The sequence below is a fragment of the Pelodiscus sinensis genome, chromosome 32 (assembly GCF_052426305.1).
Source record: "Pelodiscus sinensis isolate ZL-2025 chromosome 32, ASM5242630v1, whole genome shotgun sequence".
Classification (NCBI taxonomy): Eukaryota; Metazoa; Chordata; order Testudines; family Trionychidae; genus Pelodiscus; species Pelodiscus sinensis.
The window spans coordinates 8,750,251-8,888,992 of NC_143083.1; the positions used below are offsets into that span (position 1 = coordinate 8,750,251).

At 59.1% G+C, this 138,742-nt stretch overlaps 2 protein-coding genes across 4 annotated transcripts; both read left to right on the forward strand.

Annotated features, from left to right (window-relative positions):
* The first annotated feature begins 23,670 nt into the window (after window positions 1-23,670).
* SEMA6B (semaphorin 6B) lies at window positions 23,671-113,525 on the forward strand. 3 transcript variants are annotated; one of them, XM_075903047.2, is made up of 17 exons: window positions 23,671-24,249; window positions 78,679-78,809; window positions 79,543-79,672; window positions 85,317-85,377; window positions 85,806-85,868; window positions 89,288-89,389; window positions 90,983-91,073; window positions 92,009-92,128; window positions 92,407-92,495; window positions 93,374-93,591; window positions 94,554-94,685; window positions 95,287-95,436; window positions 102,192-102,386; window positions 104,714-104,854; window positions 107,722-107,799; window positions 108,855-108,913; window positions 109,515-113,525. In XM_075903047.2, exons 2-17 carry the CDS (start codon window positions 78,710-78,712, stop codon window positions 110,513-110,515), a joined length of 2,730 nt encoding a protein of 909 aa, XP_075759162.2. In that variant the 5' UTR covers window positions 23,671-24,249; window positions 78,679-78,709; the 3' UTR covers window positions 110,516-113,525. The 3 variants fall into 3 exon arrangements, with proteins under 3 accessions (XP_075759162.2, XP_075759164.2, XP_075759163.2); XM_075903049.2 differs by lacking the exon at window positions 23,671-24,249 and adding an exon at window positions 29,478-30,041; XM_075903048.2 differs by lacking the exon at window positions 23,671-24,249 and adding an exon at window positions 44,565-45,154.
* Window positions 113,526-130,186: 16,661 nt separating this feature from the next.
* On the forward strand, window positions 130,187-133,953 carry LRG1 (leucine rich alpha-2-glycoprotein 1). The gene is made up of 2 exons (XM_075903046.2): window positions 130,187-130,337; window positions 131,178-133,953. Exon 2 carries the CDS (start codon window positions 131,179-131,181, stop codon window positions 132,235-132,237), a length of 1,059 nt encoding a protein of 352 aa, XP_075759161.2. The 5' UTR covers window positions 130,187-130,337; window position 131,178; the 3' UTR covers window positions 132,238-133,953.
* The last annotated feature ends 4,789 nt before the right edge of the window (window positions 133,954-138,742 follow it).

The following is a 138,742-nucleotide window of genomic DNA, read 5'->3' on the forward strand; positions in this document are numbered from 1 at the left end:
GGCTGAAAGCAGAGCCGTCTCCGCTGGCCACTGCCTGGCTGTCCCCATCATGCAGCCCGGGACGCCGGCCCCCTGCCCTGCCCTAGCAAGCAGGGTCGGTGGAGAGACCCTGACCTCGGCCGAAGATGCACGTGGCCGACCAACCAGCAGGAGCAGACACGGGCCCCGGCCCCGTTTGCTGGGCGCAGCGGAGTCCTGGCAGGGTCCCTGCGGGAGGCTGCGCGGATTGACATCGGCTGAAGGGCCCTGCCGTGTCAACCGGCTCGGAGAGAGATGGGGGCGAGGGATGTCGGAGAACGTTACCCGCCTGCCCGAGAGGCGGGGCCTCAAGGGCTGAACTGCAGCGCAGGGAGGCCGCCGTGTCTGTCTCTGTGTGAGACCTCAGTTGTCCTCAGCTCCCGCAGGGGGAGGGGAACCAGCCGAGAGCTGCTTCGGGGACACCGCCTACCAGGCAGCTACACCGGGCCCCTCACCATAGCGCCTGGGCTCCCGGCTGCTGGCCACGAGGACTCCCGTTTTACATCAACCCAAACCATTTCCATTCGGGACGCTGGTTTTCCCTGGGTCAGGGGGTTGGTGCCCCTCAGGTGGGAGATTGGCTGCCAGCAGCTCTCTGTGCGCTGAGCTCAGTGCATTGGCTTTAATTCAGGTCGGGGAGTCCTGGGTGTGTGCCTGGCTCAGGGGTGTGGCAGTACGGGGACATGGGCAAGCGCCCTCTCGGGACATGCGCTGCCCCCCCCGGGTGGGCAGTCTGTACCGGGCCCTGTGTGGGGGCAAGAGAAGCAGCTTGGGCCAGTCCCCATGCCTCGGAGCAGAGGAGGGGCAGGAGGGGGAAGCAGCCCGTATAATTAGAGAGGGAGAACTGCAGGAGGCGGCTTGGCTGCTTCTCCGGAGCCGGGGGAAGACGAAACACGAGCGCAGTCGCGATGCGTCCCTCCGCAAAGGCTTTGGATGAAGGATGTTTCCTCTGTCGGCGCCCCCAGGCCACCCCCGAGCAGCCGGCCGAGAGCTAAGGGTGTAACGTTCATTGTTGTTTGGGGGACTGCTGCATCTGGGACCCCCAGTCTGTGCTAGGTGCTGTACACACCTGGAGCACCAGGGTAGTCCCTGCCTCGAATCTCTGTCTGCTCTGGGCCTGCACTTAGCCCCCTTCCCGTTCTCTGGGGTGACCTTCCTGCCTCCAGGGGAGGCCACACAAGAAGACACTCCCCACCCCCCGTGGATCACGTGGCGTCTCCATGTGGCCTGGCAAGCAGAGTGCTGTGCCGACAGCATGGGGCCCTGGCCCGGTGCCCACCCAGAGCGCGGACGTGGGGTGTCGGTGTAGTGCCAGGGCAGACGGGAGCCCCCGTGAAATCCCAGAGGTGCTGTGACATGGCGGTGGCGTGAGGCAGCCTCCCCCCTCTCCCCGGACACAAGAGGGCAGTGCGATGGGGCAGATAAGCCCCGCACTCTCGCGGACGAGCTGCTGATGACGGGAGCACGGGTGCACCGATTGCAGCCGGAAGATGTACGCACCGCCGCTCCCGGTTGCCAGGCAACCCCGACGGGGGAAGCCCGGCGGATGGGGGAGGCACCACGCGGGGCATGGACCCATCTGCGGCCACATCGACGCTGCGGCGCAGCCTTTAAAAATGGCGGGTCGCAGACTCCAGCGGGGGAGGGGGAGTCTGGAGGAGGCAGTATGGACTCCAGTCCCAGCGACCTGGGAAGTTGGGCAGAAAATCCCCAGGAGGGCTCAAGAGAAAGCCCAAATCCCCAGCCGTGCCCTGCCACGATCCACGGGAAGGCCGGACGCCACTGTGGACTCGAGACACCGAGAGAACGGACGAACGCCAGAGCACGGTCCCCCAGCGGGGCGAGGGGGGGGGCGAATGTCCTGGCGGAGTAGTGGGAAGTGACCCGGGGAAGGGGATCTTAGGATCCCGTGGGCTGACGTGTTATGGGCCTTTTTGGGGGGCCCCAGGTCGGGACCCGGTGGAGAGGGCGGGCCCGGATCCCCCTACATCCAGCAACCGAAAGTGCGAGGGGTAGCGAGGACTATGTATATACAGAGTTCGTATACTCTGGTGGCAAGATCAAAGGGCCATGTACCCCAAGAGGGGAGGGGCGACAGAAAAGGGGGCCCCCTCTCCTCACCCTAAAGGGGGGAGTGGAGAGCGAGGCCCTACACATGGTGGAGAATGTGGGTATTGGTCCGGTCCTAGAGAGGGAGGTCCCTGACCTAGGTCAATAAACCCAGTTATTGATCTGAATGGGAGTAAAGTATGGAACCAACCAAAGTATGAGAATGGCTGGCGGAGCACCAACGACAGGCTCACCAGCAACAGTCATAAGAACATAAGAACATCCATACTGGGTCAGACCAAAGGTCCATCTAGCCCAGTATCCTGTCTGCCGACAGTGGCCAGCACCAGGTGCCCAAGAGAGGGTGAACCGAAGACAATGATCAAGTGATTTGTCTCCTGCCATCCCTCTCCAGCCTCTGACAAACAGAGGCCAAGGACACCATTTTATCCCCTGGCTAATAGCCTTTTATGGACCCAACCTCCATGAATTTATCCAGCTTCTCTTTAAACTCTGTTATAGTCCTAGCCTTCACAGCCTCCTCTGGCAAGGAGTTCCACAGGTTGACTACACGCTGTGTGAAGAAGAACTTTCTTTTATTAGTTTTAAACCTGCTACCCATTAATTTCATTTGGTGTCCTCTAGTTCTTCTATTTAGGGAACTAATAAATAACTTTTCTTTATCAGTCGCAATTACTCCAGCAGCTGGCCGCTCAATATCAAGAACAACAATGCCAGCCGATACGAGAATTAGCAGAGCAGCAGCCAGCGTCGACCCGGAGGCTAGGACCAGCTACTTCCGGGCCAGGTGAGCTGGAAATGGGGCTGAGGACCCCGTCGCCTATACGGCTGGCGAAAATGAGGGCTGAAGATGATCCTGAAGCCTTCCTGGTCACATTTGAGAGGGTAGCGGCGGTGGCAAAATGGCCTGAAGAACACTGGGCGACCCTTTTATCCCCATATTTATCAGGCCCCGCCCAGTTAGCATATTGAAGCCTCCAAACACAGGATGTGTTTCATTATCGCAAAGTAAAAGAGGCCATCCTGGACCAGATGGGCAATACCCCAGAGACCTATCGCCAGTGGTTCCGCCAGGAGCAATCCATACCGGGGAGAGACCATGTGTGGTGGCGCAGCGGGTGGGAGAGACCATGCGTGGTGGCGCAGCGGGTGGGAGAGACCATGCGTGGTGGCGCAGCGGGTGGGAGAGACCATGCGTGGTGGCGCAGCGGGTGGCCAGATGGCGATGGTTAGACCCAGAACAAAGGTCCGGCGTGCAAGGTGCCGAGACAGTGGTGACGGAGCAATTTATCCAGCTCTCGCCCATGGAGGGCCAGCGGTGGGTTCGCCGTCATCACCCGGATACACTAGCGGAAGCCGTCACCATGATGAATGACTACCTGGCGGCGGAGACACCGGCAGAATGGAGTAAGGAGCCAAACGGGGGTGCAGGGCCAAAAGGAGGCCTTGAAAAAACCCGAGCTCAACGAGAAAACCCGATTAAAGGAAATGGACCTCCTTCACAATGGGCGGAGACACGCCGGTTGGCCCCCACTTGGTCCAACACGACCCAGGGCTCTTCCCGCGAGCAGCCCCTCTCCCCCCTCCTCTCCAAGAGGAGGCAAAGGAAATAGGTCCAAGAGGAGGCCAGATCATCTGCTACCAGTGTGGCCAGGAGGGGCATATACGTTGGGAATACCCCGTGATGGACTGCACCTTTGAACAGGAAGCCAGACCAAAGAGACCACCACCCATGGGGGCTCACGTATTAGTCACGATACTCGTTGAGGGCAACCCGGTGAAAGTCCAGGTAGATTCAGGGTACGGGCAGACCATTATAAGGGCTCAGCTGGTTAAGGGCAATAAACCCGCGGGCGGCCTAGTCTGCTATCTGAGCCTATCCCACGACGTGGGTTCATATCGACGACGGTTGCTGTCAGGGACAGTGCAGGGTGGCCCTGGCCCCAACGCTGGCCTATCCGGTCCTATTAGGCTGAGATTGGCCAGGCTTCGCCCACGTCCTAAAACAGTGGGCACAGGTCGAAGGGTGGGGGTTTCGCCGAATAGCCTGGTGGAAGCCCTAGCAGACCAGGGAGAAGCCCTGGGCCGTGCATCAGAACCCGGAACGAAGGTCGTACCGGAATCGCACCTCGACAATGACCTGGGAAAGGGAGACTTTTTGCAGGAACAGAGGGATGATCCTTCACTGCTGTGAGCCTGGGAACGGGCCGGAGAAATGCCTGAGTCGGCCGAAGACGCAGAGCCGAGGCCCGTGCGACCCCGGTTTGAGGTGTGTGATGACCGCCTGTATCATATAGTGAAGGGGGGCGAAGGCCAAAGCGACCTCCACCAGTTATTGGTTCCGTCACGCTACAGACGGAAAGTGTTGGAACTGGCGCATGCCAACCCCTGGGCCGGGAGAAGACCCAACAGAGAATAGTTCAGCGGTTTTATTGGCCAGGAATCTACAGGGAAGTGAAGGACTTTTGTGAGTCCTGGCCAGAGTGTCAGAAAACCGCTACGGGGGGGAGTGCCGTGAGCCCCCGATTCCCTTGCCCGTGGTTGAGCTGCCTTTTGAGAGAGTCGCTTTGGACCTGGTAGGCCTCTTGAACGGTCCCGAACAGGTTGCCAATACATTCTGGTTCTCATCGATTACGTGACCCGGTACCCAGAGGAAATACCCCTTCGGCAAACAACCGTGCCTATATTGGCTGTGGAATTAATGAAGATTTTTGCGCAGGTCGAGTTGCCCAAGGAGATCTTAACAGATCAGGGGACTAATGTTGCATCGCAACTGATGAAAGAGCTGTGCCAACTGTTGCAGGTGAAGGCATTAAAACCCTTTGTGTACCACCCCCAAACAGACGGGGTAGTTGAGAGGTTTAATAGAACACTTAAGACTATGCTACGGCGGTTTGTAAGGGAGGGCCGCAGGGACTGGGGTAAGGTACTACCAGCATTGTTGTTTGCCGTGAAGGAAATCCCTCAAGCATCAACGGGGTTCTCCCCGTTCGAGCTCCTATATGGACATCGCCCTTGGAGTATTCTAGACGTTATCAAGGAAGAATGGGAAGTGCAGGAGTCCTGGGCTCAGGGTATGACGCAGATGTCCTACAGTTAAGACAGAAATTACAGGCCCTTTGGAGCTTCGCTACAGAAAATTTGCTGAAGACACAAGGGAAACAGGCCAGGTATTATAATCAGACGGCCCGACTACAAACCTTTGAGCCAGGAGATCGAGTCCTGTTGTTACTACCCTCCCAGGAGTCAAAATTGATGACAGGGGCCATTTGAAGTAAAACGTCGAATAGGGAAAGTGGACAATGAAGTCCAATTGTTGGGAAAACGCAAGGACACCCAGATTTACCATGGAAACCTGTTAAAAAGGTGGGTGCCATGGGAAAGTTTATTGATAGCGCCACTGGCTCCAGAACTAGAGTTGGGGACCCGGTGTGGAGATGAAGAGGGGGAAAGGGGACCCCACGGTTGGGGGAGGACTTAACGCCCCATCAACAGGACGAAGCCCATCAGTTGTTACAGAAATTCACACGAGTCATGACAGAACATCCAGGCCAGACAACCCTCATGAGTCATCACATTGATATGGAGCCCGGTAAGAAAGTATGCGAGCCAATTTGACCCCTAACATGGAAACTGTGGGACACCGTGCAGAAGGAGTTGCAGGCCATGTTAGACTGGGAGGTCATAGAGGAATTGCATAGCGAGTGGCGGAGCCCCATACTGCTCATGCCTAAGCCCAATGGAGCGATACAGTTTTGCATTGATTTTAGAAAAGTAAATTCTATTTCACGTTTCGACGCCTACCCTATGCCTCGAGTAGATGAGCTGTTAGAAAGGCTGGGGTATGCATAGTATATTTCAACGCTAGACCTCACAAAAGGGTATTGGCAGATCCCATTAACGACAAACTTCTAGGGAAAAGACAGCCTTTCTACCACATTTGGGCTTTATCAATTTATCACCATGCCGTTCGGACTACATGGGGCGGCAGCTGCATTTCAGAGGTTAATGGACAAAGTGTTACGGAAGCATAGGCAATACTCAGCTGCCTATATTGATGATATAATTGTATACAGCACCACGTGGCCCGATCACCTTCAGCAACTAGAGGTGATGTTAACAGCTTTGGGAGAGGCAGGACTTATGGCTAATCTTCCTAAGTGTAGCAACGGGAGGTCACCTACCTGGGGTACACAGTCGGCCGGGGTACACTGAAATCTTTGGTGGATAAGATAAGTGCCATCCAGGAATAGCCTAGACCAGTAACTAAGAAGCAGGTGCGCCAGTTCCTGGGACTGGCAGGTTACTACCAACGCTTCGTGCCCCTCTAACTGATCTGACAAGGGGCGCCCAACCCAAGCAGGTGCGGTGGACTGAGAGTAGCGAGACATCCTTCCAAGAGCTGAAAACCCGCTTGACGCAGGCCCCCGTCCTTTCTAACCCAAATTTGAAAAGCCATTCACATTACAAATGGACGCGTCCGAAATAGGTCTGGGCGCAGTACTATCACAGGAAGTTGCTGGAGATGAACACCCAGTTCTGTATGTCAGTCGTAAGTTGGCCCCGCGAGAACGCAACTACTCAACGATAGAGAAGGAAACCCTGGCAGTAAAGTGGGCTGTTGACTTATGACATTACTATCTTTTAGGCAACGATTCTTGTTAGTGACGGACCACGCCCCCCTCCGCTGGCTACAATCTGTGAAAGAAACCAATGCCCGGATTGTGCGATGGTATTTGTCATTACAGCCTTACTGTTTTGATAAAATCCATCGAGCCGGTAAAAATCACCAGAACGCCAACTTCTTATCAAGAAGCGTGGGGAGGGAGATGTATGCACCAGGGCATGGGACAGGGACAGAGAACTTGAAGGGGGAGGTGTGATAAGCTCCGCACTCTCGCAGACGAGCCGCTGATGACGGGAGCACGGGTGCACCGGTTGCAGCCGGAAGACGTACGTGCCGCCACTCCCAGTTGCCAGGCAACCCCCAACAGGGGAAGCCCGGCGGGCAGGGGAGAAACCATGCTGGGCATGGACCAATTTGTGGCCACGCCGACGCTGTGGTACGGCCTTTAAAAATGGCGGGTCGCAGACTCCGGGGGGCAGGGGGAGCCCAGAGGAGGCAGAATGGACTCTGGTCCCAGCGACCTGGGAAATCAGGCAGAAAATCCGCATGAGGGCTCAGGACAGAGCCTGAAACCCCAGCCATGCCCTGCCAGGGATCCAAGGGAAGGCCGGACGCCATTGTGGACTCGAGACACCGAGAGAACGGACGAACGCCGGAGCACGGTCCCCCAGCGGGGCAAGAGGGGGGGGCGAGTGTCCTGGCGGAGTAGTAGGAAGTGACCCGGGGAAGGGTCTCTTAGGACCCCGTGGGCTGACGTGTTACGGGCGGCGTCCCCGTCAGCCAAAGGGAGAACCCTGAACGTTTCCCCCTTTTTGGGGGGCCCTGGTCGGGACCAGGTGGAGAGGGCGGGCCCGGATCCCCCTACGTCCAGCAACCGAAAGTGCGAGGGGTAGTGAGGGCTATTGTATATACAGCATTCGTGTACTCTGGTGGCAGGATCAAAGGGCCCTGTACCCCAAGAGGAGAGGGGCGACAGAGAAGGGGGCCCCCTCTCCTCACCCTAAAGGGGAGAGCAGAGAGCGAGGCCCTACAGGCAGCATGGCATCCCTCTTCTGGAGGTGTGGAGCCACCCCCCACACACACCGTGCCCTGGGGCCCGTGGTGGCTGGTGTCCCCTCTGGGCGTGGAGGGTTGATTAGACTCACCCAACTGGCCCCACTGGGTGCAGGAGCGGGCTGACCGTGGGTGGAGCCTAATGGATAAGGCATCAGCTGAAGGCAGGGAGGTAGGGTGGGCCTCTATGGCTACAGCATCAGCCCCTGAAGCTTGGGGTTGTGGGTTCAAATCCCCATTGGCACCACATACAGGACTGGAGGGGGCTGCTAGGTCACCAAATCCAGGCACAACTTTCACCGGTTGGCCCCTCTGGGCAGGACCATGCTGGCAGCTAATGCACCACTTGTTAGGCAGGAACACCAGCATCCAACGTTGGGAGACGAGATGGCTTTATCCAGCAGGACACAGCGTTGATCTGTGCCTCAGTTTCCTCACCAGTAAAACAGAACTAGTAATCCTCCAATCCTCAACCCTCCTTGGCTATTTAGGTCCAGGGCAGGGAGTATCCTGCTCTGTGTATGTACAGCACCTGGTGCAAGGGGACTGGTCCCAACCGGCACCACTAGGCCTGACAACTAAGGGCAAGGAGGGGGTGGCACCCTGTGCCTGGTGCCGGCTGGGCGCATGGTCTGTTATTCCTCCTGCCGGGCTGGCGGATGGAAGTTGACGCTGCTGCCTTTTCCAGCCTGAGCGTTCACAGAGCTGCCGTGGGGCAAAAACTCCTCTGCCGGGACCTGCTCCCTATCTCACTGCCCAGATGCCGCCCTGAGTTACGAATGCACAGATCCTGCTGGGGATAAGACCCTAATTAGCCTCAGCCTCCCAGCTCCCGCAGGAGGGGGCCAGAGACTGGAACAACTTGTCTGAAATCGTCGTGACTGTTCCCCATCGCTCTCTGTCTCTCCTATTTCCACGCAGGGATTGGGGTGTTTTCCCAGGCCCGTCCCAGCCCTTTGCGGGAAGGCTGCAGTTCCCAGGGAAATGCATCTGCCCCAGCCGTCCGCATTTCCATTTCCCTGTGCCCCCTGCGCGAGTGAGTGGATGGAGGCACTGACAGGCTCCAGTCTCTGCCAGCAGGAGGCGCTGTAAGGGGCCGGGCAGGGGCATTGGTGGTGGAGGCAGCTCCCTGCTGCTGCAGTCCTGGCCTCTCCCAGCAGGAGGCGCTGTCAGGAGCAACTACTGCCAAAAATAGGTAAAAATGCCCCTCCGGTGACACGACCTGCCCCGTGTCCACAAGCTGAGCTCTCCGCGCTGAGGCTGACTGTCCCGCCAGACTGTGGGAATCCAGACCAGGCTGCCAGCCCCCCAGGCTTTGCCCTCTGTGGCTGAGGGGCCCCCAGCCTGGCGGCTTCTCTCCCGGCCCATGAGAGACACAAGAAGCTCCTGGAGCCTGGAGCCCCGGCCAGGGGTCAGTAGGATCCTACGGGGCCTCATCAGGCCTCTGGGGTGTGCTGGGGGAGGGGGCAGGGCAGCTCTAGCCTAAGAGGGGACCACAGGTCAGGATCGAGGGGCAGCGGCAGAGCCATGGGGGTCCCAGGAGGGGAAAGGCAGAGGGGGCCGTGGGGCCGGGGGTTCTTGGCCGCACTGTGTGGGCCAGGGCAGGGATGAGTTTGCTACCGAACCTCCTGGGGGCTGGGAGCCCAGAGCCCCAAACCTCTCGCTGCTCCTAGATCAACACCACCAGGGCCCCCGGCAAACCAGAGGTGCCTGGGTCCCTACCCAGGTGGCTCCTGGCCCTGTTCTGAAGGAGGGGGCCGCATTGGCGGGGGGCAAGGAGGGATCTCGTGCTCAGACTGATGGCAAGGTCATGACAATACCTGTTTGCAGGATGGTCCTTCCCTGTGGCTTTGCTCCATGCAGCGGGCGCCCTGAGGGCTCCCGGCTCTGGCTCCTCCAGCATAAGAATGAGAAGAGGCTGGAGATCTGAGTCGGGTCATACCTATAGGGTCCTTCCCCCAGCCCTCCACCCCGAGACAGGGCTGGGATGCCACGGAGGCACCAAGAGGCTCAAACCAAGACCAGGGCACCACCATGCCAGGTACTGCATGGACACAGAGCGAGTGGCAGCCCCTGCCCTCAAAGATCTCAAAAGTTTAAACAGGAATGACAGATACGGGGTGGGAGGGGAAACTGAGGCACAGTGCAAGGAGGTGACTTGCCCAGGGGCACCGAGGAAGTCAGTGGCAGAGCCAGAAGAGACCCCAAAGCTGAGGTCCTTGCCTCATGGATGTCAGTGGCAAAACTCAGTGATTTCAATGGGGCTAGAATTTCACCCTGGGTGCTCCACGTCCTTATCCAGGCCCCACCCCTTGGCTCATGCTGCCCCCTCCTCTAAGACAGACCCAAGCTAGGGCCACTACTACAGCCTTGCTCCCTGCTCCCAAAGCAGAGCTGGCCCCCTTCCAAGTCTGAGGGGAGGTTTGGAACCTGCTGGCCAGCCCGTGGTCCGGCCTCAGAGGGCCCAGGTCCTGGCTAGGTAGGAATAGCAGGTCTGGGCAGGGATGTCCATGTTCCCAGGGGACAGTGAGCAGTAGATAAAAGAACATGGGATTGACACGCTTCCCCATACATGTGGGGGGGGGTGCAGTGGGGTCTATGTTAGAATACATGCAACATAGGTAACGTTACTGACACGCTGTATGGGTGCACACCTTTGTGTGTCATGTCTGCAGGGATGTCCATTTGTGCACTCCAGGTATTGTGTGGATGAGTTTATACATGCATGTTACATGGGGATGTCCGTGTACAAAGCATGTAACATGAAGGTATGCATATGTGCACAGGAAGGGTGCTCCCCCGTTCGCATGGCGGGGGGGGAATGTGCAAAGCAGGTAACACATGAACATGCGTGTGTGTGAACTGACCCGTGACTTGTTGCATATCACATGTGTGTAGCGACACGGTACAGAGCCGGTTGCATGCACACGCAGGGCAAGGCCGGCCGGTATGAATGGGCCCTCTCCAATTGCAGCGTGCAGCTTGCCAGTCCCCTCCTACAACTGTATCTCACTGCTGCCATGTGGGCCCACGCCTGCCTGCCTCACCCAATGCGCCCCACGCAGCTGGTGCTGTCCCCGAGTCCCCGCTCATGGCACCGCCAGACCCCAGGGGCTCAGGAGTCAGGTCCCCCCCAGATTTGGGGGCGGGATACTCTAATTTGACCCAGAGAGCCCCCCTCCCAGCCCAGTGAGTACGTCAGGCCAGGCCACAAGGCCTGGCGCTCGCCCTGCTTCTGGTATCCCTGCACCACAGGCTTTGTGGGAGCAGCCTGGTGAGGCCTTGCTGGGCATGGGTGTGCTCTTGGGTGCCAAGGTCTAACAGCCCCTGCAAGGGTGATGGGGGGACCTCCCCCTCCGCCATGTGGCCTGTGCCAGCTGGAGGCTGCTGGTCCCACAGTGCCTGGGCTTCTCTGTGGAGCAGTGGGCATTAGAACCCCAGGTCTCCATGGCAACCCAGGCCACAGGCTGAGTGAGGGCTGGGCATCCTCCTGGCCTCCGGTACCCGCGGGGAGATCCCAACGGAGCCCTGCCCGGCCAGTGCTGGTTTCCGCTGGCAGCTCGGTCGCCCTGCAGATCGGTTGGCCTCTTGCTCTGCTCCAGAACCTCGTGGACAACTAGGAGAGGCAGGAACCCCCTAATATCCCCCAGCCGAGGGGGGGCAAAGCTCCGAGTTCCCCTTGGCGGGTCCCCAGCAGAGGAGGGGGGGCGCTGGGCTCTGTGGCTTTGCATCTCCCTGCAGGGTCCAAGGCTGAGCCAGGCAGAGAGTCGCTGCTGAAGTCCAAGTGGGCGCCTGAGGCCTGATTTTCAGTCCCCGGCAGCTGCCACCGCGAGCGCTGGAAGTGAAGGGGGTCAGCTTCGTTGGCAATGTGGGGGGAGGGGTCCTCACTGCTCTCTGTGCGCCTGTTGGGGGCAGAGCCCTTCTCTGAACAGAGTCCCAAATCGCCCAGAGACCAGCTGAGCAGGGCAGCGGCAGGGTTGGCATTGGCTTACGGCTGCCCATGCTACGGCTTGGATTTCCGGGGAGTGGAGTGTCTGCAGAGCAGGTAATAACAGCCGCAGTGGGTGGGGGGCAGGGATCCAACAGCGGCTGCTTTGGGGATTCGCTGCCGGAGCCCCAGGAAGGCCAGGGTGGAAGCGACGCGGGGCCAAAGCCCTGTTTGGGGACAGGCTCCAGGAAATTCCTGCGAGTGTCTGCACAGCCCAGGCCAGACCCGCTCTGCCAGGCCTCGCCCCCTCCATGTTTTATTCATGGGACGAATCCCCCTGTGCGTCACCGACTCTGATCCTTGTCCTCATTAGCCCTTGGAAACGCTTTTTTTTCCCTCCCCGTCAATGCTCTTCGGTGGCTCTTTATTGGATGCAGGTCACCGGATGGGAGACTGCAGAGACGGACCGACCTTTGAGACACACAGCACACCTTGACCCCGCGCTGGGGGACGCCCGCCCCGCCCCGCCAACCCACCCCGGGGCGGGGTGACAAGCTTGGCTGCTGTGTTATCTCCCGCTCGCCAGCACTTGTGCGTCTTTAACCCACATTTCCTACCTCGCTGTGACCCGTTGGTTTCCTTTTGCTCCCTAGGATCCCTCCCCACCTTCGCTCTGTACCTGGCTTTCCTCCGTGCCCTTGGCCCAGAAAGAAATTAATCGGGACTGTAGTAAAGTATCACCTGTCAAGGGAGAAACTAACCTTTCTTCTACCACTGAGACCAAAGGTTCCCACCCCACACATGCCCCGTCATCTGCTCCACCTCCCTGGATTGGCAGAGTCCAGGCCCCTAGGGCCGGTCAGTTTTGCTCGGTCACCATCTCCTTTCTCTCTCTCGCTCTCCTCTTTCTGTTCCCTGTCTGTCTCGCCTGGAATGGGAAAGCACCGAAATGAGGTAATTTACAAGGTAATTTATGAGTCAATGGGATCATCTGCTGCCTATAATCCTAGCTGGCAATTGCGTGGAGTTTATTTTCTCAGATGCAAGCTTTAAAAAAAGGGGGGGGGAGATGAAGAGCAAGCACAGCAGGCTGGTGATGTTAATATCACGGCACAAAGGAGAGGCCACGTTCTGCCAGGCGCTGCACATCCCCATGGTGAGAAACAGCCCAGGCCTTAGAGTGAACAGTGAAGGGGGGTGGGCAATTGGCCTAAAGTCACCTGCTAGGTCAGAACTAGGACTAGCCTCCCAAATCCCAACCCACAGCCCCATCCTCTACCCCACAAAGCCGTGGGCTCTGCCAAGGGAACGTACCCGGTTCTAGGTCTGACTCCTTGGAGCTAGTCACTGCCCTTCCCCTGACAGCTGTAAAAACAGCTGAGCTCCTTTATAGCAGCCTCCACCTAAAACAAAAGCCCGGGTGAGTCGGCCCACGAGCTAGAACTACAGGGATATCGAAGGCTTGGCTGGGTTCCGGTAAAGGGGGGTGTCTATGCAGGGGCTAAGCGCCTGGGATCAAACTCAGCCACAAGCTCTGGGCCCAGGGACAGACGCAGGAGAGAAGCAGACCCAACCAGAGAAGGAAGGGGCAGTCACGCCTCGTATGGAGCTGGCTGAAAGAGGCTTTGGGCCATGAGCCCAGAAACCGTCTTCTGCTGTTTGGTTCCTCCTGTGTTCAGAGAAACGGGACTTTGTATGTGCTTTGCAGATGAACTGGATTGCACTGAAGGTCCCTGACTCCGTCCACGGTTTTTCCTCCCGGCTGGCGCGACTCACAGCTAGGGTTGCCAGGTGTCTGGTATTGACCCGGACAGTTTGGTATTTTTGCCTCCTGTCCAGTAAAAAAATTCAGAAAACACCGGACACCTAAAATGTCTGGTATTTTCTGATTTTTTTCCTGGCCAGGAGGCGAAAATCCTGAGTCTGGCTCAATACGGAGGCAGCCTGACAACCTTAGTGCTTACCAGGGAGCTGTACGGCCCAGGGCAGGAGGCAAGGTGGTGGGCAGTCGCCAGCAGCCTGTTAGGGCCAAAAAGCCTCGCCACGCATTTCTTAAAGGGGCCACACTTTTTTTTGTGTGTGTTCGGCATTTTTTCTGAAACCGTCTGGTAACCCTACTCACAGAGTTGTTCATTATCAGCACCAGTTGCGGTGATTCTTGGTGGACCGGGGCTGCCTGCGTGTGAGTGTTAAGGACGTATGTGGATCGTTACCCCCTTTGGCCTGGACTTTGGTCTAGCTGCTCGGGGGTGGGGGAAGGGGTAACACCAATCCACATACGTCTTTAACACCAACACGCCGACAGCGCCAGGCTGCCCCATTGGCCCAGCCCATCAAGAACTATGGCTCTGGTTATGATAACGAAGGACTCTGTGAGCATTAGATGCCCCCGTCCCGCCCTCCTCCCCACCCGCTGGCGGAAACTGACACGCGCAAACAGGCGAAAGTGTCTCTTAACCCGGCAGGTAGGGCGATGGTTCTGTCTATGCCACTTTAACCAGGCTCCGCTAGGCGCCACGTCCTAATACACCACCTCCTGCCCCAGCCAATCGAGTCCCTAGCAAAGAGGAGAGGCCATCTCCTGTCCCTAGCCTCCGCCTTTCTACACAAGCAGCTGCCTCCTTACCGGGGGCCCGCGCACGCTCCCCTCAGCGAGAGGGGATCCCCCCGTGCCAGCCCCTCCTGTGCCCGTCACCTGCCCATCGGTCGCCAGCCCAGCCGAAGGGGGCTGTGAGACGGCAGCCTGGCTGCGGCGGGGGCGAGGGGGTTCCAGGATGCCTGGTGGAGGCAGCTGATTGCAGCTTTGAAATATAATTTCCATTTACGCCTCTGTTTATGTTTTCCTCATAAATTGCGCCCGGCTCATAACGGCAGAGAGGCGCGCGCCCCCTCCCGCACCGGCTCGCGCTGTAAACAGGGCCATCAATCCGCAGGACAGCGCTGGCGGCGCTCCTGCCCGGGCGGAGCCTTCTCCTGCGCGAAAGGAGCTGCCCACCTGCCCTTCCGGAGCCGGGCTTGCACGGGAGGCCGCCACCGTCCCCATCACTGGGGTTGCCAGGGAAGGGTGGCGCTCCGGAAAGACGGGGCATAACAGCACTGTCTAGTAGCGCCAAATGGGGGGCAGCTGCCCTCCCCGGCCAGGGCCAGCCTTACCATGAGGCGAACTAAGGCGGCCGCCTCAGGTGCCAGACTGTGGGGGGCGCCACTGGGACCCAGAGTGTAGAAAATCGTGTCTGCGGCTGGTGCAGATGTATTCTCTCTGCGCTAGATGCACAGGTGGGGGAGTGCAGTGCTGGAGGAAGGAGGGTACAAGAGACGTAACAGGCAGGCAGGAGAAAAGGGGGCATAAGGGGCGTCATTTGAGCTCCCTGCCTCAGGTGCCACAATGCTGTGGGCCGGCCCTGCCCCCAGCCCAGCCCATCATCAATCGCTGAGTCCCCGGCTATCAGAGTCTGGGGCTAACCCCTCTGCCCCCGCCAGTGCCCCTCAGTCCCAACCGGCAGCCCCACTATCCCAGTCCTGGGCTCCCCACATTGCTGATGCCCCTTGGTTCCAACCCACAGCTCCCCTGGCATATCGGCCTGGGTCTCCCCCAATCTTCTAGTGCCCCTCTGTCTCCCCCCACAGCTCTGTCTTGCTATTTCCATGTGGGGCACCCCCCGTCCCAGCTCTGCCCATCCATCCTGACCCACAGCTCCCTGCTGTGTCAGGTTTCCTGCCACCCCTGCTGGGCTGGTGCCCCTGAGTTCGAGCCTGCTGCTTGCTCCCTTGCCTTCCACCCATTAGGCCACACTCCCTCCAGCATCCCTTGCCTTCTCAAGCCAGCTAGTGGCCAACCAGCCTATATAAAGCACTGGTCCAGCAGCCACGGCCAAGCATCCCCGGATGGGACGTGTTAGATGCAATGGACGTTTCCCTTTCGGGGCTGCTCTCAATGGTGGCGTAAGGGCTGTGAGGTCCCAGCAGTGGAATTCAGGTCTCCAAGCAGAGCTCACACTGAAAGCAGAGGGGACCAGGCCAGACCTGCAGAGAAGCTGTCACTGCCCATGGCTCAGGTACGAACAGAGCTGGGGAGAGACTGGGAGTTCAGACCCATTTACCCTGCCACCCAGGGAGAATTTAGAGTGAGCCAATTAGTTCCTCTCCAACTATATATATTTCCAAAAGGTCAAATAAAATCCACAGGCCATGAATAAATCGCTCTGTGCAGGCTGTGTACAATAATAGCCCTCCCAATGCTGCAGTTTCCAGACTGCCAGCCAAACTCAGACTGGGGCGGATTTATATAACCATCACAATTACACGTTGCATTTATATAACGCCTCTCAGCCCAGGCTCTCCAGGCAGGAGGCAGCTCGTTGCCATCTATCTCACCCACCGCTGGAATGCAGCCACTTCTGGGGTAGAACACAGCCGCTGTTAACCAGCCCCGCCACAAGGCGGGTCATTTGACCAAGAAATGCAGCTGTCTCTAGGGAAGGGCACAACTGCCATTTTAAAGCCACTCAGGGCAGGTCTACACTGCAAGCTTGCAGCGCCTGCGTGCAGCTGTGGCGCTTTGGGGACAGAGCTTTAAGACAACAGGAGAGAGCTCTCCCTTCAACTTAGGCACCACCTCTCTTGAAGTAACTATCTCCCGCCAGCTTCCACAGGAATTGCTCAGAGCAAGGCATTCACACCATGGGGTGATGTAGTTGTACCGAAGTGTGTCATGTAGACTTGGCCTCAGCGCTGAAATGCGGCCACCTCTGGGGTGGAACATGGCAGCTGCTTAACAGCTACCCTGCAGTTCTGATAGGGGCCACTCACCCACTATTAATGCAGCCACCTCTGGGGTGGAACGTGGCAGCTGCTTAATAGCCACCCTGCAGTTCTGATAGGGGCCACTCACCCACTATTAATGCAGCCACCTCTGGGGTGGAACGTGGCAGCTGCTTAATAGCCACCCTGCAGTTCTGATAGGGGCCACTCACCCACTATTAATGCAGCCACCTCTGGGGTGGAACGTGGCAGCTGTTTCACAGCCTCCTCACAGCACTGTGTGACAGTTTTAAGATAGGGAGCAAAGAGCAGTGCATCCAGCTGCAATAATGGGCAATTTAGGCCCAGGGAATGTAATTAAAATGGGGCAAGGATGCTGATATTAACAACCTGACGCTTGCAAAACAGGGCAGAGGGCTCTGTACCGGCCGCCAGCACCTCACGGCAGTATCAGTTCAGCAATGACTCAAGGAGAAGAGATCAGTGTCACTAATGCTGGTGCCTGCTGCAGCATTAAACGCCTACTGTCCAACCCCCGACAGGGCCATCCCTTGTGCTGACAGATCCACGCAGGGTTTCCCAAGGGTTAATTTCTTCAGGGCTGAGAGAGGCTCTGAGGCTGCCCCTAGTGAGCTGTTGAGATCTGCACTGGGCAGCAGTGCCTGTCCGTGGCCCATAGGGGGAGCTGTGTGTGTTCCAACCATCCTGTCCTTAATCCGGATTAAGGGGGAGATGCCTCCAAGTGGAGTTGATCGCTTTCTTCCTCGCAGGAGGCCTCATTCTGCTCCCTCCCGTCTGAGAGAGATTCAGGCCGGGGCTCAGGCTCAGGGGAAAGCAGGAACCAGACCCAGGACCGCAAAGGGAACCAGCCAGATGTTGGAACCTCCTACCTGAAGCCCTCCATCAGCCCGGTCCTGCTCCCAGCAAGGCCTGGAGGGAGGTACCTTCCCAGCAGCCTGCAGGGTCTGCAGTGTGGGAGCAGGATGGGCGTCTGGCCTGCTGAGGCCTACCCAAGCCCCGGCAAAAATCTGGGGCCGTGTGATGTCAGCAGACACGGAGCCGTTCCAGCCGGCTTCACCCAGCAATCCAGGACGGAGAGGAAACGAAGGAGTCACCCCAGCAAGGGGCTGTCTCCAAGACCCCACGTGAAGCACAGCCTGCCTGGGAGCTGTGGGGCGGAAATACAGCCAGCGTGGCACTTCCTAACCAGAGCTGGCCTCCTGCCTCCATTTATCACGGCTTGAGAGGGGCCCAGCCAAGCTCTTTGCCCTAGAACAGTGGTTCCCAAACTTTTCGGCATCACGCCCTCTTTGATTTTTGAGAAACCCTCACGCCTCCTCCTCCCCCCATAGCAGCAAAACTTGTTGAGGAACTGACCAGGGACAAAAACAAAATACCAGCTTAGGAGGGGAATTAATGGGGGGGGGGGGGGGCTGGGTCGCCTCGCACCCTCCCTGGAATTTCTTCATGCCCCCCAGGGGGTACATCCCCCAGTTTGGGAACCCATGCCTAGAAGGTAGGTGAAACACAGACCCTAAAATAGCTTCAACCCACCGTTTCCACCTGAGCTCCCTGTTTAATGTGAACACTCCGAGTTTCTAGCTCCCCCTCCATCCAAGGAGCTTGAAGGGCTTTGCCAGTATCCATGAGCCCAGACTCAGCCCAGCCCTGCTCCGGCCCCTCTTGGCAAGCCACTGGAATGCAGCCACCTCTGGGCCAGAGCGCAACAGGTGTTCAGCAGTGATGCTTAGGGACCAGGAATGCTCCTAGCCATCTGCCACTGACACCAGTGGGTTGGTACCTCTGCATGGGACTTCAGCTCAGAGAGCAGGCCAAATGAGAAGCCCCCAGGACTTTCGGGGACTGGTGATATGGCCCTCTCGCCCCACACTGGGGCATTGGCTTATCACTGACTGAGCGTGAAATCTGCCCCTGGTTCCACCCTCCGACAGACATCGCCCAAACGCCTGCTGCTCTGTTTGGAGAGGTCTCCCAGCATCACTGGGGCCAGGAGGCGGGGGCAGGGAAAGCCCCTTGCCCCCAGCTGTTGCTGGGACTTGGAAGAAGCAACCCGGTCCTCATGTTGTAGCACCAAAGAGAGTGTGTGTGAGTGCCCCCTGCTGGGTGCAGCCTTCCCCTGCCATGCACCCTCCCTGCCGGGTTGGGCTCAAGGCATGGACAGACAAGCGAGCAGCGGGGAGCCATGCTGCTGTGGCTGCTCTTACAGCTACAGGAGGGGGGGGGCAGAGGAGACTCCGTGTTAGCCAGAAGGCAGAGTGGGAATAGGTTTTATTTTCAGGCACCAGAGGGGGGTTTAAGAGCAGCCGAGAGTGCAGCCGCATCTATTTATATTGCAGTTGTGGCGTTCTGTGATCACTTAACGCTTAAGGTGCTTGCTGGAGACCTGATTTATTTCACCTTCGGTTCCACCTGGCTGTGCAGAACGTGAGCGCCACAGTGCTCTGCCCAGACTCTGTCTGGAAAGCTCAATCCTTAAAGGCACCCCCAAACCACCACAGTACCACCAATGGGATCGGGGCCCCACTAGGCACATACCCATAGAGAGAGGCAGCCCCTGCACCGAAGAGCCTGCAGTCTAACTGGACAGGATGGACAAAGGGAAACTGAGGCATGGCACAGCAGTAACTTGCCCAAGGTCACCCAGCCGGTTGGTGGCAGAGCTGGGAATAGAATCTAGGTCTGCTGAGTCCCAGCCCAGTGCTCTCGCTGTAGGGCCGGAGGAGGGAAAGAAAATGAGAGGTGCTCTAAAACCAGCCCATGAGGAACCCTTTTCACAGCTCCCTGCAGGCTGGGGGCGGCTGCGCTAATGCAAGAGGCGCACCGTGGCTGGGGAAGAAAGGTCACTCTGGAAACAAAGAATATAAAAAGTTCATTTGCTGCCAGGTGGTTTTTAGGGGTTTGTCGCTGGCGGAGTCTGGCAGGACTAGACCCTCATGTTCCATGGCCCGAGCTCCGGTGATATATGGCCCCTGGCGCTGAGCCATGTTGGCATGGGAGCCCTTCCAAAAATACCTTCTCCAAGCCAGTGCTGGTTGGGTGCCCCCAAAGCAAAGCTAGGGGGCGCTGCACTGCCAGAAGTGCTGTTTTCAAAGCCAGCTGTAAAACCCAGGTGGATGGCCAGAGGCAGACAATCCACCCTCCTCCCCCACCTCCCATAAGGGATGGGGGGTTGCCCTGGAGTCTGAGCCAAAGCCAAGCCTTCTGCCTCCCTCTGCTCTGTGCTACTCTGGGGGATGCAATTTGTCACAGGTGAGAGGCTGGAGTTCACTAGTGGCTCAGCCCTGAGGGACAGGCCTCATGGAGAAATCCCACATCAAAAGATGGTGCAAAGCTTCCCCACTTATCTTCTGCAGGGGAAGGGAGTTCAAGCCCTTGACCACCAGCTGGAGGCAGATTAGAGCCCTGGGCAGATATTAACCAGTTAATCAACCCAATCCCCCAGGGGCTGGGAAGCATGACCAGCAACTCTTTGATAAGCTATGGCATGAGCCGTAGAGGCATCCTCAGATAGATGGGGCCAAATCCCATTGGCTGTACGAACCGGTCCCATTGAGTCGACATTGTTCTGCTCTGATTATCCTGGGCCTCCCACGGACTGTGGGGAAGCCCAGAGCCGCCTGGGCCTTGGCCTTGGTGCATGTGCTGATTGTACAGCTTCTGAGTTTGCAAATCAGCAACGTTTACATTTGGTCACATGCTTTCAGCTAGCGCGAGCCCCATGCCCAGGGCCGGCAAGCAGATGAATAAATGGATGGAGTAGATGGAGGACAAATATGTAGCATTATAGGCAGTGCAGGTAGTGATGCCTCTAGTTAAGGTTGCCCGTCATCTGCCATTCTAAGGACTTGTTTTCAGTTGCGTGTAGCTTTCCCAAATTTTATCGTGTTCAAGCTGAAATTTTCCACGGTGAATGATTGCTTGATGTTTGGCGAGCTTCAGCTAAAAGAGGTCAGTTGTTTCTAGGAAGGAGATGTGGGAAACCTACCTTGCTTTTCCCTTAGGCTGTGTCTAGACTGCAGGCTTCTTTCGGAAGAAGTTTTTTTGCAAGAGAGCTTCCGAAAAATCTTCTTCCGAAAGAGAGCGTCCAGACTGCAAAAGTGCATCGAAAAAGCCATCTGCTTTTTCGAAAGAGAGCGTCCAGACTGATTGGACATTCTCTTGCATGTAAACTGTGATGACTATGGACGGAGTGGCCACCAGGGCACCTGTGCTTTTTCCTCTTTCATCTTCTTTCGAAAGAACTCCCTCTTCCCCGTCCATGCATGCCTTTTTGTGAAAGAGCTCTTTCGGAAAAAGGCGTCTTCCACGTAGAAAGAGGTTTATCAATGTTGGAAAAACCCCTCTGTTCTTTTGATTTTCTTGCAGAGGTATGCAATTGCTGTGTGGATGTTCCTCAAGTTTTGGTGGAAAAAAACAGCCGTTTTTCTGATAAAACTCTGTAGTGTAGACATAATATTGAGAAAAAAACCTTACAGTGGTTTCATGAGATGCTCTCATGCCTCTATGCTTTGGAGCAAGGACTTGACATTTGGCGGGGAGGTCACCTTCTTCCATCCCTGTGAAAATCCGTCCAGATTTGGCCCAGTTATAAAGCTTTGAAAAATCTCTGTTTGCACGTACTCAGAGCATTAGCGTGAGCCAACTCAATTCTCCAAAGAGTCTGTCTGTGCTGAGCATGCTCCATCCACATGTCCAATCCTTACAGAAGCTGGGAGGCCGGGGACAGAAGACCCAAAGTGTGAATAGGCACAAGAAGGGGCTAAGGATAGTCATGATAGGGGATAGCAGAGGTAAATGTAAGCAAGAGCTGGCTGAGCTGTGGCAAAAGCCAGCAGGGAGCTATTGAAAGAGCTGGCAGGGACGCGGGTTGCAATAGGACAGTACCTGTAAGAAATGTGAAGTTACTTTCACCGCTGGAAGGGCATGGAGAGAGGGACGGAGGGAGGGAGGGAGGAAGTAACAGGGATGGAAGCAGAAAGGGGGGGAAGGCAGGTGTCAGAGGAGGAATAGCAGCAGAAGAGGGGGAAGGGTGGATAGGAGCAGAAGAGGGTTTGGGGGAAATGGAACAGAAGGGTCTGTAAGCACTAAAACACTCTCCTCTATAGAACATGGAATGAATCCAGGAATCTTGCCTCTCCACATTCCTCTGCTGTCAGCAAATAGCCGTGAAACCCACTGGCAAAGTGTGTTTCATTCCTCTCTCCTGCTGGTCCACATGGAGGATGACAGCCTACTACTGCTGCCAGTTACTTCCTTAGCTCAAGTCTGTGCAGTGAGTCTAAGGATTCCTGCCCTGCTGGTGACCCATGTAGATGTCAATGTGATGAAATCTGGTAATTTTAGTTTGTGTGTTCAAAAACTAGGGAATTACACAGACAACCCCCCTCCCCCCCTCCCCCGAGTTAAAAGAACATTATTAAGGTTGCAGAATCCAGCACTCAAAAGTTAGGAAATACGAGAATTTGGGTTGTCTGTGCAGTCTTATTTCAGCCCCCTTGTGCACATGCCGTTAGGATACATACATGATCACAAGCAATTTTTTCCACAGTCCCCTGCCTCCGTCAGTGGCTGGGCCTGCTTTGGGGCCAACTCAGGGCTGTGTACTGAAAGCTGTTGTCTCTCGGAGCTCTGAGTCATGTTTGCAGAAGTTGGCAGGTGTGCAAGGAAGGAGGCAGAGGACTGCAGGAAGGGAAAAGATGTTCTCATAGCTAAGGCAGTTGGACACCATCCTGGACAACTGGATTCCATCTCTGCCTCTGCCACAGTGTTCCTGGGTGGTGCTGGGCAAGTCACTTAACTTTTCGCAGTGTGTTCCTCTTTTTTTGGGTACCCAATATGAGACGCCCTGCGTCTGATTTGCAGAAGTGCTGAGCACTCACAGCTGAGGTCAACGGGCACCGTGCTCTGAATAATGAAAAGCTACATGTTTTGCAGAAGATCCTTCGCTTGTCAAACTGGGCTTCCAACATTCCTTGGCATTTGGGGCTTTAATGTTTCAGTCTCCCAGGTGTAAAATGGGGCTAGTAACATGACCTTACCGGCCCAAGGTGTCACCGCGATAAATTCATTAGTATCTGTAACGGACTAAAATCCACCAATGAGAGCAGCATGGTCAAGTCCACCGGGAAATTAATCAATCTATGCTCAGTGCAGGGCTTGGCTGCTGGACAGGGACTAATGCCTGGGGCCATGCACTGAAGCACAAGGATAAAAAGGAATATTGAAGAGCTACCCAATCAGTGAGACCTGTCCATCCTAATCACTGAACTAGACAGGGCTCCAGTGTGGGGGGGGGGGGGAAGGGTGTCATTAAAAACTGTATCACAATACACGTGCCCAAGAAAGCTGAAGAGAGGATGCAAAAGCAACCTTGATTCCAGCATTTCCTGACATTTGAGTGCTTGATTTTGCAACCTTACCATCCTTTTAATGGAGTTTGCTGTATGTAATACAGCAAATAATAAATAATAAAAATAGGCTGTAAGGGAGCGGATAGTCTGTGCTTGTGCAGCACCTTGCACAATGGTGCGTGACTGGTACCCTGATTGCAAGCTGTGCCAGGGTGTGTGAAAGTAATCTGGGCACATGGCATCCCCAAAGCCCTACCTAGAAATCATGGCCCAGCCCGTAATTAGGGGGATTGCAGGTTTCTTTGTCTTGTCTAAGGCTGTAAACTCTTTGGGGGCAAGAAAAGGCTTGTACTGTGTGTTTGTACAGCCCCTACCAGCCCCTTGGCCAGGACTTCTTGGAGCTACTCCAGTAGGAATCATAAATCAAATAATATCACCACTCAAATCTTCATCAATGACTAGCTTCAGTGAAGCCACAGTGCCTGTGTCCTGGATGCTGCAAAGACACAGGAGCAATGCCTAGGACTTTGAGTGTGTCCCCATTGAGCAGGGAGCCAGAGACAGCACCTGCCCCCAACAGCTGACAGTCCAGGGGGAAGCAAGCCTTCCTCTCATCCGGCAGGAGGGGAAACTGAGGCACGGAGCTGGGCAGTGCCTCAAGCCAAGGACGCTGGGAAGTGGAGACCTGGCCGCGGGACTGAAATCAACCCACCCCTTTGCTAGAAAAGAGCCGTCCCCGGCCTAAAACCCTCGCCCTCCGAGCCGCCTCTGCCCCCACGCGATCCGGCTCCTGCCAGCAGCTCCGAATCCAGCCCTGCTCTTGCTTGGAGCCCGCCGGGCTGGGTGCAGGCTGGAGATGCAGGCAGGCAATGTGTGCGCTCCTGATAACGCAGGAGACGGAGCCAGCTAGAGACAGCGCTGGGAGAGAGGGGGAAGAGACCCGCTCCCCCCCCCCCCCGACCCCCCCAAGCCGGGGCCGAGGCGCAGGCTGACAAAGGCAGCAGGGAGGGGTGGGGGCAGCAGGACTCGCTTCCCTCCCCCGCGGGAGCCCCTTTCTGCCCCTGCAGCAGCGGCTCCCGCCCCGCCTGGCCCGGCGCTGCGGGCGGGGGGCGCTGGGGCCGGCAGCTCGGAGGACAGCGGGCCGGGGGTCGCGCCCAGCGCAGGGGCGGAGCTGCGGGCTGCCCCGGAGGAAGGGGGGGTCTGGCCGGGCTCCCCCCGTGGGGGGTGTCTCTGAGCCCGGCTCCTGGGGCGCGAGCCGCGCCCCCCCCCCCGCTGGCCGCGCGCAGGATGCCAGGCGGGTGCGCGGCAGGGACAGGTGTGCGGGGCAGGGGGCGCCGCGCCGCCCCTTAAAGGACGGAGCCGCCCGGAGCCGCGCGCCGCAGACAGCCCCAGCCCAGCTCCCGGGAGCCGCCGGCAGGAAGGTAGGGGCGCGCGGCGGGGCGCGGCTGGGGGGCTGCTCCCGGCGGAGCCCTGCAAACTTTGCGGGCGGGGGGGGCTGCAGCGGGAGGCGGGGGGGGGGGTGGATTTGCACCGCGTCTTTGTGCGAGCAGCCCCTGCCTTCCCCATCCGAGCCCGGGGGGGCGAGCCCGCGCCGGCTGCAGCGAGCTTTTGTTACCGGCTCCGATGCAGACGGGAACCTTGAAGGGTCACTGGCTTCCCCCCCCCCCGCCCCCTAGAGGTGGCATTTACCGCGGGGGGGGGGGGGTCTGTTACAAAGGGAGGCAGGAGCTGCCCCCCCCCCCCCGCTGGAGCTGCGCAGGGGCTGGCTGGGGTGGGGGCCAGGCGGGGGAGGGCGCAAGCCCCTCGGTAACCGGCTGGGGGGGGGCGGGACCTGCCTTTCCCTTGGGTGCAGCCCGGGGGGCAGAGCCGGGCTGGGAACCGGGCGCGAGGAGCTGTGGGAGGGAGAGGGCTTCAGGGCCTAGAGACGGGGTGGGGCGGGGACCCGCTCGCCCAGCCCTGAGGTTTGCTGCCCCTGCTGAGGGTGCCCCTGCCCGCCGTCGGGGGGGGCGGTTCCCCTCCCCTGTGGGCGCCCCCTCTGCCGCCGGTTGCTGGGTGGCCCTGGACCCCTGCAGCTGCAGGGAAGATGGGCTGCCAGACGGCAGGGCTGTTGGCACCAATGGAGTAACCCGCCAGGGTTTTAAACCAGGGGGACGGGCCCGATGTTGGGGCAGAGGGTGGAGGTTCAGCAAGGGGAGCCTGGTGCTGCCGAGGGCCGGGCAAGGACACCGAGAGACTAAGGTGTTCCCGCAGGATTGGGCCCACTGAGGTCCTCCTGGCGGGTTTTCCCTTGGCCTGAGGTCTGTGCTAGTGTCCAGCCCCCTCCTGCTTACCGACCTGGCGGGGAGGGCGGCTTTGATTGGGGCCAGTTGCCGTGGCGGGTGGGGACAGGGCCCTGAGCCCTGCCTGGCGTGTGGCGGAGGACAGGGCTAGGCGCCCTCTCCCCCTGCCCGACAGCACACACCGCCTCTTCGCGCCGACGTGAGGGGGGATCGAGAGATGTGGCGCCGCTCGGGCACGGCCGCAGCAGGGCCTGTCAGTGCTTTCCCCACCCGTCGGAGGCTCCAGGGCTCCAGAGAGCAAGAGGGGCTGGCGTGGGGATGGGGAGGTGGAGCGGGCCATCCTGCGCCGGGGGCCGTGCCAGTGCCCTGAGCCCACTGACGCAGAGGTGTCGAGGGGAGCGGAGCAAAGGAGGTTGAGCGCTCGTTTCTGTGTGGGTTTATTAGCACTTCGGGTCTTCTCCAGCATCCTGTATGGCCCTGAGCGTGCCGGGAGGCAGTGTGGCCCCCTGGCTCTCTGTGGCGCCCTGGATGGGGAAGCAGGAGAGCCAGGTTCTGTCCCTAGCTCTGTCGTCGTTTTCGCTGCATGACGGTGACCAGCTCACGTCCCTTCTCTGCGCCTCAGTGGGGTAGAATGGGGCTGTGTGTGTAATGATAGCACTTTGAAGTGTCTGCTGTGATCAGGGCCTTCTTGGGCCGTGCAGAGAGAAACTGCACTCACAGGAACAGGGACTAACTGGACAAGGGCAGGCGGGGAAACTGAGGCACGGAGAGACCTGCCCAAGGTCACACAGCAAAGAGGTTTCAGGAACATCACCCCTTGGGCTCTCCCCTAGCTCACGCTGCTTCCTTTTACCCAGCCGCTAATAGCTCTTCGGGGGGCACTTTTCCACATTGCATTGGCTTACAGTGAATAACAGTGTTTGGGAAGGACAGCGTCCGGGTCAAAATTCCATAAGAACAAAACTTTTCTGATCTCAGAGAGGCTAGGAAAGGAGCAGACAAGGCCTGGCTTTTTGTGCAGGGCTTTCCCCCTTTCCAAGGTCTCCCCTCCAGAGCCAGCCTGTGGTCAATTTCACTTTCTGGGCCCAACTTTTCCTCCTGCCGGTGGGCCTGGAGTGCACTGGGTGCTCCTCAGAGGAGCTGGCTGGTAGTAGAGAGCATTCACCTGCCCCCTGAATCATCATACCCCATTGTCCATTTCACCTCTGGTGCCTGTCCCGTGGCGTTGGTCGCTGCCCAGCTGCAAGGGGAATGTGGGAATCCAAAACCTAGATGTCACTGGAATGATCCTATTAAATTGTTATATTAAATGATCATATTGGATATTGTTTGTGGTAAGAACACGTGCACCATGTCAATCTCTCTCCCACCTCTCAGCCCCATTCTCCCCATCTCCTGGTATTTTTAAACTGATATTTAGGACATGGACTACGTGACGCTTTAAGGGGCAGATTTTCAACCACCCGGCAGCCCCGAAGCTGATGGCGCTATCCCTTTAAAGTATAAACGTGGGCTTTCCCCTGTCCCTGGGCGGGGGACACTTGAGAATATTGGTGTCTTTGTTGTTTTTTTCCCCCCTCTTTGTGCTTTTAATTTGAAATCCAGCAGGGTTGTGTTTGAGAATGAGGGGCCCAGTCCTGCTAGCTGCAGAGCGTGCGTGGCTCCCCATTGAAATCAGCGAGGGTGCTCAGCTACCCGCAGGATCGGGCCCTTCCGTAGGCGTGCGAGGCGTGGGGCGGGCAGGCAGCCCCTTTCGGGAGCGAGGCAGAGCCGTGTGGCTGAGATGTGGATCCGCCTGTAGACACTTGTCCTCTTCTGTAGAGGGATGCTGGCCCACAGTCTGACCCCGAATCACCCCCCCCACACACACACACTCTGGTTGGTGGGCTGCTATTTCCTAGAAATAAGCCAAGCCCAGGGATCACTGGTCAGAGCCCTGGAGGCTTCCAAGTTGTTTTACCTGCGGATCTGGATTCTTTCGGAGCAAGCAGGTGAGATCCAGGAGGTGGTGCCTCACGGGCTAGAGGGCTGTGCCGGGTGGGGGGGGAGGAGTGGCTGTGCCGGGGGGTAGCAATGCTGCAGGGAAGGCTACCTCTAAGAGTGAAGTTGGGGTTGCCGAGTGGGAGAACATAATCAAGAAGGGGGGATGGGATATTATGGAAAGGAGGAAATAGAGGAGGCAATCGGGAAGTATTATGGGTGGGGGAGATATTCGTTGGGGCGCTATGGGAGTGGGGAGCACTGGGGGGGCTTGGACTCTCCTTCCCTGCCCCTGCAAATGCAGCATATTACGGGAGGCAGCTGGGAAACTTTGCCCTGGCTCGGCACGCTGAGGGGACCAACTCCCCGCTGAGCAGATGGCTACCAGGCTTGGGTGCCGTAGCCACCCGCACGGCAGAACCCGCCTTGGCTAGAGCCGATTGGCTTCGTGCCGTTCTCTTACCAGGCTCTCGCCTGCGTTCAGAGGGAGTTGCTTTTGGAGATCTGGCCGCTGCGGAGTTGCTAACCCGCCTCCCTTTGGACTGACCCTTCGCAGGAGCGTTTGCAGCCCGGCTGCCTGGGCTGTTCTATCCCTGAAGCTTTCCCTGCTGTTTGGAAAGGTCACCATGCGCGTGTGCTTTTCATGGCACTTCCAACACGTTTCTCACCCCCTCTGGCCAGAGGGAAGCCGGCTGCTTGGCAGGAACTCAGCCTGGTGTGCCCCATTCCAACCTAGGCCCAGCTCCGCTTGCTGATGGACCCGGCTTCTGAGCCAGACTAAGTGGGGACTTTGGCCTCGGAGCAGGCTGGCCGGGGTCGGTCTCGAACTCGGTTTCCTACCATTGGGTGGGGGAACTGAACTCCCCTGCGGGCCATTGGCAGCGCCCAGGGGTCACTAGTGAGCATCCTGTGCCTCCTGCTTCCCCCTTCCCCCCGGGGCTGCCGGTCCTTTGTGGGGAGGGGAGGGAGGGTTCAAGGAAAGACCATGTGACCTTGAACCTGGCAGCATGGGACCCTTTATTACCGTGAAACCCGCCGCCCTGAGCAAACACCCAGTGGACTCTGTCGCCCTCTAGAGGTGGCTCGGACAATCCAGGCCGGCCGGGCTTGCCTAGGGAGCGGAGGTATTTGAGGTCACTGAAGGCCGCTAGCATGGGGAACGTTTTTCTTCATGAAATATCAACGCGCTCTCCCCACCATCCCATTATTTGCCCCCTTTGTTCCTTCCGCGGCTCCGGCCTTTGTGTGCGTGTGAATGGTGCGCAGAATGGGCGCCGGGGGGGGGGGAGGGGCTCTTTAATATGCGGCGTTGCGAGAGTTGGCAGGTTTCTCGGCCAAACACGATCTGCTTGGAGAAGGAGCCTGGGGATCCGAGGCGGAGGCTTTCCTTCCACAGAGGGGGCTGGTTTCCCAGAGAAACCCAAGAAACTTCCCAGCGTTCCTGCTGTGGCATTTTGTGATACGCATCCACCCTCCCCGCACGTGCTCCTCTGGTCCGCCTCGGTCTCCCCCCCGTGTGCCCCTGTGATCGGTCTCCTGCATCCCCAGACCTGTCCCTTGGGCTCCTCTAGCATGTGTCTGTCTCCTCTATCAATTGCCAATCTGTGGCTTGCTCTGCCTGAATGAGCCGGAGGGGGGAGGTTTTCAGTTCCCAGCAGCGATGGGGTGCCTACAGTCCCATTGCCCCCGGGGCATCTGCTTGGGCGTAGCTGCGAAGTGGCCGCCGGTGCTGGGGGGCACACAGCTAGGAGACGTGCGAATGCTGCCTCCCACGCCCCGAAGCAAAGAGGGGAGAACCGAAGGGAACGTGGTTTGAAACGGCACCGCTGCATTGACTGCTCATCGCACCTCCCGGGCACCCGTGGGTGCGTTGCACAAGGAATGGCGCTGGGCTCAACCCCCCAGCTCTCTGGTCGGGAGCAGGGCCTGATCCTGGGAGCAGGGCCCGATCCTGGGAGCCGGGGCCTCACTCAAGGGACCAGGTCAATTTGGGGGAGGAAGGGCTGCTCCTAGGAGCCAGCCTCACAGGGAAGATTCTCCTGTGCTTCCTCACCCACACTGCCTGGAGTCCAGATCCCTGTCAGCCAGGGAGCCCCTTGTAAAGATGGTTTTGTTCTGCCCTGCTGTTCAGCTACTCAATGGGAAATTAACGAATCCAAACCCTGAGCAAGGAAACCAGCCAGGCTCAGACCTTACGCCTCCCGCAGGCAGGCAGAGCAGAATCAGGGCTGAACTCCCCCTTGCTCGTGCTGGGCTGATAGGCAGGAAAGGGGGGAAGGAGGTGTCTTGTGCTTTCTTCGTGGGGCAGGATCCATGCACTCCCCTAGTGATGGCAGACAGATGCTCTCCTGGCTGGGGGGGGTGTGGGGGGGGGGGAGAAAGGCCACGCCTGCTGCAATCCAGTGTAAGGGGAGGACTAGTTGTGAATGTTTAGCTGATGGGAATGACCCAATGGTTGTGCTGGGATGGCGGAGGGCGTCATGCATGATCTAAGGCCCCTCGTCAGGACAGCGTGGAATTCCCAGCAGATAGAAATCAACGGGAGAGTATAGATTTTTTTTCAGCCCACAAGGGACCATCATGTGGATCTAGTCCTAGCCTCCTGCATTCACACCCGGCCAGTTGCCTGTCGATTCCTCTCTGGGTCGCAGCCCGTGACCGTGGGCTGAGCAAGAGTTTGTCTTTGGGAAAGCCACGCAGGACTGGACGGGAAAGGCTGCGAGCGACGGAGAGTCTGCCACCTCCCTAAAGTGATGCGCAGGCTTACCGGCTGCCCTGAATCCGAGCCTGAAAGAAAACTACTGATCGATGAGGCCCCGTTGCTGGGAAAGGAGCCACGTCCATTTACGCCAGCCGCGGAGGTGCTGCCCAGAGGAGACTCGCAAGAGCTCCAGTGGCAGGAGCCAGCTTTGCCTTGGCTGCCGAAGAGCGAATGAAGAATTGCTGTCTTAGTGGTAAGTCCTCTGATGGTACTTGGCTTCGTGCTATCAGATAGCCTTGCGGTTGGTGTAATTAACGATCCTGGCGGCGTGTGTATAAAATTTGATTTTGCAATCGCTTGCTGCGGGTGCCTGTAGCTAGACAGGGGAGAAGGACTGAAATAGGTCAGCGAGTGTCTTGGCCAGGCCAGGGCCGGATTTTTCTCCCGCAGTAGATCTTCTAGTCATTTTTCAGAGTCTACTTTGAGGCAGATTTTGAAACCAACCTCTGCTGTTTGCACGTGCACTTTACGCATGCAGTTCTCTGCACGAGCAAACCGATGTGCTCGCTGATGGAGCAGCTGTGCATCTAGGGCCATGGTGTGGATGGTACCAAGGTTAGAAATCAGGGAGAAAATGTCTCTTAAGGCCAAGCTCCTAGGAGAGTTAGGAACCTAAATCGGTTACAGGCTTATGTCTCTAAAATAGCAGGGGCAGGGAGTGCAAACACTCACACAAATTTAAGCTCATGAAATTGTGGCTGAGAGAGGAAGGATGGGCTAATGGACAAGGCATTGTACTGTACTCAGGAGACTGGGGTCCGCTCCCCCTTCCGCCCCCAACAGCAGGCAAGTCACTGGAGGTGGAATTCTGTGCTCATTGAAGGCAATGGGGATTTTGCCCTAGGGATGTGAATGACTAGTCATTTGTACCCCCCTTGCTGTCTCGATCAGAAAGAAGCAGCAAGGCGGGGGGAGAAAGGAGGGGGTGCTTCAAAGTGGCAGCTCCATGTGGAGCTTGGGGCCAGACCCTGGGCTCCACGTGGCGCTGTCGCTTTGAAACACGACGTGCAGCACCGGGCCAGGTGGGGTGTCCCCAAGCTGCACACGGCATTTCAAAGCGGCAACACCACGTGGAACCCGGGATCAACTGCAGACTCTCCCTCTGACCCCGGGCTCCATGGGGCACTGCCGCTTTGACACGCCGTGGGGAGCTCGGGGCCAGTGGGGGGCTGCCCCTCTGGCCCTGTGCTCCCCACAGTGCTTTCGCCTTTTGAAGTGTCGCAACAGCCCTGGGGCTGTTTCTACCCTTCAGAGGTGGAGGCGCCCTTATCGACTAATCCAAGAGTCGATGCAATTTGCATCGACTATTCAATTAATCGAAATTTAACATCCCTATCTTGTCCCTGACTTCACTGGGACCCAGATTTGCCCCCTTCATCTCTCTGGCCCCTTCTATAAAATGAAAACCGTGTGCCTTCCTTTCTCTGACCCTTTGTATTATCTGATTGTAAGTCCTGGCTCTCGCTCTGGGCACGTGCAGCACCGAGCACACGGTGGCCCGGAGTTCTGCACATGCTGCTAATAACTGCAACTCTCCGATGCTTGGCAAGGAAAAAGTAACTCTCGTCCCTGTAGCCTCAGTGTAGTCAGACTGCGTCTCCTGCCTCTTCTATAGCATACGGCATGAAGTCATCAACATAAACACTAGTAAAGAAATGCAGGAATCCAAAAGCCGACAGAGGCACTGCCTGGCTGAGCGAGGATGTTTAACTCGTTCCTCTCCTGCCTGGAGAGCGCGGGTGGAGTTTTTGTCCTTTAATTTCCTCCGTTGATTTGGTTTGCTTTGAAGAAGCTAAGGACGGACAAGGAAAGGCAGAAGTGTACGGTGAGACGGAGCCAGACGGGGGCACGTTTTTCTCCACCATGTAGGAGCGTAGCCCGGAAGCAATGCCTCTGAGCTCCGTGGTGCTGCTCCGGGAATTAGGGGCATGAGTGAGGGGGCAGCATCCAGCCTGTGTGTTTAGTGGAGCGCCTTGCTACACACACACACACACACACACAGTTCTACACACACACACACACACACGGAGTTGGGTGCTTGTCAGAGGGCGGAGCTTCTCAGTTGTAAGCATTAGCAGACCGGATCAGGCTCCAGGTCCGTTCAGCCCGTTACCCCACCTTTGAGGGCGGCCAGTGGTTGTTGCTTCACAGCTTAAACTCCCTGGGAGATAATCCAGTGCCCCCTCCCCATGCACATTCAGTCTTATCTCCGTCCCCAGTAGCTAGAGATCAGAAAACCCTGATGCCCACAAACCCTTGTTGGCACGAATTAATGCTAAGAGGCGGGCGACCCAGAGCTCCGGGTGCTCTTGAATCTCATGATCTTCATTCCCCGGCAGGGGGATCAGCCCCGTCAGTAGCAGGGCCGGGAAAGGAATTGAATTACGGCACGTAGCGCTGAGAGCCAGCCCAGTATGCTAGGCGCTGCACATGCCAAGGGCCACTCCCTGTCCCTAAGTACACACCATGGGAGGGTGGGAAACAGACACACAAAGAGGGGGACTGACTTGCTGAAGGTCTCCCAGCAGCTCCGTGGCAAAGCCAGGGATAGAACCCAGGTTTCCAGCAGGCGCCCTTAGTGCTCTTTTCACTAGGCCATGCTGCTTCTGCTGAGAATGTCATTGGGCTTTTGCCTCGAGCCCTAACTTTGCAGACACTGTGTTTGTTGGCATCGGAGCAAACAGTTAATACAACTTTGCGTCTCTTACTAAAGGGAGCGGGAGAAAGAAGCTTGTTTGAAGCAGAGGGAATTCCCAGCGGGGCTGGATTGAGCTAACAGGATTTCACTCCCAATTTAATTACAATTTTGTAAAATTAAAAAGGCAAAACAAAACCCCCTTGTCTCTTCCTGCCTGTCTCTACCGGCCCCTGAGAACGTGGTGGAGCCTTTGTCTGCTGAAGGGAGGCTGATGCGACTCCCGTTTGCTGGAGAGCTGGTGCCAGCGGTGGGAGCTGATAAAGATTCCCAGGGGAGTACAATGCCCAGGCCGCCTGTCCCAGAAGCACAAGGGGGCTGGGCAGGCTCCGTGCACTGGGGTGGGGTTGCCCTGACATATTGGGCATCTCTTGAGCACGAGATGATGGTTGGAGCTGGGGCGGAGGTTGTGGTGCTCACCTGGCAGGATGCTTTCTTAGCCTCTGCGTGCAAAGTGGTTCCCGACTGCAGCCAGCCTCCGTGCCTGGCTAAGGCTCCACAGACCCAAGCCGGGTGTTTCCCTCCCCAGCGGCTGCACGAGCGTCTCCGAGATGCTGCTGCCAGACGAGCTTAGCCTAGGGTTGCCGGATACTTTCACAAAAAATCCCGAACATGGCAGGAAAAAATTGGTTGAGGAAAACCCCCCCAAAAAACAGGGGTCCAAAGTTATTGAGAAAAAAAACCCAAAAAAGGTTACTGTGCCTTTAAATCCCCACGCCCGCCTTCCGTCCGAGAAAAACATTTTACATGTCCAGTATTTTCTGGGGTTTTTTACCAGACAGGGGCCACAAATATCGGACTGTGCTGGTGAAAACCGGACACCTGGCAACCCTAGCTTAGGGTTTTCTTCGGAAAGGTGGCCTGAGCGCAGCTCCAGCTCTGCCTTGCCAGCCCGCTGCACACTCCGCAGCCCGAGCAGCAGGGCCTGGCTCCCAGAGGCTCGGCTTGTGCAGCCCAGAGGCTCATGTGGAGGATGGGCAAGGCCCGAGGAGATGGCTGATGGTGGGAACCGTGATGACGTCAGTGCCTATAGGCCGGGGGGGAGAGGGCGGGTGGAGATCGGCTGGGCCTGGGGTGATGCTGCCCGGGGTAGGCGGCATTCCAGCCAGTGGGACCCCTTCGGGTCGTGCTCGCTCTGCAGCCTGGAGCCCTGGGCACAGACCGAGGCAGCCGAGCCAGCATTGTGATGCGCTGTGGCTCCTCCAGTGTCGTGCACCATCGTGGATTCTTGCCAGCCGATAGTGGTGAACTCGGCCCGGCCGTTTCCTCGAGTTGAGTCTGGGCAGCTGTGCCAGGAGGGGGTCGCTCCTGGCTCTGCTGCCTGAGCTGCAGACCCCGAGGAGCGCGGAGCTTGTCGGGCTTGGATGTCAATCTGCCTCCCTCGGTTTCCCTGGTTCCTTTGTCCTTTCGCTGTCTTCATAACGCAGCTAGAAAATCATTCAGCTGGGAAGCCGTGTCCATAGAGCCCTGTGCAGATACAAAGTTTGTATCCATCTACGCAAAAACGAGCGGATGCGGATGTCTGTAGATTTGCAGGGCTCTCTGTATCCAGGCCCCCTTCCCGCACACCTGGGAACGGAGGATGGGATGTGCCCAGACTCCGTAGCCTGGCAGTGAACTAGTGGCTGTGGGCAGGCTCCTTACACAGAGACGGGAACGTGGCTTCTCCAAACGTCGCTTCCTCTCTGCCTCTGTTCAGCAGCGTTTGCACCTGGGGGTGGGGCGAATGGGGCTCCATCTCCAGGGGCTTTAGAGTGGGATTTCACAAGGGCATCAGGGAGTTAGTTGCCCAAGTCCCACTGATATTCCCAAGGGGAACTGGGCAGCGAATGGTTCCTTAAGTATGATGGGCAGTCGTCAAACTCCGAGTCAGACGGTGGCATTTGAATGAGCTCAGGACTGAGGGGGACACGCTCAGAGCGTGTTACAATGGCTGGTGGGTCTCCGTAGTCCCGCGGGATAGGTGGGGAAACTGAGGCACGGAGTGGCAAAGCCACGCATCCCAGGAGCTCAGGCTTTTGATGCCCAGTCCTTCCCTGACTGAAAGGTGATGCCAAAAATGGGAGCGAGGGGTGGGGAATTGTTTTGGCAACGTTCCATAAAAATCTCCAAGTTTGGTTCTCAGCTTGCCCCGATCTTTCCCATCCCCCACAGCCTCCAGTCTTCTCCCTCTGAGTGTCATGGCCTTGGCTTATTGCCCATAGGGAAATCCCCCGCTGGGATCCAAATCCAGGAAGAGCCGTTCCAATTTGGGCAGGGAGCACCTGCCCTCAGCGGCGCCCCCTGCTGGTTCCTCTTCAGCATCGCCTTGCTCCCGGAGATGATCTCCCGGGGCAGGGCCTTACTGAGTGGGATGCAGTCAGAGGCCGAAGAGGCAGGACATGCCCTTCAGGGCGGGGGATTGGCGTCGATAGCCCCAGCAGCCCCGCCGCGTAGGGGGAATCAGCAAATCCCACGCCAGTTCCAAGCAGTGGGAACATAACTCTTTTTTATCATCAGCCCCATTCATCATCTCTCTGCTGCAGGACGTCGAGATAAAGTGCCAGTAAATTAGAAAGTGTTAAGAAAGTGATTTGGGAGGCTGAGAGCCTGGGGTTATTAGAAATCCTGCTCGCAAAGCTGGCCAGCCTGCTCCTGGCCACCGAGCCACAAAAACACTCCCACCCTCAGGAGTAACCACTAGACCCCCCTGCCCCGCTCCCACAGTGCCACGGCACAGCCTGTGCCTTTGGGAGTTGCTCACAGACCTGGAACCCTTTGCTCCTACGGCTTCTGGGAGTGTAGCCATGACCGAGCCGAGCCGTCCCGCTCCGGCTGCCGTTCGGCAGAGGATGGGGTTGGGGGAGCAAGAGGGAATCGGCTCTTCTCTAGCTCGGGGACTAGGTGTTCCCTAATGACACCTACATTTCCCGTGATGCCTGCACACACTTGGGCACACTCACCCTCCTGGCCTCGAGCCTTTGTCCTGCCACAAGCCCGTTGGAAGCTGGTCGCGGCCGGTCGTTCTCGGGAGCTGTGAGCGTGGGCTTGTTGGCTGGGGCGGCCCAAGGGACTGGAGTTTAGAGGTCTTCGTGGGCGTGTCAGGGACACACCAAAGCCACTTGGGAGCATAGAGGACAAATGGGCCGCTCCCTGCTAGAGCCACCATTGAGGGTTGCGGATGGAGAAGCCGGCTGGCTGAGAGGCGGTTTGACTCGCTCCCTGGTAGATCAGGGTGGGAGTTTGGCGGCTGCCGGAGGAGCCATGGGGAGCTGGAGTCCGTGACGGGGCAGCCCTGCCAGCTCTCCCTGCAGGCGGGTTTCTCCCAGCGGGACGTTCTAAATTCAGAGGGACGGGGGTAACTGATTCCCTGACCCCGCAGTCAAACCGGCCCCTCCCGGTCCCCCGGCACTGCCTAGATGCTCCCTGCATTCCCATCCCAGGGGTGTATTCTCCTCTCCAGGCACTGGGAGCTGCCCCTTAATCCCTATGCAAGGTGCTATCCCAGAACGCTCTGCTCCGCAGCTCTCCCCACTCCTCAATTTAGCTTGCTCCACTGGGCTCATTTTTCTGCCTTTTGTCCACCCACCTGCCCCCAGAGGGAGACAAACCGCCCTCACGCCTTCAGCTCCCCGAGACCCGCGCACACCATGCATGCGCACACGTGCCCCTGTGGAGCACACACGGACTCTCCCGCACACACGCAAGCGTGCTCAAGCAGATGGGCCTGACACGACCCTGCACACACCCGGAGGCTACACACAGAAACGCCCTGGCACACGCCGGTCCCCAGACTCCTGCCAACACTACGTAGCTGCCTACACACAGAGACGCACCATGCTACACACAGAACCCGCCACCGACGCGTCACACCCCCTGCCCCGTGAATACAGCGGACACTGGCCCTGGCTATTCCTCTGAATTGTGGGACAAATTCCCTCCACCCTGCCGCTCCCCAGAGCCCCGCATTCACTTTCTAGCACTGGGCAGGAGCCATTGCGAAGCGAGCGCCTTGTATTAGCAGGCAGGTCATCGCGAGCGGCTCGGGAGAGGTCGCGCCTGCCATCCGAATTCAAAGAGTGTTGCTCAGCCGGTTGGGGATGGCCAGGCAGCGCCATGCGACCTGCACGTTGGGTCAGGTTGGGAAAGCGGCGGAGCGCCAGCCCCGGAATGAGTGTGTGATGAGTTTTGACTGGCAAATAAATTCGGGCCCGCGGTGATAGGTTTGCAGGCAGAGCCGGAGGCAAAAGCCAGTGAGCAAAGCCTCTCCCACACGCATCCGCATACAATTCACACAGCTACGCGCTGCAGTGTGCTCAGACGTGTCATCCCCCCAGGAAAGCCCCATCCTCAGAGACCCAAGGCTAAGCGCGCACATACACAAACATGTGCAAGTCGCAAATACAATGATGCACAGACGTGCATGCAAAACTGAGCTGTATATTTGTACGCACAGTCCCCCAGCAGACTACCCATCCATAAAACTCAGGGGTATAGGCATACTCACGTAGATAACAAACCATGTACGCACCCGCGCCCCCTGCAGATTGCGCACACACTCTGCAGACCCACAAAGACGGCTGGGTATGTGCATGCACACAGATAATGAAGCACACGCACGCGCAACGCACACAGATCTCCACTCTGTTCTTTCCCAATCCCTTTGAAATCCTCCTCAAAGGCACGCTTGCTTTGAACCATTCCTCCCCCCAGAAGCTTGAATCAATAATTTTTTTTTTTTGGCCATCGTTTCTTGCGCTTGTATCCACACACTTGGCCTGCCTTGCGCATCCACAAGGCAGGCCAACCCTTCACAACCCTGCCCTCCGCCAAGCCAGGCCACGGTGGGGCAATGAGGGGAGACCCCTGCATCCACGAGAAGAGCGTGTTGTGGGGCAAATGGTGAGAGCAGCAGGGCTTTGAAGCCTTTGGGGTTTTTTTTTCTAGTAGCTTAGCATCTGTGATCTGTCTCAGAAGTGTTCTCAGGGAATGGTCCATGCAGCGGAGAAGAGAGTGGGGGGTGGAGGGGAGGGGATATTGGAAGGAATCCGCATCCAAGAGGGAGGGGGGAAGAGAGAGCAAGTCTTACTTGTAGCCACATCACCCTTGGACCTCGTATTCAGCTCGTTATCCACCACGACCCGCCAGTCTTTTCCCGAGTCCCTGCTTCCCAGAGTCCCCTTGCCTTTTAAGTACAATCTGCCTTCCATGTTCCTGGAGATACAGACCGTTAGCTGCGTCAATACACTTAGGCTATGTCTAGACCGCAAGCCTCTTTCGAAAGAGAGCGTCTAGACTGCAACCTCTTCTTTTGAAAAAGTGAGCCGCTTTTTCGAAAGAGAGCACCCAGGCAGTCTGGATGCTCTGTTTCGAAAAAGCCCTGTTTGCATTCACGAACGCCTTTTTTCGAAAGAGCACTTTCAAAAAAAGGCGTTATTCCTTGTGAAATGAGGATTACCGCCATCGAAAGAAAAGCCGCATTCTTTCGATTTAATTTTGAAAGAACGCGGCTGTAGTCTAGACGCAGGTGAAGTTTTATCGAAAAAAGGCTACTTTTTTCGAAAAAACCCTGCAGTCTAGACACAGCCTTAGGGTATGTCTAAACTGCGCTTTATTTTCGAAAGAGGATATGCAAATTCTGTGGGAATTTGCATATCTTCTTCTGATCTCACTTTCAAAAGCGGGTCTTTCAAAAGTGAAAGTAGTCTGGACGCAGTTTTTTCGAGGGGGGAAAACAAACCTTTTTCGAGGAAAATGTGTAAACCTCATTTTTTAAGGAAGAGCGGCTTTTCGAAAGTTTTTTTCCCAAAAAAAGTATCCAGACTACTTTCACTTTCGAAAGACCTGCTTTCAAAAGTGAGATCAGAAGAAGATCTGCAAATTCCTCTTTCAAAAATAATGCGTTATCTAGACATAGCCTTACTGTTTGTGTGTGCTCAGTTTTCCAAGTGGTCTCTATCACCCTGTATCCATGACCTGTCTTCTTCAGAATTTACCACTCCCCCACTTTTTGCATCATCTGTAAACTTTATCAGGGATGATCTTCTGAATTTTTTTTCCCAGCTCTTTGATGCAAATGTTAAATAGCATAGGGCCAAGAACCAATCCCTGCAAGACCCCACTGGAAACACATGCGCCTGACAGTGATGTTTTGAGACCCATCAGCTGGCCAGTTTTTAATCCCTCGAATGTGAGCCCTGGTAATTTTCTGTCGGTCTAGTTTTTTTAATGAAAATGTCGTCCCGTACTAAGTCAAATGCCCGCGAACAGTCTGTGTTACCGCAGCATTGTTACCTTTATCAACCAAACTGTAATGACATCCAAAACAGATAGCAAGTTAGTTTGACAGAATCTATTTTCCATAAATGCATGTTGATTTGCGCTAGTCATGTAATCCTCCTTTAATTCGTTATTAATTGAGTTGCATTTCAGCCGCTCCTTTATCTCACCTCGAATCAATACCAGGCTGACAGGTCTATAATTACCTGTGTCGGCCCCTTTTATCCTTTTAAAAACCTAGCCCAACATTAGCTTTCTTCCAGTCTTTAGGAACTTTCCCAGTACTTCAAGACTTATAGAAAATCAACATTAATGGTCCAGTATCCTCCTTGGCCAACTCTTTTTTTTTAAACTCTTGTGTGCGGGTTATTTGGCTCTGCTGATTTAAAAATATCTGACTTTTATATCTCTGGAGGATGTTAAACAGAAGCTACTAGTAGAACGGAAAAAGTATTATTGTCCCCATCTGATGAGATTGTATTGTGTTTTTCCCTCAAACAGAAATATTTCTCCGACGCCTCTGCCTCTTTGGCCTTGTTATTGATAAGTTTGCCACTTCCATCTTGATTTAACCTCTCCGGTTTGGTGTTATCATGACGCATATGTATTGGACAGAGATCTCTCTTCTACGCCATGGCTTGCTACAGTAATTCCTCATTTAACACTATAGCTGTGTTTCAGAAAATGATCGTGTTAAGTGAAAACGTGTTATGCGGGGTCAATTTTCCCGTTGAAAATAATGGAAAAGGTGGGGGTTGCATTTCAAGCGGTGGTGTCTGTTGAGATGGGAACATAAGGTTGGGGGAGGAAGGGGACTGGGTTACAGCAGGGAGGGGAGGTGTTTGGCTCTGGGGAAGGGGAGGGGAGGGGAGGGGGATTGGGTTGGGAGTATGCCTCTGTGACGAGTGCCGGGACCTGCACTCCATCTAGAGGGGGGGGTCACTGGGGAACCCTTCGCTGCTTTGCAGAGAGGCAGGGGAAGCCCTGTGCAGCCGCCGGCGACGGGCCAGCTGGGGAAACCCAGCCACCGGCCTGCAAACGGGCGGAGAAGAGGGGGAAGGCATCCGGCGAGGGGGAGTCAGCGGGGAACGGCGCGGCGAGCGGCGAACCCTCTGCCTCTTTTTAGGGAGGCAAAGGAAGCCCCGCGCAGCCGCCAGCAATGGGCCGGCTGGAGAAATCGTGTTATTCCAGGGACGGTTGTGTAATTCAAAACACGTTCCCTAAAAAAAAAAAAGTGCGATCACGAAAACGTGTTAAGCGGGCACGTGTTAAATAAGGAATTACTGTCCTCGGATTCGAGATATTTGGATTGGTCAAGCAATGTGATGGGATTGGTCAGATGAGTCACATGGCACTAGTTTTGGTCTCTGATTGGAGAAGTAGGCAAGTGCTTCTGGGAGGAATGGAGAACACCAACACATGAGTTGGTGCCATGAATAGTCATGCAAAGTAGCGCAGACAGGGACGACTGCGAATTCGCTGGTAGTGAGACCCTTACCTGGCACTGGGGTCCCTCTCTCAGAAGGCAAAGCTCACGCACTCGCTTAGGGTGCGTTTACACTGCACCGTTATTTCGAGATAACAATGTGAGCGTCTACACAGCCATTCCATTATTTTGAAACAGTGTTTCTCAACCCTTAGGGGTACTTGAGAGAAGTCTAGGTGGGTACGTCAACACACCTGAAATTTGGAGACAACTGGATTTTTCTTTTAAGTTTTACAGTACTTTATTATTTTTGTACTTTCTACACCCAAAACTGTCATCGCCTGCCAAGCTATGATTAAGTTGTTTAAACAAATGTGTTGCAATGGCAGAAAAAAAAATTGTCTGTCTGTAACCTGTAGGCACTGGGGGTACCTATGATTATTTTTTTAAAGGGGTACTTTATTAAAAAAAAGGTTGACAAACACTGTTTTGAAATCATTGCAAAATAATGGGCAACTTATTGTGAAATCTGGAAACCTCATTCTGCGAGGAATAACACCTCTTCCGAAATAGCTATTTCAAAATAAGGCCTGTGTAGACGCTCCATTGCTGCTGTTTCGAAATAGCCCCTCACCGGGGCCGTTCTAAGTTATTCCTCCCCGGTGCCTCCTGGGACTCTAAATCGAGGTAGCACGTCTACATTAGGGAAGCCTGCCTCGCAGTTATGTTGAGGCTTCCCTGCAGTGTAGACGTGCTATTTCAGAACTATTCCGGAATCGTTTATTTCGAAATAGCCGTGCAGTGTAAACGTACCCTTAGTGAGGGTGACCATGTCTCCCTCTAGTGGCTGGCTTCAGCCACTAGAACAGCCTCCTAAGTACTCCCCATTTGTTAGGTTTCTCCTTTCAAGGGTAAAGGCTGGTGGTTGTGGTCTGGAACGTCCCAGACTTGGTCCCTGCCCCCAGTTGCACAGCGTTCCTAATGGGAGGCCGTTAACGAGAGCCACAGTTGGGCTGTGTCCAGGCAGGGGTGGGGAATGGCCGCAGTTGGTGACAGCTCTGGGCTCCTTCCAGGCGGGATTCACGGCTCCCGGCAGAGAACAATGAGCTATTTCTAGGCCAGCAAGGAAGCACCTGACCTTCCAAAGCCGTAGGCGGGAGGCAGCTTCGTGCAGTTGGACTCCTAGAACAATGCGCCGTTGTTCCCGTGCGGCGTTGGCAGCCAGCAACCTGGCTTGTCCGGGAACTGTCAGGGTCAACTGAGCATGTCCGCCTTCTCCCATCCGGCTGGAAATACCTCGCTCCTTGGGGCAGCAGGTTCAAGGCCCAGCAGGGTCAGCGTCATCCCCTGGGGTGGTGCGTTCGCTGCAGTTCCCTGTGTGGAGGGTTTTCCTAGAACACTTCAAAAGCCAAGCGGGAGATTTTACAGAGCACTGTCAGGTTCCTTGCTCCTGTTTCATTGGTTCCTTTGAACAGTTCCTTGTCCAGGCTTGTACTCTGTGCAGACCCGAGGAGCGCCTGGCGCAGGTTTGTTACAAAGTCCTCAGTTCTTTTGCCCCACCCTCTCTCTGTTCTATGCTGTCCTCCTCCCTAGAGGTGGCTGCAGTGGTGGGTGACGTGATTTGTGAACATCCACCACGGCTTTGAGCTCTCCGCCATCTGCCCCACCGCGGAGACAGGCAAGGCCCCAAGCGCTTGAGCTCAGGACCATGCTCCGTATAAGGTGCATGACACACAGTGGAGCAGTTCCGACTGCAGCCAGCAGAGGGCAGTGTGCGGGATCCGACTCGAGGGTGGCGCAGGAGCCAGCGCATTGCATTACTGTGGACAGAATTCCGTAAGCGCTTCAGGAGCCTTAAGATAATATTTATTAACACCAGCTGCTCTCCGGTCTGCCGGGCGTGGCACGGGACCTAGGCGCCCTAGGAGATCATATGCAGGTTCCCCTTCCCACCTTTGCTCTCGAGATTCCTCCGTCTCAGTGTCGTTCACAGTTATTACAAAGCCGGGTGCCGCGTGCCTGTCTGGCGGGTGTCCCCAGCTGCAGCTTTGATTTCCCTGCAGCCCCTGCCATGCGCTCCCCCAGTCAGTAATGGAACGGGATCTGACAGCTCACGGGGCAGATGCCAAGTGGGAAGCCTTTGAAGTGGCGGCTGCGGAGTCCAGCTCTCGATCTTTCCGCGTGGTGGCCCGCTGTGGGGACCTCGGCGCGTTGGCTCCTGGAGGAGGCCGGCCTGCCCCGGTGGCGCTGCAGCGTGGGAAGGGCGCGCGGTGCGGAGCACGCGGCATTAATAATACACCCCAGCTAATGGTAATGTCAGCCTCGTTAACAAGCATGTCCTGCGTTGGTGCAACACCTTTCGTCAGAGGAGAGTGTTGTGCAAGCCGTACTGGCACCGGTGACGCCGCAGAAATGCAGCCACCTCGTGGGGCGTGGAGGAACTGGTAGGCGGCGGGGCAGGGACATTGCTCTGGCCCAGCCTGCTGCTGTTGCTGTGGGGTCATGGATTGTCCCGGGAGTTCAGAGAGGAGCTGGGCTGATGAAGTCTTGGGTCGCCGGCTGACCTGGAATTAACCAGCTGCTTTTCCTGCGCCCACCTCCATGCGGCTTCCTGGTCTCCCTAGCCCCCTGGAGCTGCGGCGGCCTGGATCCAAGCTGCAGCAGCATCGGGAGCAGGGAGTTTGTGCACCCTTTCCATGGCCAAGTGCTCAGCTGATTGTGCCCTCGTGCCAGGTATGTTCCACTTGGGACGAAGCTGGGGGAGAGGATGGGGAGGAAGCACCGAGAGGCAAATTCCAGGCTCGTGGCTTGGCTGGTGAGTTTGTTGGTTCTCTGCATTGTCAGGCAGGACGGGTTTCCCGTCAGTGTAGAGCGCGTGGGTGAGGTTCACTTCTGTGTGACAAGAGCTGCCTTCGTCGTGCTAGAGACAGGTTTGATCACACGCTGCTGGCCACCCTCGGCAGGTGCCCTGAGTCACACAACCCACGCTGGGCAGCTAGTCACTGTGTTTGTGCTACTTTCCACCTCCTGACTCGGCACGAGCTAGCGCGGGTGTGTCCCCTTGGGCTGGGATTTCCGGTTCGCAGCATGGGCGCGCCTGTGTCTCTCTGGGCCTCGTTTCCTCACCTGTATAATGGGGAGAATCGCCCTGTCCAAAGGGGAAGACTGTAGCACACCCCAATGCGCAGCGGCGGAAGGACCGTGCCCTGTCGGAGTCAGCAAAAGCTGTTTGCCTCCCTCCTTCACCCTGCTGTTCAATATCCAGGCCACTGCTTGGTGAAGGGAACGGATCGGGTGGCCCCGGGCCCGGGGCATGCGACTGATGGCTCTCTAAAGCTCCAGCAAAGTCTGCAGCAGCCCCCTCGACCAGCACCTGGGTTCTTCAGCCACACACCCAGCCCGGGGGGGTCTCAGGCGCTCCAGGGGATACTTCATCTTACTTCACTACAAATACGTGTTTGGAAGCACTGACATCTCCAATGAAGCCCCTGGCGCCTCGGCTCGGAGCAATCCGAGAGAACGTTTGACCCATTCCAGAGGAGACGAAAGAGGAAATAAAACCGACTGCAAAATCAATGTTTCTTCGGACTTAAAAGAATGAGAAGGCGGCTGGAGCAGTGTGTTAATGCTGCTCCCCCCCTCCACCTTTCTCACCTTGCATCAGTCTCTGGGTGCTTGCTTGTTATTGTAGGGTTTCCGGCTAGCTCTGTGCTTGTGTACAATGGTTTATTGTAGGGTCCCACTGGGGCTTTAGGTGCGGTTTTGTTATCGTAGGGTCTGTCATGCCTGGGTGCTGGGGCGGTGGATGCTGGCTTGTGGCTGTAGGGTTCCCTAGGAGCTGGACTGGTTTGTTCTCCCAGTGCTGCGCGCTGGTGGGCGGTCCCTCGTGTCGCTCTGTTATTGTCGGGGGCGTCAGGAAAATAAAGGGGAGGCCAGCGCTCAGCACGGACCCGCCACTGACCCCTCCTCCGTGTCTGGCTTTCCCGGCCCCTCGCTTCCACTTGTGCAATGAACGTGCAGAATCCAGAAGGAGCCAGGCCAGGAGGAAACCCTGCAAACTCCAGGCACGAGTCCCGCCTTGAAGAGGCGTATTTTGCAGGGTGACTCCTGAGGACTCTGCCAGGAAAGTAATCTTAATCGGCTGCCCCTCCCCTGGATTTCCTGATCCGCGAGCTGGAGCCGGTGGATGGGGTTAGCCAGCCTGCTCTGACAGATCCAAGGGTTTGGTCTCACCCCCGGGAGCCGGCCGTGGACAGCCTGCCAGGAAACGCAGCCAGAGCCCTTGGGGAAGCACGACCTGCCCAGGACCCGCTGAGCAGAAGGGGGGGTGTGGGTGGGGCGCGGGAATTAAGCCACGGAAGGGCTGGTGCTGCAGGGATTTGAATTGCTTTCCACGCAGGATATTTATACACACGCGCTGGCCAGCGGCAGCCAGATGCGGAAACGCGTCCGCAGAGGAGCCAGACGAGAGACGTACCCAGGGATGCGGCTCCAGCCTTAGCGGAGGAGTTTGTCCTGCTGGACTAGGAGGGGGGGCTGGGAATCAGGATTCCTGAGTCTTCGTCGCAGCCTCATCAGACAGCGAAGCCTAGCGGTTAAAGCAAGGCTGTCCGGATTCCTGGGTTCCTGCCTTCTCTGCAGCAGCTGCCTTTGCTAGTCTTCTCCCCTCCTGGGGGCCCGTTAATTCATTGCTCATTGTCCGGCTCCTGTCCAGGGCCTGACACCGTCTCTTCGGCCGCCCTGCGGAGAGGGGAAGTTAGAGAGGCGCCGCATCTGTTGATCCTCAGAACCGAGGCCCCTTTCAGGGCTCCCCAGACGTTTGGCCCTGTCTCTTCCCGGGGTGACTCCTGCAGGGCCCAGTTCTAGGATCACAAACCCCACGATGCCTCCCGGACCGCGGGGCTGGGGAGACCCCCAACCGAGCAGGGTGAGTCCATTTTAGCTTCATCACCCCGAGAGCCGGGTCGGGCCGTTGCCTTCCAGTGTGAGGGGGCTGGGCTGCGGCGGGCCCTGTGTCTCCGCGCCCGCCGGGCGCTGTCCGGGGAGGAGAGGGAGCAGCCCTGGCTGCGCGGAGGGGGATGGGCACAGCACGGAGCAGAGTGGGTCGCAGTGGTGTAGCCGTTGGACATGGTCTTTGGGAGGGGTTGCGGGGGCCTGAACTGGCTGCCAGCAGCAAGGCCAGGCCGCTCCGTTGGCTGGAGGCGTGTTGGAGTAGGGCCTGCCGTTGTGTTCTGTATTTGTACAGCGCCTGGCGCAGCCAGGGCCTGCTCCGTGGTTGGGACTCCTAGGGGCTACGGCCGTGCAAATCATCACCACCACAAACACGGGGGTTGAAGTCCAGTAGGAGTTTGGTCCTTGACTTCAGCAGGGCCAGGATTTCACCCTGGGCGTAGGACCCTGGTGAAAAGAGGGACCCCTCGTGTAAGGGCTTCATGGGAGGGTGGTGGGTTCGGGGGGAGGGCGGGAACTTCTCTCCCGGTGCCAATCCACAGGGGAGCTGAGTCTGTCACAGGCCCAGCTCGGGCGTCTCGGCTCGTCCGCACAAGCTGTAGCAGCCAGTCCGTAAAGCGGACTCAGTCCCGTGTGGCTCCCCCCGGGGCAGCCCCATGTGGAGGGACCAGGCTGGTCACAAGGACCAGGGGAACAGAGTGAGAGCAGGGCGGCTAAGCAGGGAGGGGCAGAGCCGGGCCAGGCTTGGAAAAAGGTGATGAGGTTTGGTATCCGGGGACAAGGGCAGCCCTCAAAGCCGGGTGTGGTGGCCCTGGAGCTGGATGTGAGGGGGAAGGAGGCCTCGCAGAGGGCAGCTCAGACCGGAGCACAGTTTGGGCCCTGAGACCAAGGCAGCCGAGAGCTGAGGCCTGCTGAGCAGGCTTCTCCCACTCTCCAGCATCCCCTTCCCGCGTGTACCCCAGGGCCTGCTGCTCCAGACAGCTAGTCCCGCCCTGGCATGGTCGGTCGGCGAGGAAGCGCCAGGGGCAGAGGGCAGGGTGGGCCAGGTGCTAGGACTTCAGGCTGTGTTACGGACACCCCTGGTCGGCCTCCCAGCCCCCGGAGGTGTCAGAACCGTCCGCTCCCTTTCTGGGAAGGGGAAAGTGAGGCAGCAGGCGGTGGAGCAGCATCGCCAGGCCATGGACCGCTGGGCTCAGTGACACTGGGAGTCCTGGCTCGCCGGGCTCCTTGGCCTCCCGCCCGCTTTGTGCTGGGGGCGATAGCCCTCCAAAGCAGACGGTGACAAGGAATCCCGGCCGGTGCTTGTACAGAGGGGGAAATCTAAGGCAGGGTGGAGTGAAGCAGCCTGCAGGGGCAGAGCTAGGAAGAGAACCCAGGCACCCTTGCTCAGGTCCCTTGCTTTAACCACTAGGCCTGGCTTATTTTCCCTCCGAGATGTGGACCTCCAAGCTCATCCCTACAGGTGTGTCTGTCACTCACGTGGAAGGAAACCAGGCTGCATTTCTAAGCCATCAGCTCCCCCCCCCATGTTTCCCCCTCACCTCCCCAAGCCAGCCACACGGGCCCCCTTCCCCCACTCAGCCCTGTTAATTATACGCTCGGTTTAAATGACACTTTAATTTCCTTGAAATGAGTCGCTGAGCGCTGCAAGGATTTTTTGTTCCCCCTAATTGCAACTCACCGTGGTTGGATTTCCCCCTCTTTTCCCCCCCTTGCAAACCTGCCCAATTTCCAAACAGTGAAAGACGGTAATTAAAATTAATTAGCCACGGAGCCGGCTGCATCCAGCGAGCTGCTAGGCGGGGAGACGGAGCAGCCTCCTGAATTATTTACGGGCCCTGCCACCGAGCCTATTGAGGACCTGTTGCTGCCCAGGCTAGGGCCGCGGCCTCATGAATTAAACACCCGCAAGTGTGGCAGCGCCCGGGCTGGATGGCAATGGGGGGCAGGGTACCCAGGAGCGATGGGGGGGTAATGGGAGGGGAGGACAGTTTGTCCCAGGGTTGGGATGGAGAGGCAGAGTCCGGAGGAAGGGAGGGTTGTTGCCGTGGGGAAGGGAGGAGCGGTGTCCTAGGGGAGCAGTGTGCCGTGGGTGTCAGCTTTGCAATCCAGCCCCCTCCTGTCCCTGCACAACAGCGTGCGGGTGGGGGGGGGAGACCCCCCCCAGGCCATCATCATTGTGCTGGGCGGGGTCAGCCTGGCACTAGAGCCATGGAGCATCAGGTTGGGTGGGAAACACCTGGGATGGTGTGAGGTAGTGGGGGCTGTCTGCCCTGTAACCCGGGGTTCCCCTGCGCTGTGGGGTGATTCCCACGGACTCACCCACCTGTGGACTGGCCAGACACCTAGTCCCAGCCTGAGCAGATGACGAGGCTCTTCCCAGGGGGAGAGACACAGGAAGGGAGGCGGAGACGGCCACCTGGCTGGGGGGCAGGGTCTGGGAGCTGGGCAGTTTTGCCTGGAAAAACATGGAGAGGAGACTAAGCTGAGTACTGGGGGTTGAGGGGGGCGACGGACCCAACCCCAAGGGGTCTGAGGCTGCCTGGCCCTGACTCCTGTGCTGGGCTGTATCCTCGAGAAACGAGAAACCCCCTCGATTCTACTGGCTGGCGGAGTCTCCTCGTGCTGCGGGCGGGGGTGCAGGATCGGGGGTACCCGCCGCCACAGATGGGCATCCTTTAGCTGGGCTGCTAGAGAGGGCGGGGTGCAGTGGGGGAGCGTGGCCACCGTGGCCCTTTGATCTCTCCAGCCCGGGGCCAGGTGAGAGGCAGGATCCCCTGCAGCAGGGTCAGGGCCGGTGGGTTGCAGCGGAGGCAGGGGACTCCATTTCCCACAGTGCTTTGCTCTGCGAGAGGGCAGCCGTGGAGCCGGGGATCCAAGCCCCGCCACCGGGAATGGACCCGTCAAGACCCCGCTGGGAACAGGCCTCTCCCACGGCCACTTGGTGTTTAGCTTTCGGTGCCGTTCAAGATGCTTCCTCCATGCAAATTGATCTTTAGTATGCAGATGGATGTGCATTTAATATGCAAATTGGCATGCGGAGCTGGCAGGCCGCCAGCACCCCTCTCTGCACCGCAAGGACTGGCCAGCTCCTGGCTCAGCGGGAACCGACTTCTACGCGGGCCCTGGTTAGTCACCAGGGGGCCTGGGCCCTGGCCCCGTTCCGCTGCTCCGAGCTCATCCTGGGGGAATAGGCCTGGGCAGCAGGTTGGCACATGAGGGGCTCCTCTCTGTTCATACCCGCTGCACCCTGGCCCAGGTTGGCATGCGCAAGGTGATGCTGGGCCATGAGCATCCAGGAATCCTGGCTCCGGGTCTCCTGCTCTAACCACTAGGCCTGGCTTATTTTCCTTCCGAGGCGTGGAACATCCAAGCTCATCCCTGCAGGTGTGTCTGTCGCTCACGTGAATGGAAACCTGGCTGCATTGATAAGCCATCCGCTCCCCTCCCACCTGTACTCTTTCTCACCCCCCCCAACCAGCCCCACTGGCCCCCTTCCTGGGTTCTCACGGCCCAGAATCACCTTGCACATGGAGTGGTCGCAAAGTTCTTGCAGCTCTTGCGGTCCTGGGGGTGGACGGGGGAGGCGTGGCCCTGTTGGAAAAGGGCGGAGCATCTTGGCCCCCTATTCCAGAGAGCATCCAGAGCCATTTCAAACCCATTTGGCCCTTATGGAGTAACACTAGCAACCCGAGAGTGAGAGGGGCCAGTGGGGAGGGGGGCCTGGACTGGGACCCCAACTTGGAGGAGAGGGTGTGCCTTTGGTCTCCACGGATCCCAAGCCATCTCATGAGCTCCAGGGACCGCTCCACCTGCCACTGAAATGCAGCTACCTCTGGGGTGGTGCCTGGCAGAGAATGGCCCAAACAGGCAAGGCAGAGAGGGAGAAAGAAGCCTGCGTCCGATTGACCCTATGGCTGAGGAATGTGAAAGGGAGTCACCGGAGCTGGGCAGGACACCCGGGTTCCCAGACCTCCCCCCTTCCACCGCATCACGGCTTCGTTCTTGATGGAGGAAGGCAGGCAGCGTGATGTGATTAATGTTTTATACCGAGCCTGCCAAGTGGGGGGGGGGGGGGGGACTGAGAGGGGTGTCCTATAAACAGCAGTGGTAAGCGGATCCTGTAATTGGATGCGTGGGTCCCTGACTCCTGGAGCTGTCTGGCCCGGGAGCCGGGTCATTCGATCTGGCCGGGAAGTGTCAGAGGAGAACGGGCCACACGCTGGGTTTGCAGGGCCCCGCACCGCCCAGGCTGCCCCCCCCCCCCCCGTTTGGATCCAGCTCCGGGGGTTAAGGAGCCCTGGACCAGGTGGGAGCACGGCAAGACTGCTGCAGGGGCTCTGAATGAGGTGCCGCTGCTGCGAGTCACAGAGTAATTAACCCGCGGCTCCGGACTCCCTGCTTTTGGGAGGCCGCTCTGAGCAGCATCGTGCCAGGCCTGAACTTGCCCTGATGCCAGAGCGCCCACCGTGACCCCCTCAGATCCCCGGCCTGCCTGGCGTCGGGGCACTGGGCATCTGACAGGGCCCCAGCCTGCCTGGCATCGGCCGTCTGTCGGGGCCTGGTGTCAGGGTGCCAGGCGTCTGTCGGGGCCTGGCGTCGGGGCCCCGGCCTGCCTGCCGCCCTGGGTTTCGTAGCTCTCCCTTGGGGGAAAGCAGCAGGTCTTGTGGAGGGCAGGTCGCGTGGATCGCCCTGCCAGCTGGTTGGGGTGACATTCCCACCCTCCCAGCAGGAGAGCAGCTGCTTCCTGGCCCTGCCATCTGACCCATCCCCTGACAGCAGGGCCGACTCTGGGCGAAACGGAAACCTCTGAGCCTGACCCTACCCCCCTTTGCTGCCGGAGCCTTGAACCAGGCACCTAGTTCCCATGGCGCCCAGTGCCTGACGGTGGCAGCTGCAACCCAGGCGCCAACGTGGAGCAGGCCTTTGCTGTTAGCACCCCCGGGGGCAACTCCCCCATCTGGGGGGGCTCACAATAGATCGAGACTCCATGGGGCTCCAACCAGGTTCTTCCCTGGGGAGATTTACCTCCACGAGAGAAACTGGGGTATTGAACCCCCCTCCCCCAGCACCATTCCTGAACAAACCCTGATTTATCGGGCGGTGCTTGTACCAACATGTCTACCCCCCTTCAGCTGAGGACCTCAAAGCACATGTCGGCCATTATTGAATTATGCTTCAGGCTGTCATTAGCCCTTTTATGCAAATTGGGAAACCAGGAGCCTTCTGGGACTTGCCCAAGGTCACAGAACGAAGCGGTGTCAGTCAGGCCTAGAACCCAGGCGTGTCGTCCCTTCCCCTCATTAGAGCCCCTGCATCTTCGCCAGCCAGCCTAGAGTCAGAAACTCTTTAGCAGGCTACGGACTTGCTGAGTTTTGCCTGGCAAATTTGTGGTAACGTGCCTGCCTCTTTACGTGCGTAATAAATAACATCTGAGGCTTATGCTGCGGAGTGCCTGTCATTCTGGAAGATCTGTGTGAGATTTGCGGAATGTATTCTGTAGAAATCATTTCACCCCTGTGGAAATGCAGCCACTGCTGGGGGGAAATGCAGCCGCGGGTTTAACAGCTCACACTGACACTGCAGAGGTTACTTTATTGTCAGAAGCCTACCTAGCTCTATGCATACCCGCTCTCTCTCACGCTTTTTCTCTTTCAGCTGCTATAAGTGTGCACTTTCAGCTACTCATTATGTGAGCATTTACTTTTGGTGCTTATAAGGAACTCATTAGCATACATAATTGCTGCCTCTCTGTAGTGATTTGCGCTGATTCCTTTACCAACTAACGCCAACAAGCAAATTACCCCAAACCTCAAATAAAATCCAGCATTATCCTTATTAAAAAAGAGGCAATTTAGATATTTAGATAATAAGTTGGAGCCCCTGTATATGTTTTTAAATAGCGTGCCTGCCATCAGCTGGTTCCTGACTAACCAGTTTCTCTTGGCCTGATTGCTTTGAAGTCTGTTCTTGGTGCGGCTGGAAGAGGACACTTCACATTATTACAGAGCAAGTCGGGTTTTAAGGAATGAAATGCTTTTCAGGCTCAGGAGTGCATGCCTGTGTTTTCTCTCCTTTTTTCAGGGTTTTCTATTTTGAGGCGGAATAGATAAAAATGTCTGCTCTCTAGAACGGATAGAAAATTAGCCAAGGCTTAGTCATCTTCATGCACGGCTTCTGATCGCAGCCGTAGATCGGGAGGGAAATAAACACGTCGGCTGGTTCGCCGCCGAATAGCAGCGGTAAGTTACTGCTGGTTGCAACGTGCCGATGGCTACAAAGGTTACGGGTGATGAGCCATTATGGGCAAAGCCAAGCTTTTAAAATCCACTCTCCGCTGCAAATTGGCCTGCGGGTCATATCGCCATCTAAATCTCCGGCTCCGCCGTGGAGCTGCTCCGATCTCCCTCCGGATCGTTTACCCTGCTGGGCTGTGGTCCTGTTTCTTCTAAGCCTGTCTCCCCGGGGGCATCTTGGCTTCCGAAAGGAGCGAGAGGAGGTTGGCAGTGCACATGTCTATAATAATACCAAGGGTTTCCTTGCTGCTGCCTGCGCTCCCCCTCCCGCTGCTGTGCAGGCTGCCTCTGCTGCCGCCACTTGGCAACTGATACCCGGGCAGCAGCCGTGGTGGCCACGCAGAGTTTTTCACGCGTCTGGCAGTGCCGTGGGGATTGCAGCTGTTTCAAATGGGTCACGGACGGGCTGCTGTCCGCGAGCTTTGGACAGCACGGGACATTTTCCTGATGCAAGGGTGATAAGGAATATACAGATTGGAGGGGGGGGCATCGAAAGGTCAGAATAGAACCCAGGAGTTCTGAGTCCCAGCACCCCCTCCCACTCTAACCACTAGGCATCAGTCCCCTCCCACTCTAACCACTAGGCATCAGAGCTAGGAATAGAACCCTGGAACCCCAACGCCCAGTCCCGCTGCTATAATCTCTAGGGATCATTCCCTATCCAGAGCTGGGAACGCAACCAAGGAAACACTCATCTCCTTGCTATAACCACTAGGCTCTACTCTCCACCCGGAACTGGGAATAGACCCCACTCTTTGGTCTGTTCACTCGCCTGTGGCTCGGGGTCACTCCCACGATGTTGTATTTTTTAATCAGGGAGCTCCTGCCAAGCGTGTGTGAGGATGGGTGTAATTTTCCACCTGCTCCCTGCTGGGCAGTCCGCTGCCCCCAGGGTCTGTCCCTGTCTGGAAACCCTGTTAAAAGGGGGCAGCTTTCTCATTTCCCCCATTGTTAGACCCTCCCCGGCCAGGGGCCTCTGTGGGCCAGGGTCTGCAGTAATCCTATTCCTCAATGGAAGGCAGATTCCTCTAACGTCACCACGGGAATAAAACTCAAACCCACTTCTGTGCAATGCTGACAGCTGCCATTAGCGCCGGCTCCGGTTACGCGGTGACATCAGTGCTACCTTGCCACCTGCCGTGGAGCGAGGCTGCGAGGGGCCCGTACGCATCTTCTAGCTCCCTTTGCAGCAGGAGCCAAGTGACAGCTGATCAGCTGAAGCCTCCCCCAAGGGTCTCCTCCCCCCACCCCCTAGGCAGCCCGTGCCTGCCTCTCTGGGCATGGAAACAGCTTCCAAAATCAGGTGGGGGGGGCCTTACCTGACTCCTTTGCCCCCTCTTGCTCTAACCACTAGACAATGCTACCCCCTCACTCCAGACCTGCAAATGGGATGCAGGAGTTCCGATACCCTTCCCTTGTGCTCTAACCACTGAACAGCCTGCCCCTCTCCCCCCGCCCCCTTGCCACAGTGCTTCCAGTGAAATCCAGGACAGTACCACCTCCTGCTCTCGCTCCCCTCCCAGACCTGGCACGGCAGGGAAGAGTAATAACTTTCCCAGTAAAGTCAGCCCACCAGGCGCTCGGGAGCAGCCTGCAGAGCTGAGCTGGGGAGAGCCGCATGGTGGCTTGTTGATTTAAGGAGTCGTGAATCAAGTCTCCTGGCTGGAGCTCACTTAGCCCTGATATTAAATCGAAGCACATCCCCCTCCTCCTGTAGGAAGGCTCAGCTGCAAGTGGCAGGGCCTTTGGAGGCTGCCGGGGTAGGGCAGGCAGCTTGGCTAAGCCGGGAGATGCAGGAGGCCTGATGGCCCTGTATCTAGGCGGAGAGGGGGGCTTGGCCTAGCTCCCACCCTTGTTCAAAGGGGAGAGAAGTGTGATAGTCAAGGTTCAAAAAAGAGCGAGATCCATTCACGTTGGTTAGGTCTATCTATGGCTATTAGCCAGGATGTGCAGGGACAGAGGCCCCGGCCTCTGTTTGTCAGAGGCTGGGAAGGGGCAACGGGAGAGGCTCCCTTGATTCCCTGCTCTGTTCACTCCAGGGGTGGGCAATCATTTTTGCCCGGAGGCCACTTCAAAAATTTGTGAAGTAGCCCGGGCCGGCCGGGAAGGGGCGGGGCTAAACGGGAAGGGGCGGGGCTACCCCACCCGCAGACCATGACTTTGAAGCCCCGCACGCTGCTCGCAGGGTGGGGGCAGAGCGGAGAAGGCTTCGGGTGCTCCTCCGCCCCCGGGCCCTAATTGGCATGGGGGCAGGGGAGCAGCAGGGCCTCGGCCGGCCGGTTCCACGGCTTGGCGGGCCGGATCCAGCCCACGGAAGCCCTTTTGTCCACCCCGCTTCACTCCCTCTGGGGCATCTGCCATCGGCCAGTGTCGGCAGACAGGACGCTGGGCGAGATGGACCTTCGCTCTGACCCAGTCTGGCCGTTCTGATGTCCGTGAGAGTGACCACAGCGGGTCAGACCAAATGTCCATCTGGTCCCAATGCCGGTGCCCCAGTGGGAATGAACAGACCAGGAATCCTCAAGCGATCCCTCCTCTGTCGCCCATTCCCAGCTGGCCTGCTGGCCATGCTGTGGGCCGGGCACCGCCCCGCCCCTTCTCCAGAGGTGACGGGCAGTAGCCCTGGGGGGCAAGCGCTGGTCAGCACAGTCGTGGGAAACGATGCCTGAGAGCTGGTCGACACAAGACAGATGGGCCCAGCCGCTTTGCCCAGGGCTATGGAAAATCCCAGCCCCTTGAGTGACAAGGGTAAACCAACTCGAGTCCCCGGCGCTAGGCCGAGGGCGGAGTCCTTCCATTCACCTAGCTACCGCCTCTCGGGGTGCAGCGCTGCTCTGGCAGGGGGCCCAGCCTGCCGGCTGATGGGGGGGCAAAAGTGGGGCTGGGTGCCTAAAAGAGCTGGTGCATTTGACTCAGGTGACACAGGAATTTCCGAGTGCAAATCAGCCTCTTAACATGTGCACTCGCCCTCTGGACACAGCACCCAGGAGTGGAGGGGTGTGTCTGCTGCAACATGTGACCAGGATGCCCCCTAAAAGCAAGGCCCCCTGGGCTGATAGGCCCCCATCTGTAGCACCTAGCTCATTTCCTCCAGAGATCTCCAAGCACTTTACAAGGAGGTAAAGACCAATATCCCCTTCCTGACAACAGAGAAAGGTAAAATGACCTGATCAGGGTCATGTGCTGAGTCAGTGTCGGAGCCAGGAGCAGCCCCGGCCTCCGGAGCCCCCGTCCGTACCCTGTCTGCTGGGCCTGGCTGCTGCAGCGCCCTGTGGTGCATGCACAGAGCCAGCAGCACTGATGACGTGGCGCTGAACGGGAAGGGGGTGATTTCTTCTGGATCGATTTTCAATCGGTTTTGACAGAGATGGAACATGGCCAGGGAGAGGGACTGGGACTGTCTAGTGGCTTAAGGGCAAAGGAGGGACGTGGGCAGCTCCCCGTGGTGAAAGCAACAGTTAAAAAAATGAATGAGTCTGGAAGGAGTCAGAGGAGGGAACCTGCTAATTAATGATGCTAAATAGACCTGGACATTTGGCCATTCAGTTCACCATGGCGGCTTTTCTTCTTCCTCACATGGGGGTATGAGAGCAGGTTTAGAAATGGGCCAGATCCTGAGATGGTGCAAATTAGCACCCTGGTGCGTGCGCTGATTTACACCACCGGAGGCTCTGGCCCAGAAAGTTTCCATCACCCGTTATACTTTTCATATTGTTATTTGTGACCTGTGTTGCCTAGTGGCTGGGGCTCTAGTTCTAGACCCAGCTCTTCTTGTGCTCAGCGTTGTATCCTCACTTTCGGCCTCGTGCCTCAGAGCAGGACCTGGCTCTAGCACTTGGAAGGTAGGTAGAGGTGGTTTCCGGAGTGTCCTAGGCATTGGAGCAGGGTGGCAGGGTGCTGGTGGGGGCTGGTACAGGGTACTCTTCCGGTTTCTGTGCAAGGTGCTGGTCTCAAAGCACTTTACGGACAGGGAGGGATGAAGGCTTCTGATCCTTGCCCATGGCAAGGAGGGTGGTCACCCCCATTGTGCAGATGGGGACACTGAGGCACGGAGCAGGGCAGGGATTTGCCCAAGGTTGCATGGTGAGGCCGGCTAGGTCTGCGTAGGAAAAGCGAGGCAGGAGCTAGCATGAAGACAGGGCCGTGCTGGCCTGGGTGAACGAGCCTGGCCCAGGGAAAACTAGCCCTGCACACTATTGCTGTGCCACTGTGAAGCGGTTGCAGGGCTCCACCCCAGAGGGGGCTGCACTCCACTGCCCCGGGCGAAGCGATTCCTTCGCGTGCGCTGTTTGTCGGGCGTTTCAGGGGCCTCGTGGATGACACGTGCCTTTCCGAGGAGAGGAGGGGATTGCAGAGCGGACGCCTTAGGCCCTGGACTCACTGGTACCTTAGTGCCTGTTGGGATCGAGAGCCAAACTCTGGAGTGACAGGCCAGGGCTGTAGAGTGTCCCTGGGGACCCAGCCCAGGCCAGGATCTGAGCACAGTCGCTGTCCTGCCCAGCAAGGGGGTTTGCCAAGAGAGGCATGCAGGCGCCAAAAGCTCCTGCCATTGACCCATTTAGACCATGTGTGCCGGGCTCCGGTTACAGTGAGACAGATGCAGCCTATGGGGCAGAGTGATGGGTCCCTCTGCTCTGGGGCCAACCCCACTCCCCCCCCTCCCATGGCTCAGTCGCTCACTCTCTCTTGCCCACCCTCTTTAGGGATGTAATAGTGAAGTCGATTAACCAAAAGCTTATTGGTTAATATATAGACTACATGCATTCCCCCCCCCCCCCCCCCGGACAGTAAATTTGTTAGCAGACTGGCCAGCAGCCCGGCTTAGTCTGGCTTGTGCCGGATCCGGGAGGGACCTATCCCTGCTGCGACTTTGTATTAAAAGTGTATTAGGAGCCAGGCAGGCAGCCCGGCTCAGTTCCGACTCACGCCGGGTCCCCCGGAGCTCAGGCCCCGTCCCCTCCCAACAGGGGCCGCTGCCACCTTGCACGGCTGCCTCTGATACAGGCAGCAGCGTGGGGCGACAGGCAGCTGGTCCGCGAGGGGGGCTGGTTTTTAAACTGGCTCCCCTCTTGGTCCAACTCCCCCCCGGGGAGGCAGCAGTGCAGAGTGGCGGGGGCTTCTCAGGAGAGAGGCCGGAGCGCACTGGCTGCCAGCCCCGCCCCCGGGGACTATAGAATAGTCAAGTAACCAATAAGAATTCATGAGGTTCATCGACTATTCGATTAACCGAGATTTACCATCCCTGCTCCCCCCTGCTGGAGCCGGTGGAGGGCTGTGCGTGGGGGTGGGAACAGTGGCGAGGCCGCCGGCTCTCTCCGCCCATGGCCAGCTAACTGGGAGAAGAGGCACCCGGCTCACGATCGAAATTCGATGAGAACTCAATAAGGAGCGGGCGAGCCAAGCAAGACCCGTTAAACACCCCGCAGTTAATTAGTGTCACTGGTAAACACCGTGTCAGCTAATTGATACTTGGCGCCGGCCTCGCTAACCTCAGCAAAGCCAGCCCGGCTTCGAAGCGTGCCTTCCGCTCCAGAGGCTGCTTCCCTGCCGCCGGGCGGGGGCGGATCGGGGGGCTGACGGGGTAATCTCTGCCGCTCCCCCTCCGGAGGCTGCACCCCTGCTGATGCTGTGTGCAACAGGGAGCTCGGCAGGGCGGAATTGGAGCTGTTGGAAAGTGGGGGCTGCCGGGGTCCCCCTCCCCCCCCGTGGTAAAGACGTTACTGAGAAGTGGGGGGCAAAATATGACACAAGCGACCACTGATTTGGGGGGGGGCTTTGGTTGTTGGGCACCTGAGCGGGGCAGGGCTGTCTGAGGTGCAGCCTTGCCCTCGCCTTTAGTGCCGACTCCGTAGAAACGTTCGGCCCCCGGTCTCTTGCTGAACAGCCAGACAATGGAGGGAGACAAAGGGAGCGGTGGTAAGGGACTGTCTGTTTAAGTGGAACATCTCCCTCAAAAGTACCCCAGGGCACGGCTGTACGCACAGGTACAGAGAGGCACACGCAGCGCTGGAGAGAGGTGTTGACAGCTCAAGAGAGATGCACACAACGCAAGAGATAGAGAAAGACACGCACATACCGCTAGTGAGAGAAAGACACACATGTGCGACCACACCGACACAGACACAGCATTGCACAGTCATAGTGACCAGTGTGTGCACACGTGGCTATGACACATGCCCAGAGCTGCATATGCATGCATGCACACACACATAGCACACGCACACGCACACACACAGTACACACGACACATAGTTATACAAACAGTGCTGTAGACGCACACACAGCTGTAGACATGCACACACACAGCACACACACAGCGCATGCACACAGCACACACACAACACACATGACACGTAGTCATATGCACAATGCTGTAGACACACACACACAGCTGTAGATGTGCACACACAGCACACACGACACGGAGTCATACGCACAGTGCTGTAGACACACACTGCTGTAGATGTGCACACAGCGTGCACACACAGTACACACGACACAGAGTCATATGCACAGTGCTGTAGAGACACACACAGCTGTAGATGTGCACACAGCGTGCACACACAGCACACACGACATGGAGTCATATGCACCGTGCTGTAGACACACACACTGCTGTAAATGTGCACACACAGCGTGCACACAGCACACACGACATGGAGTCATACGCACAGTGCTGTAGAGACACACACAGCTGTAGATGTGCACACAGCATGCACACACAGCACACACGACACGGAGTCGTACGAACAGTGCTGTAGAGACACACACAGCTGTAGATGTGCACACAGCGTGCACACAGCACACACGACATGGAGTCATACGCACAGTGCTGTAGAGACACACACAGCTGTAGATGTGCACACACATCAATTTTTTTTCAAAGCCTGCAAGGGAATTTAGCCGGGTAAGTTCCGTTATTTCTAGCCAGGTTTGTAAATCACGTTGGTGATGATGGCTCCTTCCTGCTGTCAGTTCCCGGGCTCGGTCTGGGACCTCCTGCGGGGTGAGTTCAGACGGGCCCGGGGCTGGGCCATGAGCCGGGACTCAGGGCAGCTCGAATGAGAAGCTGAGGGGCCCAGTCTCCGCGTTACCCATTTGCAATGCTGGGAACCCTGTAAAGCAATCCTGGCCCCTCTTTGCACAGGGCAGCCGGCCCCGCAGCGGCCCCGCTCTGCACAGGAGAGAGCAGGGCCTGGCTGGAAGCTCCCCGTCCTTTGGCACATCCCCTCCCTGGGCATTCACTGCTCAGCTCCCGCAAGCCCCAGCTAGAAGGGGGTTCACTGGGATCCGTTCCAGAAGCAGGCAGCGGCCTATTGTGCCGGGCGCTGCCCAGACACAATGTGAGCCAGTGCCCGCTGTGAAGAGCAACTGAACAGCCAAAGGGCAGGCGGGGAAACCGAGGCACAGAGCAAGAAAGTGACTTGGCCAAGGTTCCTCCCCTAGTCACTGGCAGAGCTGAAGATGGAACTCAGGTTTCCAGCTGGTGCCCTATCCACTAGGTCTTACTGCCCTTTCCAATGCAGACCTTCCCTGCAGGAAACACCAACCCTGGCAGAGCCCTCTGTCTTTCCCTCAGAGAGAGGCTTGCGGGGGCCTCAGAGACAGTGTGGTGTAGTGGCTAGAGCACCGCACCCAGCCCTGTTGCCGACTCGCTGGCTGGCCTCAGGCAAGTCACGTCCCCGTGTCGTGCCTCAGTTTACCTACCTGTACCGGGGGGCTACTGACACTTGCCTGCCGTGCGTGGAGGATTGTGAGACTCCTGGGGGCCAATCCCGTGGAGGGCTGTGCCCCTCCCCCAGTATCCTTACGGGATCCAGGTCCTTGCCTCGTGGCTGCCTGCCCAGTGCTTTGAGGTCCTCGGATGGAAGTGGTAGAGGTAGGAGCACGTCCGTTCCTTGCCTACCTGCAGGATGCCCCCTGTGGAGCGGGGCGAGCTCTCTGCCAGGGCTAGCCACCCCCGACAAGGGGCTGCCGCAGACGAACCCAACCCCATGGCTCATTGCCCCTCCAGAGTCAGGAATCGCCCCCCCTCCCCCACCTCCCCCCCGTCGCTGGCCAGATGGGTTCGGCCATTCTCGGGCTGGTTTCTCTGTCTCCCTTCCCCTCTCCCCTGGCCCCTTTTCGCGTTCTCTCCTTTCTTCGCCTAGACAAGCTGAGGCATTAACGTCCCCGCTGCAGGCTCAAGTTACTCCCCTCCGTCCCGTCCTCCCGCATTCAAGTGGGGCCCTTATGCTCAGCCTAGGCCTGAGCTCCATAGGACACCCCCCGGGGGACTGCAGGGGCTTTTCCAGGCCCGGATGGCCTCACCGCCCCTCCCGCCAGGCGCTGGGTTGCTTGAAATTTGCCGTGGCTCCCAAGGACAGACGGGAGGCCGCATGTCCGCACTGAGCTCCCCCTCGGTGCCTCCCAGGGCACAGCTAGGAGGCGCTAGACGGGGCAGTGGATTGGGCCTCCTCTCCGCGGCTTCCAGCATTGCCACCTTAGCAACGCCTGTGCTCCCCGGGGGTTCTCGTCCCGGCCGAGCCCCCGTTCTCCTGAGCGAAGTCCGTGGAGTTCTGGGCTGCTCGCACGGAGACCTTTGCAGCCAGGTCTGCTCTGGTCTGACACTGGAGAGTCCCCGGGCGGGTAAAGCACAGGGGAGATTAGGCCTGGCATCTTGAGCCACGGGTGTGTGTTTGCTCCGCAGGGCAGGACCCCCCAGGCTGGCCTGTTGTGGGTCCAGTTGTGCCAGAGCGCTCTGCTTTGCAGCCTGATGGATGAGACAGGGTTACAGAGCTGGGGGGTGTCCATAGGTGTTGGAGCCCCACATATTGGTTTGTTGTGTTCCCAAGGGCTGGCCCCTGCAGCCTGCTCCCCGCATGCCGTGGGGTGGCCCTTTGATTTTGCAGCATTTTGCTGGGGATCACGGTTGTGCTTGTAGAAAGAGAGAAGAAGGGAAAAAAACCACAGAGACTTCACAGCTGGATCAAAGGAAGTAATGTTCGGGCTGCTATTGACTCGCCTGGATGTCACAGTTCCCTGTTTAAAGGGCTGAGCGAAAATCCCAGGGGCTTGCGGGGCTGGCGGCTCCGAGGGGGGGTCATTCCCGGGGGCGGGGGGATGCTTGGAAAGCGGCGAGCTCGTTAGGCAGAGCCCAGGCAGCGCTTGGTGGCGGGGGACATGCTTTACCTGGCCTGGAGGACTCCGCAAATGAGCATTTTGCTGTCATGCCTGTGAAGTCACTGGATCGCTGCGGTGCAGGAGGGCGGGAGGCTAAGGATCCGGCTCCCGCACGGAGGAGGACGGGGTGGCTGGGGCCAGGGGGGTTGGCCGGCGATTGGAAGCTGCTTGAGGAAGCAGGGAGGTGACGAGTAATTGGGCTTTAAAACCTGGCAGGGTCATTTTTATGACTGTGAATAACGTTTTGTGGCTGAGTGCACCAAGGTCATGCTCAGAGGAATCAAACCGCAGGCTTCAGAGCTCAGGCAGGCTGCTGTGGGGGAGTGGTCAGGAAGGAATCTGCTCTCCCATCGCCCTCCCAAACCCTCCATCGCGTAGAGGGGGCGGGATATGGGGAAGGGGGACAGCCTATTTCCCTCTGGAGCATCAGCGGGGGATAGTGCTGAAAGAGAGATGTCCGGAGCCAGTGCAGAGGCTTCTGTGTTCCACAAGGCAGTGCTGCCTAGTGCTTTAAGCACAGGCATAGGTTGGATGCGTTCTCCTCCCAGCTCTGCCCTGTGGCCCCAGGCAGCGTGATGCTCTGTGCCTCAGTTTCCCTATTGGTAATACTGTGAGGTTGGCTTCACCGCTGCTTGCCAGGAGCTTTGAGCTGCACAGAGGATCTGTTGCCGCTAGAAGGGGCAGTTTTAGGACCCACTTCAGTCACATCAGCACCCGGGGAGAAGGAACATGCCGGAAGGAGGTGAAAATACAGCGAGGGGGGCAGAGCAAGGGAAGGAGGTGGGGGGCAGAGGGAGGCACCATCCAAGGGGCTCGTTCGGGGATGTGAACAACTAGTCGCTTCCCCGCCCCCCCTTGCTGCCTCTATCAGAATGTCAGACTCAGAGTCCCCAGCTGACCCCGGGCTCCATGCGGCGCTGCCGCTTTGAAACGCCGCAGGGAGCAGGGGGCCAGTGGGGGACTCAGTCAGCCCCCCGCCGGCCCCGTGCTCCCCGCAGGGCTTTTGCCTTTGAACCCAGGGGCTGTTGCTACACTTCAAAGGCAGAAGCGGCCTTATCGACTATTCGATTCGCCGATGAATCTGAATTTCCCATCCCTAGTGCAGACTAGGAGCACGGGGCTTACCCAGCTCTGTCCAGTCGGAGCAAAGACCATGCTGGCAGGGGCCTCTGGCCCCAGGTCCTGCCTCTGAAGGTGGCAGACGCCCGAGACTGGAGAGCAAAGCCCCGCAGTGCAGCCTACGGTGCCTGCTGTCCTAGAGGAAAACATTTCCTGGCTCCCGCTGATGCTCAGATCACTCCTGGACGTGTAGGCTGGCCAGGGGTGGGTGCGTGGGGGTCGCAGAGAGCTGGGGAAGCGGAGGGGGCGTACGGGGAGGATGTGGGCATGGGTAGGGGGGTGGGAATGGTGCGGGCACAGAGACAAGCAGGGAGCTCGGTGGCAGGGCCACGCTTGGTGTATGGGGTGCCCAGCCGTCACCTCATTGGATGGGACTAGCCCAGGATGGGAACCTTAGGCTGAGACGGGGGCCGGGGAGCGATCCTGCCCTAGATGAGCTGAGGCAGAGCTGAAAGTGGGCCCAGAGGAGAGCTGGGGGGAGAGAGCCGTCCCCGGGCCCTCAGCAGGAATGGGAGCTGCTCGGACCCCTCTGGAGGCCAAAATTGGACCCCTGGGGCTAGCTGGCCCGTGAAAACACCTCCCCCTGTTTCTGGCTGAACCGGGAGCCTCTTTCCTCAGTGCAGGTGGGGGAGAGCAGGGCCGAGGCAGAGAGCAAGCGTGCGGGTGGGGGTGGTGAGCCAAGCGCTTCTCGGTGTCAGGGGGCATGGCGGGGTGCCCGAAAGGCCTCGTCTGAGGCCTCCCCAGAAGGCCGGTGTCACCCGGGCTGTCGATTGGCGCGAGGCCTAGGAACGGAGGAGCTGCCGGGAGCTCTGCACCCAGGCCAGAGAGTCTGGTCTCTCGGCCTTGCCGCTGGAGCAGGCGAGGCGAAGGTAGCGCGTGGGCTGCTTTCGGCAGGCGGGGGAGACGCGCCCCTCCTTGGTGGGCCGCTGCGTGCCGTGGGCGTGTCGCGTGCTGAGCAAGGGCCTGTGGAGATGGGAGATTTGGGGTGCAGATGCCGCACCTCCCCGTCCGCCCGTCCGCCCGCCTGGGGGCTTGATCTTGTGACCAGGGGATTTGGTGGAAGGGGCTGAAAGGGAAGGAGAGGCAAAGGCTGAGGAGCTCTGCTGGGGGGCGGGGGAAGGGCTTGTGAGTCCAACTGAGGCTCCAAGCAGCATGTTGTGGCTTTGCTCCGTGTCCCCCTTTGTTCCTGCTCTCGGGACTCGCTGCCCTTGGCGTGGCCGCTCACTGAGCGGACGCGGGCGCTTGCTGGCACTATAAATAGCGCGGCGGGCAGGGTGCGAAGCGGAAGGGTGATCCTGAGTTCTCAGCTGGCGTGGCCGGCCCTTCGGGAGCGGGGACTCGGAGAGGGGTGGGAGCAGGGGGCCAGGCGCTCCGGAGGGCTCCCCCGGTTGGGTGCGACGGGCAGGGTGGTGGAGTCGGGGGGATGGGCCACACCAGGTGCCTCCCATCCCTGTGTCGCCCCAAGGGAATGGAGGGGGCAGCTAGTTGTGCCCCCTCCCACCTTGGGGAGCTCTCTGGCTGGCCCCGCCTGCTCCCATGGGCACCGTGTGGGTGTTTTGCACGAGGACACTTGTGCACCCCCTGCGTGCGCCCAGCATGCACCCAGCCACTCCGCGCTCCTGTGCGTTTGGGTGGCCCTCGGGGAGGTGCCCACTCTGTTCACGCATCCGCTTAGCGAGGGCCTTCCGCGTGCGCAGGGGCGATGGGCTGTGCCCGCGGGCCCCCCCGTCCCAGGCGTGTCTGCAGAGACTCGTGTGCTTTGCAGGTGCGGCGTGGGCCTGTTGTGCGCGCAGCTCTTCCATGTGCAAAACGCTCACCCTGCACAGTTCCAGGCTGCCTTAAGACAGGTTGGAAAGGAAGAGCAAAGGAAGGCCGGGGGTGGAAGGAAGGGGCCGGGAGCGGGGAGAGGAGGAGGTGTAAGTGCGCACTAATTCCGAGCAGCTCTCGTTTGGGTAACGAGGAGTCTCGGGAAGCTAGTAAAAGGCTGCAGGTAAATGAAAAGGCTGCTGCAATGTCTCCTGGGGGGCCCATTGAGGGGGGCCAATAATTCAGCACAGGTGGCAGGAGCTAGGAATGGCCACCCTGGGGGGAGACACTGAGTCTTTAATTAGCGTAATTAAGCTGTTAATGGATTTTTTTTTAAATGGCCCAGGCAAAGAACTCATCACAGGGCTGGAGTCCTGGGGGAGCCGGTGGCGGGTGCCTCGGACATGGCAGAGAAGAGAGGCAGCCACAGGGAGCCAGGGCTGAGTCTCAGGTCTTCCACCCCTCCCAGCGCCACTGCCAGGGTCTAGCTGAGAGCCAAGAAGAAACCACCAAGCAGGGGGCAGCCAGCAGCCAGGCAGTCAAGAGCAACAGGGAGGCCCCTTGCAGGGGTATCAATGCAGCGACATGGCGTGGAGGTTGGGCCCTGCCCCCACTCTGTGTTGGCCATTGAAGAGTGAAAGGTAGCCTTCTGGCTGGGAGCTAGGAGCCAGGAGACTTGGGTTCAGTTCCCAGCTCCCTGGATGTCCTTGGTCAAGTCCCTTAACCTCTGTTCTCCCATGTACAGTGGGGCTAATTATCCTTCCTTTCAGCCCAGTCCAGCTGTGGATTGGAGGAGAGATGGAAGGAAAACAGAAAGAAGGGGGAAAAGAATCCACGTCAGTGCCATTGTCTTCCATGCGTCTGTGCATGTCCCGGTGTGACTGAGACCGGCTGTTTGGGCTGGACTGCGCAGTTGGAGATGCTGTGTGTACACAAGGCACCCACAAAAGACACACGTTTGCCTGGGAAATACCCATAATACACTGCACGTGTCCACTGTGTGTAGCCACACAGAGACTATACCCACAGGTAGGGAGTGCACAAAACGCATACGCAGCATGCACAAGCGTGCACAGTTTAAAATTGATCCAGGAGATAAGTGTACCAAATACCCACCAGGTGAGTGTGCATTGAACATACCCACACATTCCCCCAGTGTGCACATGGTACTTTCAGGCTGCACCCACACAATGCACAAGTGCCCCCTCCAAATGTCTGAAGGGGCACAAACGCATCAGAGGACACCCACCCCTTGTGCACTCGCAGAACACATGTATGTGTAAGAGTATGTCTAGACTACATGCCTCTGCCGGCAGAGGCATGAAAATTAGACTACCCGACATAGTCAATGAAGCGGGGATTTAAATATCACATCTCTCCTCCAATCCACAGCTGGACTGGGCTGAAAGGAAGGATAATTAGCCCCACTGTACATGGGAGAACAGAGGTTAAGGGACTTGACCAAGGACATCCAGGGAGCTGGGAACTGAACCCAAGTCTCCTTGCTCCTAGCTCCCAGCCATAAGGCTACCTTTTACTCTTCAGTGGCCAACACAGAGTGGGGGCAGGACCCAACCCCCTGCTTCATTCAAATAAAAATGGCTGCCGCGCTGGGCCGGCTCAGCTGATTGTCGGCACAACGGGGCAATCAAGACGCGGATCGGTCGGCAAGAAAAGCCTTTGGCGACCGATCCTGTAAACCTCATTTCACAAGGCATAAGGGATCAGTCGGCAAAGGCTTTCCTCATCGACCGATCTGCGTCTTGACTGCCCCGTTGTGCTGATGATCAGCTGAGCTGGCACAGCGCGGCGGCCATTTTTATTTTAATTAGGCAGGGGATATTTAAATCCCCGCTTCATTGACTGTGTCGGGTAGTCTTTTCCATGCCTCTGCCGGCAGAAGCATGTAGTCTAGACATACCCTATGTTACCACAGGACCCACAAAACACAGGCAAAGACAAAGCGCAAGGCCACATGGCTGATCTGTTACACCGGTGTCAATCTGGAGTGACTCTCAGCCCTTTCCACGTAGCATTGACCAAAGCGTGCACTGTAGCCGGTGCTTTTTTTGTTTAAAAAAAAAAGCGTCGGTATTCCAGGGAAAAGTTGTTGAGCTGTGACTGGAGGTGCCGATACTGCATCTGGATGTGCCAGTACTGAGAGCCGGGCAGTACCATCACAAAAAAAGCACTGGCTGTAGCCGTGCTCACATGCGGCAACAGTGCGTGGCACGCTAGTGCGCGCTAGACATCTACACTGCAGGCTTTTTGCACGAGAAGCTTTTCTCGGAAGAGCTCTTCCATCAAAACTTCTTGCACAAAAGCGCGTCCACACTACAAAAGCCCAGAGCAAAAGCCATGTGCTTTTGCACAAGAGCGTGTCCACACTGCATGCACGCTCTTGAGCAAGAAAGCTCTGATGGCCATTCTAGCGCACCTGTGCTTTTTCTGATGGGCTCTTTTTGAACAAGAAACCCCTGCGGAGTGTCAGAACTCTTGAGCAAAAAGGAGTTATTCCTTGTAGAAAGAGGTATACCTACGCCGCAAAACGCCCTCCGTTCTGCCGTTTTACTGTACATTTTCTTGTGCAAAAACGCGGTTGAGGCGTGGATGCTCCGTGGGGTTTTGTGCAAAAACCCCATAGTGTAGGCAGAGCCTCAGTGAACAATGGCTAGGTTAGTCAAGTTTCAAACCAATGTGAGACCAGAAGCTCCGAGTGCAGGTAGGCCCCTCCCCACGTGGCCTGGTCCTAGCTCCTTCCTGGATCCCACACTCAGACCCAGGCAGTTGCCTCCCACCCCAATAAGGACAGTTCGAGAGTTTCTCCTCCACTCCAGCAGGCTCCTCTCTTGCGGAGCTAATCAGCCGGAGGAGGAACTGGCTGCCTGACAGATCACTGACAAGCAGCGAAGTATCTCAGGCTGCCATCTCAGACCCTTCTAACAAGCTCATTAATTAAAGGCTGATTTCCCTGTCAACAGAACCCCCACTGTCCCCATACACACACGTACCCCTCCGCCTCTCAGATCCCCGGCCCTTGGATTTGGAAATTAACAAAGCTGCCAGTCCTGGATTCAGAAGGCAGCCAAGTGTGGCGTCCTGTCGGGTTTTCCAAAAGCAGAATTGGGGGATGGGGGGGGGGCGGTTTGAGACTGATGCGTGGTTGACTTTCAAGTCAAGGCCCCTGTTTCGAGGAGGATCTGTCCCGCAGCCCTTCATGCTTATGGCTCCACGCTTCCCTGGGCACTTTGCAGTAGCAACCCCACCCCCCTCCCGTCTCGGTGCTGGCTCTGTTTATTCACACGCCGACCTCCAGGTACCCTCCCTGGCCCCAGGCCTCCCAGCATGGCTCGGTGGGGAAGGTACCACTCCGGCTTGGGGTTTGGAGGCCTCTGAGCAAAACCTCTCCCCTCTGAATCTCTGCTCCACTCCGTGCGGTGCAGGGGGCGCTGGGCTGCAGGCAGAGATGGGGATGGGTCAGTAGGGGGCGCTCTGCCCTGTGAGTCAGTGCTGGCCCCAGTGTTCTGGTGCAATAGGGAGGTTAAATTGCGGTAATCAAATTACGGAATTTCCATCGACCACTCGATTAATTGGTAAGGGGGGGGAACCGCAGAGCTGCTGTGGGGTTGGCTCCTGGCCTGGGAGCTAACCCAGGCTCTTAATACATTTAAAAAGCAGAGGCGCAGCGGCGGGGGGTCCGGGAATCAGCTGTCCTGGCTTATGCCCAGTCCCCCCACTTCGCCTCTGCTTTTTAAATATATTAAGAGCCGCCAGGTAGGGATGTAATAGTGCAGTTGATGTAACCGATAAGCAAACGCTTATAGGTTAATGCTATAGACTACACACATCCCCCCTCCCTTGCCAGGAAACTTTTTTGCAGGCTGGCCAGCAGCCAGGCTCAGTCCTGGCTCGGGCCGGGGCCGGGACCTACCCCTGCTGCGGCTCTGCATGTAAAGTGTAGTAGGAGGCAGGCAGGCAGCCCGGCTCAGTTCCAACTTGCGCCAAGTCCAGGAGCTCAGACTCTGCCCCGCTGGCAGGGGGTTCCTGGGGATTGGGGCCGGAGCTCACTGGCTGCCGGCCCCGCCCTTGGGGACTACAGACTAGTCGAGTCACAGATACGAATTCATGTGGTTAATCGACTATTCCCACCTACAACGGGGGAGGCCGAACTTTCCTTTCTCGGCAGCTGCTGTCAGCGGGGCCCTGATCTTGGTTAAGGGCTGTTGTAGCAGCCTAACCCCCCTCCCACCAGCAGCAATGTCTGGGGCGAGGGGAGAGGAGATGCTGTGGGAGGGCTGTTCCCGATCCCAGGGCAGGGAGGGCTCAGAGCGGGGCGGGCGCTTCGCCCACAGAGCCTGTGGCGCTACATGCCCACGGAGAGCTGGCAGGAGAGTGTCTTGTAATCCCGCCTGGGTGCTTGGTGCAACGAGGTTACTGGGGGTCAGCTCAGCTCCATCCAGATCCCCTGGGGCTGGCCTAGGGCCAGTGCCCCATTGCTGAAAAGCTGCTTCAACAGGACCCAGAACCATCCTGCCCCATGCACGTATAGAAGTGCCCTGCCAGGGCACGTGAAACTCTAGGCCTTCAGAGATGGCCAGGCCATGGTGAGCGGAGCGCACTTGCCCCGGCCAAGGAACATCATAAGAACATAAGAACGGCCGTACTGGGTCAGACCAAAGGTCCTTCTAGCCCAGTATCCTGTCTGCCGACAGTGGCCAGCACCAGGTGCCCCAGAGGGGGTGGACCGAAGACAATGATCAAGCGATTTGTCTCCTGCCTCCTTCTCCAGCCTCTGACAAACAGAGGCCAAGGACACCATTTTATCCCCTGGCTAATAGCCTTTTATGGACCTAACCTCCATGAAATTATCTAGCTTCTCTTTAAACTCTATTATAGTCCTAGCCTTCACAGCCTCCTCTGGCAAGGAGTTCCACAGGTTGACTACACGCTGTGTGAAGAAGAACTTTCTTTTATTAGTTTTAAACCTGCTACCCATGCACGTAACCCCTGGGAAAGGCAGGTTTGAGCAGGTGTCTCTTGGGAATACAGGCACCTCTCTCCATTGCAGTATTCATGTTGGTAGAACCTCCCATTGTAATGTCCATTTCATGCCCGTAACGTGGAACGTGACCAGGCTGTGCTGTGCTGTGCATGTGTGGGTGTGTGGGTGCACACGTGTGAGTACGAAGGATGGTGCTACCTGTCAGGTGCTGAAGGGGGGCGATCAGACGTGAGAGGGAAAAGCGGGGCGGAGAAGGAGTGAGTCACGGCCGGTAGGTTGTGTCATGTTGCGGAGGGCGCAGGACTGTGTGGAAGATGCGGGGAGTTTTGTATGTGAAGTGTTCTATGAGGTGTGAAGGGTGTTTGTGCCAATTTGAATTGACTGTGTGTGTTGTGTGAGGCTAAACAAGGCCTGGGTATTGTGCTAGGGGAGGCATTAAGTTACGTGGGAGTGTTGTGTGTTGTTTGGACGCAGCATGTTTGTGCCACGTGGAGCGTGGGGGTTGTGTTCTGGCTTTGTGAGTGGATCGAGCGGGGATGTGAAAGTGTGACCGTGTACACGGCTCCCGGTTCCTGGGAGCTGGCTGCCGCCCCGCGTGTAACCGTAGAACCACTGACATTTTCAGTGCTTACACGGTTACTTAATTCCATGCGCTGTAACATTCCCTAGTACTGAGTGGGGCGTTTGCAGGGAGCGTGGGCGTGTTGTGGGAGCTGAGTGCGTATTGAGCCAGCGTTGTGAGTGTTGGACTGGGGTGTATTTTGGAGAGGATTGTGCGGTTGTATATGTTAGGCTAGGGTGGGATTGTGGGGGGTTGTGTGTATGCTGGGCTGAGAATGGGGAGGTTGTGTGGACTCGGCTGGGGTGTTGCAGTGAACTGACGTGGGTTGGGGGGGTTGTGTTGGCCTGAGGAAGGGCTTGTGTTCCCTAGAAGGCTGTTTGCTGGGCGAGGCCCCTCTCTGGGTGTGTAGGACCCCCATCTTCCCAGTGCGGGTGCTGGCCGGAGGCGGGACCGGCTGTGCCCGATCCCAGCCCCGCACCCAGGGAGATAGATTGGTGAGAAGGCAGGTCACAGGTGCCAGGGCCAACGCTCCCTTCATCTCCTCAGCTCCTTTCTTCTCCGGGTGCTTCAAAATCCACCCGCTCCCCTCTCTCCCGGAGCTCAGCTGCTAATGAGCTGCGCAGCCCGTTGGCCAAGCCGCTCTCAAAGGGCGGCGCAGGGAGAGGAGGCTGGAGGTAGAGAGGGTTCGTGGCCCCCCCTGTCCCCAGTTTGGGGGGGTTGCATGTGTGACTGAGCAGGAGTGCACATGCTGTGTGCACCTGTGTGTGGGTGCATGGGAAGGTGTGAGTTTGTGCGTGTCACTAGACCCACGAGTGCGAGGAGTGTGAGGCAGCACGCAGCTGTGTGCCGGCAAGTGTGAAATCGGCATAATTGTCGGCGCACGTGGCTGTGTGTGCGTCGGTGACCGGGTGGGCAGTTGTGCAAATGTGCGAGAGAAGAAGGGCGTGTCCATTTCAGTGTGGGCGTTGGTGGACGAGGGTGCGACAATGTGCCAGTGTGCGCAGGCGAGAGTGTGAATACATTGCTAGTGAGTGTGCACCTTGGCGCAGGCGTGCCTGTGAGTGTGAGTGCGTGGGTGCGAAGCTGCTTGCACTCCCAGCTGTCCAGTGCACGGCTCCAGGGCTTCCCGACACACCTGTGGCTCCCCACCTAAGGCCGCCGGGACCTGCACTCCTCTTACAGGTAGGAGCAGCTTTGAAACAGGCAGCAGGGGAGCCTGTCCCCGAGGTCCTGGGGGCTCACGTGCTCAGCTCTGCTTTTGTGCCTGGTGCTGCCCTGCCCCCAATGCATCCCCCACTAGGGAGCCCCTGTGCTCACACCCCCTCCCCCCCGCGCAGGGCAGAGCCAGACCCCAGGTGATGCAAGCAGAGGCCTGGGAGCCAGGAGATCCTGAGCCCTGAAATTTCCCTGCGCTAGAGGAGAATTCCGCCTCTGCAGCTGCTTTGGGTCTTGGCCTCACTGGAGTGTTCCCAGATCCGGATTTGCTATTGGAGCATCACGTGAAAGCAGGGCTGAGTGGGCCAGGCCTCAGGGCTCTGGCAGGGAGTTACTTGGATTTCTTGGGGCAGCTCTTGGATTTCTACAGATGCCATCGGAGCATCTTGCACTTAAAAAGCGACACGTTTTTGCTCATTCTTCTATCACCCGTCTCGTCAGAATAACCCCTTGGCAACCAGACGCGAAGCGCCGTCTCTTCCCCTGTTCTCCGTTGTTTCTTCTTCCACCCGGCGGGTTCATTATGGTAGGGTTGCTCCTCAACTCTGGGCCCTGCGTCCTGGTTTCTTATGATCGAGACGCTCAAGGAAAGCGGCAGCCAGTTGCTTGGAAGAGATCTCCGTTCCGAGTCCTGCTTTGCCATTGTCAGGCTGCGCAGAGCAGATGGGCTCTGCTTTGTTACTGCCGAATTGCTTACGAGGGCCAGGCACCTGTCAGTTATCTCTGATCTAAAAACGTAGCCATATATTTTAAAAAAAGAGCAACGGAAGCTGTTTCTTTGAAGGGGAAAAAACCGCCTCCTGAAATCGCTCGGAATTTGCAAGCAGACCGAAGATGAAAATAAGGCAGGTCGGCCCCAATGCCAGGCAATCTCCTTTTAAGTTGTTACTTAAACTTTGCGATGGGGTTGTGATAACGAAGGAGGCAATAATTGACATGCAAATGAAGCGCTGGATTTTTTATGTCTCTGAGAGCTGCCTTGTGAATTCTGCCGGGGTTCCAGTCACATGGTGGTAATGTTTAAAGTCAACCCTGGACGCGTCGGAGAATAATTGTTACTTTTACGGCCCTGGGTACATCAAAATGGTCTTTAAAAATATACCGCGCTGGGTCACCCTCCATCGGATGGCTCATCATTCCCCCTCTGTAAAACATTAAAGAGGAGCTGCAGTCGGAAACGGAGGCCTAACAGCCCGAGGCGGGCGGGGGGAAATGAATCGGAGGCTCTCCAGTGCTTATGGGCTCATATGGCCTCTGTGGCTAGTATCTGAGCTCATTACAATCTTTAATGTATTCGTCACGTGACATCACGCAGTTTTATCCCCATGTCACACCAGGGAAACTGAGGCGCGGTGGGGGACTGTCTACACTTGAGGCCAGGCCCTAGTGCCTTTGCTGTTTCCACTCCGCATCGTAGTTGAGTAGGGGGACGGGTCAGAGCTCACAACACCCTCTCTGACCCGTACCCATTCCCAGAGGAACATGCCAGCTCTGAATCACTGCCAAGAGTGACGAAGGGAATTTATCTTTTGTTAGCCTGCGGAACTCATTGCCACTAGATCCCATTCCAGCCATAAGCTTAGCAGGATTCCAACCAGAGGCTGCACATTTCTATCGGTGGCGAGAACATCCAGAGTTTTGGGATTAAAGGATAAAAAATGAGTTTTTGAAAGGATCTAAACCTCATATGCCAACCTCTAACGAATGGGACAAGGAGAATTTTATCCCAGAACTGCCTCCCACGGGGTTCTTGCACCTTCCCTGAAACAGTGGGCACTGGTATAGGAATAGAAGGTCCCTGGGTCTGACCCGGCTCCTATGAGCACAGCGTGTAGGCAGCCATCCTGCCAGGCTCATGTGATACCATGTGTCTCCATATAGCGATTGTCCCAAACGACACCCTTCTAAGTGACAGAGGCAAGGGATCAGGAAACCTAAATGCTCTGTCCGCTGCATTATCTCATTCATCATAATGAGTCCTTCTGCCCCTCCCTTCCTGGGTGATTCCTCGCGCCAGGGGCGCCAGGGTTAGGGGCCCCGTGTGCCGCTGGTTAGGAAGTGAGGGGCCAGGTCTGGCTTTGCTTAGCGCGTCCCAGCTGGGAATCTGCCCAGCGCCTCTGAGGCTGTCTCGCGAGGGGGATGAAATATCGACTCGGCGTTTGGTTGGCTGCTTGCCCGGAGGCCGATATTAGAGACCCCTTGGTGAGACAAGGCAGCTTTTAATTTCTAATTACGCGGGTTCCTCCTCGCTGCCTGTCATGGGCTCCCATATTATTTACGCCCCCTTGGGGCTGGGGCGGAGGCCTTGGGGCAGGGCCTTGTACAGTCGGAAAGACAAGGAAGGGGGCAGGTGTAAAGGAGCTGGAGAGGAGGTGCGAGCTAGGTCTGCCCCCTATGTCGAGGCAGCCTGTGTCTAAGCAAATGCTTCCTGCTGTGTTAGAGAAGCCCCAAAGACCGAGCGGAGAGGGGGGGCATCCATCCAGCCCTAAAATTCCTCTGCCCACTGCCCCACTGCAGTCTGAGCTGCAAGAACTTTCTAAGGGTCCCCTGCCACACACACGCCCGTTCCTGCTTCTCCGTACGCCCCCCAGGGAAGAGCCGTGGGGTGTCACAGCCTGGCACTTCAGGTGATCTTGTGCAATTTCACCCTTGAGGGCTTCTTCTGCCTAGGACACAGGGGGGAGAAAGCGTTTTGATTTAAGCAGAGTCTCAGCTCACTGGTTACATGAAATTGACTAATCAATTAAATTGTTGCTCACTTGTTAATTACAGCAACTGGACAGCAGCCAAGAGCCCTGGGGCTCAGTTCCTTCTGCTTTCCCCTTCCCCCTCCCCCTTGCGCCCTGAGTTCTGGACACCCCTGGACTTGCCTGGTGACATCGCTTCTGCTGCCAGAGAAATGCAGCTCGTTGGCAGTAGGGCTTCGGCATGGGGGATGGGAGGGGCAGGGAGCCTTTCTCCCCCAGGAGGTTCAGCTCCGGCAGTGGGGAATGAAGTGGCGGGGAGGAGGGGGTGTTAAGCCGCCTGTTTCAGGCTCCAGTGTATTTTGATTGATTTTCCAACACACGGTACATCCCGGCCTGATTGCATTTCAGACAAGAAACAAGCGCAAAGCAGCTGAGCACCGAGCTATCTTTGGGATACAATGAGAAACTATCGCTCCCGCTGATCCGAAAGGCAGCAGGACTAGGGCAAGAGGAAGGAAGGATGCTCCAGCAGTTTGCCCGCTAGCCTTGGGTTTGGAGACCCAGCATCAGATCCCTCCTCTGCCACAGACCCTCTGTGATCTTGGGCAGGTCACTTAGCCTCGCTGCACTTCTGTTCCTCCTTCTGTAGCAAGGGGCCAGGCGTGTGGTAAGGATAAAAGCATTAAAGAGCCACCGCACCTCGTCAATCTGTGGAACTCCTTGCCTGAGGAGGTTGTGAAGGCTAGGACTATAATACAGTTTAAAAGAGAACTAGATAAATTCATGGAGGTTAAGTCCATTAATGGCTATTAGCCAGGATGGGTAAGGAATGGTGTCCCTACTTTCTGTTTGTCAGAGGGTGGAGATGGATGGCAGGAGAGAGATCGCTTGATTCCCTCCCTCTGGAGCACCTGGCATTGGCCGCTGTCGGCAGACAGGGCATTGGGCTGGATGGACCTTTGGTCTGACCCAGTATGGCCGTTCTGATGAGCTCAGAAACTGCTGTAGTGGGGCCGGATCCGGAAAACAAAACCGGACTGGGCAGGGGGGCTCTTTAGGAGCTTCCCAGTGCAGACACTCCGCTGAAAATTTGTCCGAAGGGATGAGGAACGTTGGAGGGTTTCCATTGAGTCATCAAGGAAAAGTTAATCAATAGACCCTTAGAACCGTAGGGTCTGGAAGGGCCCTGTCTAGTCCAGCCCCCTATGCTGGGGCCAGATCAAGGATCCCTGAAGCATCCCGGACAGGGGGTCTTTCCCAAGATTGGAGATGCCCAGGTTTTTTAACCTTTCCCCTTTAGCCTGCAAAGTTGTGGGATACGTCTGTGTGAGCTGCTGTCTTCCTGCTGGCTACGGAAGACATACAAAGTGACAGGCACAATGTTGCAACCAGTAGTGTAGTCTGCACCTGTATTTAATCCCCTGGAGAGAGAGAGAAAAGAGCAGCCGGTTGGGGAATCTGCTTTTCTCTTTGCCCTCTTGGGGCCCCCCGCCTGGGGTTAAGTAAAAGACGTGGTTCAGGAAATCCAAGCAGATGTTTCTTCAGGGCATCTCTGTCCCCCTTCCTGCCTCCTTTCCTCAGGACCAGGGTCTCCACAGAACCCGGCTCCCCAGCTCTTGACAGCGACACTCCGTTGTGACAGGTTTTGTGCTGGGCTCTGTGGGCGCAGGCCCCCAGGGCGCTGACGGGAGGTCGTCTTACCACTGATCAGATACTTATTTGGGGGGCGTGACGCGGAAAGCCGCCTGAGGGCCCCCCCAAAGGCTAATGGCTCCTGCCTGTTTGAACGGAGGCACGGGAGTTTTGCCTGCAGTGGGCACGAAGCCGGAGCTCGGACCCAGCTGGCAAGCGATCTGGAACTCCGGGATGGTGCTGGAATGAACTTGGCGGGGTTGGGGGGTTGGAAGCCAGTCTGGCTGAGCACCCTCATGGGCCATGCTTGCTCTGTGGGGCAGGACCAGTTCCAGGGATGGGCCCCTATCAGATGGATGGGAAGTGGGGGCTTCATTCTTGTTTCTTTTTTCTTCTGCCTCTCTCTCTCTTTATCCCTCCTATTTTCTCTCCTTCTTTCACTCTTGATAAGTATCTGCATTGACCCTCTCCGCCAGCTTTTCCGTCTGCCTGGCGTCCGTTACTGAGCATGGTGGGGGCTGCGGAGAAAGCAATGAGCAGTTCCAAGGGGCTGGGGGATCGGTGTTAGAGCTATAGCGGGGGGGGGGGTGTCTTTCCGCAGACCTGGGGGGCTTCATGAAATGTGGCTCCTCGGCGGTGGTGTGAGCGCGGTGGGACCCCGCAGTCCTGCTGCACCACGCTGGCGAGGGATGGGTTGTGTCCATGCTGTTGTGTTCATGTTGTGGTCCCATGTGTGGTGTGTAGTGTCGGGCTGGGTCTGTGGGGCGTGGAGTGTGGGGTGCTGGGATCTGGAAGTGGGGTGCGTCAGGGAGTGTTCCACCAGGGTCTGCCTGTGGGATGTGTCAGTGGGGTGTGTCGGGGGCGCTGTGCTGGGGCTGGTGGTGGGGTGTGTCGGGGGTGCTGTGTTGCCCATGGGGTGTGTCGGGGGCGCTGTGCTGGGGCCGGTGGTGGGGTGTGTCGAGGGCGCTGTGCTGGCCATGGGGTGTGCTGGGGGTGCTGTGCTGGGGCTGGTGGTGGGGTGTGTCAGGGGTGCTGTGTTGCCCATGGGGTGTGTTGGGGGTGCTGTGCTGGGGCCGGTGGTGGGGTGTGTCAGGGGTGCTGTGTTGCCCATGGGGTGTGTTGGGGGTGCTGTGCTGGGGCCGGTGGTGGGGTGTGTCGGGGGTGCTGTGTTGCCCATGGGGTGTGTCGGGGGTGCTGTGTTGCCCATGGGATGTGTTGGGGGTGCTGTGCTGGGGCTGGTGGTGGGGTGTGTCAGGGGTGCTGTGTTGCCCATGGGGTGTGTCGGGGGTGCTGTGCTGGGGCTGGTGGTGGGGTGTGTCGGGGGCGCTGTGTTGCCCATGGGGTGTGTCGGGGGCGCTGTGCTGGGGCTGGTGGTGGGGTGTGTCGGGGGCGCTGTGTTGCCCATGGGGTGTGTCGGGGGTGCTGTGCTGGGGCTGGTGGTGGGGTGTGTCGGGGGCGCTGTGCTGGGGCTGGTGGTGGGGTGTGTCGGGGGTGCTGTGTTGCCCATGGGGTGTGTCGGGGGTGCTGTGCTGGGGCTGGTGGTGGGGTGTGTCGGGGGCGCTGTGCTGGGGCTGGTGGTGGGGTGTGTCGGGGGCGCTGTGTTGCCCATGGGGTGTGTCGGGGGCGCTGTGCTGGGGCTGGTGGTGGGGTGTGTCGGGGGCGCTGTGCTGGGGCTGGTGGTGGGGTGTGTCGGGGGCGCTGTGCTGGGGCTGGTGGCGGGGTGTGTCGGGGGCGCTGTGTTGCCCATGGGGTGTGTCGGGGGCGCTGTGCTGGGGCTGGTGGTGGGGTGTGTCGGGGGCGCTGTGTTGCCCATGGGGTGTGTCGGGGGCGCTGTGCTGGGGCTGGTGGTGGGGTGTGTCGGGGGCGCTGTGCTGGGGCTGGTGGTGGGGTGTGTCGGGGGCGCTGTGTTGCCCATGGGGTGTGTCGGGGGCGCTGTGCTGGGGCTGGTGGTGGGGTGTGTCGGGGGCGCTGTGCTGGGGCTGGTGGCGGGGTGTGTCGGGGGCGCTGTGCTGGGGCTGGTGGTGGGGTGTGTCGGGGGTGCTGTGCTGGGGCGGGTGGTGGGGTGTGTCGGGGGTGCTGTGCTGGGGCTGGTGGTGGGGTGTGTCGGGGGCGCTGTGCTGGCCATGGAGTGTGCTGGGGTTGTGTCTGTCGCGGCGGGTCCCCGTGTGGTGCCCTGGTCAGAGACTGGCTGGCTGGGCCCGGGGCTCTGGGTGGTGTCAGCACTTGGGTGACACGGCTGCAGCGTACCCGGGCTCCAAGGCCGACGCGTGAGCAGCTTGGCAGCGCTGTCCCCACCCCCACCCCCAGTGCTTGGGGGGCCGGACTGCACAGTGACCGCACCCCCATCCCTGAGCTCCTCCCACCCCCAATTCCCTGAGCTGAGCCCCCCCACAACTCCCTGCCCTGTCTCCTGTTCCCCCTCCACATCTGACTCCGGCACCCCCACCCCCTGTCCTGGGCCTTCCACAGCCCCCGCCTTGACTCCAGCACCCCCCCACACCCTCCACATCCGACTCCGGCCCCCCATCCCCTGCCCTGAGCCTCCCACACCCCCAAGCCTCTGCCCTGACTCCTGCATCCCACCCCCAAGCCCCACATGCTCTAATAAGCTCCCTGCCCTGAGCCCCTGGCATGACTGTCCCACATTTACATTTGCTACAGGCACTGTCCCCCCCAGCCTGACCCCTCCCCCCACCGGAGCTGAGTTGCTTTCACCCCCGGGGGAGGGGCCCTCATGCCCGGGGGACGCCCAGGGTGCAGGGTGGGGGAGGTGCTGATCTGGCCCCAGGCCCTGCCAGCCTGACCCGGGGGCAGTAGCCGCCTCCGCTGCATGGGCAGGGTTCAGCGGGGAGGCTGGCAGCCCCCAGGGTAGTCGGGCCCCTGCGGATTTGGATCCTCCTCCTGTTTTTTGTGGCCCCCCTCTGAGCCCCTCGGACTGAGAGAGGGATGGGCAGTCGGGGGATGGGGAGAAGGAAGGGGAACCAGGGATGGGGGGGCTGAAGGGAAGAACGGCTTTTCCCAGCATATTTGGGATTCTTTTGTCTGGGAATGGCCCAGTTTCCTTCACCCTGCAAAGCAACCGCCCCCCCCCCCCCCCCCCCGTGCCCCCGCACCCGCCGCCTCCTCCGTGACAAAAGCAGCCGCTCTTGGCTCCGCGCCCGGTAGCCTGCGCCCCAAGCCCCCCCGCCTCCCCCTCCTCGGACAGAGCAGTGTGCCAGGGAGCCGGTGCCCCCGCGGGGATCGTGGGCCCCTGGGAGGAGCATGGGGTATCCCAGCCAGACTTCCACTTACCCACCCTCTGGGAGGTTGGCAGCAGGCCTCTAGGGGCACTGGGCTCCCCCAGGGATGGGCTCCCGCTCAGGGCCTGCCAGCCCCATGCTCTGGAAGCCGGGGAGTCTGGGTTTTGTCCCCGCTGCCAAGCATGGGGGGCCCCAGTCACAGCGCTGGGACAGCAGGGCAGCTCCCGCATCACCACCATTTTGGCACCACAGCCTTGCACCGAGGGGGAAACTGAGGCACGGAAGGAGTGAGACTTGCCTGGGGTCAGGGGCAGAGCCGGGAATAGAACCCAGGTGTCCTGGCACACAAGCCCCCTCGTTCTAACCACTAGATCCCCCTCCCCATGCCAGAGTTGGGGCAAGAACCCCGGGGTCCCCAGCCCCTATCCTGGGGTTACAGAGCTCCGTGTGGAAGGGGCCCCGCCAACAGTAATGAAGCTGAGTGGGGGGTGGGGAACGTCTGTCTGACTCCCTCCTCACCGGCCCCCCGGGGCAGGGGGAAACCCGAGCCGGGCCCCTCCCCACCCCCGTTGGGAGCCGTGATGGTGCCAAACAGCTGCTTCCATTAGCTCCTTTGAAACTGGAACGGCCGGACATTCCCTCCCGGCCCCTTCTCGCCTTTTGGGGGCAGGGGCGGGGGGAGGGGAGGGTTTTCGCTGCACCTGCCCCCTGCTGGCTGCTGGCTGTCCCCACACCCTCTCCCCTGGCCTCACACCCTGGCGCTCTGCTTGTGCCGCTGCAGGTGTGAAGGGCGCCCGTCCCTCCCGGAGACCATGAGTCCGCCCTGCGCTCTGCTCATCCTGCTGCTGCTGGAGGGGGCCGGCGCCACCTTCCCCGAAGAGCCGGGGCCCATTAGCGTGGCCCCTGGAGACTGTAAGTGAGGGAGAGGGGGGGGGGGCAGGCGAGGAAGAGCTGGGAGGGGGGAGCACAGTCTGGTGCATTCGCTTGCGAACCCCCCCCCCCCCCGGTTTCATTGGGCTCCACATGGGGGCAGGTGCAGCAGGCCGGCTGCACAGCAGCGGATTCGGGGCGCAGCAGGGAGCTGTGTCGAGGGCAACCAGGGTGGCCCAGATGGAGGAGCTGCCCCGGGGGAAAGGGCTGTATTGGTACTGGAGGGGTGAGACTTGCCCGGGGTCAGTGGCAGAGCCAGGAATAGAACCCTGGCACGCAAGCCCCCTTCTTCTAACCACTAGATCCCTCCCCTGCCAGAGTTGGGGCAAGAACCCCAGAGTCCCCAGCCCCATACAGCCTCCTCCTATCCTGGCGTGCCAGGGAGAAGTCTACAGCAGGGAGGGGCTGTGTCAGCTGAGCAGGAGAGGGGCGCATTGGGCCGAGCATCTAATGTGGCACGTGGCATGGCAGGTAGACGGGTGTGGGAATGGGGGTCGCGTGGCAGAGCTGGGGCGCTGGGCGGCTCTTCCAAGCCAACGATGGAGAGTCTCCGGGTCAGGATCGAGGAGCATCAGAGTTCGGGGAGGGAGGGAGGAGAGGGGAGGGGGGGAACCTCGCTGCTGAGCAGTCAAGCCGAGCTGATGGGGGAGACCCGCTGGGCAGCACTGGAGCAGTGGGGAGCTAGCGGGTGCTGCTTTGCTGTGTCCCCTGGCAGACGTGAAGCACTATGCCGTGTTCGTGGGCAGCGGGCAGAGACGTTTCTCCAGCCTGGACGGCAGCGGAGCAGAACGGCTCAACATCCAGCGCATGCTGAAAGTCAACAGGACTCTGTACATCGGCGACAGGTAATGCTCCAGGCTGGGTGGCTCCTCTAGCAGGCCCCAGACGTGGGCACACCCAGCCCAAGACACAGAGTGCCCAAGAGGAAGGGGAAGGGGAGAAGGAGAGGAAGGAGAGGAATCGGGGGGAGAGAGGATGGGGGGACGGCTGGGCAGACGAATGTCAGTATCGATATATGCAAAGTAACGCACACTGGAAAACCGAATGCCCACTGTGCATATACAACGACAGGATCTAAAGTAGCTGTTGCCACCGGAGAGAGAGTCACTGTGGACAGGTCTCTGAAAACATCTGCTTCATGTGCAGTGGCAGCCAAAAAAGCAAAGAGAAAGTTGTAACTCACTAGGAAAGGGATGGGTCATCAGACAGGACGTATCAGGTTGCCTCTCAATACAACCACGGTGCACCCGCAGCTTGAATACAGCAGGCAGATGTGGCCATCCCCTCTCAAAACAGATCTCTTGGCGCTGGGGAAGGTAGAGAAAAAAAGCAATAAAACTAGTTTGGAGGATGAAACAGCTTCCGTAGGAGGAGGGATTAAAACGACTGGGATTTTTCATCTTGGAAAATGGATAACTAAGGGGGGATATGACAGAGCTGAATGAAATCAAGAACAAAGGGTCCTTCAATGAAATGAATAGACAGCAGATTTACAACACGCCATAGGAAGTGTTTCTTCACACAACACACTGTCAACCTGTGGAACTCCTTGCCAGAGGAGGTTGTGAAGGCCAAGACTGTCACAGAGTTCCAACAGAGCTATAGAGATTCATGGAGGATAAGTCCGTCAATGGCTATGAGCCAGGATGGGCAGGGTCTGGGAGGTGTCCCTGGCCTCTGTTTGCCAGAAATGGGGAATGGGTGACAGAGGATGGCTCGCTCGATGGTTCCCTGTTCTGTTCTTTCACCTGGATTGGCCACTGTCAGCAGACAGGACACTGGGTGAGAGGGACCTTTGATCTGACCCAGTACGACCGTTCTTGTGGTAGAAACACAGCATCCCTGCTTCACTTGAGCCATGCAGGTGGGAGCGAGCAGGTGACTGGGTTAGTGATGGTGTCACCCAGATGGTGGCCGCAGGTCTGGGGTGACTGCGCCTACGTGGACTCTCAGCCTTGATTTCAGGGCTGGCGTTTGCTTGCCACGTTCACCCTCCAGCCCTGCAGAGCCGCGGCGGCCAGGCCAGTCTGAGCTCTGGTCACAAAGCTGCCTCCTATCCCTGCTGCTGCAGCTGCCAGTGGGGTCTGCTGTCTCCAGGGCAGGGTTTGGCACATTGGCCAGACAGTTCTTGCTCAGTTGCTCCCCAGAGCTAATCTCCAGGGCACCCAGCCACTGCAGCAACCCCAGCACGCGGCGATCGAGATGCAGCCCGCGGTCCCAGCATGCCGCGCTCCCCCCTAGGCCTGAGTAGGAGGTGGGAGACGTTACCCCAGCCTGCAACATCTGCTTAGGTTTGAGACCATGTGGGCTGTAGAGAGACTACAACTCCCAGCATGCAGTGCTCCGTTTAGCGCTGAGCGGCTTTCTGCTCAGCTTGAGCAATGCATGCTGGGAACTGTAGTCTCAAGGCTGCATCAGCATTAATAAAAGGAAGGGGGGCTACTTCATGCTCTATTCTTGTAGGCTCCCTGGGACCCTGCCCAGCATATTCCCAGCTCAGCCCTTGGCTGGGCAACGCTTGGGCACTCCCTGCTGGCCGGCGCTGGGAAGGAACTATTTTCCATCGGCTTTGCCGCCCGCCCAGGAGCATTAGAAGACAAATGAAAATAAATGCGTGTTTAACTTAGTCATTCATTAGCCCAAATGTATCGGGTTTGGCCAGCCCTGTTTAATTGAGATGAATAAAAACCGATCTGGCCGCTCGGAACATAAATTACCCACTCGCCGATCGGCTCCATGAATCATAATTTTGCCTCAGCACTTACCCGCCGGCAGCAGCACTTAGGCAGTGAACTTTTAACATCCAAGGCTGCCACTTAACTGCACCGATTATGGCGGAAACCGGCACCATAAATCAGCATAAAAAGCCGGATCGAGAAACAAATTGCCAGGGAGAAGGGCCTGTTTTCCTCACCCACTTGGGTCAGGCAGGGCTGGAGCGGGGGGGTTGCCATGCACTGGGAACTGGTGGCTGCAGGGCCCAAGATTCGTTCTTTGTCCCTTCTCTTCCTTGTCCGTGTGTCCTGCCCGGCCAGCCAGCGTTGGGGCCTCCTACCACCCACCCCGGTCCCACGGCCTGCCAGGGGTATTAGTTGGAGGCTCCCTCATGGAACCGTGAGCCTGGGTGTGTACCAGGTGTGGTTTCCCACCTGCCTCTTCTAAAGCGAGAGGGAGACCTTGGCGTGAATTTGTAACCCACACACCTCGGGGGGGGGGAGGGGTGCTTCGCTATCCCATGCAGTGGCATTTAGACCACCAAAATGAGAGAGAAGAACAAGGGAGTTCTACAGCCTAAGCTGAGGGCCAGCTGGCTTTATAGCTCACACTGAAGCGGCTCCTACACTAAGTTCTGGAGGTCCCAGGTTCAAATCCACCTGGTGGCAGTTCCCTGGACATTGCAGTCCTTCTTCTGGGCTGGCTGCCCTGTTCCCACCACCTCCTGATTTACACATGCCCTATTGTCTGCCATACCAGATGGAGGAAGCTGTAATGGGGCAGTGGGTCTGTACCAGTAGAACCTATTTCCAGCCCTCCCTCAAGTCATGACTCTGGGCACAGTTCTCCTGGGCCAGGGCTACTCACCTTCGAAAGCCCTGGGGGCCACAGGGATACTCAAAGCACAAGCTGAGGGCTGCCACTTAAGTGTGGTTGCATGTATATGCCAATAGTTTCTTTCACACTGACAGGCATGTGTCCACTGGCTCCTGGCCTGCCTTGGAGGAGCAGAGGGTGCTGTCTGGGGTGCTCTGCTCTGTTTCCCCTTCTCTGCTCCCAGCCAGCTTCACTCACCTCCCTGATTTTTCATGTGCTGTCCCCTGGAATTATTTGATTACTGGGTTCTGGTGTGTCCACCCCTGGGGGGCAGGGCTCTCAGTGTGGGCAGGCTTTAGCTAGGGGCTGTAATAACGCCACCCTCTCTTGGGGGCTGAGAACAGGCAGCCAGCGACATGGCCTCTAGCCACGTGCACGTGGCCTGAAGTGTGTGCGAAGCGTGCGCCAGCCCCTCGCGGCCTAGAGGAGGGAGGGATTGTGCAGTGCGTGCAGCTGTGCTATGCAGGGAGCTGGGGGAACAGTGACTGGAGGCGTCAGGAGGACCAGAGCCCCTGTCCAGGGCTGTGGTAGCAGCAGGGGCATCCTGTCTCCCCAGGGGCTGGAGATACTAGCACCCCAGGGCGCTCAGCCACACGGAGGGGCATATTCTCCCAGTCTGACCCCCTGTCGTTTCTCTCACCCCCCCCCCCCCCCGTGCACCCTGCAGCAGCAGGCTTGGTGCCCTGCTTTGCCCCCCCAACCCCATCCCCTAGGATGCTCCCGGCGGGTGACCCCGGCTTACCCCGTTCTCTCCCTAGGCTCCTAGCCTGGCACTGGGGGGGGGAGGGGAGGCAGTTCGGTAGCAGCCAGACAGGAGAGAGGGAGCAGCCCCCTCCGAGGAGGAATTTTCGGCCCCTGATGAGGCTGAGCAGAGTGACCCGGGGGCATCTCCTCCCCGCGCCTCGCCGGCCTCGGCCGCTCAAGGGGACGCGGCTCCGCTCCTTTGCCAGAGCCCGGGAGGCAGCAATTAGAGGGAAGCTTCCCAGAGGTTCATTAATGCACCATCACTTGAAATTGACGCAGGAGCCAGGCGGGTGGGGGTGGGGCACCGCAAGCCAGCTGTGCGGGGGATGGGGGCCAGCTGGGTGCTGGAAGGGGCTGGCTTGCAGGACTGGGAGAGGGGCGGGGGGGGGTCTGGGAAGCGCATCGTGTCCGGTGGGGGAAGGGGTGAGGTGCGGGAGGGGGGAAGTCTCTGCTCCCTCCGGCGCCCCCTTTGCAGTCCCCTGCAGCCCATCCCCAGAGCTCACCCTGCCCCCAGCAGAGTCTGACTTCGGGGCTCCATAGGAGGGTGCTGACCCCCGGGCCCGCTGTGCACTCCAGCACCGCTGCCGGGCGGGGGAAGGGGGCCGTGTCCTGAGTCCAGCCTCGTTACCTAACGAGCAGGAGGCGGGGGAGGGGGCTGCACTGAGAATAAAGGGGAATAACCAGGGGGGCTCAGAGCATGGCAGGTGGTGGTAGGAGGAGGAAATTCACACCACTACCTCTTGACCTTTGACCTCCCCCCTCGCCCCCTCATCAGATCTGAGGACAAAGAATTTCTTGCCCTGAGCCCTAACGAGACGAGGTCAGTGCCCTGGGATCACCAGCAAGGCGCCTTTTTAAAGTACCATGGGCTGCCATCCTTACATCGGGGGGGAGGCTTGGGTTAGGGGGACCCCTCCTCCCTTCCCCCCATGGGGGTCCCCCTCTTTCCCTGGAGAGGAGCCCGACGCAGCTCTGCCCCCTCCTCGCCGCGCAGACCAGGAGTGGGGAGGGGGAATTGTCACGGTGACAGGCGGCCGCGGCCACGTGTCCGTCAGAAAGCGCTGGCGGGGCGCGGGGGGAGCCTGTCTGTGCCCCGGCAGCGCGGAAGCAGCACCCCGGTCTCTCCACCCTGCTCTGCTAACCTCCCTCTTCACCCCTGCGGAGCGTCCTCAGCCCAGCGCCGGGTCCTCTCGGCCTCTCCCGCCGTGCTGGCCGTGGGGATCGGGCTCTGGCGCCGAGCCCTGCCCGCCTGCCTCAGCCCTGTGCTCCTGCCCAGCTCCGCTGCCAATCACCTGGAGCTGAATAGGGTGGGTGGCTCGCCCAGTCCGGGAGCTGTCGGGCTCCCTTCCCATTGCCCTGGGATGAGCCTGGGATGCAGAGCCTGCTGGTGGTGGTGGAACGGGCCTGCACTGCCCCAGATCCTGCCTCCCCTTTTCCATCACAGACACCAGATGCCCGACAGTCGCCCCGGGACGGAGCAGCTAGTGGAAATGCCCTCAATTCCCCAGGGAAACAGCCCCACCCACCGTGCCTGGACCTTACACCCAGGCACGGGGTGTGTCTGGGGGGAGGAGCTTGGGGAGCATTGTTGTCTAGGGAAGTTGGAAGGGGGGTGTACACAGTCCTAGAGATTGCTGTGTGTTGGGTGGGGTGTTGCCATTTGAGGGGGCATTACGAATGGGTGTCTGGTGACTTGTTTGTTGCTTGGTGTGTTACGAGTGTGTAGGTTCTCAGGAGGGGGTAGGGAAGGACTTGGGGTGCATATGGGCAGTGTGGGGTGTTGGGTGGTAATTCAGATGCATGTGTTATGAGTGTAGGTTCTCAGGAGGGTAGGGAATGAATTGTGGCACAGAGGGGATGTTTTGAGGGTGATGTGTTGCATTTGGTAGAGATGCAGGGGCGTGTGGAATGAGTGTGTAGGTTCTCAGGAGGGTAGGGAATGAATTGAGGCACATACTGGGGGTATAGGGTGTTGGGTGGAATGAGCGTGTAGGTTCTCAGGGAGGGTTGCAGGTGGTTTGGGGGGCATGCTGGGGCTGGCAGTGTGGGTTGGGGGGCTGTTCTGTGGGCATGTGGGTGGCGTAGGGCTGTATCTAATGTGCACCCCCATTGTCTAGCTCGCTCTCATGGGCCTGTCCCCTTCTCTCCCACCAGGGATAACCTGTACCGGGTGAGCCTGGAGCCTGCCACGGCCAGCGAGATGCGATACCAGCGGGTAAGTGCTGGGCTGGGCGGCTCTGCGGGGCTCTCCCAGGCACTGCTAACCCACGGGGACAGCTCCCCGGGCCTCCGCCAGGGGCCAGCCTCACTTATGCACAGCTCCAAGCCAAGCCGCTGCCTTCGCGTGGGCGCCTGGGTGCAGGATCACTCCAAGCAGCTCCAGGAGCACGTCACAGTCCCAGGGGCTCCTGGGCTGGTGTCCGAGGGACAGACGCCAGCCTCACCCCTTGGGCTGCCACTGTCACGCAGAGTGCAGCTTACCTGGGCTGGCATCTTCCCTCTGGGCTCAGGCAGCTCCCACCCATGTGCCAAATGCAGGGAGAGCTTAGCCCCAGCCAGCGAAAGAGGGGCAGGGGGAGCAGGAAATCTGGGTCTTTGCCTCCTCTGCGTTTGACTCGAGTTGGTTGTTGGCTTTATACCCAGAAACTGACGTGGCGGTCGAACCCACATGACATCAGCATCTGCCGGATGAAGGGGAAGCACGAGGTAAGGGCACAGCCTGCCCCACTGCCTGCCCTGCCATGGCGGAGGCTGGGGCGGGGAGGAGAAGTGGCATTTCCTCCGCGAGTTGCCCCAGCTCTCTGACCCTCCCCTCCCTTGGCTGGGACTCCAAGATGCTCCTCAAAATAGTGGCCCTGCTGGTGCCAGGATCCGTGGCCCAGCTCACTAGTGCCGGGACGCCCGCTCCCACAGCGATCTGCGGAGCACACTGGCTTTGTCTGGTGCGTTAGCTCTCCAGCCAGCGCCTCCCGTCGCCTCCCCGCTCGCTGTGCGGTGGTCGGCGTGGGGCCCACAGAGAGCTGTGTGTGTCACACTCTGCCTTTTAACTCCCTGCAAACATTTGTGTCAAATGTGATTTATTAGACGCTGTATAATTGGCTTTGTAATTAATTATTTCTGGTCTGTTGATCAGAACAGACACATCTCATAATCGGTGAGAAATCCAATTTCCAGATTCCATTAATGCTTCTTCAGGCTGAAAAAGGCAGTGCGCCAGGCTCCCCAGGGAGAGGGACCCCGGTGCCCCACTGGATCAGAACCCAGGACAGCGGGAGCTCTGGCTCACAATTACCGCCAGGAAGTGGAATAAATCAGCATCCACTGACTCAGGGGCTGGCTCGTTAAACATCCGAGGGCCAGACTCTGAGCTCGCTCAGCGGGGGTGGAGCTGCTCACACCCAAAGAATTACACTGAGGTCCACGTGGAGTAAGGGACGGAGAATCTGACCCACACGCTCCTAAGAAATCAGAGGCCAGCTTGTCCAGACATGGCGGGTTGAGAGTGGGATTTTCAAGGGAGCCTAGTGGAATTTGGCGCCCAGTTCCCACTGAACTGGAATTTGGGTTCCTTAGCCCCGAGCCACAAAACCACACCTAACGCCTCAGCTTCCGTGGTAGGGAATAGCTGCTGCACCTGTGCAGTGGGAACATGGCTCTTCCATGCACTATCTGCCCCGCCCCTCCCATTCCCATTGCTTTTTCCTGCTCCTATCCCTACAGCGTGTTCTCCTCCCCCCTCCCCGCATCTCTCCACCACCTGTCACTCATGCGCCTTCCTCAACTCAATCCCGTGGGCACCTGTGAGAATCCAGCCCTGTTATTTACGTGGCTCTCTTGGGGACCCAGCAGGCCGGTGAATGCCACAGAAACGCTACCCCAGGTCCACACCGTGCATGCAGGGTGACCTGTGCTGGAGAGATTTGGTGCTGGGGTTTCTGGTGGAGCTGCGCAGTCAGACACCCCTTCCTAAATCCTTCCGTCCCATTGGAAAAATCCCATCTAAGCACCCAGGCCCCTGGACCGCCAATGGGGGATGAGCCCCTAACCTCCCCTTTCGGCCTTTGATAACCCCCCTTGTCTTATCCATGTAACAAGTGATGCCACAGCTCAGATGCACAAAGGATTTGAACACCCAAGTGGGCTCCTGGGACAAGGAAAACAGGCTTGTCAGTTTCAGGGCTCTTCCTAGTCAGTTTCGGTTTCCAATGGCCAGTCCCAGTTACAAGGCAGCTAGGAGGTTCCTGAGACTGGGAGGCTGCAGGGGAAATTTTACTTCTTTGTTTTTGTAACGGTTGCCACTTTTTCATTAATAAACCATTTCATAGGCTCCCGGGGCTGGAAGAGACCTCGGGAGTCATCAAGGCCAACCCCTCCCCAAAGCACAACCAACCCCAACTAAACCATCCCAGCCAGGGCTTTGTCAAGCCAAGACTTAAAAACCTCCAGGGATGGAGATTTCTCTTGATCTGAAGTTTTTTTACGTGTTTGAGCCTGAGTTGGGGCAATGGTGAGAGCTTAAAGGGACGGTTCCCCTCCCCAGCCCCACCCTGGAGCCGGTTTTTATTCCTTACGAACGTGGAAACCCTTGTCCACAAGAATCTCCACCCTCCAGCAGGTCCCTGAGCACCGCCTCAGCACACGCCCAGGACCCCAACCTCTCCCCACCTCTGAGCTCCACAGAAGCGGTTTCAGCCGCCTCCATCCACCTCTGCCCTCGCGCGCGCGTCTCCTCTTTCTGCCCAGGCAGCTTCACAGGTTTGGGGCCTCTTTGTTTCCCAATCAAAGCACATGAATGTGTGTTTCCATGGTTTCCTTGCAGGCCTGGAAATATGGAGCATTCAGGTGCTTGGCTGGCTTCTTTTTTCTCCTCCTCTCTCCCCGGCCTCCCCCCACCGCACGCTTGGGAAGGCCTCGTTCCTGGAGCGTTGGCTCCCGAGGGCCCATGGCGGGTGCGCAGGTGGCATCTGGCCCTAAATTTGCAGCCTTTCTGTTTGTGTCCACCCTGCCCTGTGGAGCGGCACCTGGAGCCGGCTGGCTTGGCCTCCCCGGGCAGAGCGGCCCGTCTTTCTCCATTCGCCGGAGTGCTCTGTGCAAGGTTAAAAGGGACGCTTGTCAGGCTCCAGATCAGCCACTCAGCTCACCTGGGCAGCCAGCAGGATCGGAGACAGTGACGGCTGGCTGGATCTGTAACACCTCTGTCTGTCCCTGCTGAGCGTTCCCTTTGGCATTTCCCTCCGACTAGACAATGAAGGCCTTTAACGATGGCGATGTCTGGGCTCCCAAGCCCCGTGCTGCCGTGGTCCCCGGGCACACCCCGCAGGGAGTTTGGAAATAGAAACAGAAAACTGCTTCAACCTAGATTTAAAAACAAGCATCAGGGAACCATTTCTAGTGAGATAACTAGCTGGGTAGTGCGGTCTGCAGAGAGCAGGGATTGGGAAACTTGTTTGGGTCGGCGGCTGTTGACCCCCAGGCAAGTAGATTTTGCGCGCTCCAGCCCCACAGTGCGATAGAGGGAGGGCTGGAGTGCCAGTGCAGGCTCCCCAGTGCTGCAGGGGAGCCTCCAGCCTCCCGGGCCAGATCCAAGTAAGCCGGGGGCCGCAGGTTCCGCACCCCTGGCTTTGAGTCGGGGGATTTTATAGAGGGTGTGCATGGGGATGGCTAGGTAGATAAAGGGATGGATAGATAGAGGAGCATGGATAGTTGGCTAGGCAGGAATGCTTGGAGGTGGAAGGGGTGGATAGATATGGGTGGATGGATGGGGGAGGGGTTGCATGGGGCGGATGGACAGACGGCTGGATGGCTCGGTACACAGGAAGGAAGGGCACGTGGGGACAGACGGACGCGTTTCTTCGCCGTAACCTTATGTGCGGTGAGGCTCCTTGGCCGTGTCTCTTTGGAAGTTGCTCTTTCCCCGCTGTGCTGGGGTGGCCGTGAGCCAGGGCGGCCAGCCCACGCCACAGATCGGCCCTCTGGGTGCATCAAGCCACATTCTGCTCCCCGGTGCCAGGGCCCTGCCCCGCACCCACGAGTTCCAAGGGCAGGGCCGGGCCCGTCGTCTCCGGCGCCGAAGGGGGCTGCTCCGGCTGCCCTGCCCCGGCACTGACGCCCCTTCCCCTCTCCAGGCAGAGTGCCGGAACTTCGTCAAGGTGCTGCTGGTGAGGAACGAGAGCTCGCTCTTCGTGTGCGGGACCAACGCCTTCAACCCCGTCTGCGCCAACTACAGCGTGAGTCCCCCGCCTGCCCGGGCCTGGGCAGCTTGGGCTGCCGGGTCTTCCCACGGGGTGGGGCGTGTGTATTGGAGGGGGGCTCTGTGCATGGCTCAGCTTCAGCCAGTGTTTGGCCCTCGCCCACGGGCGTGGGATGTCCCACGTGGGGTGCCACGGGGCGCACGTGCCCGGGTGTGTAGCGCTCAGCGGAGCATTGTGTGTGGTTTGTGCAGGGCGTGCCTGCGGGCGGCGAGTGTGCACTGCACGGCCGTGTCGTGTACGGTTAGCCGGTTCCTGTGCATGGGGGCGCCTCACGTGCCTGTGTGGGTCGCACGGGCCCCTGTAGCATCTGTCATGTGAGCCCGTGCGAGTGTCTTTCCCCAACGCCCCTGCCCCGCTGGGGGCTCACCCCTCTGGGCATGCGGCGCCCCGTTCCTCCGAGGGCTGCTAGCGCCCCTCCCAGCGCGGGCAGCTGGCAGAGTGCAGGGCGTAAGCCGTGGAGGGGGGGTTGTCTGCATGCAGCACATCACCCTCCCCCTGGGAGAAAAGGGGCAGTCCTGGTGGCCCACTCCCCCGGAGCTGGAGCAGAGCGGGGGGAGCGAGGGGGGTATGGAGCAGCAAAGGCAGCAGCCAGCCGGGGGGGCACAGTGCATTGGGGACGTTCCCCTGTCAAGCCCAGACCGCTGCATCCCCCCCATGTGCGGGAGCTCTCCCTGCTCCCTGTGCTGAAGTTGGGTCACCTCCCAGCTGTTGCCAAGCAGGCTCCAGGGCTGATCTACAGAGGCCCCTGCCCAGGGCGCAGGAGGCTGGGCCAGTAGGAGGCCAGGAGGGAGAGGGGAAGCCGGAAACAAGGGCAAGAGCCCCGGTGTATTCGGTGCTGATGGGAAGGGATCTCGTTGACCAGCCCTGCAGTGCTCCCCGGGCAGGGCGGGAGGGGCAGAGTAGAGCAGCAGGTGGCCGCAGCTCAGGGGTGGATCTGAGACCTCTGAGCTGATGGGCCAGCAAAGGGCGGGGCCCCGGGACCCCCCTGCGTGCGGGAGAGGTGGGGGTGCCGCAGTGTTCCCTGGATGCTGTGAACGGGTGCAGCCGCTGAGGAGGGATTCCAGTGTTGCCCTGCGGATTAGCAAAGCGCCCGCAGCGAGGTGTGTGTTTTTACTAGTGGTGCACCTTCACATAGGCCTCAGTGCACATACAAATTTATTCCGCGCATTGAGGGAACCGATGAGAGGGAATATTGGGGCGCAGGCCATGTGAGAGGCAGCCTGGCCCAGCCTGGGGCGCTGGAAGATGGACTCTATTGTCGGCTCTGGGCTGTGACCTGGAGCAAGTGATTTCCCCAGGCTGTGCCTCAGTTTCCCCTCCCTTGCCCATTTACGCTGTAAGGTGTGTGAGGCCAGGAGCGGGTGTGTGCACAGAGCCCAGCATGGGACAGCCAGGAGGAGCTGCCAGCTCGCAGCATCTCGATGGGCCAGTCAGTTCGTGGGGCGCCTGGTTGTGGATTTAGGGGCCTTGCTGTAGTCCCCTGAGTTTTCTGTCCCTGGGGCGAGCCCAGCGAGGCTGGGAGCTGGCAGGCCTGGGTGCCAACTGATCACCTCTCTCCCTCTCCTTCAGATGGACACCCTGGAGCCCATTGGAGACAACATCAGCGGCATGGCCCGGTGCCCCTACGACCCCAAACATGCCAACGTCGCCCTCTTCACGGGTCAGTAGCGCCCGGCCTCGTTTCGGGAAGGGGGCGCCTGCTTCCCCTCTGTGCTGAGCTCCCTGCAGTGAGCTCGCCAGCCCTGGGGCACAGCCCAAAAACTCGGGGTCGTTCTCTTCGGGGGTTTTTTCCCTTCTTTCTTGTGTTCATTGGCTCTTTCGCTTTGCCCGGCTCCCTTTTGCCACTTTGTCCGTCGGCTCCGATAAATGCCCATTTATCTGTCTGTCTGTCTGTCTTGCAGCGGTGTTGTAGCCGTGTTGGTCCCAGGAAATGAGAGAGACCAGGTGGGTGAGGTCGTATCTTTTATTGGATCTCTGTCTGTTTGTGCAAGAGGCGAGCTTCTGAGCTCCCCAGAGCCCGTCCTTCGCTCCGCGGCGCTCGGGAGCAGCTCTTGCCCAAACAGAAGTTGGTCCATTGGAAGATATCACGTCACACACCTTTTCTCCCTCATTCTGTATCGATCTGTCCATCCTCTGGCACAGCCATCTGTCTGTCCATCTGTCTGTCTGTCTGTCCGTCTATCCCCATACTCATCCGTCTGTCTATCCATCCTCATATAGCCTGCCTATCAATCCCTATACACCCTATCTATCTATCTATCCCTATACACCCCCTCTATCTATCTATCTATCTATCTATCTATCTATCTATCTATCTATCCCTATACACCCCCTCTATCTATCTATCTATCTATCTATCTATCTATCTATCTATCTATCTATCCCTATACACCCCTCTATCTATCTATCTATCTATCTATCTATCTATCTATCTATCTATCTATCTATCTATCTATCTATCTATCTATCCCTATACACCCCTCTATCTATCTATCTATCTATCTATCTATCTATCTATCTATCTAGCCATGCCCATAAAGCCCCGTCTGTCTGTCTGTCTGTCTGTCCTATTCATTCCCTCTCTCCCCTTGGCAGGCGGGATGCTGTTCACGGCCACGGTGACAGATTTCCTGGCAATCGACACAGTGATCTACCGGAGCCTGGGGGACAGCCCGACCCTGCGCACCGTCAAGCACGACTCCAAGTGGTTCAAAGGTGGGGTCCTGTCCCCGTTCCCGGAGGGGTGGGGGTGGGGACAGAGAGAGCATTCTCGTCTAGGGACGAAGCAGGAGCTGATGGGGGGGTTGAGTTACCTTCTGCCTTAGAAAGTTACTTGTCCTGGAGGCTCTGGTGGTAGCTCCCTGGCCGTCTCGGGGGGGGGGTGCCCCCGCAGGGATCATGCCCTGCTGGCTGTCATCAGGTTCCCCCATCTCCCCCTCGCTTCCTGTGGCCAGACTCTGACCCCCTTTGCTTTGCCCTTCCCCCCACCCCAGAGCCCTACTTTGTCCATGCCGTGGAGTGGAAGAGCCACGTCTATTTCTTCTTCCGGGAGATCGCCATGGAGTTTAACTACCTGGAGAAGGTAAGACGTCCCCCCTGGCTACGTGGCCAGACCCCCTCCCTGGCTGTGTGGCCAGACCCCCTCCCTGGCTACGTGGCCAGACCCCCTCCCTGGCTGTGTGGCCAGACCCCCTCCCTCCCAGGGTCAGGCCCCTCAGCCAGCGTCTGTTCTGCAACTCCATGGCCCTTGGGGAAGCCGTGGGGATGGGCTGGGGGGTGAACAGCCCTCAGGGAGCGCATGAAGGAGCAATGGCTCTAGGGGCAAGGGATGCTTCTGGCCAGACAATACGGACTGACAGGGCACTAAGTTCTGGGTGAGTCTCAAAGCAGAGCACAGGGGCTGAGATCAGGCCCGGCTGTGTCAGGCGCTGCACAGACACAGAGCAAGAAACGGTCCCTGCTCCAGCTGAGATCAGGGCCCCGTTGTGCCGGGTGCTGCCCGGACACACAACAAGAGACTGTCCCTGCACCAAAGCCTATGCAGACAAGCCAGACAAAGGGTGGCAGGGGAGGGAGATGCACAGGAAAGATAAGTGATGGGACCATGGTCGCCCACCCGGTCAGTGGCAGAGCAGGGAGTCGCTCCCTAGTCTTTGAAGTGCCGGTCCCATGACAGGGACCCAGTGCAGGGCCGAGCAGACATGGTGGGTGTTAGCCCGGGGGCTGTTAGATCCACTCTCCATGGGAGATAACTAGGGTGCACCACGCTGCACCCCTCAAAACTCAGTCTCACCGGGGTCCTGCAGGGAAACAGCCACTGAGCAGCCAGGGGCAGGGGGCACAGCAGCTCTGGGGTGGGCAGGTGGGCTTGGCAGGCAGTTCATTGGCGGAGCCAGCCTGGGCTGGGGGGCAGGTGTCCCCCCGCCGTGGCGCCCATCCCCGCGCTGGTCCCTGCTGCAGGTGGTGGTGTCCCGGGTGGCCCGGGTGTGTAAGAACGACATGGGCGGCTCGCAGCGGGTGCTGGAGAAGCAGTGGACGTCCTTCCTCAAGGCCCGGCTGAACTGCTCCGTGCCGGGGGACTCGCATTTCTACTTCAACGTGATCCAGTCGGTGACGGACATCGTGGAGCTGGGCGGGCGGCCCGTGGTGCTGGCCGTCTTCTCCACGCCCGCCAACAGGTCGGTCTTCCGTGGCAGGATGGGAGGGGCCCTCGGCCCCGTGGCCAGCTGGGCCTGTCTCCCTGCTGGTCATTTCGCCCCCAGCTGACGTCAGCGCCTCCCCCGAGGTCAGGCGTCTGCCCCGGCTAGTGTGGGGGCCCGATCCTGCAGCCTGCGTCTCAGCGCTGGGCCCGACATAATGACCCAATTGGGTGTGGCTCGTTCCCACCTTCTCTGAAAGTCCCCTTGCTGTGTGCGCACACCCACGTGCACCCACGTGCACCCACGTGCCTGCACAAGCACGTGGACTTGCGCTCATGCCCTGCACGAGCCCTGAGGGCCAGCGCCAAGGCCGGTGGAGCCAGCGGGAGTCTTTTCATGCAGCCCGTTCGGCTTTGGGCCAGTGCCCAGCTGGCCAAGCCGGGCCACACAGAAGCCAACCCCCAGTGGATCCTAAACGGGGCTGGGGCAGGGGGGGCCCACGCGGTGTGGGCAGGGCCGGACCGAGCCATTCCGGCGCCCCGGGCAGACAGTTTAATTGGAGGAGGGGGCATGCGCGGCCCCTCCCGGTGCGTGGGGGAGGGTGTGCGGAGCTGGCGGCGGCAGGACTCACGTGCCCAGCCCGGCTACTGCCGCTAGCGTGCAGCCCGGGCACACCCGGGGCAGGCTGAACCTGGCCGTGCAGGGCCCCGTAGCCACGAGGGGAAGGGCGCTGCTGGCTGGCGCTGCAAGGGTTAATATGGCCCCCGCCCCGGGTGGCCGCTGGGAGCTGCTGCAGCCCACGAGCCGGGAGCCGGGCGCACGACGCCTGATGGCAGCGATAAGGGGCACCGTGCGCCCCTTACAGCTGCCATCAGGCACCCTCCATAGGTTGGTGCCCCGGGCAGCTGCCCGGCTAGCCCATGCCTTAGTCCGGCCCTGGGGGTGGGGGTGGAGGCCGGGAGGCCAGCGACGCGGCTCTCATGGCCCGTGTGTCCCTGCAGCATCCCCGGCTCAGCGGTCTGCGCCTTCGACATGGCGCAGGTGGCCTCAGTCTTTGAGGGGCGCTTCCGGGAGCAGAAATCCCCCGAGTCCATCTGGACGCCCGTGCCGGAGGAGCTGGTGCCGAAGCCGCGGTGAGTGGGCGGCGCGCCCCAGAGCAGGGGCCCCGCTCGGGCTGTGGGCGGGCCAGCCCGGCAGAGGACGTGGCCGTGGAGCAATGTCCATGCCACTGATTAACCCTGCCCCGCTCTGGGCCCCATGTCCTGGCAGGTCCCTCCCCTCCCCCACCCTCTGCCGGTGTCCCCAGGAGTCCATCCCCTCCCTAGGTCCTGGGGGTCCTTCCACTCCCCCAGCCTGGGTCTTGGGTTGTCCCAGATCCAGTGTCCTGAGGTGTCACCCCCCTCCCGCACCCTTGGCGCTGTGTCTTAGTGCGTCGCTGCCCCATCGCCCTGCGCCTTAGCCCGCCTCCCCCCGCCCCCCCGCCCCTCGCTCTGCTCAGGAGCCACATGTAGCCCAGACAAGACTGAGGGTTTGGGACCTGACCCCGCAGGGGGGCTAGTGGGGCAATCATGACCCATTGGCCACAGCGTTGCTCAGGTCGCCGCCCCCCCCCCCCCCGCCCGCCTGGGCCACGGCCGTCAGCTGCACCCTCCGGGTGGGACAAAAAGGGGTGGGAGGGGCCAAGGCTGGGGGCGGCGCGTGTGCCACTCAGCTGTTGCTCCCCTCTGCCCGCAGGCCCGGGTGCTGCGCGGCCCCCGGCATGCGCTACAACTCCTCCAGCTCCTTCCCGGACGAGATCCTCAACTTCATGAAGACGCATCCCCTGATGGACGAGTCGGTGCCCTCGCTGGGCCATGCCCCGTGGATCATCCGCACCATGACCCGGTGAGAAACCCGCCCGCGCCGCCATGCTGGCCCCTCCCCGGCACCCGTGGGGCCCAGGCCACGGCCAGACCGGCTGCCAGGTTAGGGCAGGAGCACGTCAGCGTCTCGGCTCTTCCTAAGCAGCACAAAGCCCCCCTGTAACCAGGGGTAGCACGTCCTCCAGCCACGGCCACCCGCCTGGCCTCGCTGCTCCCAGCCAGGGGGAGAGAGCCATGGCCCTGCGGGTGTTCAGGGCAGAGCTGACTGAGTGTCGGGCAGGGCTGGCTCCCCTCTTCTTCCCCGTCTAAGCAGCCAGGAGCAGGCCCTGCCATGGAGTTAAATGATGCAAAGAGTGTGTGCACGCGTGTGCACACGAGAGTGCATGCCCGTGTGAGTGCACGCACACGCATGTGCACGTGAGTGCATGCACACGCGTGTGCATGTGTGAGTGCATTCAAGGGTGTGCATGTGTGTGCCCACGTGCACTGGAGTGTGTGTGTACGTGTATACTCGTGTATGTGCGTTAGGGATGTCAACGGGTAGCCGCTTTACCGGTTACTTAACCACTAACAGGTGATGCTTATCGGTAACAGTTAATTGTTACCCAGGACCCGCCCTGCGCACACGGGGGATCAGCAGCCTCCCGCGGAATGTGGGGCAGAAGTAGCAGCAGGTGGGGGAGCTGCCATCTCCCTGCCACCCGGTGTGGGGCTGCCGACTCCAGGGCCGCAAGCCCGCGCAGACTGGGAGCCGGCAGCCCCGCGCAGGATTGGAAGCAGCCGAACTGGAGCAGCCCCTGCTCAGGGCACAGGGGCTGCTCCAGCTGGGCATGGTGGGCGGGGGAGGGAGGCGTTTAATCAGTTAACAGGTTAAACTCAATGTTTAACTGGTTAACTAATTCAATGGGACTTTACATCCCTAATGTACATATGTGCCCTTGTGAGTGAGTGTGTGCATGTGTATGTACGCACTTGTGAGTGTAGGGGGACATACGTGCATACCAATACACTTGTGCATATGTGTGTCTATACTTGTGTGTGTGCGTGCATGCTTGTGAGTGAATCTGCATTTCTGTGTGTATGTGTGCATTTGTGCAGGTGCGTTTCTCCACGTGTGTGTACATGTGTGTTTGAGTGTGTCTACAGTTGTGTGTACACACGTGCACTTGTGTGTGTGTGTGTGTGTGTTTGTGCATTTGGGAGAGTGTGGATACATGCCCGTCTAGTTGTGTGCACTTGTGTGTGTACATGCGCTTGCAAATGTGTGTTCATGTGTAAGTGTGTACTGGTGTGTTCATTTGCATTTGTGAGTGGGTGGATGCGTGTAATATGTGCACGTGTGTGTGCGCGCGCGTGTGCACGTGCGGGGACAGAGAGCACCAAGAGGGTTGATAAATCTTCTAAACTTTGCAGCCGAGATTGCCTCGTTCTAATTAAATCTGCTTTAATTGCTGTTTTATGTGGAATTAATCAAGCATCATTCCCTGGCTCTCCAGCCAGAAGCTCCCAACCCGCGGCTCCGGGGGCTCGTGTTGATGGGCAGATGCATCACTCGCTGGGAGTCGAGGGGTTGAAGTGGGGGTGTGACGGGGAGGGGGGCAGGGAGTTCGCATCACACGAGTGGAGATCAAATGCAGGCAGCAAGGAGGACGGGGACAGAGACAAGTGCCGTGCGAGGGGGCCCGCGGGCGCCTGCCAGGCCGGGATGACGTGCCCGCGGGAGGCAGCAGGCGGGGGTGGGGCGCACAGTGCATGGGACCAGCGCTGCGAAAATGCAAACCAGCCGGAGCTCGGCGGCGCAGATAATTACGGCTGTAATGAGACAACAGAAACTCTTAGGGTATGTCTACACTACAAAGTTAGTTCGAACTAACTTTCATAGGCGCTACACTAGCGCTCCGTTAGTTCGAATTTAATTCGAATTAACGGAGCGCTTAGTTCGAACTAGGTAATCCTCATTCCACGAGGATTAAGCCTAGTTCGAACTAGCTAGTTCGAATTAAGGGGTGTGTAGCCCCTTAATTCGAACTAGTGGGAGGCTAGTCCTCCCCAGGTTTCCCTGGTGGCCACTCTGGCCAACACCAGGGAAACTCTACTGCCCCCCTCCCGGCCCCGGACCCCTTAAAGGGGCATGGTCTGGCTACGGTGCCCGTGCCAGGTGCAAGCCTGCCAGCACCCAGCCAGCAGACCCTGCACCTGGCACGGCACGAGCCAGCCACCCGATGCCCCCCAGCCCTCCCCCTCTTCCCGGGACCAGGCTGGCGGCTCCCGGGAGCTTGCCCGGGACCGCAAGAGGCAGGCACCCACCTGGGCTAGTGCGGACATCGTGGAACTCGTCCACGATCTCCGCACTAGGCACAGGAAAGTGGCCGGCTTGGGCAGGAGAGCTGCCAGCCTGGCCACCCAGGAGCAGGTGTGCAAGAGAATCAAGGGGTTCCACTGAGACCCCCGACCCTGAGCCCTGAGCTTACAATGGCCGTCCTGGGTCAGACCAAAGGTCCATCTAGCCCAGTAGCCTGTCTGCCGACAGCGGCCAACCCTAGGGACCCTGGAGGGGATGGACCGAAGACAGTGACCAAGCCATTTGTCTCGTGCCATCCCTCTCCAGCCTTCCACAAACCTTGGGCAGGGACACCACTCCTACCCCCTGGCTAATACCACTCCATGGACCCAACCTCCATGACTTGATCTCACTTCCCTTTAAACTCTGTTCCAGTTCTAGCCTTCACAGCCTCCTGCAGCAAGGAGTTCCACAGGTTGACTCTTTGCTTTGTGAAGAAGAACTTTCTGTTACTACTTGGAAGCCTGCTACCCATTCCTTTCCTTTGGTGTCCTCTAGTCCTTCTTTATGGGAACTAATGAAGAACTTTTCTGTATGCACCCTCTCCACCCAACTCCTGCTTTTAGAGACCTCTATCCTGTCCCCCCTCCGTCTCCTCTTTTCTAAGCTGAAAAGTCCCAGTCTCTTTAGCCTCCCTTCATATGGGACCTGTTCCCAACCCCTGATCATTTTAGTTGCCCTCCCCTCTCCCGGCCTCTCTCTTCCCCTCTCCCACCTCCTTTTCCCAGTCTCCCCCAGTTTTGTTCAATAAAGACAGATTCCATTTTTGAAGACACGTTATCTTTATTTTGTACATCAAGAAGAGGGGCTAGGGAAGGGTAAGTGGAAGGAGGTGAGGGAGTAATGGGGCACGAGCCCCCGATGGGGAGGACTGGGCTGGCTCTGCGGGCTTCTGGGGGTGGAAGCTCTCCTGCAGCCCCTCAATTGCCCCCTCTCCCCAGATGGCAGCCTGCGGCAAGTGCAGCCGGTCTGATGGCTGAGTGCTGTGATGTGCCCAGTGTGGGCACTCAGGGCACTCCAAGCCAGGACTGGTTTGCAAGCGGGGCACCCCTTAGAACTGTGTGTCCGGGGTGGGGGTCGGGTCCCTTTAAGCACAGCCCTCGGCTAGCCTGAGACAGCAGCTCCACGCTCTAAGTCCTCCTCTGATGCCCTGCTGGCACTGCTTCCGGCCATCCTTAACCCCGGTTCAGGGTCCACTTAATGTGGACATGCTAGTTCAAATTAGCGCTGTAGTGTAGACAGACCCTGACTCTCACTGACTCTTTGGGGGGGGGTGAGGGAAGGGCAAGGAGCCTCTTGTTTAGTGGCAGCTTTCTCTAGAGGTTGTGTCCCGTCCCCCCCCCCCGATCTCTTCCCCTCCTCTGCCCAGCCTTAGCACGGCCTCTTGGGGGCCTGTCTGTCTGTGGGTCTGTGGGTCTTTCTGTCTGTGCGTGGGCAGGGATGTTAAATCTCGGTTAATTAAACAGTCGATTAACCTCGTGAACCCTGATCTATTACTCAACTATTCTCTAATCCCCAGGGGCAGGGCCGACAGCCAGTCTGTACCAGAGGCAGCAGCGTGGGGTGCCAGGCGGGAGCTGGGCCACGAGGGGAGCCAGTTTCAAAGCCAGCTCCCCTTGCAGACCGGCTGCCTGTCACCCCGCGCTGCTAGCTCTGAGACAGCAGTGCAAGGTGGCAACGCCCCTGGCTGGGGCGGAGGGGGCTGAGCTCCCAGACCCGATGTGAGCCAGGACTGAGCCGGGCTGCTGGCCAGCCTGCTAAAAAATATACTGGTGGTGGCGGGCGGGGGCCAGGGCGGGAAGGATGCATCTAGTCTATAGCATTAACCTACAAGCTTTTGCTTATTGCTGAATTGACTGCAGTTTACATCCCGAGCGTGGAGCTGTGAGGATGTGTATTGCCCAGCAAGGGAATCACGGATGTGTGATGTGCAGGTGTGTTGTGTGGAAGCAGGGATGGGACTGTGTGTGGAGGGGGGTTGTGTCCAGATTGCTTGTCCGGTGTGTTCCTTTCTGCTCTGCGTGTGCTGCCCGGCTTCTGCTGTGGGCATGGATGCCTGGTGTACAGGTGAGTGTATATAGTGTGTGGGGGGGTCTACCTCTTTGGACTGTCATAAAATCATAGAATACTAGGACTGGAAGGGACCTCGAGAGGTCATCGAGTCCAGCCCCCTGCCCTCAAGGCAGGACCAAGCTCCGTCTAGATTATCCCTGACAGGTGTCTGTCCAACCTGCTCTTAAATCCCTCCAGTGATGGAGATTCCACAACCTCCCTGGGCAATTTATTCCAGTGTTTAACCATCCCTACAGTTATCAACATTTTCCTAATGTCCAACCTAAGCCTCCCTTGCTGCAGTTTAAGCCCATTGCTTCTTGTTCTATCCCCAGAGGCCAGGAAGAACAAGTTTTCTCCCTTCTCCTTGTGACACCCTTTTAGGTACTTGAAAACCGCTATCATGTCCCCTCTCAATCTTCTCTTTTCTAAACTAAACAAGCCCAGTTCTTTCAGTCTTCCTTCACAGATCATGTTCTCTAGACCTTTCATCATTCTTGTTGCTCTTCTCTGGACCCTCTCCAATTTCTCCACATCTTTCTTGAAATGTGGTGCCCGGAACTGGACACAAAACTCCAACGGAGGCCTAATCAGCGCAGAGTAGAGCGGAAGAATGACTTCTCGGGTCTTGCTCACAACACAACTGTTAATGCATCCTAGAATTGTGTTTGCTTTTTTGCAACAGCGTCACACTATTGACTCATATTCAGCTTGTTGTCCACTATGACCCTGAGATCCCTTTCTACCGTACTCCTTCCTAGACAGTCACTTCCCATTCTGTATGTGTGAAACCGATTGTTCCTTCCTAAATGGAGCACTTTGCATTTGTCCTTATTCAACTTCATCCTGTTTGCCTCAGACCATTTCTCCAGTTTGTCCAGATCATTTTGAATTATGACCCTGTCCTCCAGAGCAGTCGCAACCCCATCCCGCTTGGTATCATCTGCAAACTTAATACATGTAGTCTCTATGCCGATATTTAAATCGCTGTCATTTGGTTGGAGGCGGGATCTGTCCTGTGTTTGTACAGCGCCTAGCACAGTGGGGTCCGGTCCTTGCCTGGGGTTTCCAGATGCTACCTGTGTGCTGGGGGGGGGGTATAAAAGTGCATGCCTGTGTGTGAGCTGTGGGCTGGGTTGTATAAACGTGCATTGTGTCCTGCGTATGCGTGCCTGCAGGTGTGTGCGTGTATGTGCTGCTGGGAGTACATGGGGACACGCGTGTCTGTCTGCTGTGTGCATGTGTGTTTGCCTGGGGGAGGCTGCAGTAAGGGAGGAGCCTGCTAGTTGCGGTGGGGGAGGTCTAGGTTGGATATTAAGAAAAACTGTTTCCTTGGGAGGGTGGGGAAGCGCTGGGATGGGTTCCCTGGGCGGGGGAGGGGGTGGAATCTCCACCCCTAGAGGTTTTTAAGTCTCGGCTTGACCAAGTCCTGGCTGGGCTGATTGAGTTGGGGTTGGTCCTGCCTTGGGCAGGGGGCTGGACTTGATGCCTCCTGAGGTCTCCTCCAGCCCTGGGATTCTAGGCAAGCCCCCCCCCCCGCTGAGACCACAGGAAGCAAATCACCCCCCTGCTGCTGGGACAGGGCTCAGGCATTGTGGGGCGCCCCCTCCGCACAGGGACTCGGGGCTGGCTGAGTGGTCCCTGCCCACAGCACAGGGCAGAGCCCTGGGTTGAGCTGCGTCACGGGGACGCTACATATGGGGATCTGCTGTCTCCATGTAGCCCGGTGCCACCTGGCACCCACCATGGGCCTAGCCTGGAACCTTTGCTTCCTAGGGGGTCCTGCGGGATGCCTGGTGCCTGGTGTCCTACTGGGTATTTGGGACACATTCAATTTGGGATCCAGTTTGGAATCTGGGATGGGATCGGGTGAAGGTCTGGGGTGGGGTCTGGTGGGAATGTGGGTTGGGACTGGGTGGGGAACTGCGATGGGAACAGGTGGGGCTCTGGGTTGGGGTCTGGTACGGATCTGGGTTGGGGTCTGGTGGGAATGTGGGTTGGAATTGGGTGGGGAACTGGGATGGGGTCTGGTGGGGATCTGGGGTGGGGTCTGGTGGGAATGTGGGTTGGAATTGGGTGGGGAACTGGGATGGGGTCTGGTGGGGATCTAGCTGGGGTCTGTTGGGGATCTGGGTGGGTTCTGGCCGGGATGTAGATTTCTCACGCACACTGGCAGGAGGGCAGTCAGCGCGGTAACTCGGCAATTCTTTTCTAGCTACAGAGCGTCCGAGCCACACTAGGTGTGTTAACCCCGAGTCACTGTCCCATCTCCCCTTCCTCCTGCCTCACTGCCCATCACCTCTTCTCTGGGCTTCTCCTGAAATCAGCTGCCACGAGCAATAACAAGCGATCCCACTTCCCCCTCCGTCTGCCCCGCTCCGCAGGTATCAGCTCCGTAAGATTGTCGTGGACAGTGCGGCGGGGCCCTGGGGTAACCGCACCGTGGTCTTCCTGGGCTCCAACACCGGCACCGTCCTCAAGTTCCTGATCCAGCCCAACGTCAGCGCCAGCCCTGCAGCCATCAGCGCCGGGAGCCAGAGCCTGCTCCTGGAGGAGTTTGAGACCTACCACCCCGGCAGGTACGTCGCCACGGCCTCAGCGTTCCCAGAGAACGGGAAAGTCCACGGGGATGGGCCTGGCGTAAGCACCCGGACAGAGGGAGCCGCATCTCCGTGCTGCTTTCTCGGGGTTAACGAAGGGGTTTTCTCATGGCAGCAGGGAGCTCTCTCTGCGTTCATCTAGACCACAGGCTTTTGTCAACAGAGGCTTTGTCGACAGATACTGTCAACAAAGCTTGTGTGACAAAGAGTGTCTAGACTGCATCCAGATGTGTCGACAAACAAGCCGCTTTGTCGACAAGAGAATGTAGACGCAAAGGACAGCGTAGATGCAATAACGCCTTCTGTGGACAGAACTGGCTGTGTCTACACTGGCACCTTTTTCCGGAAATGCTTAAAACAGAACAGTTTTCCGTTATAAGTATTTCCGGAAAAAGAGCGTCTACACTGGCAGGATGCTTTTCCGGAAAAGCCCTTTTTCCAGAAAAGCGTCCATGGCCAGTGTAGACGCTTTTCCGGAAAAAAGCCCAGATCGTCATTTTCGCAATCGGGGCTTTTTTGCGGAAAAGACTGTCTACACTGGCCCTTTTCCGGAACAGTTTTCCGGAAAAAGGACTTTTGCCCGAGCGGGAGCAGCATAGTTTTTCTGGAAAAGCGGCTGATTTCTTACAGTAGATCGTCAGTGCTTTTCCGGAAATTCAAGGGGCCAGTGTAGACAGCTCGCAGCTTAATCCGGAAAAGCGGCTGCTTTTCTGGAATAAGTGGCCCAGTGTAGACACAGCCAACTCTGTCTACAAAAGGCGCTATTCCCCGTAGAACGAGGTTTACCGCCATCGACAAAACTGCCGCGTTATATCAACAGAACTCGGCGGCAGTGTAGACGCAGGTACAGTTTTGTTGACAAACGTCCACTTTTGTCGACCAAACCCTGCAGTCTAGACACACCCTCTGTGTCCACGTGGGGCAAGTCCCCGGGATTACGCTCCTCGGCAGCTGTTCTTGTGGCACCCGAGGGCCCCGTCCCTTGCGTCTGGACACCCGCCTCGCACCCCGGGGTGCTGGTGTCATCTGGCCTCGGCCCGTGACGACGGGTCTGTAGCAAACCCAAACAGAAGCGCATTTCCCAGGGCTTGGGAGAGTCAGATAGCAGCAAGTAAAGGGATTTGGAACCCTGCGGTGGCAGGTAAAAGGAAACCCTAGGACTCAGCCCACAGCCTCTGCTTATCCCAAGCTGCTTTGCTGCCTGACAAGGGATCCCTCTCCCCCCTCCCCCCCGCAACCCTAACCCCACTCCTGGGGGAGTCTTTGCAGTCTAGGAAGCTGGGAGCCACCCAGAGCTGGCTTGTCCCCACCCTCTGCAATGGAGACACCCTCGTGCCCTCTCCTTGGCTCCTGGGCATCTGCCGACTCTTGTCTCTGACCCCAGGACAAGTCAGGGCTGGCTGAGGCGGCCTGAGACCTCCCCCCAGGGCCGACTTAGCCAGTAGGCACATTGCCTAGGGCCCACGGTACTTTTAGGGGCTCACGAAAATGTTTTAATTTCTTTTAAAATCAGAAGAAAAAAATGAACTTTTAGGGTCGAAGACAATGTTTTAATTTATTCTCACATCGGAAAAAAATGAAACTTTTAGGGCCCCCGCAAATCTCTTACATTTTGCCTAAAACAGAAAAAAAATAAAATGTTGAAATAATTAAAGTGATATCGACAATCATTTTTAATATTGAGATTCTTATGGTGGGAGGGGCCCACGACGGCAAAAGTGCCTAGGGCCCACGAAAGTCAGAATGCGGCCCTGCCTCCCCCCCACCCCCCCGCCCCCCCGGCCAGGACCCTCAGCCAGCTCACAGCCCCCAGGGGGGAAGGGGAGAGGAGGCGCCGACTCGGGTTTAGACCTGCCAGGGCTGGTCTGTGTCCCGGGCTGCCGTGGAATTCTCCGGCCCCGGCAGAGCAGCTGGGTTCCGCGAGGGGTCAGACTGCTCGGGTGGGTTCACACCCCACGTCAGCGCAGGGTGTGATCAGTGCCGGGTCTCAGGCCCCCTGACGGCCCCGCTCCGGGCATCCCTGCCCACCTGCAGCACCTGCCCATCCCTGCCCATCCCTGCCCACCATCACCTGCAGCACGAACAGATCTCGGGTGCCCGGCTTGACTTGGTCCTTCCCGAGGGGCAGGGGAGAGCGTGGGGATCTCTGCCCAGGGGGAAGGATGCAGGCGGCCCCAGTGCCCCGGACCCTCCTTGGACCAGTCCAGGAGCATCCTGGCTCCTCCCCGTAGGGGCAGCCCGGAGTCGGGCGCGCAGCTCTCCCCTGGGCGCGGCCGGACTGAGACTCCCCTCCGGTCTGTCTGCAGGTGCGGCCGAGACACCGAGGAGGAGAGGCGGCTCTTGGCCATGGAGCTGGACAAAGCGACGGGGTCCCTGCTGCTGGCCTTCCCCCCCTGCGTGGTGAGGGTGCCCGCTGCCCGATGCCAGCAGCACTCCGGCTGCATGAAGTGAGTGTTCCCGTCTCGGCCCTCCCTCCGCCGAAGGGCTCCAGCAGCCGGAAGGGGGGGGCGGGTTTCCGTACAGTATCCCTCCCCCCAGCACGGGTGGTTGGGGGTCGGATTGCTCTGCCTGTCTCTGTGGGGAGGGGCGTGACTATAACACGGGGGGCAGGAGGGGTTCGTACCCACCCTCCCACAAACGTGGGGTCAGCCAGGCTCTGCCCCACAGCCTTTCCCTCCTCTCTGGGCCGCTGCCCTATGGCGGTGGTTCTGGGGGGCCAGGGAGCCCGGCGGCCCAGCTCTAATGCCTCCCAGTGCGCAGTGGGGGCCGAGGGTCACAGCGTCTCCCTGCCTTGTTATCCGAGCCCGAGAGGCGATCGCTTTCAGCCCGTCTCGGCTTAGCACCTGCCCCCGAGGGAAGCTCCTGGAGCTCCAAAGCTGCTGGGCAGGGACAGAGCCGAAGGCAGCGAGCGATTTCTCCAGGAAAATCACCACCGAGGGAGCCACAAAACAGGGGCAAGGGGGCGCTGCATGGGGTGGCCGAGAGGGAATCTCCCAGGCCTCTTCCCTGCCTCTAGCCCCAGCCCCCCTGCGTGGGCACGCCCTGGAGCTGCGAGCTGGCTGAGACCAGGGTGCGATGCAGCGTCTGACCCTGTCGGCAAAGGCAGATCCTGATGCAGGCACACGACGGCGTTGGTGCGAGAGGGCACGGGCGTTGGTGCGAGGCAGGGTGGGCATTGGTGCAAGGCAGTGTGGGCGTTGGTGCGAGGCAGTGTGGGTGTTGGTGTGAAGGGGCACGGGCGTTGGTGTGAGGCAGAGTGGGCGTTGGTGCGAAAGGGCACAGGCGTTGGTGTGAGGCAGCATGGGCATTGGTGTGAGAGGGTGCAGGTGTTGGTGCAAAGGGGCACAGGTGTTGGTGCGAGGCAGCCTGGGCGTTGGTGTGAAAGGGCGTGGGTGTTGGTGTGAGGCAGCGTGGGCGTTGGTGCGAAGGGGCGTGGGCATTGGTGCGAGGCAGCGTGGGCATTGGTGCAAAGGGGCGCGGGTGTTGGTGCGAGGCAGCGTGGGCGTTGGTGTGAAGGGGCGTGGGCGTTGGTGCGAGGCAGCGTGGGCATTGGTGCGAGGCGGCGCGGGCGTTGGTGCGAAGGGGCGCAGGTGTTGATGCGAGGCAGTGTGGGCGTTGGTGCGAGGCAGCGTGGGCGTTGGTGCGAGGCAGCGTGGGTGTTGGTGCAAAGGGGCACGGGCGTTGGTGTGAGGCAGCGTGGGCGTTGGTGTGAGGCAGCGTGAGCGTTGGTGCGAAGGGGCACGGGCGTTGGTGTGAGGCAGCGTGGGCGTTGGTGCGAGGCAGCATGGGCGTTGGTGCGAAGGGGCACGGGCGTTGGTGCGAGGCAGCGTGGGTGTTGGTGCGAGGCAGCGTGGGCGTTGGTGCGAAGGGGCACGGGCATTGGTGCGAGGCAGCGTGGGCGTTGGTGCGAAGGGGCACGGGCGTTGGTGCGAGGCAGCGTGGGCGTTGGTGCGAAGGGGCACGGGCATTGGTGCGAGGCAGCGTGGGCGTTGGTGCGAAGGGGCACGGGCGTTGGTGCGAGGCAGCGTGGGCGTTGGTGCGAAGGGGCACGGGCGTTGGTGCGAGGCAGCGTGGGCGTTGGTGCGAAGGGGCACGGGCGTTGGTGCGAGGCAGCGTGGGCATTGGTGCGAAGGGGCACGGGCGTTGGTGTGAGGCAGCGTGGGCGTTGGTGCGAAGGGGCACGGGCGTTGGTGTGAGGCAGCGTGGGCGTTGGTGCGAGGCAGCGTGGGTGTTGGTGCGAAGGGGCACGGGCGTTGGTGCGAGGCAGCGTGGGCGTTGGTGCGAGGCAGCGTGGGCGTTGGTGCGAGGCAGTGTGGGCGTTGGTGCGAAGGGGCGCGGGTGATGGTGCTGCAGCTTCCTCCCCTGGGAGTGCTGGGCGCGGGGAGCTGAGCGTGCTCGGAACGGAGCTCCGGGGAAGTGACGATTTGGGGCTGCACCTCGACCCCCTGGCTAGATCAGGGCCCCTTAGAATCCCAGAGCTGGGAGAGGCCTCAGGAGTCGAGTCCAGCCCCCTGCCCGAGGCAGGACCAACCCGACTCCATCATCCCGGCCAGGGCTGTGTCAAGCTGGGACTTAAACCCCTCTAGGGATGCAGATTCCACCCCCTCCCTAGGGAACCCAGCCCAGTGCTTCACCCCCCCCCCCCCCCGCCTAGGGAAATGGTTTTTCCTAATATCCAACCTAGCCCTCCCCCGCTGCAACTTGAGCCCATTGCTCCTTGTTCTGCCACTGTCACCACTGAGACCAGCCTCTCGCCATCCCCTTTGGACCCCCCTTCAGGGAGTTGCAGGCTGCTCTCAACCCCCCCCCCCCCACTCTTCCCTTCTGCAGACTGAACAAGCCCCAATCCCCAGTCTCTCCTCGGAGGTCATGTGCTCCAGCCCCCCCATCATTTTGGCCGTTCCCCCACTGGCCCCTCTCCAGTGCGTCCGTGTCCCTTCTGTGTGTGCCAGGCGCTTTGCAGGGCGAGATGGGCCCTGCTCACGGACACCACAAGGGTCCCCAGCGTCCTGGGGCCAGACCCCCCCACCATCCCCCGCTGCCGGTGCACGTGCTGGCCTCTCGGCTAGTGGATCTTCACTGATCTGGTCAGCCCGGGTCCTTGGCAGCGCCCGCGAGGCGCATCGCTCGTCCCCAAGAGCCTGAGCCAGGTTCTTTGCCGCCTGACCAGGCCGGCTCCAGGAGGCCTACGCCAGAGAGAGGTGTGGCCCAGTCTGTGTGAAACACCCGCCCAAAGATCTGTCCTGGGCACCCGCGATCCACCGGGCCGGGGCCTGGAGACCTCTAACCATCCCCCTTTCCTGCTGGGTCTCAGGAGCTGCCTTGCGAGCCGGGACCCCTACTGTGGCTGGACCCCCGAGGGCTCCTGCATCTTCCTGGAGGCCAACACCAGGTAAGGCTGGACACTGCCACCCCTCCGGGGCTGGGGTGGGGCTGGGTTAACCACCCTGGAGGCGGGAGACCTGTGGGGCTGAGCCTCCATCCCTCTGCCCTGCTACGCTGGGCCCGTTCTGTGGCTCAGCCCTCGGCCTCTCTGCTGAGCCGGCCAGGCGCGCCAGCCCTGCTTGGACGGGTGGGGTTTGTGCCGCGGTGCCCCCGAGAGCCAGGCTGAGAACGAGAAAGCTCATCTCACGCCCCAGGCCCAGCCAGGAGCAGCACAAGGCCCCCACCAGCCGGGCGGGACTTTGCTGGTTTTGCCCAGGGTTCTGCTGCCGAAAGGAGCTCGGGATCTTCCTCGTGCAGCGTCTCCGGCCCCTCCCTGCCAGAGTCCCAGTGCCCCTGCCCCTGGGGAGATGCTCAGAGGCCGGCAGCCGGGAGGATTCACCACTGAACCTCAAAGGCACCATCCCCCAAGCAGCTCCCATCCCCTCTGTCCCCTGGGAGCCTTTTTCCCCCTCCCGCTTTCCACTGCTATTCCCTGAGGGCCCCCCAGCACCCCCAAGGGGCGTCATTTCCATATGGCCTCTCTGGGACGGGGGGAGGCTGGAATTCCCTCCCCCGCTGGAATCGGGCCGGGGCGCTGGGCGAGCTCCCGGACTCAGGGCCCACCAGGGTCTGTAATGACTGGACTCAGCTCCACGGGGCAGCTGGCATGGGGTCCCCAGCGCCCAGCCCAGCCCACAGCTGACTGCAGGGCATGGGGCAGGCCTCACGCTGGGGTCCGCGCTGACTGCGGGGGGCAGTGCCCCCTGCTCCTGTTCCCATCCCCCCCACCCCCGGACGCTGTGCCCTGCGCTGGCGCCGACGGGAGAGGGGCCACCCCTCAGCACGCCGGGCCCCATTGGGTTCCTGGAGCAGGCAGGCCGGTAGCTGGCCCCTGTCTGCATGGCAGCCCCCCCCCCCCCCGCCCCACCCCGGCAGCAGGCAGGCTCTGTCCCAGCACGGCCGCCTGCCGGCCCCATCTCCTCCCGCTGACCCAGCTCTTCCCTCCTTGCGGCCGCCCTGCAGGGCTGTGTTCGAGCAGGACGTCGCCGGAGGCAGCACCTCGCACCTCGGGGACTGTGAGGGTAAGTGCCCCCCCCCCGGGCTTGCTGGTGGGGGCCGTCGTGGGGAACTCGGGGTAGGACAAGCAGCCGGCCTGGGTGATACGGTGGGGGGGGGGGGGAAGAGGCTGCTGTGGGGAACTGGGGGATACGGCCGGGGGGAGGGGAGGGGCTGCCGTGGGGAACTGGGGGATATGGTCGGAGGGGGGAGGGGCTGCCGTGGGGAACTGGGGGATACGGCCGGGGGGCGGAGGGGCTGCTGTGGGGAACTGGGGGATATGGTCGGAGGGGGGAGGGGCTGCTGTGGGGAACTGGGGGATATGGTCGGAGGGGGGAGGGGCTGCTGTGGGGAACTGGGGGATATGGTCGGAGGGGGGAGGGGCTGCCGTGGGGAACTGGGGGATACGGCCGGGGGGCGGAGGGGCTGCTGTGGGGAACTGGGGGATATGGTCGGAGGGGAGAGGGGCTGCTGTGGGGAACTGGGGGATATGGTCGGAGGGGGGAGGGGCTGCCGTGGGGAACTGGGGGATACGGCCGGGGGGAGGGGATGCTGGGAGGAACCGGGGGGAGCCTGGTGTCCGGGCCATGCCCTGCGCCCGGCTCACCCGCCCCTCCTTCGCCCTAGGGCTGGTGACCGAGAGCTTCGTGGAGGAGCCCGACGGGCTGGTCTCCGTCAACCTGCTGGTGATCTCCTCCGTGGCCGCCTTCGCCATCGGGGCGGTGATCTCGGGCTTCAGCGTGTGCTGGTTCGTGGGGCACCGGGACCGCAAGGAGCTGGCGCGGCGCAAGGACAAGGAGAACATCCTGGCGCACAGCGAGTCGGTGGTGAGCGTCAGCCGGCTGGGCGAGCGGCGCGCCCGCGGGGGCCCGCCCGAGAACCTGCTGGCCCCGCTCATGCAGAACGGCTGGCCCAAAGGGCTCCTCAAGGTCAGCCAGCACGACCTGGACTCGGGGGTGCTGCCCACCCCCGAGCAGACCCCCCTGCAGCAGAAACGCTGCCCCGGCAGCCTCAAGAACTGCACCTGGGAGCAGAGCCACAATCTCATCAACGCCGCCATCCGCGAGCCGCCCTGCGCGGGCTCCTCCGTCATCCTGCTGCACTCCGGCCACGCCCCGGGGCCCCAGCACCTCCGGGCCGGGCGCGTCATCCCCATCGCCTGCCACTCCATGCTCATGGACCAGGAGCTGGAGGACGGGGCGAGTGACTCCTCGGGGGACATGCACTACCTGCCGGTGAGCGGGGGGCGGGAGCCCGGCGAGGGGCCACGGCCCCCGCCCTCCCACCGGCCCGGCGTGGGCAGGAGCTCCTGCGGCGAGTTCCCCGCCACGCCGCACGACAGCCCGGACCGGCGCCGGGTGGTGTCGGCGCCGAGCGGGGAGGCCGGGGACTACGCCGACGGCGGCCACTGGAACCCCGACAAGCTGAACTTCAATAGCAACAACGCGGCCAGCAAGGCGGCCGCCCACCTCAAGAGGAACCACACGTTCAACAGCGGAGAGAACCCGGGGGTGTACAGTCGGCACGCCGGGCCCCCGCGGGCTCCCACGCTGGGCAGCCAGCACGCCCTCACGGACCTCAGCCACCTGCTCAAGTACGGCATGGAGCGGACTCCCTCGGTCAAATAGGAGACGGCCGGGGAGAGGGTGTGGTTTGGTTTTATAGCCTCCTCTTGGGGGCGGGGTTTCAGTGGAGGGGGCGGAGCATAGGGAGCCTCGCTCCCACCCAGCCGAGACCCGTGCGTCTCCAGCAAGTGACTGTCGGGGGCACCAGAGAGGAGCGGATTTGGCGGGGGGACTGGGTCTCCGCATTTGCTCTGGCAGCTGAGGCTTCCTCACCGGACTCTCCTCTCCCGCCCTGGCCCACTCGCTCCCCCTTTTCGGTGGGACCTGGGCAGGATCGGGGGCCCTCTCCAGGGCGAGACGCAAACAGGATTTCGCCCTCCCCCTAGATAACAGCAAAGCGGCACCAGGGGGTGGAAGGCAGCTGGCTGGAAAGTGAGCCGGGGGCTCCCCCCGACCCGGATCGCCGCCTCCTCTTTGCACTGGAGCTGGTGGGGTGGGAGGGCTTTTAGCCAGGGGGCGATGCTCCTCGAGCCCCCCACGCGGAGCAGCCTGCCGGGGTATCCGAGCTGTCCTCCCAGGAGGGGCCAAAGCCAGCGCTCTCCTCTCTCCCCACCCCCCTCTACGCCCCCCATGCTGCCAGGTCCCTGCCAGAGCCCCCCTCAGCCTCCAGCGGGGAGGCCACAGGGTCTGGGGCCCCCTTCCGGCCTCCCCGGGCAGGGGCTGTTGACACTGGGCTGAGCGGTGCCCGCCTGCCCCCACCCGAGGCAGGGCTGCTGCTGCGTGCCCAGGAAGGGCTGCGGTGACCGAGGCCTGTCGGCTTCCCCGCCAGCCCAGCTAGCGCCAGGACCTGGCCTGGTGCCAGCCGCCGCCCCGCGGGGGACCCCGCAGAGAGAGGGGACCGTGAGGTGGGGGGGTCCCTTGCCCCCAGCTGGCGGCCAACCTGTCTTGGCTCCCCAATCGCCCGGCCGGCTGCACCAGCACTTTAACTGTCACCCTGGGCACCCCATAGCCCCCCCCTTCCTTCTCTGTGGCATTTCTGCTACCCCCCCCCCCCCCGGCCCTCTGCTGGGCTGGTCTCTGTCCAGCCCGTTTGCGTCTGCAGGGCGGGCACGTTTCCCGGGCAGACGGGGGCCAGGCCAAGTGGCCAGTACTGGCCGGGAAACGGTTCCGCAGCCGCCCGACGGCCGAGGAGCCCGGTGCTCCGGTGGAGGTGGCTGCCGGAGGGGCAGGGGCGGAGAACCGGCGCGAGTGGCACCGTAGGGATTGCAAACCGCCCCCCGGGTGTGGGGGGGAGGGCGAGCAGGGGGCCTATGGCGCTGGAACACTAGGAAGCACAATCTTTTTGTCGTTGTTTTAAACCCGTGGGGGCTGGTTTGCTACCGGGCGCGGGCGGGTTTGTCTTTTTCATTGCATTGGCCGCGGGGAGGAGGCTGCGGGTTGACTTTCCTTTCCTCTGTCACAAGTTGCACAATCCCTCCGGCTTGGGTCGGGAGCGTCTCGCCCTGTGGCAGGGCAGCGCCCTCGGATCCCCGGCCATTCCCCTCCATAGGCCTGCTGGCCGCCAGGTGGGGAAGGGGCTCTCCAGGAAGTCAGGCTCCTGCCCCCTCTCTCTAAAGCACAGGGTGGAGTGTAGCTGCGGACGCCGCGCCCCGAGAGGCCACGGGGAGCCCACGACCACGCGGGCGTGTCTGCGTAGGTGCCTGGCGCTGCCCCCCGCCAGCCTCCGGGCCCGAGCCATGACTGGCATCCAGCTCCCATCTTCCCAGGCTTGGGCGGGAGGCTCGGAGCCGGCGGGGTAGGACCGGCTGTCGGCTACACTCGCTGCTGGGGGCAGCTAAGCCGGTGGTGCAGCTTCCCAAGGTTGCGGGGGGGCGGATCAAGGGAGATGCCAGTTCAGATGCTCAACCCGACACTCAGCTTCTTCTCCCAGCCTCTGGGGCGGGGGGGGCGGTTGCTCCCCAGAGAGCCTGCAGGCCGGAGAGCTGACCAGGACGGTCCCCCCCCTCCCCCCGGCATTTCAGCACATCCGGCTCTGGGGCCAGCCACAAGCCTCGGAAACCAGGTCTCCAGCCCGCATGGGGGCAGGAGCCGGCTTCCTGTCCCCTGCAGGCCTGTTGGCTGGGACACCGGGCCCAAGACAGACCCTGCTGCAGGGCACGGCCTGGCTTGTCCCCTCTGCCTGAGGCCGGACCCCGCCCCCAAAGCCTGCACCCTCTGCCCGCAGCAGCATGGGGACAGGGCAAGGAAAGACGGGGGGGGGGCACCTCCGTGGTGCTGGCCGGGAGCACTTGCTGGCTGGGGGCTGGTGTGGCAGCTGGACTAGCCCCACGGCCCAGGAGCACACGGCCCGGGAATGCGGAAGCTGCTGCCCCCTCCCTCGTGCTGGCCTGCAGCCTGCCCCCCTTTGGCCTTCTCCACCAGGCGTGGCCAAGCACCCCCCTCGCCTGGCCCTGGGGCCGAGCTGCTGGAGGGGGCCGTGCCTCGAAACCAGCCACTTCCAGCCCGGGGCTCCCTGGGAGCTGTGCTGTGGGGCAAGAGGGGCTGCAGCCCCATAGCTGTCGCCTGTACCATGCACCAGCTGCAGCCCCCCCGGGTGCAAGGTATTCCAGGGTTAGCCTGCACTGGGAGGGGTCCTGCTGGCTTCCAGTGGCGGCCACGCCAGGCCCCTGCTTTCCCACGGGAGGCTGGGGGCCCAGGCTCTTGCAGGGGAAGTTCGATGCGGGAGCAGAGCCAGGCCTGGGGGCAGACGGCAGGGGAACGTGGTGGCACCCAGGGTTAGGGGGCAGCCTGGTGGGGGCTCCGTGGGAAGGGGCGGGCGCCTCGCCCGGCCCCAGAGGAAGCCGCGTGTGCCGCCCCCGGACCCCACGGCTGTAAATAAGGCGTGCGAGGCATGCAGCCCTCCAGAGACGGAGCCTTGCCACGCGAGGGGTCCGGTGCGATGCCAGTTCTCTTGTGACCTGTGCCCCCTGTGACCTTTCTCCTTTTCACCCGTGCAGGCCATGCATGCGACGGCAGCAAACTCTGTATAACTCTGGAGTTCCCCCGCCAATAAAGTTCTGTTTACAAGACTGGATCGCTCTCCCCCCGGCCTGGCTTTCTTGCCTCTCTTGCCTTTGCCCTGGTGGGAGGAGGGGAACCCGCACGGCCCCAGGCTGTGTCAGGCAGCGGAGTAGCCAAGCGCAGGGCCGGGCCACCCACCAGGCACAGCGAGTGCCGACTTTTCCCCACCACCCTTGCTAGGGGGCAGCGTTCCTCCTTCTCAGGGGCAGCCCCCAACCCAACCAGCTCCCTCTGTGAAAGCCCCTGAGTGGCATCCGCCGTGGATGGATTTTTCTCTACTGGCTGGGGGACGGGTGCAAGCAGCCAGCTGGAGGTCAAGAGCCCCACCTTGCACTGGCTCTGCCGAGGAGCATCGGGAAGGCTGTGGATGATGGTCCTGCCTCTGCCACTCACCTGCTGCATGTCCTTGGTTGAGTCCCTTCTGCCCAGCACCCCAAAGGACGCTGGGAGCTGAATCGGCAAGGCTCATTCACTACAGGGTTCCTAGGCTCAAGGAGTTCGAGGGGCGTAGGAGGGGGATCCGTCCCGGAGCCAGGAGGTGATAGCACTAACGCGCCAGCGTAGACCTGGCCTGAGTGAAAGGGGAGAACAGGTGGCAAAAATCTGCAGCGGATACAAAACTGCTCAAGCGCGTTCAGTGCAAAGCAGCCTGTGTAGAGCTTCAAAAGGGTCTCACCAAACTTTAACTGGGCAACAAAATGGCAGGTGAATAGTACTGCTGATAGATGCAAAATAACGCACATCGGAAAACTTAATCCCAGCTCGATGTGTAAATTGATGGGGACTGATTTAGCCGTTACCACTCAGGAGAGAGATCTCTGAAAACATCCACTCGATGTGCGGCGGCAGTCAAAAAGGCAAACAGAATGTTCAGAATGATTAAAGGGATAGAGAATAAGACAGGAGAATATCTTATTGCCACTGTATAAATCCAGATGTGGCCAACTCCTCTCAAAAAAAACTGTGGCATTGGAAAAAAGTCCAGAAAAGGGCAACAAAAACGATTAGGGGATTGGAACAGCTGCCATATGAGGAAAGATTAATAAAACTGGGACTTTTCAGCTTGGAAAAGAAACAACTTGGGGGGGGGTGTTTAGAGGTCCATTTACTTGTTCCCATAACACCAAAACTAGGGGTCACCAAGTGAAATGAATAGGTTGCAGGTTTAAAACAAACCAAAGGAAGTGTTTTTTCATGCTGCACACAGTCAACCTGTGGAACTCCTTGCCAGAGGATGTTATGAAGACCAGGACTTTAACAGGGTTCAGAAAAGAGCTAGATAAATCCATCAATGGCTCTTAGCCAGGAACAGTGGCCCTAGTTTGTCAGAAGCTGGAAATGGGCGACGAGGTGGATCACTTGATTCCCTGTTCTGTTCCACACCGCAGAGGTATTCTGAAATAGCTAGTCCACGTCTTAAGAGCAAACCCGCTATATCAAACTATAACGGGCTCGCTATTCCGACGTCCCTGTAAGTGTCATTGCACGAGGGATAAGGGATTTGTCGGAATAGCGCTTTATTAATTTTGAAATAAGCTATTCGGAGACAAAATCCAAATACGCTCTGCAATTTGTAGAGCACAAATTGTGCAGCTGATTTCGAGGTAAGGGTGCTGTGTAGACTAGTGCCGGAACGAGCCATAATTGTGCCCCAGGCAGTGAGCGCACGGCGCATGCACAGTCCCGCCCCCAGGCGCACGGTGCCCCTTACCACTTCAATCAGGCGCCCCCCATCAGCTGCCCGGCTAGCCCCGCCCCTTAATCCAGCCCTGGTGTAGACGCACCCTCTGGAACACCTGGCACTGGCCACCGGTGGCAGACAGGACACTGGGCTAGATGGACCTTTGGTCTGATTCAGAGTGGCCGTTCTGATGCTCTTATATCCCTGCTCATGCAAAGGCAACCGCTGAGACAGCGGAGAGGGCCAGTGAGCTGCACTGGTATTTTCAGGCAAGCCCTGCGTACCCGTGAACAGAGAGCCCAGAGACTAGCCACCACCTGGCTGCAGGTTGATTTTTTTCTCCCATCTAATCAAAACCATTCATTTGAAAAAGAACAAGCCCATTTTACAAGCACCATGTTGCGCACAGGCTGTGCGGTCAGAGCCTCCAGGGGGAAGCAGTCCAGTGGATAATACGCCTGGTAGGAGCCTGGTCCCCTGTCCCTGGCTCAGCCGTTAATCTGCTGCGCCCAGCCCATCCTAGCTATGCGTAGCTCCTCCTCAGCTTCGGGCTGTCCTGGCTGTTTCGAGGAGGGATGGAGTAGTGTAACCATTTAAAAGGTTAGCCAATAAGCATGAGTTTATTGGTTACCGTCACAGTTACATGCTGAGTCAGAGTCTGCCGTGTGGGCTGGCAGCCAGCTCTCTGGGAGCCCGACCAGGACCTGGCTTAAAAGCACGGCTCCCCGGAAGCGGAGTGACAGACGGGAGCCAGTATGTGCCAGGAGCTGGCTTAAAAGTCAGCTTCCAGAGTGCACCAGCTCCTGGGGAGCCGGCTGCCACCCTGCACTGTGGACTCGGCAGTATACTGCAAAGCCCTCAGCACAGCCGGTTCCCCGGGAGTGGGATCGGCAGCTGAGAGCCAGCTCCCCGCGTACACTGGCTGCCAGCCCCGCTCCCAGGGAGCCAGCTGTGCTGCGGGCTCTGCCATATAAGCTTTACACGGTAGAGCCCGCAGTGTGTAACCGTGTAACCACAAAGATTTTTAACGGTTGCATGGTTACTGAATTCACCGCTTTTTTAACATCCCTAGTTTCGACGTTGGGCACTTTGTCGCGGGGCACCAGTTTGAACTGTGGGTCCGTACAGTGCCTAGCCCAGCCGGGCCTTAGAATCATAGAATCCTAGAGCTGGAAGAGACCTCAGAAGTCATCAAATCCAGCCCCCTGCCCAAGGCAGGACCAATCCCAACTAAATCAACCCAGCCTGGGCTTTGTCAAGCCGAGACTTAAAAACCTCTAGGGATGGAGATTCCACCCCCTCCCTAGGGAACCCAGCCCAGTGCTTCACCCTCTTCCTAGTCTTGCTCTCATCTGGGCAAGATTGTCAGACAATGTAGTGAGCGAACAATACCCACAACCCTTGGCTAATTACCTGCTCCCTCAGTGTGCAGGTAAGGCAGTGCCAGATTGATGCACCAACTAAACTACAGCTTGAGGGCCTCCAATTACGAAGGGCCTCTAAATACAAAATATCGCTAGTTTTTAGTTGCTGCTGCACCTGTGTAATGGTAGAGATGCAAATATAAAACGTAATTATTTCTATTTTCACTGTCCTTTCCGTTAGAATAATGCCCATTTTGATGGGCCCTTTAGGCTACATCTAGACTGCAGGCTTGTTGTGCAAGAAGCTTCTTTTGGAAGAGATCGTCTGCCAATATGTCTTGCGCAAGAGTGCGTCCACGCTGCAAAAGTGCATCGAGAAAGCGATGCGCTTTGGCGAAAGAGCGCGACCACGCTGCCTGGATGCTCTCTCGCAAGTAAGCAGGGATTGCTATGAAGAAGTGGGTCTGGCCCACGAAAGCTCATCATCTAATAAACCATCTTGTTAGTCTTTAAAGTGCTACATTGTCCTGCATTTTGCTTCAACTACCCCAGACTAACACGGCTACATTTCTATCACTATTCTACCAGGGCACCTGTGCTTTTTCCTCGCCCCGCCTCTTGTGCAAAAAGCCCCTCTTCCCTGTCCACAGACGCCTTTTGGCGCAAGAGCTCTTACGCAAAAAGGCGTTCTTCCTCGTAGAGTGAGGGTTACCAGTTGCGCAAAACCCCCTCTAATCTTTCAATTTCCTTGTGCAAAAACGCGCTTGAGGTGTGGACGCTCCGCAAGTTTTTGCAGGAAAACAGCTGTTTTCTAGCCTTAAACTTGACCGAATCCGGCCCTGCGGGCTCGTGAATACGCAGCCTCATTGGACATTCTTGCTCACGATGGGCCTCATCCGGAGTTTGTGCTCATCATAAACCAACTGCCTTGTATGACGTTTAGTCCTCACCTAAGCCCACAGGCCTTGCTTTCTTTGCTTCTGAAACACAGCCACCTCCGCGGTGGAGCGCGTTTAGCAGCTCACCACAACGTGCCAGCGTGGCGTGTGTAGGCTCGGCTGAATTTGCACTTGATTTTGTATAATTGCGGCAGATAATATTGATGTTTATTTTTAAGCAGTTTTTATGCATTTAAATTGTCACAGCTGTGCAAAATTATGAGGTTTAAGTTTTTTTTATCGCTTAAAACGTTCGCAGTTGTGGGAAATCCGGAGTGAGGGAGTTGGCTGATAGGAGCTCCTCAGATCCACTGGGGTACAGCTACGTAAGTGACAGCCCCTCCACCTGTTCCCCTGACTCCAGCATCACAACTGAGGTCACCCCCATGGAGGAGGGACACTGGTACGTTGTCAGGCACCATGTTCCTTCCTTTGCCTCGCTCTCCATTTCCGCCAGCGTCCACCGAGCTCTTTTCCTGCCGGTGTCTGCGTGGCCCATGAAATCGACGTGGCCAGCCGTTTGCCGGTACGAAGCTCATCCCTCCACACCGAGGCAGGTGCAATCGCGCTGGACTGGAATGTGGTCGAGACGTTGGGGCCCCCGCAGCTGCTTTTACCAAAGGGGCCGGTGTCGATGGGGCCGATCCGCCCCGCACTCCGCCCGCGGTGGCGCACGTGCTCCTCGGGGCAGGCCGAGAGGCGCAGGCCGCTTGCACGCTCTGCTCTGAGGCCACGGCCCAGCTGACCGGTGCGGGGGCTGGCAGCCAGGGAGCTCTCCACGCCGGGGCTACATCGGATGCAGCGGGATGCTCTTGACCCCAGGTCGGCGGGTGACGTCACCAGGTGACCCAGGTAGGGGGTTAAAAGGGGCAATGGGGACACAAGGTGGGGGGAGTAGGTGTGGCAGCTCTGGGGCACTGACACCAGCGGGGTAGGAAGCACCCCAGGGTGGGGCATCGTACCGGCGGGCTGGTGCATTGCAGGTGTTACCCCCACCAGCCAGACAGGACGCTGATAGAGCCTGTCCTTAGGGCCCTGGGCTGGGGCCCATGAGAGTGGGTGGGCCTGGGCCCTCCTACCCCGCCTCCCTGAACGAAGAGAAAGGAGGGACGGCAGCTTCATTGCCAACTGCACGCCGAATTGAGGGACGCGGCAGGGATCCAACTCTACCCATCCTCGAGAGGAAGCCAAACTGGGGGACTCAGGGTGGGGGTGATGGGTTGCCTTTGTACAGGGCCGAAGGCGCTTTCATGACCGCGGCTGCTCAGGAAAGTGGCTTTTTTCGGACGCAGCCCTAAGGAAACAGTCCCAGGTGCAGAGCCTGCTGGCCTCATTGGCTCAGTGCTAATTCAGAGGGCACAATGCTACGTACCATTCACCCCCCACATGTGCTCTGAGGGGTCCCCCCTAACCTGGCCATGCCTGGCCCTGCTTAGCTTGGGAAAGGCTGGTGAACACGCAGCGGGGTGGTGACTCAGCTGAAGTAAGCAGGACAATCCCTGAAGGGAGCCAGCGCTGGGCAGCAGAGGCTGGGTGGGTGGGAAGGCGGGCGTGCGTCTGTGCAGGTCCAGCCAGCGACTGGGGTTGTCTCTGGTCTAGCATCCGCAGCACACGGGTCCGTGGCAGGCTCCGCAAGGGCCCGCTGGGCAGGGGGCCTAGGAACCGGTCCCACCTTACCCTGCTCAATGAGGCAGATGATCCAGGTGGCCCTAGGGTTCATTTCATCCCCTCGCAAGACTCGGCCTGACTGGAGCAGCCACAAGCCGCCCGAGCTCCGGCCTTCCGACCACAGCGCCCCGCCACGCCCTGCCTGCGCCACAAACATGTAAAACCCGCCGAGCAGGGGAAGCGATTTGCCTGCCCCAGAGGGCTTTGGAAACACGTTTCGGTCAGTCCGGCAGCTGGGGGAGCCTGGAAACGGAACCGGTGGGGAAACAGAGGCCCCGCTTCAGCCTGCCTGCCGGCACAGGCCAGCCACATGCAAACAGACCCCAGGGAGTGGCATGCAGGGATGTGACCACAGCCCCGGCCTTTCCAGCACGGCCGCCACCCAATGACAGAGGCCAGCTCCTCCAGGCCTGGCTCAGGTGAGCTCGAAGGAGTAGGGGGTACAGAATGTTACTGGGTGTGGGGAGAGCGATCTACGCCCCGTTCCCTTTTCTTGGTCCTGATCCTGATCTTGCTTATATCCCTGTCACCCTAGAGACCAGCCCTAGCAAGCTGCTGAGCTACTCGTGGCTCCCAGCTGGTTCAGGAGCAGCAAGATCAGGCCCTTTGGCTCCATAATACCAAGGTGGGCTTGGTGGCTTTGCTGCAAGAGTCCCAGTTTGGTCTTTTCCCTGTTGGCCACCACCCCACATGCAGCAAGAGGGTCCTAATGCCTGTAGCTCTCAGGAAGCCTGTCCAATCAAGGCCTCAGCCAAGAGAAGGCATTTGATCATGGCCTGTCTTGGGTACTTCTATGGGGTACTTCTATGTCTATCACTGTAGCATCTGGGCAGCTCATAGTCTGTAACTGGGCCTCACAACATTAAGTGACTCGCCCAAGGTCACAGAGGGAGTTGGTGGCAGAGGGAATTGAACTTTCGTCTCTGATCTCAAACGCAATTTGCATCATCTCTCCCTGCCCATTTATTATACAGGGGCAAAGATGTGGACACAATTAAAAGGCCCCTGAGCTATGTCAATTGGCTGTGTTGCTTAGTGGATACAGCACAGCACTCAGAAGACCTGAGTTCTATTCTTGCATCCAGGAGTGGTCCCGCTTTTACTCAACCTCCGGAGATCTTTTCCAACCCTGTGATTCTATGATCTGTCGCTGGCCTGTGGCCTCACTTTCTCTATCTGTAAAATGGGCTCAATGCCCGTGACTGACTTTGTGACATGCTTTGAGATCCACAAGTGGAAAAGCAAGTATGAATTCCTATTATTTCCATTGGCTTCAATGGACGCTGGGGTAGGCCCTAAACACCGCCAGAGGCAAAGCCCCACATGTAGCAGGGCACATAGCTAGACAGTCTTTCTCCGCCCATGGAGCAGAGCAGAAGTAGGGCATTGCTCGCTACTAATCCATATAATCAAAGCGACTCGGAGCTGCGAGACTCGTCTTATCAGTCATACATGCTCCTTCCGCCACAAAGCAGGCGCAGATCAAAGGCGGCAATTCACACTTTGCTCGCACGTAAGGCAGCTCCCTGTACTCAATAACATTGACACTAAGACCCAAACAGTCCCAGGGAGAAAAGGAGAATGTTCAAAGGCGCCGACTGATCCCTCAAAACGGAAACCAGAACACAGCCTCTGGGAAGAGCAGATTAAACGCACGGCGAGGCTAGATTGCTATAGATCCCTAGCAGATTGGCTTGCTGACGTGAGCTAGGCAAGTCAGAAGCCAGCCGCAAGCTGGAAAGTCAGAGTGGGAGACACAAGAGCACCAGAAACCCAGTAAGGACTGACTCTGAGCAACATGGTTCGAAAGTCGAGGGAGGCAGGTGGAGGGGGGAATATAGTGAAATCGCTGAAGTCGATGGTAGTTTTGACACATTCCAGACGATTCCTTCCACCTCAAAATGGTTTGTCAGACCAAGGGCTTTCCCATGCCAACGCTGGAAAGAGCCGGAGAGGAGGCACGGTGGTGGGAGACGTGCATGGGGAGGCAGAATTAGCTGGCTGATGCGGGGCAGCCTGCCAACGGATTAGAGCGGAACAATTGTACCCCACGGACGTCGCCTGGAAAGCACTGCGAGAGCAAAGGTCTGGCCTGCAGACAGACTTGATCGGAGCTTTGGTAGCCCCTGTCATGCCAGGAAAGCTAGTGAATGTAATTGACATGAAATTGACCATGGTACCACAAACCTGCATGCAGGCCCCTTTCTATTTTTGGCTGGGGGCAGAGGCACAGGCACGTGTGTATGTGTGTGTGTGTGTGTGTGCACGCGCACATGTGCATTCACATCCATTCACAATATAAAACTGAAACCTAATCTGTTCGTTAGTAATAGAAGGGGGGATGCCAGCCGTTTTACACAAATCATAGCTAACCGGTGGAATTCTGTGCCTCAAGAACACCAAACGCTTAGGAAGACACAGTCCAAGATTTAGCCATGTATGTGGGCCATGAGCGCATCCATAGTTATAGCAGAGAAGATTCAAAAAGGTGTAGCAAGACATATAAATCCTCATGCTTCAAGGCAAACCCCAACTCTTCCCTGGTAGGGGTCAGGAAGGAAGTTCTCTGCTGGAGAGGTGACTCATCATTCCTTGTGGGGACTCTGCTGGAGCTAAACCATGGAGCTAGTTGGACTGATGCTCTGGTTGGCTCTGACAACTCCCATGTTCCTAGTGATCAATTTACATTTCACACAAGGAAAAGGGCTGGGCTCACTTAGGCTGAACTTTCCATGCGTGGGGGTTTCAAGCTCCCTGGTTAGAGCATTCACTTAGGTGCCTAAAACTGGATGAAGGAGCTTGACTCCAGCCTCATTTGGACTTCATTGGCCTCTGTGAATGCCAGCGAAGGCTTAGTTCCCTCTGCATTTCTAATTCCCTCCTCCAGCAATGCGAGGGCCATGCTAATGCGAGGGGCGCTCCGCCTGGAGGAGCCTGCTTTGCGCTGCGGGGCTGCCTTTGTTCCAGCGGCTGTGGGCTGTGTTTGTTTCACACATGTCATCGGTTCTTCAGTTCTGTACTTGCCAGCCATGCTGGCCACGAGCACGCCAGGGAAGCGAGAGCTAGACAGACAGCTAGGACAGCGATCCGAGCAAGATGGGCTGCCGGAGCGCGCCGAGAGCAGTGAGCGAGAGACAGGGGCTACAGAGACGGCGAACCCGCTAGCAAGCGAGGGAGACGTTAGAGGGAGAGGAGCGAGCGGGAGCCCATCACATTGCAAGCGCAGCGCCGCCGAACCCGCTGCCGGGCTCCCAGGTCGGCGCTGGTGTTTGAGGCAACAAATTAGCAGGTTGCAGATGGAAGGGGGAAGGAGGCGAAAATACGGCCCCCTTCGCTCACACACACGTGCTCCTTGCGCGAAGTGGGGGAGGGGAGGACAATAAACGATCTAGCGGGGCAGCTCTGGGCTCGCACTAACAGATGGTGAGAAATAATACACACTAATATATGCATCGCGGCAGGCTGGGGTTTAATAAAAAAACCTTCTCGGAATCTGCCTGCTCCCTGCCTCTCCGGCTTAATGAATTCCTTCGGTGTCCAATTTGCAGCCGCCGCCTGCCACGACTCATTAGAAAACAGCGCCGCGAGCCCGGCTTTTAGTGCCTGCAACAGCAGCCACGGAGGCAGCCAACACCACCTGCGAAACCCGGAGGGGATGGGGGGGGGTCTCGGCCCGCCCTGGCTTGGCTGGCCCCAGGCTCCGCTGGGCACAGGGGTGCCTGTGGATCATTTCTGGGGAGAGGGGCGTGTGTCTGGGACTCCAGCAGGCCAGGGTGAAGCCTTGTTAGGGAAATCTACGTGCAGCCTGGAGGAGAAACGTGCACGGGCCCTGAATGGGGATGCTAAGGACAGGCCTGTAACCAGAGCTCTGGAGGTTAAGGGGCCTGATGGAGCCACCCTAAAAAGGCCTGGAGCCCCTGGCTCCAGCCAAGCCTGCTGCAGCAGCCACCTGAGGAGGAATTTGTGATGAGCCTGCCTGGACCAGCTTCCCAACAGGCCTGGGCCAGGAAGCTCATGGCCCTGCTCCCAGATCCTGTCAGTTCTGCCCCAGCATCTGGTACCCCCAAGCTGACCAATGAGGCCCAATAGAGACCCCTAGGGCCAGGGGGGCCAACAGAACTGCCAGGTCCCTGGGCAAGTTGGGTGGGGGGCAGGCCCCGTGCTCTTGGAAGGGGCGGGGCTGGAGTGCACCACCCAGGGCTCCGGCGGCAATTTAAAGGGCCCGGGTCTCCAGCTGCCACGGCTGCTACACTTGCCCCCGGAGCCGGACCCCTTCCCAGCCAGAGCCTCTGAGCAGAGCTGGGAGCCTCCCAGCGGCGCTGGCTCCACCCGCGGGCCGCCAGTGACGCAGGCCTGTGGAAAAGCCCTGCCTAAGCCAGGTCCCCAGCCAGGGAAGGGGACAGAGGAGTCCAGGCTAAGGGGAAGGCAGGATCCCTGTTACCCACCAGGGGGTGCTGTTGCTCCCCAGCTGCACCTCAGTCACCCCCCTCAGGCCTATGCTGGGCCATGGATGTTGCCCAGGATCGGGCCCCGGGCGCTTAGCAACGCAGGCCGGTCCTCTGAGCCCCACAGCCACCCACCCAGCTCCCCCGGCCGGCGCATCATCGCGCCTGAGGCTTGCCGAGGTCCCCGTGTCACGGCAGCAGCGGTAACTCTCCCTGCGTCCCTGTAACGGAACCGAACCCCCTTCCTGGGACGTCAAACGCGAAGCACAGCAGCAGCTCGGGGGTGTCTGAAGGGAGCAGGGCTACAGGTGCGCACACAAACACGCGCCATCGCGCCCGCAGGCTCCTTGCCAACACGCACAGGCCCAGGTGCGCTCTCACACAACTGCAGGCTCCGGCGTTTGCTAGCATGCACACAGGCATGCCTGCTGCTATACAACAGCATGCAGCCCCACTCACGAACACACACACACACACACACGCGCGCTCTCACCAGCAGAACCGCACACACAGACACTCGCCTGCAGACACGCTGACATGCACAAACGTGTGCATAGACACACGTCCCCTTGGCTGCACAAGCACATGGACGCGCACTGTTGTGCACAAGCATGCACACACTAACAGGCCTAGTTGTACACGCTCACACACATCGGTAGGTTGCTAGGCACACACCCAGATGCCCAGACTGATGCGAGCACTCACCCAGCTACAGCCCACAAATGCATGCACACGTTTACACTAGCATGCCCGCGCACACATGCGCACTGACACGCTAACACACGCAGCGATACACAAACACGCCCTCACGGCTAGCCGCACGTACCCAGGGTCTTGCACACGCGCTCTCGCTGTGTGAAAACAAAGCGCCCCATGAGCAGCTGGCGGGGCGTTACGGTGGGTTTCCTTCCCCCTGGGGGTTGCACTAATGGAATTCATTGTGGCTGGCTCTCCCGCCAGACAGGGGCAGGGAGCCGGGGCAGAGGAGGCATTTGAAGGGGGGCACGGGCTGGGAAAGGGAGACTGCGCCCCTGAAGCCAGCCCCGGGATGGACTCCGCGGGGGGTCGGGAGCGGGGCGTGGTCAAGCCGCCAAAGCAGCAGATGATCCAGACTCCCCCAGGGTCCGGGGAGCCCCGTGCACTGAGCGATTTGCTGCTTTCCAGAGTGGAAGCCGGGGACACCCCTGAGCCGGCTGCTCCTGGCCCTGCTGAGCTGGGCTGCACCACGACAACATGACACAGGCATTGCCCTGCGGCACAGCCTCCCCCGCCGCGCACCCCTCCAGCCAGCGCAGTCAGGGCCAGCCCCTGGGGGCCCGGGGCAGGGTCTGCAGGAGCCTGGTGAGAGGAGAGGGAATGAGAGGAGGAGGTGAGGGTTGTTGGGAGGGGAGGTGTCTGGGGGCGGGGATGTAGGGGGGCTGGGAGGGTATATGGGAGGGGACATATCGGGGATGGGGTGTTGGGGGGGCAAGTGTTGGGGGAAGGGAAGGGGGAAGGGTGGTTGGGAGGGGACATGTCAGGGGATGGGGTGTCGGGGGCGAGGTGTCGGGGAGGCAGGGGAGTAGGAACTGAGCCCTGGGGAGGGGAGGGAGGTTGGGAGGGGACATGTCAGGGGATGGGGTGTCGGGGGAGGTGTTGGGGGAAGGGTGGTTGGGAGGGGACATGTCAGGGGATGGGGTGTCGGGGGAGGTGTTGGGGGAAGGGTGGTTGGGAGGGGACATGTCAGGGGATGGGGTGTCGGGGGGAGGTGTTGGGGGAAGGGTGGTTGGGAGGGGACATGTCAGGGGATGGGGTGTCGGGGGGAGGTGTCGGGGGAAGGGTGGTTGGGAGGGGACATGTCAGGGGATGGGGTGTCGGGGGGAGGTGTTGGGGGAAGGGTGGTTGGGAGGGGGTTGGGAGGGGACATGTCAGGGGATGGGGTGTCGGGGGGAGGTGTCGGGGGAAGGGTGGTTGGGAGGGGACATGCCAGGGGATGGGGTGTCGGGGGGAGGTGTTGGGGGAAGGGTGGTTGGGAGGGGGTTGGGAGGGGACATGTCAGGGGATGGGGTGTCGGGGGGAGGTGTTGGGGGAAGGGTGGTTGGGAGGGGGTTGGGAGGGGACATGTCAGGGGATGGGGTGTCGGGGGGAGGTGTCGGGGGAAGGGTGGTTGGGAGGGGACATGCCAGGGGATGGGGTGTCGGGGGGAGGTGTTGGGGGAAGGGTGGTTGGGAGGGGGTTGGGAGGGGACATGTCAGGGGATGGGGTGTTGGGGGGGAGGTGTTGGGGGAAGGGAGGTAGGGAGGGGGAAGGTAGGGTTGTTGAGAGGGACATGTCAGGGGACGGGGTGTCGGGGGGAGGTGTCGGGGGAAGGGAGGGCGGTTGGGGGGGATCTGGCTGCCTGGGTAACACAGCATGGAAGGTGTTTACAGACACACCCAGGACCTTGTGCTGTTGCTAATCACATCCCGCCCCCCCGCCAGGGTCCCCTGCCCCGGGGGCTCTGAGGGCCCGGAGCTCGCCCAGCCAATGGCTCAGCTGCGCGGCGGAGCGGAGCCAGGCCGGCCCGCCGAGGGGAGCGTGTCTGGCTCGCGGCCGGGAGGCGATTTTAGCCCGGCTGTAAATCCACAGGCCGATTGCTCCCCAGGAGGCAATAAACGAGAAAACAATATCGGTAACACGGTGAAAAACGTCACGGAGGAGCCGCGCGGCCCAGAGCGCGGGGGAGGGGCCAGACCTGGGAGAGCCTCTTGCCTGGCTCAGCCTTGCCTGGAAACGCTGCCGCCCCCGGCCTGCTGCTCCCACGCCAGGGAGGCTGGGAATGGACGCAAATCAGCGCAGCCCCTGACAGTGCCGGGGGGGGGGGGGCTCGGCGGGGCACCTGCGCTCTGCAAGCTGCCGCTAGCCACAGGGCATGGAGCTTCCGAGCACCAGGCAGTCGAAGCCCAGGACTGGGAAACACGATTCCTGAATTCTCCTCCTGGCTGGGCCACAAGCGTGGGAGTGTCTGGCTCACGCCTGGTTTCCAGGGGTGAGAGGCAACCCACCCCATTCCAGAGTCAGTGGGAGAGAGGGGTGCTCAGCGTGGCTGAAAAATCGGGCCGCCCCGTGCCTCAGTTTCCCCATCTGTGGCATGGGGATATTACCTGTCAGAGAGGGGCAGGGGTGGCTTATTCCTCTCCCTCTTCCCCAGCCTGTCCTGGCCCCCCCATGGCCCGAGAACGCCTGTCTCTTGGCGCACCAAGGCAGCCGGATCCCTGCTAGCAATCCGAAGAGGTAAGGGGAGGAGCTGCTACGTCTGGCCCTGCTCTGTCGCGCTCTCTCTCCAGGCCTCCTTTACAAAGACAGTCATAAGAACATCAGAACGGCCACACTGGGTCAGACCAAAGGGCCATCCAGCCCGGTACCCTGTCTGCCGACCGTGGCCAGTGCCAGGGGCCCGAGGGAGTGAACCGAACAGGTAACGATCAAGCCGTCTCTCTCCTGCCATCCATCTCCACCCACCAGAGGCTGGGGACACCATTCCTTACCCACCCTGGCTAAGAGCCATGAATGGACTTAACCTCCATGAATGGATCTAGTTCTCTTTTCAACCCTGGTATAGTCCTAGCCTTCACAGCCTCCTCAGGCAAGGAGTTCCACAGGTACCCAGCCACCTGCCCCAGTCACTGGCACAAAGTCCATCCAATTGCCAGCGCTTCACAGGCAGCCTGGGAGGAATGAATGTGTTGGCTTTCGGCCTACTGCCCGGTAGAGAGGTGCCCCGTTCACAAAAGCCGCCCTCAGAGTTAGCAGCTCGCTAGCCCCTCAGCACGACGGCACGGGCAGGATGGCGGTGGAGGCTGCGCGCCTCTCTCTTCCAGCTGGGCTGGGCTGCGATATTCCCCGGCTAGGGCTGGGAGCGTCAGGATCCAACACAAATCCCACTGCAGTCAGTGGGACGAGCCCTGAGGGCCCCTCAGGAATGTACCAATGTTCCGTCTAATGTTTTCCAGCCATGTGCGGAATAAATTTTGCCACATGCACCAACGCATGTGTGGGTGTGCACCACCACTAGAAACACTGTCTGCTGCCGGGCCTGGGCACCCTGGTACTCAGCTGGGCGGCATTTGAATCTCTTCTGGGCAGCTCCCCAAGAGCTCAGCTGAGGGAACACTGCGTAGGATGGGGGTGGGGAACCTTTTTGGGGTCAGTGGGGGCCGCTGACTCACAGAAAACTCAGTCAGGGGCCGCACACAAGTGAGAACCAAAAAACCGCAAACCTCACTGACGTGGCCCCGACTGAGAAGGAGAAAGGGCCTCCCCACATCCCCTCCCACACCAGACCCTAGGGAGGCCCAGCCTTGCAGATTTTGTCCTCCAGCCCCGTGGCGGGACAGTCTGGAGCGCCAGCAGTGGGGAGCGGGGGTGCTGAACCTTGGGGGCCGGATCCGGGCAAGCCCGTGCCCCCAGCGATTGCCGGCTGCCCCCTCATATAATCATCACACTCCCTCTGGCTCTATGGGCTTCGGCTGGGGCCCAGCAGCCGGGCTGCGAGCCACGTCCCCGCTGAGGATCGCAGCTTTCCAGCACAACGCAAGCAGACCCCACTGCCCCAGGCCCGAAGGGAAGGGGCACTGCCCGTGGCTCTGAGCCTGGGGGTCACCCACGGCCCCCCGCCAGCCACGTGGGACAGGTGTGATGCCTCCCGACCCCTGAGGAGTTGGCTCCACGTCGGCATGGGGCCCTGGGAGAGCCGGGAATGACTGCGATTAACGAGGAACAGGACGGATTCTTTTCCAACTTGCATTCTCCCGCACCCTCAAGGGAGGGGCGTCCCTTTAGCCGCCCTGGGAGCCATATGGGAGCCTGGGAGCCATATGGGAAGGGGTCTGGAACGCAGCCTCCCCGCGGGGCCTGGAAGACAAGAAGAAGGGTGAGGAAGCCTGGCTCCTTGTATTGACTGTAGCTGGGAGAGCCCCGGGATTTAAAGGAGCAGCAAGTCGGCCAAAACCAGTTACTGGGCAGGATGTTTGTTTCGCTCTGTCACCTGTGGCCTGGTTGGACATGGCCCAGGGTGTGGGGGGGAGAGTGACTGGCAGGAATTCAGCCCCACTAGGGGAGGGCCTAGCTGAGAAATGTTCCCGTGGAGAGGGGAAGGGAGGAAACCCGTCAGCAAAGAGAACCAGGGGCCCGATGACTCAGCCTGTGAGCTCGGAATAACTCAGCTGCTGTCCAGGTTCCTTGTGACCAGGCCTGGGGCTGTTCTGCCGGGGCCTCTGGACTCAGCCTCGGGGCTCCGAGTTGGGAACCTGCCTCCAAGGCGCCCCGGGGGCGAATGTTCCCGCCATGGGGCGCAGACGCTGCCCCACGTCTTGGCCGCGGGCGGGTTCGTGGGAAGGGGCCGGCCTGGCGCTGAGCGGATGGGAAGGGGAACGAGGCCGGCCCAGAGCAGCCCGGGAGCAGAGTTCGCGCCCCCCATGGGTCTCCCCACAGGAGCGGACTTGGCTCTCCTACCCCAGCCCGTGCCCACTGGCCGACCCCCTCGGCAGCGCGGGACTCGCTGGCTGGTGCGGCGAGAGGAGCCTCCCCCCAGCCTGGGGGCAGCGTTCTTCACACCCAGTTCCCGTTCCTCATTTCTGCCCCAGATAAACTGCAGGCCTCAACCCCCCGACTGCACCGCCAGCCACCCCGCGGGTTACTGACCCACGCTCTGTGCCCACGGGTCAGGGCTACCGCCTGGCAAATGTGGCCAGTAGCTGCACTGCAGCTGGGTGTGGGAGGCGGGGGGAAACCGTGCAGGGATGTAACCGCCTGATCCTTGGAGCTGGGGGCCAAAGGGCCAGGAGCAGATGAATAGCTGGGGTGGGGTGGGGTGGGGTGTGGGGGGGGGTGGGGGGACAGGGCTGCAAACCATCCTGCAACCCCCAGCAAACCTCCCGGCTGCCCCCGGGTTCCAAGCAGAGAAAACGCAGCCGGGGAGCCCGGCCGGGCGCCACGGGGAAATCAAGGACAAAAGCCCCTTTCAGTCCCTGCACAGCTGCTGCCATTGTCCTGCGGATTGCATCAATCAGAGCGAAACCGATGCAAATCCCAGCCACGGTAAACACGGAGGGGGGGGTTGTCAAGGTGCACTTTGCTCCCTGCTGCAACTGGGCCCCTGCCATGGAGGGGGGCAGGGCAGAGCCCCACACTCAGACCCCCGCGCCGGGGGGCTCAGGAAGGGCGCATGCGAGACAGGGACCTCTTCATCCCCGCCCTGCTCCCCTGGCAGGCTCTGGCCCCAGGGCACCGGGGGCACAACGTGCCCAGCCCCCGCTCTGCCCTCGGGCGGGTGCCTCCAGGGCCAAGCGTGGTTGGAGCTGGAACAAGGAGCCACTAAGCCCCTGCCCCTCTGACCAAGCAGGGGACAAAGGTGGGGACGGGGGGGGAGCGAGCACAGGCGCTGGGCCAAATCCGCAGCAGGGGTAAGCCAGCCCGGCGCCGTCCAGTTCAGTGATGCCGCTTTCCAGCAGCCCGGGCTCCGGCCCGTCGGCCCTCCCTGCCACGGCCTTGGCAAAGAGGCGATTTCGCAACAAGGCAAAACCGGGAGCATGGCCCAGAAGGAGGCCTCCGGCCGCCCGGCTCACGCCCCTTCCATGCTCTCAGCCCCAAGGCCGAGGGGCTGGCTGATGGGACGGCTCCAAGCCCCTGCCCCGGCATACCCAGGGCAGTGTCCCGACGGCGGCAGAGGAGAGCGGCCAGAGACGGCTCGGCGAGGGGGATCAGGGAAAGGTAGAGACAGACTCAGCGCTAAGCAAACGGCTGTCGCGTCCGGCTGGGGAGAGTCGGAATGGCAGAGCCAGTGTGCGGGGCCGGGGGGCAGGGACCCAGAGCGCACCCCAGCCAGGAGAATACTCCGGGGGGTGCTCAGGAGCCCCCCAATTCCCAGCCGTGCTGAGCACCCGCAGCTCCTGCTGCCCTCATAGGGGCGCTGGGTGCTCAGAACCTGCGGGAATGAGGCCACTGCGGGGGCCGTGAGCCAGGGCCCCTAGCCCGGCCGGGGATCCGGGGCCTCGATGCGACCTGCCCTGGGTGAGGGGCGGCCTGAGGACCCATCTAGTGCCCGGCGTCAGGTCAGGACTCACGGCCCCAGGAGCCGCTCAACAGGCCAAGGGAAGCGGTGCCCGGGTCAAGCCCCCTTTGCCCTCCCCCCTAGGCTGGGCTGGGGAGGGGCGGCCTAGAGCCAGGCCTGGGTGCTCCCCAGGGGGTCCCTGGTGCTAAGGGAGTCCCCAGGTGGCCCATCAGAGGAGATTTGCAGCCGCAGGGCCGCTAGTAGCCGCTCTGCCAGCCAGGAGCCCCTCCAGCAGGCTGGGGACGGGGGCGGGGGTGCAGCCTGGGTAGAGATGCCAAGGTGAGACTCTGAACAGGGCTGTAGGACCTGGGGAGGCGGGGGCCCGGTGGGTGAGGATGGAGCAGTATCGGCAGGATGCGGTGGGGGGAGAGCCTAGGGCTGGCGGGCACGTCTGAGGAGCCCTGCGTGGGCACGGCCTCCCCGCTCAGCCTCCGCTTCCCCGGCCGCGCGCGGCCCCTTCCCTGCCGGCTCGTGACGGCCCGGCGTGTTTCTCCCCGCAGGATGGGCCGCTCAGGGATCGCCGTGCTGGCTGCCCTCCTGTCCTCCCTGCCCTGCTGGCTGGGAGCCCCGTGCCCACCTGCGCCCACCCCCAGCAACATCACACACTTCGTCTGCACCTTCCTGGCCCTCAGCAGCTTCCCCAGCGGCTTCCCCAAGGAGACCCAGCTCATCTCCGTGGAGTTCACCAACCTCTCCCGCATCGGCCCGGAGGCCCTGCAGGACTTGCGGGCGCTGCCCCAGCTCCGAGAGCTGCACCTCTCCAGCAACCAGCTGAGGAGCCTCCCCGCAGGCCTCTTCCAGGAGCTGCCTGCGCTGCGGGTCTTGGATCTCACCAACAACCTCCTGGAAACGCTGCCCCCGGCGATCGCCAGCTCCCGTAGCCCGCTGCAGCACCTGGTCCTGAACGGGAACAGGCTGGGGGCCCTGAACGCCAGCTGGTTCCAGACCATGGGGGGGCTGGAGAGGTTCGATGTGTCCAATAACCAGCTGCGGGACCTGCCTCCCAACTGCTTCGGCAACCTGAGCAGCCTGCAAAGCCTGGACCTCTCCCACAACCTGCTGGACCAGCTGACTCCGGACATGCTGGCCGGCCTGCCCAGCCTGGAGCGGTTAAACCTGGAAGGCAACCGGCTCCACACGGTGGCGGAACACACCTTCGACCTGCTGCCGCGCCTCCGCTACCTCTTCCTCCAGAGCAACAACCTGAGCGCCCTGCCGACCCGGCTGTTCGGAGCGCTGGGCCAGCTGGCCTTGCTCGACCTCTCCAACAACAGCCTGGCCCACCTGGCCCCCTGCTTCTCGGAGCAGAGCCTGGCGCTGGAGCTGGATCTCTCTGGGAACCCATGGGTGTGCGACTGCGCCATGCTCTCCTTCATGCAGTGGGCGACGGGCCGCTCACTCGGCTTCTACGGCCTCCAGCGCACCCTCTGCGCCGCCCCCGAGAGCCTCCGGGGCCAGGCGGTAGCAGCGGCCACCAAGGAGGGTCTTGTTGCTTCCTGCTCAGCTGCACCGGCAGAGCGCCCAGGCCTCTGTAGCCCCACTCCGGGCCACGCTCCCTAGGCCTCCCGCGGCCGAGGCGGGGGCAATGCCAGCGCGACATGGGCATGAAGTTGTTACCTTCCTTACCAAGGAATTCCAGCCGTGCCCATCACCCTACCCTTCCCCTTGCCCACTTGCCAGCTCACCCTGGGTCACGGATCAAATGTCTGCCTGAGCCCAGCTGCAGCAGGAGAGAGAAGAACCCATCACCCCCCGACTCCCACCCCTCTATGCCATCCTGGCTGACACCTTCAGACACCCCTCCAGTGCCTCAGGGACAGGCCCCAGGGATCTCCCCCCAGCCCTGCTCCTGAGGGGTGGTCCCCACTAAACACCCAACAGAACCCCCACCCCAGCAAAAAGTGCAGACACAGGCTATAGCTGCCACCTGGAATCTATCCTTCTTCAGGCCCCAGCTTCTGAGCCTGGCACCCAACTCCCACCGCCAGCTGTGCACCGAGTGGCCTTGGAAGCCCCGAGGTGCCTGTGTCGTGGGAGTTGGGTGGCTCTGGGAGGCGGGTTTTATGGGAAACCTCAGGGACTGGAGTTCGCTCTGGAAGGGGTTGGCTTGGATTAGGATCCCTGGACTTGAGCAAGGCCCCTGCCTGCTCCCAAAGAGAGCACCCAGCAAGATAGAACCACAGAACACTAGAACTGGAAGGGACCTCGAGAGGTCATCGAGTCCAGCCCCCTGCTCTCACGGCAGGACCAAGCACCGTCTAGATCACCCCTGACAGGCGTCTGTCCAAGCTGCTCTTAAATATCTCCAGAGATGGAGATTCCACAACCTCCCTGGGCAATTTATTCCAGTGTTTAACCACCCTGACAGGGAGGACGTTTTTCCTAATGTCCAACCTAAACCTCCCTTGCTGCTATTTAAGCTCACTGTTTGATGTCCTAAGACAGTGGTGCTCAACCTTTTTTCATTCGCAACCCCCGGAGCTGGGAAAAATTTTGTTGAGCAAAAAAAAAAAAAAAAGCCGGGAACATTTTAATTTAAAGTGCCGGGAACATTTAATTTAAAGTGCCGGTCCACTCTCCTGCCACCCCCGCTGCATGTACATCGGACGCCGAGCCGGGAAAACAGAAATAGTGGCCGGCCCAGATCAAAGCACTATGACCCCCCCGAAAAACAGCCGCGACCCACAGGTTGCTCTGTCCTAAAATACGCAGGGCTCCCTTCTGAGCTGGCTATGGCCAGGACTTCCCCTCCCTGCTGCTCCCCATCAAGAAGAGGTCCTCTACGTGGAGTGGAATCTAATAGGACCGAGTCAATCTGGCTACCCAGGGGAGTCGGCCCAGTTCAGCCACATGCCTTCGAAGCGTCTCCTTGGACCAGCAAAGCCCAGCAGTTGCAAGCTGGCTAGATGCTCCCCAGGCAAGGTCCCAGAACAGAAGCCCCCCCGCCTCCCCCGCCCATCCCAGGCCTCTGTTAGCCCCTGAAAGATCCTAGGACCAGGCGTCCCATCCAGGTCCCAACGGTCCAGGAGGTTGGGTGTTGGAAGGAAAACACGGCTCTAGAAAGAGGGGGACACAAACGAAGACTAACTCCTGCGCTCTGGTCAATGTCACCTCCGTCTCTGTGCCTGTCCTGGCCCTCGTGCTTGGTCGATTGCAGCCATTGTGTTTTTTTAATTGGAAACAAACCATCGACTGTTGCACGTTAACGTCTCGCCGGCAAATTTATGGCGGAACTAGGGTCCTCAGGAAGGTTTAAATTAAACGGAATTGTTTAAAGCTGCTGCGCAATTTGTCCTGATTTATCACGCCAATAAAAAGCGAGAGCCAGCGCTGCCTCCGGACCCCAGCGTGGGTGGCGGGGCCTTTGTGTAACACACAGTGGCTGCTGGTGGTTGGTGTAGCTTGAAAATAAACACAGTTGCCACTGGGGACAGGGACGGGTCCTTGTTTCACTGGGGGAGGGGGTGGAGAAGAGAGGCTCATGGGGGTGAAGTTCAGCTGGTGGTCTTGGGAAGCCTGGACCCTTCTCAGAACTTCCATCATCTGCAGACTCCGGCGGGGGGCCTCCTGCGAGCTGGTTTGCTCTAAAGAGGATCCTGAGTTGCAACTTCAGTCCCGACTTCTGGATGCCCTTCCCCGAAGGCCAAGGGGTCAGGTTAGCCCTTTGAGAGATGGACCCAGTGGCCATGGTCACAGCCAGATCCGCATGTGCCAAAAGGGAGTCCGTGTCCGCAGGGCCGGCTTGAGCCATTCCTGCACCCCAGGCAGCAGGCGCGCAACGATGGCGCGGCTCCGCCCCCGGGCGCACAGCACATGCACGGCCCCGCCCCCTGGCGCACCTTACAGCTGACATCAGGTGCCTCCCATAGGGCCCCCCACTTAATCCGGCCCTGCATGTCCGTGATCGGGGCGGTTACTCGCCGGCTGCCAGATGAGGGATGAAAATCTCTCTGCCCCTGGGGGAAAGTGGTCACAAATCTACAGATGTCTTATGCCAAGCATGGCGTCTTATTGCCGCCAGTGACGGGCTTGGAGGCAGCTTTCCTCCTGTGATCTGCCACCGCTTGGCCCCCTCACAAGCCAGAGAGCGGCCAGCTGTGTGCTGGTGGTAGAGGAAAGGGGGAAGCCGACGGTAGAGGAAAGCACTCGTCTTGGGACCAGTCCCGCTGACGAGGCGCAGCCGTCTGATTTCACAGTGCAGCCTCCACCTGCCCCAGATCCCGGGCTGTGTAGCACCCAGCCTACAAGGGGCCCCGAAGGAGGGGGCACCTCACAGAACAGCACGGGGCTGGAGGGAACCCCACTTTTCAAAGCTTTGAATGAACCCACTTTTCCAAGCTTTGAACCAACCCTTAAGTGGTGGGGCTTCTATCCTGCTCGGTTGAGGAGACAGTCGCAGAGCGCATCCTGCTGCAGGGAGGGGGGGCTGGGACCCCCAAAGCCACTGCAGTGGGGCTCCAAGCTATCCGGGGTGGGTCCAATTCCTCCTGTCATCTCCTCTGCCATACAAATGCCCCGGGTCCATCGGCCGGCCTCCCTCGGCGGGATCTGCCCTACTGAATCTGGGAAGCTGCATTTTGGGGCCTTGCCCCCTGGCTTCTCCCCTAGAAGTTATTGACCCACCAGTGACAGCTCCCAGCATGGGATGCAGGCTCAAGAGCTAGATGCCCAATATGGGATATATTGGTTAAAAGTTACCAGTGCTCCCTGCCTGCTCCTTTTCCTCAGCAACTAAATCCCCCATCCCCCGCGTATTCCGAGCAGTCTGCAAACAAGCAGATCTATACCCCCACCCCTGCCCCACTCGTCTGGGGCGCCGAATGAGGCTGAAATTGACGTGCAGGGTCCTCAGGAAAGGAAAACCCCCATGCTGGCCCAAGACTCTTTCCCAGCTAGTTGTTAGACCCTTCAACCGGTGACTCCAGAAGTGAGCGGGGGATGAAACGCCCCTCCCGCTAAAGAGATCTGCTACCAGGGGACAGGCAAGAAAACCCGTCTGTTTTCCTCTGCAAAATGGCCGCTGTGTCCCTGGACAGGACAGGAAGTTTCCCAGGGGGGTGTAGGGTTATAAATCATGCAAGCTACTTAAGGAATAATTTACTGCAGCATCCAGGGGGGAAAAGAACCACCAAAGTTACCAGAGGTCAAACTCTCTGATACCCCAGAGGAATCCAAACCAATAAGTTTTCACCCCACATGTGACGCTTGTCCATGCCTCTGCTTTGACGGACTGAAATGTGACTGAAATCAAAGACACGGGCTTTCCATATGTGAATCGCCTTCAAAGTACCCTCTTGCGTGGCAAGCCCTACAGAATGCAAAATGCTTCGATATACCCCAAGAACAGGCAGCCAATGTCTAGCAAATGGAGAGGAACTAGAAGGAACTTGGTTTGTTTTTCCTGCTAAACGCCTGTTGCCCTGCAGAAGCATGATGAATGCGGTGGCACAAGAAGGGGAGACTACACCGAAACCTGGGGTATCTTTGGAATATGAAAGAATTTGCTTCAAGAAAGAGGAAAAACCTGTTCGTGATGGGGCTGGAAGTGAAACAAATGAATAGACCAGGCGGACTCGCGAAGGAAAAGGAGCTCGGTCGTGTGTTAGACAACAACGCCGTCTGTTGGCTGGCTGCAGAAGCAGCAGAAAAGCCAAACAGAAGCTAAAAGCTATTTGGCAAGTGCTTAATAGAAAGCAGAGGGTGCTCCTTCCCCAGGGAACTGTGAAACCTGCATATCAAACATGTGGACACCGTATGGGACCCCATAAATCAGCTGCAGAATCCGGAAATGCGACCAGACTTGAGGGCCGGTCCCCCAGCTCTCGGTTACCAGGTTACAAGGATGGAAGCCGTGTGATTTCATTTCCGAGGTTGTGTTGCTCTGTGTTCTTTAAGATCAGTACCTGTCGGTGCCCTCCTTGCGCCTGCGTTCTCTCCAGAGCCCCCGTTTGGATTTGAACTAGGGTGACCATACTTCTATAGACGCTGGAACTCAGGGTGCTGGGGGGGGGAAGAGATTGATCGCACCCCTGGCTGGAAGCGGGTTCCATTATTTCCACGGTTTACAGTTTGGTTCACTGGCTCCCAGACCCCCCACTATAACATGTTTTCTAGCCCCCCCCTGCAGATTTCCCAAAGGGAGAACAGGACCCCACATGGGATAGCCTGAGCCCAAGCCCTCCCTGCCCCCCTGTGCAGGGCTGACATCACTGCTCAATCCCCCCCCCCCCCATGCATACATGTTCCTCAGCACCCCACTTTTTTGGCCAAAGTGTTCATTTGTCCTATTTGCCAACTGATCAAGTTAGCCTAACAACAAGAACAAACGCCCAAGCTTGTCAAAAGTTGGGGTGGCCAGAACAGGGCAAAATGAACCACATGGGGGCCCTAATTTTAACTCAGCCATGCAAACAGACCTGGGTTGTCAACAGGCGGCCTTGAACCTTGGACTTGAGGGGCTAAAGGCATAAGGCTCTACCCTATGAGCTAAAAGCCAGCTGGCCCTTAGATAAGGCTAGAGCCAACTTCACTCTTCCTTCTCAAAGCCTCTGGTTTACACATTTATGATTATGTGCCTCCTTCTCCTGTGTTTATCCAAGTACAGTAGCCTAAGAGCATTTCAAACTTGAAGCAATTGCCTTTGATATTTCAAACTAGTCCCTCTACAAACAACACATACATAAGAGCAGCCCAACGGGCAACTTCTCGGAGGATTACTGAAGTGTGGTAAATGCACTAGAGATACTAGAAAATCGGAAACTGATGATGAATAAATACATTATGAAATCCTGGCAACTTGCATTGCTCTCGGGTATAGTCGTAAGGCCCCAGCACAGTCTGCAGGATCTACTTACAGACTTCATGTGTAGTTGTGCTTGGTACATGCCTAGAATATTTGTTGTACCTCACTTGATCAATGAACAGGAGGCTATGGACTGGTGTGATGGTGGGTGAATTAGCACACTCTTGACTGGTTCAGAAAAATGAACTATTCTGATCTGAGAAATACAGCCCCCAGAGTAAGATTTGAAAAGAACCTAACCTTAAAATCAGATCCCAGGGCTCAATAAAAGGGGTTATTCAAATTAAATTCCATCCCGCTGTTGGTGACAGCACTTACCAAATTGGCAAATCTAGTTTGTTAGACTCCAGGTTAACGAAACACACGCACACAGAGCAGTGAAACAGGAAGTCCTCACTTTCCTGTGGTCACTTAGTTTCACGTGCCTGGCTGGAGGGTCATGCCTGTGCTCCGTGCTCCGTGTCTTCACCCAGTCCCCGTGAGGAGTCAGCAACAATTTACAAGCCCCTCCTCTATGCACCTTGCCGTACTAATCAACGTACTTCCATTCAAGAGATGGGCCCAAAGCAAAGCACAGAACCCAAACCACCTGTCTGGTGACCGCAGCTTGAACTTCACGGCTTGGGTTTGTCCGTCCACAAGGAGGCAAACCAGAGCGCCCTGGATCTGATCCCTTCCAAACCTTAGGGCAGTGTTTCTCAACCTTTTTTTATAAAGTACCCCTTTAAAAAAATTATAAGTACTCCCAGTACCTACAGTTTTCAGACACACGATTTTTTTTTTTTTACCATTTCAACACATTTGTTTAAACAATTTAATCGTAGGCAGGCAGGCAATGAAATTTGTGGGTGTAAAAAGTACAAAAATAATAAAGCGCTGTAAAACTTGAAACAAAAATTCAGTTTTCTCCAAATTTCAGTGGTGTTGACTTCTCTTGAGTACCCCTAAGGGTACTTGTACCACTGGTTGAGAAACGCTGCTTTAGGGGGACTTTGCTCAATTTGTTACACTCCAATTTGGGGGGTAACTTTACCCCATCTTTGCCCAGCCAGCCTGGCATAAGCACAAACCACACCCTGAAGTCAATGGTTTGGGCCCATCGTACACCTGGGAGGTACATAGCTCCACAAGTCAGTTACCACAACAGACAGGACACCAGACACTGACCCGATCCTGCAAGGAGCTGAGAGCCCTCAATCCCCTGGGAAGTCAATGAGAGCGGAGGGTGCTCAGCCCTTGGATCAGAACCCCTCGGTCTCTTTC

Bases quoted from the DNA above. Each gene is read 5' to 3' on its own strand.
- SEMA6B (XM_075903047.2), top strand. From the start codon at position 78,710: ATGAGTCCGCCCTGCGCTCTGCTCATCCTGCTGCTGCTGGAGGGGGCC. The intron at 85,869-89,287 runs GTAAGGGCACAG...TCCCCTCTCCAG, and splicing joins GGATGAAGGGGAAGCACGAG to GCAGAGTGCCGGAACTTCGT. The intron at 102,387-104,713 runs GTACGTCGCCAC...GTCTGTCTGCAG, and splicing joins GAGACCTACCACCCCGGCAG to GTGCGGCCGAGACACCGAGG.
- LRG1 (XM_075903046.2), top strand. From the start codon at position 131,179: ATGGGCCGCTCAGGGATCGCCGTGCTGGCTGCCCTCCTGTCCTCCCTG.